Raw genomic sequence first — 106,716 nt, forward strand, 5'->3', positions numbered from 1 at the left:
TATAAATGGAGTAAATTTAAACAATAGATAATATTTAAATAATAGCTCAAGATAGTGTATGAAATAGTGCATGTATGCTTAATTGTTCACTGAACTAGACAGCTGGAACTATACAGGCAGAGATCCCTTCAGGAAAGAATGGAAGAAAAGACATTATTGGCGTTGAGCCTTGGAAGTTGATAGCATTTAGATTTGGACAAAGTTAAGATTTGTTAAGTTTAAAAGAATATTAGGGACTGTCTTTTTGCATAGTTTTCTGAGTGGTAACTCAGTAATCTTGTAATATCTTGCCAATTCTAAATATAGGCAGTGAAAAGAAAGTTATTGGCTTCCAATGGATTTGTAAACAAGGGCTCAAAGACTCGTGAGCAAATAAATCTGATTGCCCATGGGCTTGAAACCACTTTCTCAAGGAAGCATCCTAGATTCTTTCTATTCTGAGCTTGAGCTTGTCTTCTACTATGCAGTTCCAAGTTCATATGTTTATTGATATTTTGCCTTTTTTTTTTTTAATTTTGAGAAACAGAGACAGAAAGGGAGTGGGGGAGGGTCAGAGAGAGAGGGAGATACAGAATTTGAAGCAGGCTCCAGGCTCTGAGCTGTCAGCACAGAGTGCATCGCGGGGCTTGAACCCACAGACTGTGAGATCGTGACCTGAGCTGAAGTCGGACGCTTAACCGACTGAGCCACCCAGGCGCCCCGATATTTTGCCTTTTAAAGTTCACTTCACTTGTAAATATCTGTATATTCTGGATGATGATAAATCTCTAAGCAGAATCTTTGTCAATCAGTTGTTGTAAGAACCAGATTTAATAGTCTATGGCTTGGGTGATGTCACAGCACTTTGTAAACTGCAAAGGACTGTGAACATTAAATTTTTAGATTTAGAAGCAATCAAAAGGCTGTTCTAGTTTTGCAGATGAGATTAAGTTAGTCCAGGACGACAGTGCTAGAACCAGAACCCAGCTCTTTTGATTATTAGCAATGCCTGCCATCTATTCTCGCTACATTTGTTAATATTTGAGTGTCTATATGTATTAGGCACCACGCTAAGGGCTAAGGAAATAACTACATTCATGACAAATTATTCTTTCCCTTTACAAGCCTATATGGAGGAGACAAACAGGTGCAAACAAATCAAGCTATTACCACTTGTTATAAATAATTGGACAATATTAGATTGCTCTTGATAAGGTAGTGAACAATTATCAGTTCAGCTTAAACTTGAGATTTAAATTAGCCAAAACTGAATTGGGAAGGAGGAGGGGAAGAGGAGAACTTTCTGGCCAGAGGCAACATCAAATACAGAGCCCTAATGAAGGAAAGAGCTTGGAAATATCCACCAGGAACTGACCAAAGGCTGGGGTTAAGGTAGTACCAAGTTGAAGCAGTGGAGAAGGGTTAGCTCATAGGTTACAACCTCAAATGCACATCTGGGCTGACAATGTAAATGGAACACTGGTGAGGCATAATCACTTCTCCAAGTGATAAAGACTGTGGAAAACCAGAGCACATCCTGCCTCATCTACAGGGCCATATGTCCCTGTTGCCCAGGTCTGCCAGAGCTGCTGCTGCTTTTTTTTTTTTTTTAATGTTTACTTATTTTTGAAGGAGAGAGAAACAGCCTGAGTGTGGCAGGGGCAGAGAGAGAGGGAGACACAGAATCTGAAGCAGGCTCTAGGCTCTGAGCTGTCAGCACAGAGCTTGATGAGGGGCTTGAACTCACGAACTGTGAAATCATGACCTAAGCCAAAGTTAGATGCTTAACCGACTGAGTCACCTAGGCACCCCATGGATCTTCTATTTAAGAGATGCAAATCTGTATTTTTAAGGCGTCCTGATTTTTTATATGCTTGTTCAAATGTGTTTTAAGGAAAAAACACTGTAAGCCAAACAAAACACAATATGGTTAACCCCACATGCTCAATCGGCCCAAGCCACCTCCTTGTGCTCACTTTTCCTTCCTTGCAGCAGATCCCAGGACCCAATCAGTTATCTTCTTCTCTTTGTAACTACCCACTCTCCTCACTGATGTTCTCTTCACCCCAAGCTTAGCTGCTAATAGGGAAATCAGCTTTTTAGCTCCCCTCCTCATCTTGCTGTCACCAAAGACGGATGTGTGTATGTGCACACATGTATATATGTGTGCATTCATATACATATATACATATATACAAATACATGCTTTTTATTTCCCAAGGTCCTACTGCAAATCACTGGGCAAACAAAGAAGGGGCAAAAATAACTTGCTCCAGAGAAGTTATCAGGGTAATTCACCTGTTAATTCTGGCCCTTGACTCTTGCTTAGATAGCAACTGGATTCATCTAGGCCCTTACAATCGGGCCCTTATTCTTCAGTGGGGGGCTTTGCAAAACTCAGCCACCCTTTTGCGTTTCCTTTCACCAATTTAGAGGCCAAGTTCAACTCCATGAAGGTGGAACTTCCCAAACCGGGATATTCCAAGGTGGCAGGAAGAGAATTGGCATTCCTTAATCGTGTGACCTTGGGAAACTGACAACTTCTCACCGTTTTCTAATTTCTAAAGTGCTAATCACACCGTTCTGTAAAAAATGAGATAAAAGTCTATAAGGTGAGTGGCACATAGTAGGTGATCAACTAACATTTGACTCACCCTGTGGGCATTTCTTCACAAAGTTTCAGAAGATAGTTCTGTGGTTCTCAATCCAGTTTTCTTCACTATTTGTTTCAGCACACACTAGGCCTCCCACAAAAGTTACTAAGTGAAAACTCCTGGCGGCGAAGGGGACCCAACATGTTCAGAAAATGATATTACAGGCATTGGTTTACTGGGCTGTGGTACCTTTCAAAACTCCCATGAGGCTCTCCCATCCTGCCTGGCTGGCTTGGTCCAAATGGTTCATTTAATCACGGTCAAATTAAAGTCTTGGTTGCTCGGAAAATGCAGAAATAGACCTCTCTGAACAGCAGGAGCTGAAGGAGACGGTTGTTTAGTTTTAGAACTGGCTCCTGTAGGGCCCCAAAGATCCCGCCTCTTTCCACGGGACGAGCCTATCAGGGTTCCTTTAGCGATGAGCGGCAGCTCCTTAGGAACCAATGAACGCGGCTCGCTGGAAGAAACCGCCCACCCCTTGTGTCGTCAGTTGGTCTCCAGTAAGATTGAACGAGCACCTGTGCTTCCTCGTAGCAAGCTTGTTGGCGGGTGTTTGCGTTAAAGTTGACTGAGGCCAAACCTTAAAGGGGAGGGAGCAGAGGGGGCCAGGGCCCTTTAAAACGAGGCACCTGGTGCCTGCCCCTTTAAGGCGTCCGGACGATTGAATCTGAGCTCCAGATTATCCCGAGTTTCCGTCGCAGTTTGCGAGGAAAGGCTCCTTGGCTGGGTCCGGGTGCGTGGCGGCGGCGGCTTCATCCCCGCTCGTCCTCCCCGGGCCCGGAGACACCCCCGCCCCAGTCATGCTGAGCAGAGTATGGAAGCAGCTGACTACGAAGTGCTATCCGTGCGAGAGCAGCTATTCCACGAGAGGGTTCGCGAGTGCATTGTGAGTACGGTCAGGAAGGGTAGGACCAAGTGGGGGTGTCGCGGGAGAGGGAGTAGTTAGGGTCGGAGTGCGACCACCTGGGCTCAGAGCGAGGTCCAGGGTCGACCGACGAAGGGCCCCGGCGTGACAAGAAGGAAGGATCGGTGTCCGAGCTGGTGAACCCCCCAGATCGGATCAGTCGGGTAGCTGCGTGGTAAACAAAGCCGCGGGTCGGTTTCCGTTCCTCCCCTCTACACGCCCCTCCCCCCGCCCGCCCTCCTGCCTCCCCTCACCCCTGCCGGGGTTCTGGGCGTGGGCCTGTGAGGCTGGAGAGTTTTGTCGATCGTAGATAGTCTGAAAGGGATGGCTTTAATTGAAGGAGGGTTTATTTGCATTACCCGCAAACTGCACTGATGTTTCACGAAAGGGGGAAAGTCCAAACACTGAACTAGAGTCCAGGAAAATCTTGGGAGGTGTAGGGGTGGCATGTCGTAGGAACGGGGGACTTTTGTGGGTCTCCCACTGCGGAAGAAAGGTCTCTTGCTGGGATGGATTCTGTGTAGAGATGGAAAATAATTAAGTTTCCCCCTTCTTTTCCTTCTCATTGGTGTTAGAAAGCCCCACAAGCTTAGGTTCCTAACTCTCCAGCCGTGCCTGTGCCGGGATTTCCCCTGTGAATGCCCCTTTCCCTCCACCATGCTCCAGAGGGCAGCAGGTTGCGTTCCCTCCTCCCTCACTGCCACCTAGAGCAACAGCTGAACCAGCCACCCAGTGGTGGACTCCTCACTCCAGGGCCCCAGGGGAGCCTGGGGGGACTTAGGGAGCTGCATCTTCCCCAGCCTGCTTTCAATTCTCGTCCCTCCTCCATCTCCTCACTCCCATACTAAATGGAAAGCAAAGAGGAAAGGTCTGGAAGAACAAAGTCTAAATGAGTAGGGGGACGCACTGATGGATTCATTCTTTATTTTTCTCAATCTGCCCTGGGCAGCCTCAGACTGGAAGAGAGGTAAAGTGAGCCATGACATAATTAGGTCTGCTCTTATCTGTGAGGACGGAAAAGTAGGGAATGTATCAGTCAGTGTGTGGAACTCCAGAACAGCTTTCCTTGGGTGATCCTTAGTGGATAGTCCCACATGGTGAGGTCTGGCATATTGTGGAGACACGCCAGGCCTTGAAACAGTCAGTGTAGGGACAGATGCCCACATTCCTAGAGAACGGGGAGGGATGAGACCTTGGACAGAGAAGCAGCCTCCTAGATGTCTCCCCCACTCTTTAGTACCCGTAGCTGAGGACATCAGTGCTGGTCAAGGGCAGCCTGAAGGCTTCTGGTGCCTCCCCCACCTGGCTCCCATGCACTGCTCTAGAGAATGACCTAGCCTCTGCTGGAACTGCGTGGAACTCCAGCCTGACCTTTTGAGCCCTCCCACCTTCCTGTCTATTACGCAAGCCCAAGGGCAGAGAGAACACTAGGCAGTAGAAATCCTCAGTACAGTCTGAGTAACTCATTCTACTCGGCTTCCCTGATATTAAAAACTTAAGTTTTGTTCTAGATCCATTGCTCTCCTTGGGTCTCTGACTTCTCTCTTCCTTGTATAGATCACTGTGTGCAGCTCCTCTTGGGGACTGGAGGACCCACGAGACTGATCCTGCTTTCTTTGCTTACTTTAAGTGCAATAACATTTCATAGTACCTGGCTGGCTCAGCCGGAAGAACATGTAACTCTTTTTTTTTTTCTTAAGTTTATTTATTTATTTTTCCGGAGACAAGTGGGGGAGTAGCAGAGAGAGAGGGAGAGAGAGACAAACCCAAGCAGGCTTCTTGCTGCCAGCGCAGAGCCTGATATGGGGCTCGCACCCATGAAGCCATGAAATCTTGACCTGAGCCGAAAACAGAGTCAGGGAGGCTTAACTGGCTGAACCACCCAAGTGCCCCAAAAGAGTATGTAACTCTTAATATCAGAGTTGTGAGTTTAAGCCTCACGCTTAAATAAATTTAAAAAAAATAAGTGTAATACCATCTCTTCTTAAGACTTTGGCACTGATTGCAGAGCCAAGCTTATCAGTGGCTCCTACCCTTGGTGGCAGCGGATTACTTGAGGTACAGTTGGGATGCATGCATGTGCAGTAACCTGGCCAAGCCCTTCCATAACTGGTGATTGGAGGTTCAGTTGCCCAGGGGCATGGGACAGATCCTGAGAGGCTTGGCTCTGGAGTTGGAAGTCACCTGAAGTAGGGACCAGGAATTAACAGCCTTTCAAGGGGCTGATGTGAGCACTGGGTGTTGTTATATAAGCCATGAACCATGGGAATCTACCCCCAAAAGCAAGAGCACACTTTACATACTAACGTTAGCTAATTTGACAACAAATCATATTAAAAATAAATAAATAAAAAGATAAAATAATTACAAAAGAAAAATGAATAAATAAAAAATAAAAAAAGAGGGGGGCTTATGTAGCTCTAGACATGTTGTAAATTTTAGGTGTTGGGCTTCAACTAAGGTCTGTTCTCGGGAGCAAAGCATTAAATGAGGCTCTAGTTTAGCCCAGAGCAGCTCTGATCTTTCAGGGCCCCTGAATAAACACAGAGTAGAAATTTTGACTTAGCCTAGAAACATGATTGCTACTTATTCTTTCCTGGACCTTCACTCAAACTGGCAGCAGAGTAAGGGGGAGAGGGAGGAAGGGTGGGATATCAGGACAATGCAGGCACCCCTTTCTTCCCTGAAACCTGCTTTCCTTTCCAATAATGTACTAGGAGTAAACCCTGGTTCTGTGGCCTATTTCAGCTAGGTGTGTATGTGCATCTCTAAGGAGTTTTCTCTGCCCATTTACCAACCAGGGTTCAGCTGAAGATATTTTCTCCCAGACACACCTTCATAGGGCTGGACATAGTACTGTCCCCCCTGCCTCCCCCCTATACGCTGTCTGGTGTTTCTTAGAGGCCCCTGGGGCCCTGACCAGAAGAAAGTACTGGGAAGAAAGATGGAACCCTGGGAAGTATGGTGCCTTGTTTTGGGAAAGTGACCCCATAGAATTAACAGGCCGTGGGGGCTGCGGACTGTGCTAGAGATTAGAGCTTCTCATCCCAGCTCATACATACTCTGCCACAGATCTCAACGCTTCTGTTCGCGACACTCTACATCCTCTGCCACATCGCCCTGACCCACTTCAAGAAGCCTGCTGAGTTCACCACAGGTAGGTGACTTTCCCCTCCTCCTGCCTGCCCTCTGCCAGTGTTCCTGTTGCCATGGGGCCAGCCGCAGGGGAATGGGCCTATGGTGCCTGCTGGGAAAGGAGAGGACACTGTTCTGGAGCCTTTGCCTGTTCAGCTTCCTTCTCCCACAGGCAGGGGCAAGGTGGTATAGTGGAAAGTCTAGACAGAAGAGTCTGCAACTAATAAAGCCAGGGGGCAAGTCATGTAACTTTTCTGACTCTCAGTTCCATCCCCTACAAAACTGGCCTAATAGTCTCTAACCAGTTCATTGACATTGTGTGGACCAAATGAGATGGTTAATATGAAAACCCTCTGTGAACCTAACTTGGATAACAGGGTGAATATTACCATGGGCACAAGCTCTGTTCTCTTACTGGTGCATCAGCGCCCAGGAACAGAGACCTGCTGACTACTGGGGACCTGGTGAAGGTGGCCTTTCACTTTATAGAGAGCCTAAGTGTGCTTAGATTGGAGCTTTCCTTCCTGTAGGCATTGTGTAATTCGGGGGAGACACGCTTGCCCCAGTTTCCTCCCCCTGCCTATCCTCCCCTCCATAAGGCTTCGAGAGCCCCAACCCTAGAAGGCAGCTACTCCTCAGTGTAATTCTCCAGAGGACTTTCTCTGTGACTCTCCCCTCCCCCCTCCATTTCCCTTTGCTGCATGCATCCAGCCACTGATGTAACCAGCCTTACAGACCAGTTGTTTCTTATATTTTCAGCTTGCAAAGAGGAACCTGCAATGAGAGAGATCGTGGGGAGGGAGGGAAGTGAGAGAATTTCTGGCCTGTACTCTATCTGAGACCACAGATCTTTAAGCTGCCACCTTGGCCAGAGAATAGGTTGTGGGGTTCATAGTGTGGACTCTCCCAGAGCCTCCAGTTCAGCTCTGCCTCAGGGGACAGGGAGGGGACGGGAGGACCTCCTGCAGCACAGATAGATGGTTCCCAGAGCTGCCCACTCATGTTCTACCTCTTCCCCCTTGTCTCTCTCTCTCTCCCTCTCCCTCCCCACCCCCACCTCATAGTGGATGATGAAGATGCCACAGTCAACAAGATTGCGTAAGTGTTGCTGCCTCAGCATCTGGCACCAGGAGCCTTTAGAAGCTGGGATCTAGTGAGACTCCTGGAGTGGGGGGGACTGGGGGGGAGTGGGGTGTTGTACAGTGAAGAGAGGATTCTGCTCCCACTCCACTTCTGGCTTCTTCCGGCTTCACCCCACCCTGGGGACGCTTGGAAAAGCTGTTGTTCCTGTCTTCCTGGTTAGGCCAGGAGTTTCTGGGAGCCTCTTGGCCAGGAACTGTGATCTGGTGCCTGAGTCACCGGAAGTGGTTCCAGCTTCGCTTCACCTCCCAGTAGCCATCAGGGAAGGAGTGCTGCAGGGATGTAAACCAATGGAATTAGAGCAGGGGATGTGGAAGGTGGAAGGTCAAGGGCAGGGCGTTCCTGGTTCTGAGAGGATAGCCCTTGCTCCAGGCTGTTAGTATTCATTAGCACATATAAGGAAAATAGAAGATGCCTCCAGGTCAAAAGATTAGAGGACGGCAACCTTCCCCCCTGGTGGACCAACTAGATAAAGTCTCTTCTTTTCAGCTGAGGCAGCCCTGTACACAGACCTTGGCTATCAAGCTGGGTTTCAGCTCCTCCTTTTTCTCCTTTGCCTAGTGCCTCCATGCAAGGCATAGACATAGGGGTGACCCTGCTCTTATTTGGGCTGGAGAAGGCAAGCTCAGAAATCCATGTCTCTGAGCAGAGAAGAGAAGACAAGCCCCTTAGCTTGGATGCCTGCTGTACCCAGCAGGCATGTAGGAAGACCACATTCCTGGGGACAGTGTGGGCAAGTGTCATGGTAGATGACATGAATGCCTAAGGTGTGCCCATCCTTTGTGCCATGGTTCCCCTGGAGGGGGTGTTCAGGGGGGCAATGGGTAGTGCCCTGGCTAGATGGCTCCTTCCTTTAGTCTGTCACTGCTATATGTAGTTCACAGGTGCCCATGGGGACAAATAGGGCTTCTTGGGCCAAGGGAAATGAATGTCTGAGCTAAGCAAGGACCCACCCATTCTCTGCCCAGGCTTGAGCTCTGCACCTTTACACTGGCGGTTGCCCTGGGTGCTGTCCTGCTCCTGCCCTTCTCCATTATCAGCAACGAGGTGCTGCTCTCACTGCCTCGCAACTACTATATCCAGTGGCTCAATGGCTCCCTCATCCATGGTATGTTGCTCCTGGTTGCAACTTGGGGTGGGAATAGGAAATAGCTAGGTTCCAACAAACACAGACAGCCTAGGCTAATTAGTCATAGATCACCCCACCCTTGTCCCCTCCTCTGCCACATGGTCAGTCCCCAATGGGTCACCCCTACTGACCACCTCTGATTTCCCTTTTTTTGCTCTAGGCCTCTGGAACCTCGTTTTTCTCTTCTCCAACCTGTCCCTCATCTTCCTTATGCCCTTTGCGTACTTCTTCACTGAGTCTGAGGGCTTTGCTGGCTCTAGAAAGGTGAGTGGGGTTATATCAGTCAATCCAGGCAGGAAACAGAATTCTACTCAAATGGTTCAACTGAAGAGATTTTAACAAAGACTATTGGCAGAGGTTTAGTCAGAGCTAAGGGGACCAACAAAGAGTTTGAGGGGCTACTGTCAGCAGGAAGTCATTACCATCTCTAGGCCTACAGGAGCAAAGGGAAATAGTTTCTGGAACCCACTGATACCTGAAGCTGGAAGGTGCTTCACAGCCACTGCCAAAACCAGAAGGCCAGAGGTAGGAGGAAACCAAAGAAATACCCTGGTCCCTCTCTCTTCCTACTTTCCACTCTCCAGCCTGTTCTTCCCATTGGGCAAGCTGAACCAGAGGGCAAAGAGCTTGTGTGATGCAGCCCTCAGGGGTCAGTCTCCCAGGGCAAGGCAGGATAGGGAAGGTACCTGGGGAGGCCTATTTGGCATAAGGAGTGGCCTAGATGTGTGATAGGAGGACAGAGTGATTTAGCAGAAGAAGAGGGAGATGCCCTTCCCTGTCTCCTGAATCCAGTCCTGTCTGGTTTCCCCAGCCAGGCTGCCATCCCCATGTCTCCTTCCTTCGCCTGATGTTGAACCTGCCGCTCACCTGTTGCCTCCTCCTATAGGGTGTTCTGGGCCGGGTCTACGAGACGGTGGTGATGTTGATGCTCCTCACCCTGCTGGTGCTGGGCATGGTGTGGGTGGCGTCGGCCATCGTGGACGACAACAAGGCCAGCAGGGAGTCCCTTTATGGTGAGAGGGTCAGCTTCCTCCACACCCTCCAGGCTGAGTGGCTCTGCAGTTGGCTGATGTTCCCCTGCCTGGACCAACAGTATCCCTCTAAGGTGGAGAAGGTTGAGAGCATGTTTCTTAGACTGAAGTTTAAAATTAATAGACTTCAGGCCAAGTCCAGTCTCCAGAAATGATCCATTGGATCCATGCGTTGGTTAAAAATATAAAGTTGCTGAGATGTAAAAGTTGAGAAATTGCACATTAATATCCAAATTTGTGGCTTTGCCTGACAAGGGGGAGGATCTAGCCACACAGGACCCCAGGGGCTGGGCCTAAGAGCAGTTGTGTTCTTTAGATATGGCTTAGGACCTCCAGTTTGCTGTAGTCCCTGCTCCTTCCTGTTCTGGTGACACTGGGCCAGTTTTCCTCATTCATATTACTTGCCTAACACCTGTAGGCTTGTGTGTGGTGTCCTTGTGAGTCTCTGAGGCCTGTCAGCCCACAGGAAGCTGGAGGAGAGACGAGCTGACATGCTTCTTTTTTACCCTTAGACTTCTGGGAGTACTACCTCCCTTACCTCTACTCCTGCATCTCCTTTCTTGGGGTCCTGCTGCTCCTGGGTGAGTGTTCAGGGTCTTGGAGAGAATGGGTAAAGTCTGTGGATCAGAGTAACCAGGATGGAAGGGAGGGGGAATGGAAGGGTGGGTAGAGAAAGTGGTTGAGAGAAAGGTCTGGCAGGTAACTGGCTCCTGTCCCCACAGTGTGTACTCCACTAGGCCTCGCCCGCATGTTCTCAGTCACTGGGAAGCTACTGGTCAAGCCTCGGGTATGTAGTACTCTTTATTCTTTGATTCTTGCAAAGCTGGGGCCAAACATTGAGGCAGGCCTACAGTTGTGTGGTGTACACCTTGCAGAAGGCCACATCTGGAACTGGTCACCAGACACGCAAGGCAGAACACAAGGCAGTTGGGAGGGACTACATAAAGCCACTGGCTGCAGGGTGGTGAATGAGGGTTAGGGGAAGGAATGAGACCATGGAGCCTGGGATGAGCAGTGGTCTGCTGGGGGCCTCTGACCTCTGACAGTTTCCCTTTTGCCCTGCCCCCAGCTGCTGGAAGACCTGGAGGAGCAGCTGTACTGTTCAGCCTTTGAGGAGGCAGCTTTAACCCGCAGGATTTGCAGTGAGTTGTGGTTCTCCCTAACTGGGATTGTGGCCATGGCTTGGGCCGGGCCTTCTGACTGCAGGGCAGCACCATCTTCTCTGCCCTCAGATCCTACTTCCTGCTGGCTGCATTTGGATATGGAGCTGCTACACAGACAGGTCCTGGCTCTGCAGACACAGAGGGTCCTGCTGGGTATGTAGGTTGGTAGGGATTGGGATACCTGTGTTTCCCCAAGGAGAGTAGCCCTTCATGCTAGGCCCTTGCTAACAGCCTTCCATCCCTGTACAGAGAAGCGGCGGAAGGCTTCAGCCTGGCAGCGGAACCTGGGCTATCCCCTGGCCATGCTGTGCTTGCTGGTACTGACGGTAGGTCTTCTGTTCCTTGTTGGGAGGAGGAATGGTAGGCTCTTGAGTAAGTTAGGTCTTTTCAGGGAAGGGGAGGAGATTCAGGGCCCTGGTTATCTTCAATAAAAGTAATTGCCTCTCACTGATTGCTGCTTTGTGCCCTGCCCTGTACCGAGCACATCAATCCCCATTTTGTAGATTAAGAAACAGAAGCGAAGGAGTTTGCCTAAGGTCATACATGGCCACTGAGTAGTTGCACAGATTTTCTCTGGGGTGAAAATAAGGCTTGAAATCTAGTCCATCCCCTCACTTACCATGTTTGGACTTGGAAATAAGTCTTACCAGTCCGGAGGAAGAGGTACATTTTTCTATTTGACCTTTTTGGGATTCTTCCACCCAGAAAGAATGTGTCTTATAATACCCTCAAAGGTGCTCTGTTGCTAGCAACAGCCTTGTAAAGGTCCCACACACCTAATGGGAAACTGAAAATGTTGGACCAGAGTATCTGCTTTTAACATTCAGCTCTGAATACAGCTGTGGGCTGAGGCAGAAATGGGAGTCCGTGACCTTTCTTCACACAGGGCCTCTCTGTGCTCATTGTGGCCATCCACATCTTGGAGCTGCTCATCGATGAGGCTGCCATGCCCCGAGGCATGCAGGTACGGGGCCACCCTCCCATCATATCTTTTGGGGAGAGTCTAAGAAAGGCTGGGGTGAGAGACAGAAGCTGAGGCCAGAGAGAAGGCTGGGTGCTGGGTGGTGCTCCTGGTAGGGAGTACTCCATAGTGACACCACTCCATCTCTCAGGATGCCTCCCTGGGCCAGGTCTCCTTCTCCAAGCTGGGCTCCTTTGGTGCCGTCATTCAGGTTGTACTCATTTTGTATCCTTCTGGAAGCCCATCATTGCCTCTGTTCACTGGATCTGTCTCTTGGGACTCTGGCGGGGAGGTGTGGTGGTAATGATGGGGAAGGGGACAAGTCTTCACCAACCTGGGTTTCAGAAAGAAGACTTTATTTGAAAGGAGGGTTAGGGGAGAAGTCCGTTCCCTTTGAGATGACTCTAATCCTTGGGAGCTGGCCAGTTCTTCCTTAACCCAGTGGCAGTTACCTGATGGTGTCTTCAGTGGTGGGATTCTACAGCTCTCCACTCTTCCGGGGCTTGCGGCCCAGAGGGCATGACACAGCCATGACGCAGGTAGCTGGGGGCTGGGAAGAGAGGAAGCCTCCTGGGGGCATGCATGGGTGCTAGGTGCTGGCAGTTCTGCTACCCTCACCTCCCCTTTTCCTCACTCCCACCCAGATAATTGGGAACTGTGTCTGTCTCCTGGTCCTAAGCTCAGCACTTCCTGTCTTTTCTCGAACCCTGGGTAAGTAGCAAAAGGAGGTAAGGGAATTAATTGGCTTTTTCTGACTACCTACTGGTGCTAAGCTTATACTTTCTATACATGCTGTCTCTAATTCCCACAACAGACCTGCAAGGAGGTATTATCCCATTATACAGATGGAAAAATTGAGGCCCCGTAAGATGCCTGTGTTGAGCTTCAGAATAGTATTGCTTCCAAGTTCATACTTCTCCCATTAGCTACATCCCATAGCTTCTCCCATTGACTTCCGTGTTTTGGTGGAGAAGCACCACTTTTCCCCAAATCTTCCTTTGAGCTGGATCCACTAATAAACCTCATTTTATAAAGACAAAAATCCACTAATAAACCTCATTTTATAAAGATAAACAGAGAAACTAATTGACTTAGCCAATTAGACAACTAGTTTGAAGCAAGACCAAGTCAGGCTAGAACCCTTGTCTCTTTCATTATTATTCTTTTTTTAATGGTTATTTATTTTTGAGAGAGAGAGAGAGAGCATGAACGGGGGAGGGTCAGAGAGAGGGAGACACAGAATCTGAAGCAGACTCCATAGGCTTTGAGCTGTCAGCCCAGAGCCCAGCATGGGGCTCAAACACACAAACTGCAACATCATGACGGGAGCTGAAGTTAAATGTTTAACTGACGGAGCCACCCAGGAGCCCCAAGAACCCTTGTTTCTTAAACTCCAGTCCAGTGCTTTTCCCACACACTGGGCATCAAATAATACACTCAGTCCTTCTCCCATCTTTAGAGCTATGATCTAGAATTACCTGGTAAGGGGCGCCTGGGTGGCTTGGTTGAACACCTGACTTCAGCTCGAGTCATCACAGTTTGTGGGTTTGAGCTCCACGTAGGGCTCTGTGCTGACAGCTAGCTCAGAGCCTAGAGCGTGCTTCAGATTCTGCACCTCCCTCTTTGCTCCTTCCCCACTTAAGTGCTCTCTCTCTCTCTCAAAAATAAATTTTAAAAAATTTAAAAATTATTAAAAAAAATAGAATTACCTGGTAAAAAATGTTCAAAAGTATAGTAGTTCCCCCCAGGGTAGCATGGGAGTTGCATAAGTCATCCCCCCATCCATCATATCCATCATACCATCATCCATGTCTCCTAAATGATTTAATATTTACATCAGTTCTGTCTGGTTCTTCATACTGTCTCCATTACACCATTTGTACTACTAATGCCATGGGGATTCAGTAGGACACTAGGCTTTTGGGTCCACTAGTCAATTCCTTACCTGGGCTGGATGCAGGTAAGAATATGTTTTTAGGTGGAGGAGGACCCCAGTATTTGGACTTCTGATGACATTATTATGATGATTACGGCTCAGTAAGTGTTTGAATAGTGCCTGGCACATATAGAGTGTGTTGTCTCATTTATTTCTCACAGTCCTGTTATTTTCTCTACTTGATAGTTAAGGACACGGAGGCACAGAAATTTAAAGAATCTGCCACAGATCACAGAGTTAGCTAGGAGTGGGGTTTAGATATGAACCAAAGCAGCCTGATCAGCGTCTGAGCTCATAGCCTCCACACTGCGCTGTCCCCTAAAAAAGCACTGAATGACCAGCTTTTAGGTTCCTGGCCCAGGAACAAGTAGCAGGCCCAGCGAGCTCCTAGGGACACATGGAGCCAGAGGGGAGCCCCACTGGAGGAGAAGATGCCAAACTCTGGGAGGTTGTAGAAAGCCTAACTGCTGAGGCATTCTTCAACATCCCTGAGCCAAGTCGGGAGTGGGAATAATTAACGCAAAGAGGAGGGCAACCTATCAATTGCAGTGTAGAGACGTGGCCACCAGGAGGCAGCAGAAAGCTGGGCTCTGAGCCAGGGAGGAGCTGGGGAGCCCACTCCCATCCTGGCCTTTGTACTTCAGGGCTCACTCGCTTTGACCTGCTGGGTGACTTTGGACGCTTCAACTGGCTGGGCAATTTCTACATCGTGTTCCTCTACAATGCAGCCTTCGCCGGCCTCACCACTCTCTGTCTGGTGAAGACATTTACCGCAGCTGTGCGGGCAGAGCTGATCCGGGCCTTTGGTGAGACGGAGTGTGGGGGCAGGCTAGTGGGGTGGTTGTGAGGTGGGGCCCTCTGGAACCATGATCATTCATGCGGGAGAAGTGGCATGCTCTGTGCTTCGTTTGTAACATGCCTCATACACCCCTTCTGTGGCTCTGTTGCCTTATCCCCAAGACTGGATCTATGCCCCACTTTTGACTGCCCACCCTCCCTCCCTCTTCTTCAGGGCTGGACAGATTGCCATTGCCTGTCTCCGGTTTCCCCCGGGCATCTAGGAAGACCCAGCACCAGTGATGTCCAGCTGGGGGTGGGAGGGAGAAAACTGGACACTGCCATCTGCTGCCCAGGCCTGGAGGGGCGCCCAGGAGTGGGTGGACCTCAGGACCTGGAATCCCGAGAGGGTGGGTGGTAGAGGAGAGCTGAGCTGTCTGCACTGTTGCATAATCTGAGCCAGAGTTTGGGACCAGGCCCCCCTGCTTTTTCAGATTTAACTGTGGGCCTCAACATGGGGTGGGGCTAGGTGACTGGGTCTGGCTCCTGGTCCCAAATCTGTTTACACATCCATCTGCCTCACTGCTGTTCAGGGCCATGCCCGTAGCCATGTTTACATGATTTGATGTGCAATAGGGTAGGGTGGGGACAGGGGAGGGACTGAGTCTGGGGCAGACTTGGGAGACAGATTGTCTCCTTTGCTTCTGGCCCAGTAGAGCCTAAGCACTGTGCTATCCTGGAGGGGCTTTGAACCATCAGAGAGAGGAGGGCATAGGGAAGAAGAGACCACAACCATCAGCAATAAAGTTGATTCCAGGGTTTGCTTTGGTTTTTTAAATGGCCTGTCTATGTCTCTTTGTCTATTGAACAGCCTTATTCCCATCAGTTCTGAGTCTACCAACTGAGAAAAACAGAGGTATCCTGCCCACCATCCATTCCCTTCCCCCCTCCTGCATTCTTAGTATCTTTTAGGGAATTGGGTCTAGTGTTAGGTGATACAATTAAGCAGTGGGAAGCTCCTCCTCCGTTAGCCTGGTCCCTAGACTCTTCCTTGTTTCCATGGTTTGTTGCTGTGCCTTAGTTGTTGGGGTTAAGTGAGCATGAATGTAGAAATAGGATAATTTCCCCTATACACACATGTCCTGAGCCCTGTCCTCCCTGACTTGACTTGGATGTAAAGTAAAAGAAGTGGCTGACTGACCAGGGTTTGTAGTTCTCAGAAAAGAATGTAACACCATCTTTCTGGAGGCTATGATGAAAGTCCCCTGATGTGTTGGTGGGTGGGGGAGGGTAGGGACAAAGTTTCTGCTCAGGGTGATACAGATTGTGCATTGCACAACTTCCGGGGGCACCATTCACCTCATAGTCTTTATGTGACAACTATTTTCTTGCAAATGGCAGTCAGGTGTCTTGAGGAAGGAACACACGAAGTTGCAGTAAGTGCTAGCCATGGAGCTGAGGGAGGCGGGGAGTAGAGAACACAAAGTTTAGATGCCACAAATATTTGCTGAGCCCACCCTACTATAGGCCAGGTGCTTAGCCATGGGGACTCATGGTAAACAGTTTTGTACTTACGAATTGCTTGATCTAGTAAGGGTGACATAATTCTAATACATACTGTGAAGGTTGACAGTTAATCACTGGTTCTCAGGGAAACAGCTGGGCAGTGTCAGAACATCAGGGAAGACAGTGATTTCTAAAGAATAATAGATTGGTGGGTGAAGTGTTACTGGCTCAAAGCCTCTGAGATGAAACTGAATGGCTGAAAGCAGAGCCCCAGGGGGGTCAGAAAGGGAGAAAGCTATAGAGAGATGCCTAGATGAAAGGTAAAGCGAAGCATCCATTAGCCTGTTAGAGACTGTAACTTTAAGTATCCACCTTACCCTCCAGCAGCTTCCAATTGACATGTTATACGTTAGAAGCAGCCTTTGGGTGTCTGACAGAGTGGAAGTTTGAAGTCGGGAGCTAGATTATAACTACAAAACTCTGTCCCTGATTCTGGGGGAAGCTCTCAGAAAAAGGCTGCAGAGTTAACCAGAGAAAATGGTCCCCTTGCACCCACCCCTTCCAGCCCTGGTTGCTGCTCAGGAGAGATGAAAAGTGGGGGAGGTTTGGGGAGGATCACTGAGAAGAAAGGCTCTGGTTGTATGCCCAAAGGGCTTTGCTGGCCTTGGGTAGAAACTGGAACCCATACTTCCTGGATGATAGCAGAGGACAATGGCCTGCGAGGATAGGCTTTGGGAGAGTAAAGATCCAGTTGAAGTATCAGCGGAGGGCGGTTTGGTGCCAAGCTTAAGTTTGGAAGTAGAAGGATGCTTATCCAGGCAGCTACAGACTGAAATGCTGCTAGGATTTCTTAGGTGCCTCCCGGGTTTCCAGGATGGGACACACTTCAATGGGCCAGCGGTGACCGGCTAGAGCCCCCGCCCCGGTGGGAGGAGGAGTGACGGTCCTGGGAGAAGGGCGGGGGGCGGGGCCGGGGGCCACTTAAGGCGGAGCCTGGGAGTTCTGGCAGCGCTGGAGCCGGGCAGTAGAGCCAGGCTGGGCTGGCACTCACCCACGACCCCCCTTCCCTGCTATGATGGCCCATCAGTAGCAAGTTCCAGACCCCCTGGGGGCATGTAGGCCGAGCTAGCGGCAGCCAGGTGCGCAGAACCACTAGAGCTCTAGGGCACTCTGGGGGCAGCTCTGCCTGTGGGGCTCTCTGGTGCTTAGGGAAATGCCCAACTGACGGGCGAACTAGTGAGGACAAGAACGTTCCCTTTGGCCTGAGTCGTTTGCATCCATGGCGCTGCCGGCCAGGCTGGTGCCCCTGTGCTTCTTGGCACTTCTGGCTCTGCCCGCCCAGAGCTGCGGGCCGGGCCGGGGACCGGTTGGCCGGCGCCGCTACGTGCGCAAGCAGCTCGTGCCGTTGCTCTACAAGCAATTTGTGCCCAGCATGCCCGAGCGGACCCTAGGCGCCAGTGGGCCGGCCGAGGGGAGAGTGGCAAGAGGCTCTGAGCGCTTCCGGGACCTGGTGCCCAACTACAACCCAGACATCATCTTCAAGGATGAGGAGAACAGTGGTGCAGACCGCCTGATGACCGAGGTAAGGAGGACCTCTCCCCACCTGCACCAGGGCACTGCCAGCTCCTGCGGCAGCCCCAGAGGGTGAGCCGGGCTTCACCTATAGAGACCTTAAACTCACAATCTCTCTTCAGCATTTTACCCCCCCCCCCAAAAAAAAGACCCACCTTTGCTCACTGGACTAAGTGATCTGGAGGGATCCCAAAAGGGAGACGCTGGAATGAGGAGGGGAGGAGGGACTAGTGAGAGTGAAGCTGGGAGAGACAGCGAGGGCGGGGAAAGGAGGATGGCGGCAGGCGAGACGGGAAATGGCTGAGGCGTGGACCGGGGGTCAGCTACCCAGCCAGGCAGGAAGGGCTGGGGTGAGCTGGGGGCCAGGAGCTGGCTAGGCAGCAGACAGAAAGCTCTACCCTTTGCCTGGCTCCTGACCTGATGGTGGAAAAGATCTGTGGGCCAAACAGATTGAAGGAGGCTGGGAAAGGGGTGGCCAAGGGTGAGGTCACCAGGCCATCTACCTGAGAAGGGGCTGGGTAGGAATTGTCTTCAGCATGGGGGAGGCATCGTAGAACCGAGGCAAGGCTATTCTAGAGTCTAAACGAAAAATTGTCCTCAATGGGAAGAACAGATGGGCCCACCTGAGAATCAAAGTGTTCCAGGCATATCTCAACTTCTGCTTAGCTCAGGGGTTTTCCTTGGAATTAAAGAATTAAATTCAACTACCACATATCAAGCACCTGCTGCAGATTGGAATTTAACTCACCTAGGATGAGGTGAGCAATACCTTAGGAGTAAGGGACCACCTCTGGCCAGTGATCTTAAATGTCAGAACTGGAGAAAGAAAAAAAAAACAACCACCTTGGAAGTCTCATTCTTTCACCTCCCCACCTCAGTTTTGCAGCTGAGAGCTGGGCCCCAAGAGGAAAAGCGATTTAATCAAAGTCTTGAAACTAATTAGTGGCATGGCTGGGACTAGAATTCAGGACTCCTCATTCTAAGCCCTTATACACTTTCCATTACACCACCTAATTGTGTATGGAGTGTGGAGGTGGGGGGAGAGGGAGGGGTACGGATTTCCTCCGATTAATTGCCATAGTTTTCCAGGTTACTTTGTTGGGAAAACCTGTCCAGGGGAGAAAGAATTCCTTCTACTACTACTCAGAGATTGGGAAGAGGACACTCCTTCCCCGTCTTTGGTCATGGAATATTGTGACCTGTTCCTCTGGCTGCTACCTGTAGCAGAGGGGCCAGAACAAGGGACAGCGCCAGGAGGGACTCTTGACAGGCCTGGGAACCCCTCAGTCCTTATCTCCCACACCCTGGCTGCAAAAGGCCTCCATTGAGTTGGCTCTGGACTGGGCTGCTGCCCCCGCAGGTCAAGGCCTCAGGGCCTCCTTAGGGGACAGAAGACAAAAAGTTGGAAGGAGTTACCATTTTTCCTGTCTTCCCCTCCCCTGCTCTCCAACCCTGCGGAGGTGTAGAAAACTCGGGAAGAAGGGAAGGGGGAAAGTGCCCCTCTGGCACTTAGGAGAAAACCAAGTCCGAGATGAGAGGTCGGAGCGGGGAGAAGAAAAGGAAACTGTCCTCTCCGAGCCTCCTCCCGCCGGGTCCGTGCTATGGTGCGTGCCAAGGTCTCCCGCTCCCAGACTAGAGCCGCCCAGATAACCGTGGTCTCACTCCCCCTGGTGCAGGCTTCCAGCCACTGATGCTTTTCCTCCTCTCCACTCCCACCCTGCAGGGGGCCCCCCAGTTCCGCGCGAAGGCAGCTCCTGTTAATCTCAGGTGCTCCTCCCACGCCTTTCTGGACTGCATCTGGAACAGAGATGGAAAGACGGGGGCTCTCGGGGCTGGCTGAGCCTGAGCTGGAATTGGGAGGGCTGGTCGTGCTGGGGGAGGGGGCCCGGCGGGCGGGAGCAGGCATGGAGGGCGCGGCTTTCTGCCCTTTCCTCTCCCCGAGCCGGGGCGGCTGAAAAGCGCCTTTGTCGTTGGAGCTGCTGAGTCCGCTTCTCCCGGCGCGTCCCCGGCCTCGGCCCGGGATTCTCGCTCGGTTAAGTCATCCCGGAGAATGGCCATTGTACTTCGTGCAGCCCCCGCCACCCAAACCCTTTTTCCAGCAGCCTTGATCCCCCACGGCTCCGCTTGGGCACCTCTGTGGGGGGCACTCTCACCACGAAGGGGTTAATGCTAGGGGCCTAAAGGAGGAGGAGGAAGGAAGGAAGGAAGCGATGCCCGGTGCCAGGGAAGGCGAACAAAAGATGAATCAGGCGGAGGGAGGGCAGCCGGGGGCTTGGGGCGGGGGCCAGGCTCAAACAGGGGCTCCTCTCCGGGAGCCAGGCTGCTCAACCCCTCCCTGACAGAGCTTTCACCCGCCCTGTCAACTCTTGCCCTTTCCCAGGTTGAGCCGAGGTCCCATAACGAGTGAGGGGCGGGCGTCGAAAGTGGGGTAAGAGCTAGGTATAGGCACCCCCCCTCAATCTCTTGAGGGGGACCCCACAGTTCTCCCACAACGCTCTGAAAAGGGGAGTGCATACTGGCGACTGCACCGATTCGGATTCTCATTTCTCCAGGACACTCAGAAGCTGGGAGGGAGTGGAATGGGGCCAGGAAAACAAAGAATCCGCTCTCCTGTAAAGGTTCCTTTTGCCCCTACGGTGAGAGTGGTAGTGAGGAGATTGACTCCTTTATTCCCTGCCAGCGCTGTAAGGAGCGGGTGAACGCGCTGGCCATTGCCGTGATGAACATGTGGCCCGGAGTGCGCCTACGGGTGACCGAGGGTTGGGATGAAGACGGCCACCATGCTCAGGACTCACTTCACTACGAAGGTCGTGCCTTGGACATCACCACGTCCGACCGCGACCGCAACAAGTATGGGTTGCTAGCGCGGCTGGCAGTGGAAGCCGGCTTCGACTGGGTCTTCTACGAGTCCCGCAACCACGTCCACGTGTCGGTCAAAGCCGGTACAGTAGGGGGTGGATGGGGAGGTTCACCCAAAGGGGGCTCCTGCCGGGAAACTGAGGCTGCACATCTCCGGTGCAACCCTAGGGGAGACTAAGTGGGAGTCAGGGTTGTAAACCATCCTTCCGCTGGGGAAAGATCCATGGGAAATTACATGCGAGGACTGGTGAGTTCTGCTCTGGGCTTGACCCACATCTTTGAGAATCTGTACATCCTGGAACCACTGGTCTTCATTCAATCATCTCTGTGTATGTTCCCTGCAGATAACTCACTGGCGGTCAGGGCAGGCGGCTGCTTTCCGGGAAATGCCACCGTGCGCCTACGGAGCGGGGAACGGAAGGGCCTGCGGGAACTGCACCGCGGAGACTGGGTGTTGGCAGCAGACGCGGCAGGCCGGGTGGTGCCCACGCCCGTGCTGCTCTTCCTGGACCGGGACTTGCAGCGCAGGGCCTCCTTCGTGGCTGTGGAGACCGAGCGGCCCCCGCGCAAGCTGTTGCTCACGCCCTGGCACCTGGTGTTTGCCGCTCGAGGGCCAGCGCCCGCCCCAGGCGACTTTGCACCGGTATTCGCGCGCCGGCTGCGGGCGGGGGACTCGGTGCTGGCGCCCGGCGGGGACGCGCTTCGGCCCGCGCGCGTAGCTCGCGTGGCGCGGGAGGAAGCAGTTGGCGTGTTCGCGCCGCTCACAGCACACGGGACGCTGCTGGTCAACGACGTCCTGGCCTCGTGCTACGCGGTCCTGGAGAGTCATCAGTGGGCGCACCGCGCTTTCGCTCCTTTGCGTCTGCTACACGCTTTGGGGGCGCTGCTTCCAGGCGGGGCCGTCCAGCCGACTGGCATGCACTGGTACTCTCGGTTCCTCTATCGCTTGGCGGAGGAGCTGCTGGGCTGAGCGCAGCGGACACAGAAACCAAGAGGCGCCTGCTGAAACCGGGGTGTTCGGGCTGAGATTTGGGGATGTGGGCAGCAGACAATGCTGACTGGGAGGGGAGGAGGGGTAAGGAAAAAATGGAGGCGAGACTGGACTGCTTGGTTTAGGGGCAACCTCCAACTTAGAGGAGATCCCTGGTCCTAGGTAGATGGGGTTGATGGTGGGTACTCCTTGATGAGGACAATTTCACCTCTTCCTGAATGCCTTGGCCTCACCCGATTATTTTATTTTATTTTATTTTATTTTATATTTATAAAATGTAATATAATGATCTGCTTGCCCCACCTGGCAAGGTAAGGGGCCAGGGCATGGCGTTAACACTGTCTGACACAGCCAGCCAATCTGACGTCTGACATTTTCCTACAGGTGGGCTAATAAAGGGAAGGCTTGCAGGAGCTTATTGGAAAATATCTCTATTCAGAGAGTAATTCACCTCCAGAGTGGAGAAAGGGGACCAACCCCAAGGCAATACCTTCCTTCTGACCCCCGCCCCCCACTGCAGCCCAGCAGGTCTTAGCGGCTGCTTCCTCCCCTCAGAGGGTATGTCCCAATTGATCAGCCTCTGAGACCAGATGAGTTATAACCTTTTCTAGGCTGCTGGTCTCTTCTCTCACCATGAGAGAACCAGCATTCTGGCTCCACGGTTCCATACAGACTGTTGGAGAGGACAGGGCTGCTGAAGGAGCTAGAGGGTCCAGGCACATCCTTTCTTGTTCGTAAGGGTTCCAGCGAGGTCTCTGGCCATTGAATTACTGAGGCACAGAGAATTCTGGTCCCTTCCCGAAGGCCATGAATCAGCCTAATTCCCATTCTACCCTAATGTCAGGGTCTGGATGGGTCCCCTGTTTTATTCTGGGATGTCACTGGACCAACTGATGACCCTTGGGAATCCCTAGCTAATTTATAACTGATAGTTCCCACACATTCTGTGTCAAGAGAAAGAATGGCACAGAGGGCTGGAACCTATCTCTTCTGAAAGGCTATGGGCAGAGAACAGCTTCCCCGCTGGTGTGTGTGTTTGCGGGGACAGGGGAAGGCTTTCCAGGCAAGAGCATATAGGTATTACATCCTAAGTCTCCTTTTTTAAACATGCTTATTTATTATTTTTTTTTTTTAGTAATCTCTACACCCAAAGGTGGGCTGGAATTTGTGACCCTGAGATCAAGAGTCTCATGCTCTTCCAACTGAGCCAGCCAGGCGCCCCCCTCCAAGTCCCCTTCTTGATCACCTGTCCTAGTTGTTTCTACTGGCTTCCTTCCCTATCCCCTTTTCCCTCCCCTGTTTCTCTCTTTCGGCTCTGCTTCCCTGGCCTGGGTGTTTCTGGAACCTTCAGGTTCCATTGCAGCAGACACGCAGGAATTTGGGTGCCCCTGCGTTAGGAATGGAGGCTCCAGGGAAGTTGGGCCTCAGTGGAAGGAGAATGTCTGGGGTCTCAGGAATGGAGAGGTTTGGTGGTACCACTGAGGAGCCAGCCCTTGCCTGTAGCCTTTGTGCGCTCACAGTCCACAGGGTCCCTGCTATACACTGCCCCCTGGTGGCATTTAGAATCAGTTCTCTTCCAGACCAAAGGAAAGCGAGAACTATATATATATATACTGCAGGGATGGGTGGACAGATCTGCATAAAGGAGCCTTCTCTCAGGAGGTGAAAGATGGTGTGCAGAGCTTGGTAAGTTGCCAAGGTTGAGCCACAGGTGTCAAGGGCTGATGAGGAGTCCACACACCTCACCTTGTGAAAACACTTCCAAGCCTGGCACTTTCGCATCCCTTGTGCATGGTTTAGCTCTTTGGCTCCCAGTTGCTGAAGGTATAGTTGTAGCCAGATTCTGTGAGGATCCAAGTAGCCATCTTATCTCCCTCACCTTGTGAAACTTGAGTTCAATGTCTGTGGGTCAAAGTATACTTAGGGTTCCAGGTAGTGCTTGATAAAGGCAACATTTGGAAACAATATGTTTACTTTTAATGTCCTGCCACTCACTATTTCCTTCAATCCATACCAGGTACCTGTTGGCACCTTCATTCCCCTTTCCTGATATTAGAAGCACAATCCAGGCTGAGGATCTTGCCCCAGAGCATAGCCTTGAAATCAGGCAGACTTGCAGATAATGATGCCATCCTGAGAGGACTATTGACAAAATGAGTGTATGCACCCAATGTGGAATAGGCACTCAGTCCATGTTTTCTATGATCTACTCCATTTCTCACTGCCTTTGCCGCTTTCTATCCTCTGTTTCCTCACCACTCCACCAGAAGCAGGATTTACCCACGATTCCCAAATATTTTGGGGATTGTGTTTCTCCTATAATTGTTTCATTTCATAACACTTCTTCAGAAGGTGCTGTGTGAAAGATTTGGGTTTCTTTAAAACTAAAGTATAATTGGCACCTGCCTGACTCAGCTGGTTAAGGGTCCAGCTTTGGCTCAGGTCATGATCCCTCGGTTTGTGAGTTGGAGCCTTACATCGGGCCCACTTCTGACAGCTCAGAGCCTGGAGCCTACTTTGGATTCTGTGTCTCCCTCTCTCCCTGCCCCTCCCCTGCTCACACTCTGTCTCTCTCTCTCTGTGTCTCTCTCTCTCTCAAAAATAAATTAGCATTTTAAAGACATTTTTAAAAACCCTAAAGTATAATTATAAGTAATCTTGTTTTGAGAATTTACAAAGCATTTTGTGGTAATCTTGGCTAGACCTCTCTGAATACTGGGAAACCAGAGTTAAGAACCATTGCTTCAAGGTTCAGATGACCGTTATAGGCCCCCAAATCCAGACATTCCCCCCCACCTTCTTTTTTCAAGCAGGATTTACTTAACATCTACAGTATAGCATGAAAAACACCCAAAATATTAAGAAGCAGCTTCCTCCATGGAGGAGTAGACTTAAAGGTAAAAGACGGTTAACTACCAAATCAATATTGTTACTTAATCAGGATGAGCTGAATAGGTGCAAAATGTCATATTAGTGCTGGGAAGTTCTTGTGGAGAAAGTAAAACCTAGATAGAATGTAGCTGGTAGAGACCAGAAAGGGCATTCCAGGCAGAAGTAGCAACATGAGCAGGGACTTGGAATCTAGAGTGAAGATGTGGCTGGCTACATGTAGTTACACTCTCTGACACGCATAGGGGCGTATGACTACATGTAGCAATTGTTTCTTGAGAATTTACTACACATCAGGCCCCGTTCTAGCTTTTTACATGCATTCTTGTTTCATCCTTAAGATAGCCCTGTGAGGTTATATTAGAGATGAAGACATCGAGGCAAAGAGAGGTTTAAGTCACTTGTTCGAGATACCACAGCTAGTAAGTGGTAGAACTGGAGCAGGAGTAACAAGAAATGACTGCCTTGATGGATGGGGTCATATCCTAAAGGCCCTTAAGAAGTTTTTGACTCTCATTCCCTTCACTGAGTGACTAGTAAATCCTAGCTTTTTGACAGTTATTTCACTCTCATTTTCATTGGCTCTTCTTTCTCCTGCCCGGATAGCTGGCTGCCTTAAAAATTTTTTTTAATGTTTATTTTTGAGAGAGAATGCGTGCATGCATTTGTCTGTGTGTGTGTTTGTGTGTGTGTGTGTGCGCGCGCGCACGTGTGCATACACAAATATAGGGGAAGTAAAAGAGAGGAAGACAGAGGATCCCAAGTGGGCCCCAAACTGAGGGCATGCTGAGCTTGAACTCACAAACCTAGAGGGATCATGACCTGAGTGGAAGTCGGATGCTTAACCCACTGAATGACTAGCTGGCTTCCTTAATTAAAGTTACCTAGCCAGTAAACCAGTAAAGGACATTTATTTATTTAAATATATACATACATACATACACACACACACATACATATATACACACACAAACACACATATATAATTTTATTTAAAGTATATATTTAATTAGAGGAGAAAGGAGACTGAGTTTTGTTATAGACTGAATGTATGCATCCTCCCCACCCCAAATTCATATGCTCAAACTCTAATGCCTATGTGGCTGTTTTTGGAAATGGGGCCTCTAAGGAAATAACTGAGGTCAAATAAAGTCATAGGAGAAGGGTCCAGATCTGATGGGATTAGTGTCCTTATAAGAAGAGACACTAGAAAGTTACATCTCTCTCTTTGCATGCACCAAGGAAAGGCCATGTGAAGACATAGTCAGAAAGCAGCCACCTGCAGGCCAGGAAGAGAGTTCTCACCAGAGACCAAATTGGCCTGAACCTTGATCTTGGACTTTTCCAGCCTCCAAAACAGTGAGAAAATAAATGTTTGATCTCTAAAGCCACCCAGTTTATGGCATTTTGTTACGGCAGCCCCAGCAGACTAAATACAATCCTTCAGAAATGTTTGAAGTAAGAAGAGGCCCCTGTTAAGATGGGGTCTTTACTTAGTAAAAATAATGTACTCTGCTTGAAAAGTGAACATTTCTGACCCAGAAGCCTGACTGCTTTCGTGGCTCCACCATATTGGAGGAGCCTTTCTTCTCTGGCTGGGAGACTGAAGCAGCTGTCTGTAGGAAGACAGTTTGGCTGGTCAGGGTGTTTCCCTATGGGAATTATGTGGCCAGTTAGCACATTCCAACTCTCTTCTCCCAGTGATTGTCTCTATATGTGATTGGAACATTTCCCATTGGAGTGGGAATATCTTCAGCCAGGTTTTCCTGAGTGCCCACTTGGTGCCATGGGGAGAGGACAGGAAGTCAGGCGTGGCTCCAACAGTTCACCTGGCAAGACAGACATAGTGATCAGAAGGCAGCTGAGTGCGGTGAGATAGATGACTGACTTTTAAGCTGAGACTTGAAGGATGGGTAAGAGGAGTTTAAGCAGAGGGAACGGCATACACAAAGGTCTGGAGTTGGGGAGCAAGAGTAAATTGAACCCAAGGAGCATCAATAAGTTCAGTTTAGTAGAAGGGAAGTGTGAACTATTTAAAGATTTTTCAATTTTGTCCTAAAGATGAAAATCAGTTGTAAGATTTAAAGTATATGTGGGAGGGGGAGGGGAATCAAACTTGAATTTTAAAAAATAAATTGGATGGGCTTATTAGGTCATCTTTATCCCTAAGTATGTTGGTCTTCCTCTGTGCATGTGAGTGTTGCTAGTTCGTTCGTTCGTTCATTTGTTCTTTCTTTTTAAATTTTTTTATTTAAAAAATTATTTTATGTTTTTTATTTATTTTTGAGAGACAGCGAGAGACAGTGCGAGCAGGGGAGGGTCAGAGAGAAAGGAAGACACAGAATCTGAAGCAGGCTCCAGGCACAGCACAGAGGCATCAACAGAGAGCCTGAAGTAGGGCTTGAACCCTTGAGATCATGACCTGAGCTGAAGCTTAACTGACTGAGCCACCCAGGCACCCCGAGTGTTGCTAGTTCTGATTGCAAGTAGCAAATGCCCTCATCCCTGTAGAGAATGTGTTATGGGAGCAGATGGTGGGGGGCTGTGGAGGGATGCTGGAGCAGGGTAGGATAGGATAGGGACAGATTTGAAGGTGATACCTCCCATACCCGGCTTTGCTTCTCTCTGAAACCTCAACCCAAACTCTCTCAACTTGTCTCCTAAGAACACAGTTGTCTGACTCCAAACCACATGGTGTCCAAACAGTCCTTGGAACTGGGGACTCCTTTTCTGCTATTCTCTTTTACTTCCCAGCCATTCTTACAGAAGAGTTTGACTTAGTTTGGAGCTGAGGGCCCTAAGCTGAGACAGAGCTGCCACCCTGAGAGCCGGGTCTGGGATGAACATTGCAGCTGCCCAGGGAACAGCTGGTTAAGCCCTCAGCAGCTGCAGCAGCTGAGATCCCACCCAGCATCTGAGCTGGGATTAATCCCATTTCCTCCACACACACCCCTTCCCTGTTCTGGTCCCTGGCTAGTCTATAGTATCTCGTAGAATTTTTGAGACTAAATGTCATGAGCCTCTCCCTGAACTAAGTCAAAGCCAAAGTCATCCACCTTCCTCCTCTTTCAGGGGCAGGTGACCCAAAGCACCTCAGGACCATCGCAGGAATGAGAGCCTCCTTGCTCTCATTCCCTCAATCCTTTGATAAACTGGCTAGGATGGATTATTCTTTGAAATGTCTGATTTTCAATAACCATTAGAATTGGTGGGATGAGGAGGTAGATGTCCTTTATCTTTGAAAGACTCTATGCCAAGGCCTGGAAACTTGGTGGGAGTGTGACAGGAGGAGAAAACATCATATGGGTATTGGTCACTTTTCAACCCTGATTGCTTCTCCCTTAACTGTGATTCTACAGTTGTGAACAACAGGGCTGTTTATTCTACTTGGTGCTTATGCACCAGCTGTGTGACCTTGAGGAAATCACTTTGTAAGAGATGCCAGAGGCTACAATGAGGTGCTTCCAAGGAGTTGGAAAGAAGGGGGTGCCCTGAGATTTGAACAAGGCAAATTAACACACAAAGGAACAAGGCATTTCCTCCCAGGCCGGGAGAGTTGACTCCCTCCCTTCCACAGATATTTATGAGGCCCTTGCAAGTACTAATAGGCATTTTACTATGCTAAGGATTTTTAATATTTTTCTAGGGAAACAATCATTTTAACAGATTAAATTAATTAGGTTTTAGCTTGGTGAAGTGGCCTGATCAAATATGAATTTTAGGAAGATCACTCTAGTTGCTGAGTGGAGAATGAATTAGAAGGGAGTTAGTGAGTCCAGGGAGGAGAGCAAAAGCAAAAAGGGTAGTGCAATGGTGCAGATGAGAGATGATGTTGGCAAGATAAAGAAGTGGCAGTGGAGATGGAAAGAAAGTACAGTACCAGGAAACATTTATATTTGTGGGACTGATAGGATTGGTGTTGATTGAATGAAGCAGGGAGCAAAGAGTAAGTAGGAGGGGAAAAAGATTTCTCTCAGTTTTCTCTGTGTGATATTCATGTGTCTAAAATGAAAGAGAAAGAGTAATTGATGAGCCACTATCAATCTATTAATCCAAAATGGGATGTGGCAGATGGGCAACTCAGTCAATGAGAGTTGTTACTGGGTTCCCAGAAGGCTCTTGGTGAGGGAGAGGCCACATGCAGTCACTGGTAGGGCAGGAATGGTTCTTCAGGCCTCCAGACAATTGGCCGAAATCCCCCGTAGAGATAGTCCTAATTTTCTGCTCTTCAGGCAGCAATCTGGTACCTCAAAGGGAGTGTCCTAGATCAAGGACACAGGCATCCTGCCTAGTGGAAAGGGAGCACAATGGGTCCATTGGCATGGCAGGACCCACACCAGGCACTCAAGACTTCTTCCAAGGCTTCTCTAGCATGTGAGGATTTGGTGGTGTCCTGAGCAAGTCCAGTTCCCGAGTTGGCTACACTGAGTGTTCTTCTCAGGATCATCTTTCTCAGTGGTGTCTAAGGAGGGGGCCAGACCGTCTGCCTTCCTCTAGGCATACCTCTCTGACTAAACTGTCAATTCACCTTCAAACTAATAGTGATAATTATTTTGATGGCTTCAATTCACTAAGTACCAGCTTTCTTTTCTTTTTTTCATGTTTATTTAATTTTGAGAGAGAGAGAGAGAGAGAGAGAGAGAGCAGGAGAGGGGCAGAGAGAAAGGGAGACCCAGAATCTGAAGTGGAGTCTGCACTTCAGAGACAGCCGAGAGCCTGATATGGGGCTCAAACTTACTGTGAGATCATGACCTGAGCTGAAGTTGGACACTTAACTGACTGAACCATCCAGGTGCCCCTACTACCAGCTCTTTCTTAATAGAGTACTTGGATATCACATACTTTATTGCATTTGCTTCTCACAACGGTTGTGCAAAAATGAGTATTTGACTCTAGAAGGATTTAAGCAAGTCACAGGGACCACTGGGTACCTGGGTTTTGAGGCTGTACAGCCAGAAACGTTGCCTCAAATCACAGAACCAAGCCAGTGGGGACACTGTGGCAACTGCCACTAAACACTAGACACTGCAATATGCAGACCAATGCTGACACTGACATGGATACTGGAAGTCACTGCTGACACCACTGCCATGGGCCACCCTGGAACTCGATATTTCTGCCAGCAGCCAGAAAGAACGTCAGACATCTGCTACCATGTTGTTCCAACCATTTCATAGACGAGAAACTGAGGCTCAGAGTAGTGAAATAGCCTGCTTAAAATCACATAGTGAATAAGCTAGGATTTGACACCAGGTCTGGTTGACTGCAAGTCTATGCTCTTTCTACTGTGTTTTGCTGCTGCTGTGAATCACTTTACTTCCCTAGGCTGCTGCTTCATCACCTGTAGTCTGGAGAAAAAGTCTGGATCAGGTGATCACCAAGGTCCTCTGGCTCTAACAGGTTATAATTCAATTATTTCGTATATTGCTGGTTATGGTCCCTGAATTGAGAAAGGTCCCCTGAGAGGAACTAAGTACTTCCCATTTTCCTGAAATGGATTGGTGTTTATCATCCCCATGCTAACAGAAGTTAAGAGTAGGTGTAGGAGCGAGGGGACGACCAGACATAGGGAATACGCAAGGAAGATGCCTGCGCATGTATTGTGGTTATTTCTCTGTGGAGTTCCTAGAGACACGTATCCTTCAATTGCTCATCAACATGTGAATACTGGGGAGTGCCCCCAAAACCATATGTCAAAAATAAATACATTAATGCAGTACTTTCCCCTTAACCCCACTGAAAATTCCTATTCTTCCTCCCACGTCTTCTAATCCTATACATGGAGTTGCCATCTTCCTTCACTTTGTCTGCTTTAATCAGGTCATCAACTTCACTTCCATCTGGAGTGCCCTCCCTATGAGTCCTCACTCTCCTCTCTTGTGACCTGGTCCAGGCCCTCATCTTCACCTTCCTGGGTACTGGCTTCCTATTAGGGCTTCTGTCTCCAGCCCCAACCTCTCTTGGTACTACCTTCTCTACAGGGCCACCAGTGTGACCCTCATAAAGCCTCCCCACCACCCCCACCAAGTTAACTGCAAAGATTCCACTGCTTACTGCAGTGCTACCCAAACCTTGTACTGTTTTCATGACCATGTCCATAGTCTCTTTCCACCCATATAAAAGTTTAATATTCTTCTTGAATTCCATTGGCTTTTCTTACTCCCAGCTTTCGTTTCTGTGCAAGAATATTTGTGAATATTCATAGTTTTGGCATTATCACTATTGTTTTTTCCATCACACATTAAAAATTACAAAACAGGGGCTCCTGGGTGGCTCAGTCAGTTAAGCGTCCAGCTTTGGCTCCGGTCATGATCTCACGGTTCGTGGGTTCGGGCCCCGCGTCGGGCTCTGTGCTGACGGCTGGCTCAGAGCCTGGAGCCTGCTTCAGATTCTGTGTCTCCCTCTGTCTCTGACCCTTCCCTTCTCGTGCTCTCTCTGTCTCTCAAAAATAAAAAACAGAAAAAAATTTAATAAAAAATTACATAACAAAACAAAAATTTATGTTACCTAAGTCATCTAACATACCACTAATGGTATATTTTGAGAACCCTGAATACTGAACAAAGGTCAAATTCTTTTTAGTAAACTCTACCCCCAAGGCGGGGGGGGGGGGGCTCAAGCTCCTGACTCTGAGATCAAGGGTTGCATGTTCTAGACCCTGAGGTCAAGAGTCCTATGGTCCACTGACTGAGACAGCCAGGCACCCTAAAGGTCAAATTCTTTTTATTTTATCTTATTTTTATTAGTTTTTTAATGTTTATGTATTGTTGAGAGAGAGAGCGCATGAGCAGGAGAGAGCAGGAGAGAGGCAGAGGGAGAGGGGGACAGAATCTGCAGTGGGGCTCTGTTTTGACAGCAGACAGCCTGAGATGGGGCTCAAACTCATGAACCTCAAGATCATGACCTGAGCCAAAGTTGGATGCTTAACTAACTGAGCCACCCTGTGCTGTCCCCTCAAAGGTCAAATTCTTATAACTTTTTAAAAAATATTTTTGAGAGAGAGACAGAGACAGAGCATGAGCAGAGAAGGGCAGAGAGAGAGAGGGAGATACAGAATGTGAAACAGGCTCCAAGCTCTGAGCTGTCAGCACAGAGCCTGACTCAGGGCTCAAGCTCGTGAACCGTGAGATCAGGACATGAGCCAAAGTCAGACATTTAACCGACTGAGCCACCCAGGCACCCCAAAAGCCAAATTCTTAAAGCTGGCATTCAGAGCCCTCCCAGATCTGGTCCCAGTCTACTTTCCACCCTTAATTCACAGACAGCCCACATTCATAGAGTGCTACAGGCACAGGGTCCACTCTGTATTTCCAGACACCCTGTGTTTTCAATCTTCTCTTAACTTTTTGCTATTTTCCCTAGGGCCTTCTCAAGTTTTAAGGCCCAGCTAAATTATCAATTACCATGTGAAATCTCTGAGCCTTCCAGACAGAATCAAGCTCCTTCCTCCCTTCCTTTCTTTCCCCTTCCCTCCCTTCCTTCTTTCCCTCCCTTCCTTCTTTTCCTCCCTTCCTTTTTCCTTTCCTTTTTCCCCCCCTTGAGATAATTTCTTCCTCTATGCTTTTAGCTACTCATAACTCTGATTGATGTGAGACTTAAATATCATTTTGCCTTCTAATCTTTTACTTGATAATTTTCCCTACTATAATTCAGAGTCCTTGGGGGAAACATTGCACAAATGGGGAACTGAAGAAAATATAATGAAAGGGCTGTTCGTAAAGTTGTGGAAAGGGTTAAAGAATATCTTGGAGAGGGGTGAGACATTGAGTCTGGCTTCAGTGAGGAGCCAGTAGAAGGGGTGACCCCTAGGCCTAAAGGGGCAAGGGAAGGAAAGGTTATAAGAACCCAGAAAGACTGTAACTGCAGCTGTAGTTGAAGGAAAGGTCCTCCCAACAGGGTCTGTGGCCTCTGGTAACCATATGTGTGAGTCCAGGAGAAAGAACAGAAGTTAAACCACAGAATCAGGAGAAATGATATATTGTTGTTTTAAATCACCAAGGTTAAGAAAAAAAAAGAAAAAAATCACCAACGTTGTTGTTGTTGTTTAAGTCATCTTTAAGGCTGCCCAATGTGGGGCTCAAACTCACAGCCCTGAGATCAAGAGTCACATGCTCTGCTGACTGAGCCAGCCAGAACCTATACTTTTTGATACAAACATAGTAAAAATGTTTTCACTTTTCATAGAGATACTTAAAACAGTTTTCTGGGAGCATTTGATCTTTGTTTTATCTCAGTTGTTTGAGATGTAACAAAATATATGATGCTGTCACTGAAAATTTTATTCCAAGCCCATTTATCTACCATTAGAATAGTTTACTTCCTTTAGGTGGTCTTATATTGGTGATCTTTGTATATCTGTGATCTTTATAAAGTAACCATTTATGCATCACTCTTTAAGGTGATTGATATTTAATAAACAAATATCTTGGTCCCGAGATGTGCAAGTCTTATAGATCAACTCACTGAACATTTATTCCTCATCACCTTCTCTTTTGTCTTCCTTTACTATAGAGAGTAGAAAGGAAAATGCCAAAATTTCCAGGCTCCCTTGCAGCTAGAGATGGCCATATAATAGTTTGGTTTAAGGAGATGGAGGTGAAAATCTGCTGTGAGATCTTCTCTTTCTGTTTATTTTTAAACTTTTTTTTTTTAGTGTTTTATTTATTTTTGAGACAGAGAGAGGCAGAGCATGAGCGGGGAGGGGCAGAGAGAGAGGGAGACACAGAATCTGAAGCAGGCTCCAGGCTCCGAGCCGGCAGCACAGAGCCTGACGCGGGGCTTGAACACACGAACGTGTGATCATGACCTGAGCCAAAGCCGGACGCTTAACCGACTGAGCCACCCAGGCGCCCCTTCTTTTTCTGTTTAAAAAGAAAATGCAAGGGGCTCCTGGTGGCTCAGTTGGTTAAGCATCTGACTTTTGCTCAGGTCATGATCTCACTATTTGTGAGTTTGAGCCCTGCATCAGGCTCTGTGCTGACAGCTCATGCTCTGTCTCTTTCTCTCTCTCAAAAATGAATACACAGTAACACATTTTTTAAGCCATAGGAAGAGAAAGCCTTTGTCTTAGCCCTTTTTATTTCTTCCTGATTGAAAACAAGAGAATTTGAGAATGATTTAATAAAGAGACTATTTACAAAGGTGTGAACGGGTATAGGGAAACCACAGGGGTAGAATAGTACCCCACGGTGAGTATCAGAGAAACTATTATCACTGTGGCTTGAATTGGGGAGAGCAACTAGAAACAGAACAAGAGAGGTGTGTGTGTGGTGGGGGGAGAGTTGGAGGAGTGACTTGAGGGGTGCTGGGACCTTCCAAAGGGGACATAGATACTGTCTTCCATCCATCTGATTTTTCTGTGAGGGCTTCTCTTAGGCTGAACTCCACTGGGATTCAGGAAACTGGAAACTGTCTCCTGGAAACAAATCTGGGTGGAAAAGAATAGAGAGTTGATCTGGAAAGACAAACAGCATAAAAGCCATCTCATTTATCTTTATACCCAAACTGTGCAACACATTGTGAGAGTGTCTGGTACAAAGTAGGAGATGAATAAATTTTTTTTCATGTTTATTGATGTTTGAGAGAGAGTGAGAGAGAGACAGAGAGACAGAGAGACAGAGCATGAGCAGGGGAGGGGTGGAGAGAGAGGGAGACACAGGATCCCAAGCAGGCTCCAAGCTCTGAGCGGTTAGCACAGAGCCCAGTTCAGGCTCGAACCCATGAATGGTGAGATCATGACCTAAGCCAAAGTCAGCCGCTTAACTGAATAAGCCACACAGGCACACCAGAGACAAATAAATTTTTATTGAATTTCATTGAATCCAGTTCTTTGTTCTACCATGCATTGGTTAAGCCCCAATTTGGAATCTCCACCAACCTCACTCAGGCCAAATAATCCAATGTAAAGTTGCTGATCTGCAAGGAACTTCCTTTACCCAGTTGAAAAGGGATTTGGGTCCCTTTCTGAGGCCAGATTAAGTGGCTCTTTGAAACAACTTTTGTAGATCTGGACTTTTTTAAAGCATTAGATAATTCCACAGTTATACAAATTCTGTTCTCTAGTACAATCTGACTGCTAAATGCCAATTCATCAGGACCTTCCAGAAGAAATAACTTGTGTGCTACCTATAGGCTAAGTCTCAATTTCCACATCTCTAAGATATGGGTGATAATAGCTACCCATCATTCAAGTCTCAGGTACAAATGTCACCTCCTCAGGCTTTCTAGGATATCATATAGAAGAAGAGGAGTATCACCCCCCATTACTCTCTAGTTCATTAATATCTTGGGTCTCCCCCCACTGTAGTTATTTTTTGTTGTTGTAGCTTATTTATGGTTTACTCTTAGATTGTTGGTCTTCTCCCAAAAGAATACTTGCTCCTTATGAGCCAAGACCTTGTCTGTCTGCTGCTGTGTTGTTGTGCTGTTTTCTGCTCTATTCCCAGAACCTAGAAGGGTACATAGGACATGATGGTTGTTTGATAAATATTGTTGATAAATGGATGAATAATACCAATTACCAACTTTAGGACTGTTGTGAATATTAAATGAGATAACAAAGACATGCACCTGGCACCAAGTAGAACTCTCTATAAATCTAGCCATTTTCTTCCTTCTTTTCCCCTCCCTCACCTCCTATATCCAGCCTTTCAGCAAGTCAGATTGACCAGGCGCCCCTAGACCAAACTTCTTTACATAGCCTGGCTCCTGCCATCCACTTGGACTTCATCTGTTTTAGGTTGACTCTCTCTCTTTCTCCTCTTCTCCCGGAATTTAACAAATTTATTTTCATCATAGCACTCATAGCACTGATGGATTCTTCTGTCAGAATTTTGTTCTAGCTGGCTCTTTATTGTGTTTCAGACCTTAGTTTAAATGGGGCTTCCTTTGAGAGGAAGTATTACTAATCTAATGTGGTCATTTCTTATTATGCCGCCTTTTATAGCACTTAATACTATCTAATATTTCCTTGTTTATATGTTTGTTTCTTCCACTAGGTTTTAAGCTTTGTGAGTACAAAGACCTTGTCTGTCATGTTCACTGCTCTATCCCCAAAGCTAGAACAATGTCTGAAATACACAGCATGTGCTGGGTAAATATTTGTTGAATAAATGAATGTGTTGATTATGTTGATGACAACAAAACTTCAGATGACCTAGCCGGAGATTCTGATAGACTGTGGAAATTAACAATAAAAGATCTGGGGCTGAAGTCTTGGGGGAAGAGATACTATATTGGAACTTGGGCCTTTCTTCCCCCATCCAAGGATCTCAGAGACCTTGCAAAAGGGAAGCCTAGAATCTTTTGACCTGAAATTCCAGCCAAGCCACATGGGTATTTTCCATCCACGATTCCTGATTCTTCGCAGCCACTTCTAGGTTGCAAATGCGCAAACATCTCTAGGACCCCGGGTTCCTTTCTGTTTCTTTATGAATGAACCGGCTCTAGTCTGCGCAGGCGCAGCTCCTGGTTCTCCAGCTCCACGTGAGGCCCACCCTTCCCTCCTGCTGGCGGCCCCTCCTTTATCCTTTCCCATGAACCAATGGCGAACGGCCTGGGGGGCGGAGCCCGGAGCGGCGCGGCACTGTAGATCCCCCGGCGCCCGGCTCCCTCGCGTTAGTCTTGCTGTGTTGTGATCACGTGGCCAGCTCCGGGCGCGGCGCTTGTTTTGGTTTCCCTCTACCTTGCCCCTGGCAGCTTCGGGGTGAGCGACTTTACTGTGCCGGTTACTGCGCCTACCTTACACTCTGATCTCCCTTTCTTACGGCTCTTTCAGCCCGCAGTTCTGCAAGCCCCTCGGGGCCGGCTACTGCGATGCCGTTAGTTCGCTACAGGAAGGTGGTCATCCTCGGGTACCGCTCTGTAGGTGAGTCTTCGCCTTGGGGAGAGCACCGACGCACCGCGGCTTTGTGGCCAGAGGAGGCGCGCTGTCGCGGGAACGCGACCCAGACTGGAATGGTGGCATCGTTACAACGGGGCTGTAGGACGAGGATTCAAGGATGGAGGAGGAAAGGCTGGGGTGGTGGTAGTATGTGGAGGGTTGCAGGAAGCAGGAGCACATAAGGGTTAATGTGGGCTTGGTTGCGGGAACACCAGACTGGTCCTCAGTGTTACCCTAGGGACGGGGAAGGATGGGGTCAGGATTTGATGATGGGAGCGCGGTCTGTGTGGGGCAAGTCGCAGGTGTCCGGGTGCGGGGCGACTTGATCCTAGGGGAATCCCGGATCTTCCCAGGGGTGGGGTGGGGAAAGGCGGCAAGAAAGGCTTCCTGCGGCGCTAATGAATGCATCCGGTAGCCAGGGTGCAGAGACCTAAGGCGAAGAGGGTGAGGGTAGGCTAAGGGAAAACGTTGCATGGCACCCACAGGCTAGGGTCCTAATTTGGGGTCCTCTTTAGTCCTGGGCCACAGCCCCCGAAAGGGCAGAGGATGTAAATGTGGATGGATGATTTGGATACAACTACCACTGCTTCCCACAGGGAAGACATCTTTGGCACATCAGTTTGTGGAAGGCGAGTTCCTGGAAGGCTATGATCCTACAGTGGAGAATAGTGAGTAGATTTCTCCCCTACGGGTGGGTTATAGAGGTCTTTGTTGCCCTATCTAGTTCCATAATTTGGGATTTTCCTGGTGCCAACAGGCTGATTTGATTAGACCTTAAATCCAATCTTTTCACTAGTAATTCTATTCTATGAGTGGAGCTAGAGTGGATTTTGCAAGATACTGCGTCCAGGATGGTGTAGACATAGACAGTAAGAACCCTAACATTGTCTCTCTAGCTGCCTGCAGAGCTCCTAGACCTTGTCCATCTATATCACCCCTAGGGTTAAGAATGTATGGGGGCACACATTGCTAGCCCTACAAGCACCTCACAGTCAAGTTTTCTTTTCTTTTCAGCTTACAGCAAGATAGTGACTCTTGGCAAAGATGAGTTTCACCTACACCTGGTGGACACAGCAGGGCAGGTACCAGTTTGGGGTAGGGTATCTAACTGTGGCAGTTCACTTGTGGGAGATGAAGTCTGGTTGCTTCTGTGGCTCATTTGTAAAGTAGTACTAAGAGAAAAGTATTTTAGCAGAGGGTTGTGTGCAGCGCACATTGGAGCTACTCTGTAAATTCTTGTTGAATAGAAATGACTGGAATAGTGAGTGCCCTAGGGAGGGCCCCCAGGATGCAACCCACAAAGCTTTGCCATCGGAGTGTTATGTTTCTAGGTATTGATGTTTCTGTTTCTTGTCAGGATGAGTACAGCATTCTGCCCTATTCATTCATCATTGGGGTCCATGGTTATGTGCTTGTATATTCTGTCACCTCTCTGCATAGGTAAGTGGCCAAAGTTATGAGTGGGGAACTTGGGAGGATCTGAGGGCTGTCCCAGAATATGTTTATAGCTCAGTTTCTTGTGTTTAAAGCTTCCAAGTCATTGAGAGTCTGTACCAAAAGCTACATGAAGGTCACGGCAAAACTCGGTAAGTGGCCCTGGGAGATAGATGTAGTATGGGCATAAGGGGATGGAAGAGACCAGAGGGCCCAAGTTAGGGAGGAGACCAGAACAGATTGTCTGATCTGATGTGGAGTTGTCCAGCCTTGATGTGAAGGAGGCTGGGGTCCATGCGGACTGGGAGGGGATCCTATAGTAACTGGTGTTTCTTCACAGGCTGCCAGTGGTGCTAGTGGGGAACAAGGCAGATCTCTCTCCAGACAGGTACGGAGATCTCTATACCTCAAGGCAAAGGAAAGTGAGATGGACTAGGATTTAGTCAAGGCTCTAGTCCTGGCTCCACCACTGACATCAACAGTCATTTCACCTCTTTTCCTTCTAACTTGAAGGTTAAGACAGGTTAAACCCTTCTTTTTAAAAAAAATTAGTTTAAAAATGTTTATTTATTTTTGTGAGGGGTAGGGGAGGAGGGGCTGAGAGAGCAAGAGAGACAGAATCTGAAGCAAGCTCCAGGCTCTGAGCTGTCAGCACAGAGCTTGACTTGGGGCTCGAACGCATGAACTGTGAGATCATGACCTGAGCTGAAGTTGGATGCTTAACTTACTGAGCCACCCCACAAGAGGCTACAAGATAACCCTTCTATTGCAAAAGCTATAATTTTATATTCAAGCCTCAGTTCTAGGCTTCTTTGTTTTCCTTATTTTCTCCTTCCCCAAGCTTCCTCCCAAACCTTGGAAGTGGGGTGAGTCAGAGGAGGTCTAGATTCTATAAAGATTTTGCAGAGAACATGGGGATATTGCTGTCCTCCTTCTTCATGTCACAAATTTGCTTCTAGGGAGGTCCAAGCAGTTGAAGGGAAGAAGCTGGCAGAGTCCTGGGGTGCAACATTTATGGAGTCATCTGCTCGAGAGAATCAGGTGCTTGGCCTGAATATTAGGAAGGTGGTCGGGTAGCAGTGTTTTTCTTATGCCACTTCTTTGTCATGGGGATGGTGGGGGTGTGGGGTATAAGCCTCAGAGCTGGGTCATACGATGGCATTGAACTAACTTTGTTGCCCTGATTCTCTGTCCCTTGCAGCTGACTCGAGGCGTCTTCACCAAAGTCATCCAGGAAATTGCCCGGGTAGAGAATTCCTATGGGCAAGAGCGCCGCTGCCATCTCATGTGAGCCCTCAGGCATTGGCTAGCTGCCTTGATTCTGCCCCTGGCACTTGCCAGGCTCTAGTGGGTGGAGGCCCTTAGGACTTCACGGGTATAGTTACCAGCTGTGTCCCCTGTCCTCTGGTCACACAGTCTGGTACCCTCATGTTTGCACACTTTCCCCAGGCTCCAGTGGCCTGGTTGTCAATGTTTACAATGGGGCAAGGATGTCTCATGGGCACTGGCCTCTAGTCCTCTGTTTTTGCTAAATGAATTGTTATAACCTGCAGGGTTGGGATATGAGTCCTAAACATTCTTTATTCAGGACCTAGTCTTATGTGCAGGTTTTGGGTGTTGGCTGGGTGAGGGGAGCTGGGGACTCCTGAGGTGGAGCTGGCTCCCTAGGGAAACAATGTATATATGCAAATAAACTGAGAAATCTTTTCGTGGTTGACTTCTCTGTATGCGGGGAGAGCTCAAGGCCAGTATCTCCTTTTCCAAGGAATGGAGACTATGGCCTTTGGTGGGGAGTAAGGGCTAACTCTTTCCTCCTACCTCATTCCTATTCCTTACTCCTCACTCATTCAGGAGGACCATTGCCCTAAAACTTTTACTTATTTTTTCTCACTTTTCTTTTCTCCTAGGTTCTCCTGTACAGGTACCAGTTGGCTGCCACTCCCATCCCTTTATAGGCTCTCAAGATCCCCTTAACTACAGAAACACCACCCTCTAGTGGCCAGCTGCCACATGCTGACCTAGCCTCCCTCCTGGGGCCTTGGCATTTGCTGTCACTCAGAGAGAGGGTAGGGTTTGGGGAGGAAAGAAACCCCTCATCCTAGTGATGTAATAGTTGAGAAGAAGGGTAGATGCAGGGACTAAAGTATTGGAGAAGATTTTGGCTTTCTAAAGGGTTGAGTAAAGTAAGAAATAATGCCCCTGGTGTATATCAATCCTTCCATTCCCCATGTCCCCAGAGCCTTTCATTAAATGGATGTTCTTTGGCCTTTTCATTACCATTGGTGACCTATTCACACCCTTCACACCTTTGGAATGATGTCACTCTTTTTAGGTGTCAAAAGGTATTGCTTCTACTCTTTCTTATTGACTAGCCACCTCAGTAGGATGGACATTTCAGCTAGGAATACCTCTACTTTTCCTGCTCACCCCCCCATCCTTACCAGACCTAGGGTTTACCTGGCATAATATCTCCTCCAACGATTTACAAGGGTTACTGGGATAGTACCATTTACAGGAAGAACACAGACTACTCTTGCCAACTGAGGGAGTCTGAAGTACTCTGTCAGTGCACTTAGTTGGGGAGGATGGGCAAAATCTTAGCTGTGACCTTGCTGGTGCCTGAGTCTAGGCTACTTGGGCTTATAGTTGGGGTGATTGTTTGTCATACTGGTTTTCAAAAATTCTGTCAGTTGCTTTTGCAACCCTAATCCAGAATCTAAAATAAAAAGGCTGCTGGAAGGAACATTCTCCAAAGAGCAATCTCAGTCTTTAAGGATTCTTTTTAGGGTGGTCAGCCTCTTTCCTTATCATAAAATTAGGTCCTTTGGCATATCTGACCTGGAATACTCAATATAGGTTATCTGCTGCCCTGTTGCCATTTCCATGAGGTCTGGGATAGACTTATAAATGTTTGAAGTTTTCTAAAAGTGTATCAAGCAATCTCAAAGTCCTGACAAAAATAATGAATAGTAGTTAATAGCTAAGTTGGAGTAGTTTTCCACTTAGCTGTGTGACCTTGCACAGTCACTTAACCTCTCTGAGCCTCAATTTCTCATTTACGAAGTGTAGTTAAATCTGCATAGGGTTGAGGTGAGAATTAAGTTGTGATATATGAAATGAAATGCTTAGAACTGTTTCTCATACATAATAAACTCTTAAGAAAGGTGGCTATTGTGATATTGGAGGTCTTTTTGGTGAAGGTCAGTCTCCCTGGCTCTGGATATAGAGAGTAGGGAGGGACCCTCCATTTTCCACCTTCTGTCTCTTGGTTAATTTATTCACTATAGCTGGGACAGGTGTGGGATTGCTGCTGGCTTTTTTGCTGAAATAGACCTGAATGGTCAGTGCAGGGTACATGATACCAGTGGGTGCCTAGCACAGGGCATGCCTAGTTCTAATCCTTCCTATGACCCTGGCTAGTAGAGATTTAAAGGTTTTTCTACTCTGTTAATATGGAAGCCACAAGTCACACATGGCTATTTAAGTTTAATTTAGTATTAAAATTAAACAAAAATTCCTCAGTTGCACCACCTACATTTCAAAGTACTCAATAGCTACATGTGGCTGAGTCAAATTAGTGTTGTTATAGTGTATTTCCATCACTGCAGAAAGTTCTATTGGACAGCATTGTAAACCCTTTCCCACAAAACCAGCCCTGCACCTGATTTACCTCTTTCTCCACATCCTCCTTAAAAATACATTTTTATCATCTAAATATATACAGTCCTAGGAAAAACATGGCCATTAGTTTGAATCATGGATATCACTAGATGTAATTAATTAGTTAGGAAATTTTACCTATTTTATTCAGCCTCAATCTCATCATCATAGAAACATAATTCCATGTCGTTCACAAGGAGGGCGAGGAATAACTAAGAATATATAAAGTATCTAGCACATAGTTAATTTGTCTCTTTCTATTCATCCCGTGGTTACAGCTAATGCGGAAAAGGCTTTCCAATCCTGTCTCATCCAGACTTACGGGGGTGTGGAGGGGAATGCCTGCAAGTAGAGTGTTTTGGGATCTTGTCTAGAGTAACAGTACTCTGGCCAGGTAGCAGAAAGGCTCCAAGGTACATACCCTCTGTTTACTAAAAAAGGAACACAGGCCCTGAGGGTCCCGAGAGAAAGACTAGGGGTGGGGGTGGGAGCACCCGGGGAAAGGAAGGAAACTCCACATTTATGTTTTGATGGGGGGAGGTGTGTGTGGTGATTGTGGTAGCACTGAGTCTTCTTTCCTCACGAGGGGGTTTGAGAGCCACAAGGAACGACTAGGGATCCGCACCGCTTTCCTTAGGGCCCCCGAACGTGGCAAGAACCCATCCTTTGCAGCGCCAGGCGCCGTGCCTCACTTTCTCCATTTGCGGACTCCAGTTCCCAGGATGCAGAGCAGCGGCCAATCTCCTGGCTCTTCTTCCATCCCCCTCCCGGGAAAGATTGCCCCTGGCCAAGGCGAAAGGGCTGGTGGAGTTTCAGGGACTGAGAACTGCAAGGGAACGGAACTAGAAAGTAGCCGGAGTCCCAGTTTCAAAAGCCAGTCAGAGAAGGAGGCAGGTCCAGGGCCGGGGCGCAGAGGAGGGGGGCTTCATTCCCACGTGTCTGCACGGCGGCCGGCCCGGCGCTGTCGGGGTTAACCCGAGGCGGAGGGATCCCGCAGCGTGTGCGTAGAACTGCAGAGTCACAGCCTTTCCTCCGAGAGGGCCGTATCCCTCCGCCGCTCCGCTTCAACACAAAATAGGGCCGCGTCTTCTCCTTTCTCCGCTTCTCGAGTGGGGTTCCCCAGGCAAAAGGGCCCCCCGGATCTTGCGCCGGAGATTTCCTGAATCTCTACGACCGCTGCCGAGATCCCGGGCCAGGAAATAGCTCCTTCGCAGGAACCACCCTACCGGCCGAACAGGAGGCGGAGGGGGGGGAGGCGGAGCGGCGCCGCGCTGCACTACTTTCCTCTCCGGTTGCAAATGGCTGCCTCGTTCCCCACTTTCCGCTCAGTTTCCTGACCCCCCGGTGCCGGGAGCCGGGGTTGGGCCATGCACCTTTAGGCCCCCCGCGATCACAGCCAGCCGGGGGTCGAGGGGGTGCCACCGATCAGAGCCGGCCAGGCCGGGGGCGGGGCAGCTCCCGAGGCCAGAGGGGAAGGGAGGCGAGCGCTGGGCCTGGAGCGGCCGGAGGGGAGCGGGCAGAGGGCTCGCACCGCCCGCCCCTTCCTCTTCCTCGCCCACCTACCCTCCTCCCTTCCCCGCGGGGGAGCAGAAGGTGGGGGGCTCGAAGCCTCAGAGGGCGAGCGCTCTGGGTCGAGGAGCCCGGCGCTGGGTGTGTGTCAGGTTCAGCTCCGCGGCCCCGCCGGCTCCGCGTCGCCGTAGCTTGCGCGGCCCCGGGGCGCCGGCCCGGGCGGGGAAAGGGGCTCGGCGCTCCAGCGAGGGTCTCACGTTCCATCCGGGCCCGGCGCGGGGCGGCGCGGCGCGGCATTCCTTCCGGGCTGCTGGGGAGGCGCCTAGACGTTCCATCTGGAGAGCCTCGACGTTCCGCCCGAGCCCGGCGCGGGCGGCCGGGGTGCTGGCCCGGCCCTAGGACTGAGAGGCCGCCCGGCGACGCGGATGCGGAGCCTGCTCGCCCAAGATCAAAGCCACCGGTGCTCTCTTTGTGTCCGCTCGGGATTCGCCGCCCTGGGGCTGTCCATGGAAACCTAAACTGCTGGAACCCGAGGCAGAGAACCCCTCTTTGGCTTCTTGCGTTTTTGGGGGGGAGGAGGGTGGCCACTCCGACCTGGATTTACCGTTCTTGGCCCCCGTAAGCCCCCCCGTGCGGGGGGCGGCTGTGATCGCTCTGGCGGTTGGAGGTCGGGGAGCGGCCCGGGCTCTGGCCATGTTCTCGGATGAGGATTTCTGGATCGCCCTGTGAAGAGGTGAGTGAAGTCTGCCCGGCCAGGGCCCAGAAAGGGTTGGACTGGGGGCATAGCCAGATGGACTATCTTGGCCGGAGCTGGCCTTTAGGTTGGAGAAAGGGGTGCCAGAGCTGAGGAGGGTTCCTTTGGCAGTGTCTGTCAAGGGAACCTGAGCCAGTCGCTGGGGCAGAACCGAGGCCTGGGGTGTGCCTCTTTAAAGACTAGGGGTTCAGGGAACCACAGGAGTTTGGGAACCTGGCCAGATCGCCTTTCTGCCTGTTTATTTTTGTGTTGGGGGAGCTCTGCTAAACTAGGACCCAGGCCCTGATGCCAGCACCAATCCTAGTTGGCTGCTTCTCCCTCAGGGTTCCTTGTGGGCCTTGGGAACAGAACAACTTTGGGAGGGAGGATAGAGTGCCACTGCCAGGTCAGACTTACTGCCAGGTTGGACTTTAAGGTTGTTCTTGTCCATCCGGGCACCCAGAGCAGTCTCTGGGAGACTCCAGGAACCCTAGATCTTTCAAGAGGCCTTACTTCACTGTGCAAAGGGAGAGTGTGTGGAAATTAACTAGTGTGATGAAGGGGGTGGCTGGGGCAAGAAGGAGGCGGGGCTGGGGGCAGCTCTGGCCTTGCTGTTCAACTTTAAACTGCCCCTGCCTGACAAAGTGACCCCAGCAAGGCCTACTGCTGTCTTAGCCTGCTTTGCCTCCCCTCCTCTGGGGATGGACATAATCTCTTGGGGATTATAGAGTAGGCCGTTGAGATTTGCTCCCTGCAAATGTGGGCTGCAAAAAAATGGCTTTTGTCTCTCGCTTTCTCTGGGCCTGGTGTGGAGAGTTGGTCGCCCATAAGTCCCTGGCCAATCCCACAGGCCCCTCCCAGACCTCTCCAAACCCTTTTCAATCAGGGAATGTTAACTGGTCTTCTGATCCTGTCCCAAGCCTGCAGAATAGGGTAGCCTGTCCCTCTTTGGAAGAGAAATGGCCTGATCAGAGCTGTTTCCAGCCCTGGCAGGAGGTGTTGGGGAGAAGAGGTGTGTATGTGAGTGCATGAAGGTGCAGCATGAGCCTCATGCCTCTGAGCCCTGGGCTGGGACAGCCCTTCTCACAGCTGTCATGCTGCCCAGCAGGGATTTGGGTAGTGTGTTTCGCTCCCTCACTCCACCCCCTCCAACATACATAGGCTAGATCTCTTAAAGCCTGATCTTGGAGAAAATAGGGGGTTTGCCCTTGACAAATTTCTGGGTGGTAACCCTGAGGTGAGAGGTGCTGCAGGGGTGGTGGAGTGAGGCTAGCAGTCACCCATGCTCTCTGCCACTGCTGCCTCTGGAGGGTCCCCCCTGTTTGTCTCCAAAGAGCTTCCTTAGGAGGGACCTCTCCTTGTTAGCTGTGGCTTACCCCAGAATGACCCAGAGACAGTCTTTAGGGTCCACAGGGCCAGTGTTGCCATTTGGATTCTTCCTGGAGGGCTGGCCCAAAATGGGGGTGGGGAGAGGTGTGGTTTGATTCTCAGGCTGGGAACCAGGAAGTCCTGAGTCCTGCAGAAGAGCTGTTCACTCAAGGGCCTACTTCAGCCTTTCACCTCTCCAAGCTTCCATTTCCCCTTTGGCTGGGAAAATGGAGTTAAAACTATTGGTCTGGAATGGTGGCAGGGAGGAGAGTGGGTTGAGATGAATCCCTGTCTTCTTCCTTGCTGTTTTGGGCCTCTTAGGCCCAGGGCTAAGGGAAGTCAGCACAGTTTAACCTCCTAGATCTGTACTTTGGGATCTCTAGTTCCCCAGAGGAAGCCTGGCTAGGCATTAACCCAACTGAGATCCAGGGAAAAACCCTTGGTGTATATGTATGTATGTATGTGGTTTCTGGCTGTAGATGATGGGACGGGGGAACCTGTGGTCTTTGTTTAGCTATGTTCAGGGGCCTAGCAACTGGGACTCGGCTTTGGGGTGCAGGTGCTAGACTGCAGGGGTAGAGAAATGGAGCCCTGGCTTCTTGGAGGTGCTCCTAGATTGTTTTTGGTACAGGTTGGAGGACACTCTACTCTTTGCTTCTTAGTCTATCTTCCATGGCCCCTTGCATGAGGCCGTGGCTTTGGAGGATGTTGGTACTCTGTCTTCCAAGGCTGGACGAAGGTGGTTTCTGTATCTCCCCAAGCAGTGCCAGCCTTACCAGCTTGAGAGGGCTGCGCTCGCTCGGGGGAGGACAGAGGAATTTGTCCCTCTGGCCTTGTGTGAGGCAGTCCTCCTCCCACCCACTGTATTATCACTGTTGCTTTTTATTTCTTACTGTTTGTGACTCCTTTGGCCTCAACTTTGAGAGCAAAGCTTGTAGAGAATCTTTGGGGGTATGTAGTGGTAAGGTGCAGTAAGATGCACATGTTTAGGAAACTTTGAAGTCTTTGGGTGTGGTTGGACCTTGAACGACTGAATGGGAAGAGAGGGCTAGCTGGTGCCCTGACCTCCAACCCCAACTTCCCAACAGTGGCTTCTAACAGCCCCTTGAATTTCCAGAGCAGCTTTTCTGTGGGCTGGCCAGATGACCACCCTAATTTCCTTTCAGATGTGGTTGTGTGACAGGTGTGGGAAAGAGATGACCAGGGAATGGAGGTAACAGGTATCAGGTGGTACTTCGCTTTCCCAATTTAGTAGATTCTGATAGTATGAAGGGAAAAAGGTAAAACAAAATTTCTTTTCCTGTGATATGTCACAGAAGGTGCATTGCCAGTCTCAGGAAATGGAGTGTGAGCTCAGGGGACGAGAACTGATATTGTGGTTCTTAGGTAATTGATTCATCAATCCTAGGCACTTTTGAGTGTTCCCCTGTCTCATCCGCCCCAATCACTCAAGCCCAGTGGCTGACCACTGGGGTAGTTGGTTTGGGAAGAGAGGCTTGTCCTTACTAAGGTTGGTGTGACCCATCTGGTTAATAAGAGGAGTAGAAAAGGTTGGAAAGATAAATTTCTCAAACTTTTATTTAGAGTTCTGTTTTAGGGATCCCCCCATACCCCCATCTTCCTTAGGAACATACTTTATTTTCTCTGCTTAAGCCCCTATCCCTCCCATTTAGAGCTGCTGCTTTCTCCCTTTTTCTTTTTTAACTTTTTTAATGTTTATTTTTGAGAGAGAGAGAGAGAGAACGAGAGAGAGAAAATGAAGGTGTGGGAGAGGAGCAGAGAGAGACAGAGACACAGAATCCAAACCAGGCTCCCAGGCTCTGAGCTGTCAGCACAGAGACCACCAGCACAGGCTTTAACCCACAAGATGTGAGATCATGACCTGAAGCCAAAGTCAGCCGCTTAACTGACTGAGCCACCCAGGCGCCTCTCTCCCTTTTTCTATGAGATGACTTTCTTCTTCCTCACCTCTGTAACTTCACTTTTCTCTTTTTTGTATTGTGTTTAGTTCCCTCTGAAGTTTAGGAAAATATGTTCAAAGGGTGGGTCTCAACCTTCTTAGGTATAACTTTAGATTGTTTCATTTGGCTCTGGTATGGGCAGGCGTATCTTAGAAGAGGGGACTGTTACCCCCACCCCTATAGTGTGTGTGGAAACCCTGCTTTACGGAAGAGGAAGGAAGCTACCCTGCTATGCTGTGTCCTTCCCGGTTTAGAACTCCTCTAAGTGGCAGTGTGCTTCCTGAGACTACAACTCCCAGCATGCCTAGCCTCAAGCCTAGCTACACATGCTCAGTAACTCTTAAGGCCCACTTCTGTTAACTACTAGGGACATCTGAGGAGGAAGGACAGTTAGTGTTGCTAAGGGCAACGACCTGAGGCCTTAAGGCTGGGTGAGATCTTGAGCTCCGTCACAGCAGGGTTGGGGGTTGCGGGGGCTGAGCTGGATTTGGATGGGCCGTGGGTAGAAAGAAATTGGGGAGTTTCTTCTGTTGTGATTGGGATCTCCTGGTTGAAACTGGTGGAGGTGGAGGAGATCCATCCATAGCTAGGCTTTAGTCCCAGTAATGTATTCCATACCCTGTAAGACCCCAGACTGTCTCTGGGAGAGGGATTTTGACTGGATTCAGACTTCTTGGGTTATGGCTACCCCTGGGTTGGCACTGACATACCTCTGGGATGGTAGCTGACTTAGATCTGAAGAAAAAGGCCAGGGAATAGGGCACACAAAGAGCCAAGAACTCAGACGTGAAGCAAAGGGCAGTATTAGATATAGGTTAGATGTGCTTCTCGTTGGATGCTGTTGCCCTGGGAACTTTGACACAGGATGTAGGAAGTGGGAAAGGGGAGTGGATCTCCTGAGAATACAGAATGTGAGAATAGGGCATGTGTTTATCTGGGGAGGAAGTAGGCAGTGGTTAAGGGTTAGGTAGAAAGACTTTCCTTGTCACTAGAACAGGAGTTTGTACATATGGCTTTGCTTTGCTTTCTGTAAAGTAGTTACCAGTAGCTGCCTTCCTCCTAGGATGCTAGCAAAAGTGTTTAGTGGGGAGACTTACTAGACATATAGATCTTTCTTTGGCTCTGACAGGTCTCCCCGAGAGGGCCCTGCCCAGTCGGAGAGAGGGATGGACAGCCAGAAGCCGCCTGGTGAGGATAAAGATTCAGAACCGGCAGGTGAGTAGGGCAAATTCTGGGTTTGCTGGCAGCGTTCTGCCCTTCCCAGGCAACCTTAGATTTCTGGCCCTGGCACAGGGACAGGAGCTAAGTCTGTCTAATAGACAGGTAATTGAAGGACTTTGTTCTTTGTAGCAAAAGTCAAATTGCCATCACTGTAATTCACCAAGGGTTTTGGTTAATCTCATGGGTCTGATGAGTGAACTAGAATTGTTTTTTTCTTTAATTGAAGTTACTTAACATATAGTGTAGTATTGGTTTCAGGAGTAGAAATTAGTGATTCATTATTTATATATGACACCCAGTGCTCATCCCAACAAGTGCCCTCTTTAATGCTCATCACCCATTTAACCCATTTGCCCCCCCACCTCCTCTCCAGCAACCCTCAGTTTGTTCTGTGTATTTAAGAGTCTCTTACAGTTTACCTAGACTAGTGTTATGTAGAAGATGATGGCTGATGCTTGCTTTTCTGACCATTCAGCTGATGGACCTGCAGCCTCGGAGGAGTCAGTCACCACTGAGCCAGACCTTCCCAACCCACATGGCAGGGAGGTCTCTGTGGCCAGTTCTGGAGGTCCTAGGCTTCAGGAACCTCCCCAGGACTGCAGGTAACTAGTTTGGGAAAATGAGGATGTAAAGCCACACAAAGATTTGACTCGAGAGTCTGGGCTTTCAAGGAGGAACATTTTGGAAGATGAGTGTTTGGGAATCAAGCATGCCAAATCACGGGGGGGTTAGGGGTGCCTTTGGGCAGGGGCCTGGCATAGTACTGATGCTTGTGTGTCCACAGTGGGGGTCCAGTGCGGCGTTGTGCTCTCTGTAACTGCGGGGAGCCCAGCCTACATGGGCAGCGGGAGCTACGGCGCTTTGAGTTGCCATTTGACTGGCCCCAGTGTCCAGTGGTGTCCCCTGGGGGGAACCCAGGGCCCAATGAGGCAGTGCTGGCCTGTGAGGACCTGTCACAGATTGGTTTCCCTGAGGGCCTGACACCTGCCCACCTAGGAGAACCTGGAGGTAAGTGAGGAGAGGTGGGATAGCTGACTTGGGCAGGAAAGGGGATAGGGGCTGGGAGGTCCTGAGCCAGTGATCACCTTTCTGCTAACTCTTTCCTTTCTGTTTATCCTTTTCCCTTATAAAGGGTCCTGCTGGGCTCACCATTGGTGTGCTGCATGGTCGGCAGGCGTATGGGGGCAGGAGGGCCCAGAACTATGTGGTGTGGACAAGGCCATCTTCTCAGGGATCTCACAGGTGGGGCTGGGGCCACGGGATTGCATAGGCAAAGGGTAGAGTGAGGAGGGCTGGTGGTCTTCTGAGAGGCGAGAATGAGAAGGGCAGTGGGTAGATGGAGACAGAGCTAGTACCTGACATATTGCTCTGGGGAGAGCGGCTGGCACTGACACTTTGTCTCCACCCTGGCAGCGCTGCTCCCACTGCACCAGGCGCGGTGCCTCCATCCCTTGCCGCTCACCTGGATGTCCACGGCTTTACCACTTCCCCTGTGCAACTGCCAGCGGTTCCTTCTTATCCATGAAAACACTGCAGCTGCTATGCCCAGAGCACAGTGAGGGGGCTGCACATCTGGGTAAGCAGTCCTGCCCTCTGGACACAGGGCAAATAAGGGGCTAAATGTGCCTGGGGTTTTTGTGTGTCTGTATGCCCCGCTAAAATAGATATGAACTTTGTGAGCACAGGGACTTTTCCTGTCTTGTTTTCCACCCTGTGTGCGGTGCCTAGAAGAGTGCCTCACATATATCAGGCAAATACCCAGTAACTATTTGTTGTTTGTTCGTTCTGTGTCTATGGAATTCCTGTTATGTAGAGAGCACTGTGCTGAGTCCTGCAAGGAATCCACAGCTGACCTATGTTCTCTGTCTCTTCCCACTATAGAGGAGGCTCGTTGTGCAGTATGTGAGGGGCCGGGGGAGTTGTGTGACCTGTTCTTCTGTACCAGCTGTGGGCATCACTATCACGGGGCCTGCCTGGACACTGCTCTGACTGCCCGCAAGCGTGCTGGCTGGCAGTGCCCTGAATGCAAAGTGTGCCAAGCCTGCAGGTAAGAATAGGAGGGCAGGAGAGAAGCCTTAGGTGAAGCACAGGTTAAGGATGAAAAGGAGGGCAGGAAGGATCTGTTATGTGCCCTCTGTGCCTACAGGAAACCTGGGAATGATTCTAAGATGTTGGTCTGTGAGACATGTGACAAAGGATACCACACCTTCTGCCTAAAACCACCAATGGACGAACTGCCTGCTCACTCTTGGAAGTGCAAGGTGATTATCTCTCTGATTCAGCCTTACTCTCCGTAATCCTACCTCCTGTCACCTCTCATTTCCCTGTTGCGATGAGCCCTGTGCTCTCCTCCAGTCTGCTCTCTGACCAGTGCCTGCTTTGCCTGCTTACTTCCCCTAGGCATGCCGGGTATGCCGGGCCTGTGGCGCAGGCTCAGCAGAGCTGAATCCCAACTGTGAGTGGTTTGAGAATTACTCGCTCTGTCACCGCTGTCACAAAGCCCAAGCAGGACAGCCTGTCAGTTCTGTTGCTGAGCAGCATCCCCCTGTCTGTAGCAGGTAAGCAACACGGACTGGAGGAGATTGGGATGGCAGTTTGGAAGTACTGAGACTGGCAGGGGCCATGTTAAAGCAAGTTGACTTTGAGAGGGGAGCCCCAAGGTGGGCAGTACAATCCGTAGCTTTCATGCCTTGCCCCAGTGTGCTGTCTAAGAACTGATAGCTGATGAGAGTCCTGGTGCCTGCTCCCCTGTACTGTTTGCAGGTTCTCACCCCCAGAGCCTGGTGATACCCCCACTGATGAGCCCGAAGCTCAGTTTGTTGCATGCCAAGGGCAGCCAAAGGGTGGGCACGTGACCTCTATGCAACCCAAGGAACCGGGGCCCCTGCAATGTGAAGCCAAACCACTAGGTGAGTAGGGTTTGAGGGTTCCTGAAAGCAATTCCTGTCTGGTCTGTGGTAAGGGACAATTTCTGTTTTGCCTTTAACCTTGTACTTGCAACAGAGTAGACCTGGGCTAGGTGGGAGCATAATAGTGTGTTATGTCTGCAGGGAGAACAGGGGCCCAACTTGAACCCCAGTTGGAGGCCCCCCTAAATGAGGAGATGCCACTGCTGCCCCCACCCGAGGAGTCGCCCCTGTCCCCACCACCCGAGGAATCGCCCACATCCCCGCCGCCTGAGGCATCGCGCCTGTCCCCACCACCTGAGGAATCACCCCTCTCTCCACTGCCTGAGGAGTCTCCTCTGTCTCCTCCACCTGAGTCCTCACCTTTTTCTCCACTGGAGGAGTCGCCATTCTCTCCACCAGAGGAGTCTCCCCCATCTCCACCACTCGAGACCCCCCTGTCTCCACCACCTGAAGCATCACCCCTGTCCCCACCATTTGAAGAGTCTCCCCTGTCCCCCCCACCTGAGGAGTTGCCCACTTCCCCACCTCCTGAGGCATCTCGCCTGTCTCCACCACCTGAGGAGTCACCTATGTCCCCTCCACCTGAAGAATCACCCATGTCTCCACCACCTGAAGCATCTCGTCTGTTCCCACCATTTGAAGAATCGCCCCTATCCCCTCCACCAGAGGAATCTCCTCTCTCTCCACCACCTGAGGCATCACGTCTGTCCCCACCACCTGAGGACTCACCCATGTCCCCACCACCTGAAGACTCACCTATGTCCCCACCGCCTGAGGTATCATGCCTATCCCTGCCTGAGGTGTCACGCCTGTCCCCACCGCCCGAGGAATCCCCCCTGTCTCCACCACCTGAGGAGTCTCCTACGTCTCCTCCACCTGAGGCTTCACGCCTGTTCCCACCGCCTGAGGACTCCCCCACTTCCCCACCACCCGAAGACTCACCTGCTTCTCCGCCCCCGGAGGAGTTGCTCATGACCCTACCGCTAGAGGAGTCGTCCCTGTTGCCACTGCCTGAGGAGCCACGACTCTGCCCCCGACCTGAGGAGCCGTGCCTGTCTCCTCGGCCTGAGCAGCCGCGCCTGTCCCTTCAGCCTGTGCAGCCATGCCTGTCCCCTCGGCCTGAGGAGCCGTGCCTGTCCCCTGCACTTGAGGAACCGCGCTTGTCCCCCGCGCCTGAGGAGCTTCATCTATCCCTTCCACCTGAGGAGCCACACTTGTCTCCCCGGCCTGAGAAGCCATGCCTGTCCCCTGCCCCTGAGGAGCTGTGTCTGTCTCCCCGGCCTGAGGAACCCTGTCTGTCCCCCCGGCCTGAGGAGCTACGCCTGTCCCCCCGGCCTGAGGAGCCGCAACTGTCCCCTGGGCCTGAGGAGCCTCGCTTGTCCCCTGGGCCTGAGGAGCCACGCCTGTCCCCCCGGCCTGAGGAGCTGCCCCTTTCCCCACGGCCTGAGGAGTTGCGCTTGTCCCCCCAGCCTGAGGAACCACGCCTGTCCCCTCGACCTGAGGAGCCCCCTGAGGAGCCAGGCCTATGCCCTGCACCTGAGGAATTGCCCTTGTTCCTCCCGCCTGGGGAGCCACCTTTATCCCCTTTGCTTGGAGAGCCGGCCCTGTCTGAGCCTGGGGAACCACCTCTGTCCCCTCTACCGGAGGAGTTACCATTGTCCCCATCTGGGGAGCCATCTTTGTCACCTCAGCTGATGCCACCAGGTAAGGGGATGTTAGTCCTTTGTCTGGGAGAGTCTTAATCCTTTATGGTACATCTAATCTCAGAGCCTCCCTTTTTCTCTTTCCAGATCCTCTTCCTCCTCCACTCTCACCCATTATTACAGCTGTGGCCCCGCCGGCCCTGTCGCCTTTAGGGGAGCTAGAGTACCCCTTTGGTGCCAAAGGGGACAGTGATCCTGAGTCACCATTGGCTGCCCCCATCCTAGAGACACCCATCAGCCCTCCACCAGAAGCTAACTGCACTGACCCTGAGCCTGTACCCCCTATGATCCTTCCCCCATCTCCAGGCTCCCCAATGGGACCAGCTTCTCCCATCCTGATGGAACCCCTTCCCCCTCAGTGTTCTCCACTCCTGCAGCATTCCCTGCCTCCCCAAGACTCCCCTCCTTCCCAGTGCTCTCCTCCTGCCCTGCCACGCTCCATTCCCTCCCCACTGAGTCCCATGGAGAAGGCAGTGGAGGTCTCAGATGAGGCTGAGCCACATGAGATGGAGACTGAGAAAGTCCCAGAACCTGAGTGCCCAGCCTTAGAACCCAGCCCTACTAGTCCTCTCCCCTCCCCCATGGGGAACCTTTCCTGCCCTGCACCCAGCCCTGCCCCAGCTCTGGATGACTTCTCTGGTCTGGGGGAAGATACAGCCCCTCTGGAGGGGACTGACACTCCTGGTTCACAGCCAGAGGCTGGACAGACACCTGGCAGTTTGGCTAGTGAACTTAAGGGTTCCCCTGTGCTCCTGGACCCCGAGGAGCTGGCCCCTGTGACCCCTATGGAGGTCTATGGCCCAGAATGCAAGCAGGCAGGACAGGGTTCACCCTGTGAAGAGCAAGAGGAGCCTCGTGCACCAGTGGCTCCTACCCCACCCACTCTGATCAAATCCGACATCGTTAATGAGATCTCCAATCTGAGCCAGGGTGATGCCAGTGCCAGTTTTCCTGGCTCCGAGCCCCTGCTAGGCTCTCCTGACCCCGAGGGGGGCGGCTCCTTATCTATGGAGCTGGGGGTATCTACAGATGTTAGTCCAGCCCGAGATGAGGGCTCCCTGCGACTCTGTACTGACTCACTGCCAGAGACTGACGACTCGCTACTGTGTGATGCTGGGACAGCTATTGGTGGAGGCAAAGCAGAGGGTGACAAGGGGAGGCGGCGCAGCTCCCCAGCTCGTTCCCGCATCAAACAGGTGAGGGGCCATTCAGCCACTGGTTGTGGTCAATGTGATGCCAATGTCAGGGGTGTGGTCCTGTGTCATGGATAGCTTTCCACCTGGTTTACTGAATCATAGACTCTCAGAGATACTTTAGTTCATCCTCTTTGTTAAGGGAAATACTCATACATATAGAGGGAAATGAATTGCCTGGGTTCGTGGTTACCCAGTAAGAGAATAAGGACTAGAAATTCAGGTCTCTCTAGCCTGGGTTTTTCTCATTGTGCCCTGTTGGCCACTTTCTCCTTGGGACAGGGGAATGGTTTGAGCTGGAGTATCTACCTGTCACTGAGAGCTTGGCTTTTCCCCTGCCCTGAGTAGAACTCTTGGGCCTTATCACCTGTTATGCCCTGTCCGTTCATCTCTTCCCTTTCCCCCTGAGCCTGTAGACCCAACACACTACAGGATTACAAACTCCTGACTTGCCCTTGTAATCATCCTCTTCCATCCCTCAGGGTCGCAGCAGTAGTTTCCCAGGAAGACGCCGGCCACGTGGAGGAGCACATGGAGGACGCGGGAGAGGACGGGCCCGGCTAAAATCAACTACTTCTTCCATTGAGACTTTGGTAGTAAGGAGAGGCTTCCCATTTCCCAAACATGCTTCAGCTGGCCCCTTCAAGATTAAACACCCTTTAAATCCCTGCACGCCCACCTACCTGCTTGTTAGCCTAGGGCCTGTCCAGCTATGTCTGTGCTTCTGTCCACCTGGCCCCCAGGCTTCTCTGAAATCTCTGCTCTTGGGCTGAGGCCCAGTTTGGGAGCTGGGGTGTTCTTCTGCTTCTTAGTCCTGGCTCCTGGCCTTCATCTTAGCCAGGGGTTCATGCCTCCTTCCCCCAACACCAAAGAGGAAAGCGGCTTAGTGGGGGCAGATTTAGCTGCCTCACTTGCCACAACTCTCTGCCTGTAAGGTTGCTGATATCGATAGCTCTCCCAGCAAAGAGGAAGAAGACGATGATGACGACACCATGCAAAATACTGTGGTTCTCTTCTCCAACACAGACAAGTTTGTCCTAATGCAGGTACTGTACTTGCCTGGTGTAGTTCCATTCTCAGCACTGAGGTCTGGCAGACCCAGCATTGGCCATGCATATTTTGGTGGGAGAGTAAATGGGGAAAACCAAACCAAGGACCTGGTTCTGGGGATACCCAGCTAATGAGAAAACACAGTGAATCAGGATCATGTTGTTCATTTGTTTGTCCATCCATCAAATGTCTCTCAGGTGTGTACTCTGGGCTGGGCACTGAGCTAGTAGCAAGGAGTATAGCCATGAAAAAGGCGGAAATGATCTCTGCCCAGTTGAAGCTTATAGCCTAGGGAATTTTGTGTATGTTCCCACCTGAATAATCCCAAAGGTGATAGAATTTTTGTCAGATATGTTACTCTCTCAGCCTGACCAGTCTTTAGGCTTCTTACCTTCCTTTTACTTCTCCTTCCTTTTCCCCACGTCAGGGTGTACCAATTTAAATGCCCTGGTCAGATGAGCAAGGCATGCTAGGAAGGAACAGGCCCATGATGGCTAAGTGTCCTAACGATGGGGGGTGGGATTTTGGTTCTCTGACTCCCCCCTTTCAGATTAGTGTTGTAGTTGGTTGCTGGGACTGAGTGGGATTGAAGAGGCCACGTTGGACGTTCGGGTTTCTCTGTGTTTCTCTAGGACATGTGCGTGGTATGTGGCAGCTTTGGGCGGGGAGCAGAGGGCCACCTCCTCGCCTGTTCCCAGTGTTCTCAGTGCTATCACCCTTACTGTGTCAACAGCAAGGTGAGTTCAAGACCCAAGAGGCCTGGAATGGGAAATGGGGTCTTATATTTCACACTACTCTATTTATTTATTTTTAAATTTTTAAATTTGAGTATAATTGATACTTTTTCATACTACTTAAAATGGCTATTGGTCAGGGAAGTTACTTATCAGTCACTAGTGGTTACAAACTCATCTTGGGGCAAAGTACTTTGGAAATCGTGGTGGTTTTATTAAGTTTCTTTGTCGTAGATCATGACTGGTAAAATTTAATCCATCATCTAGCCTGTGAAAAACTTTACTAGTAGAAAACATGATATGACCTACAGGTGAAGTATATAATAATCAAAATCATAAGCACATGTCTGCAAAGAGAAAACAATATTTTTGACCCAAGTGTGATCATTTGTTTTGGGGTTTTCATTAATGTTAATGTTAGAACTCATTCACTGCTGACATTCACTAATTTGTAGAAATAACAGGTTCTAAATGTTCAAGAAGCGTTGGGGGAAATGCAACCACAATCTTTTTGGGGACTTGGCTAGTGATCGATTGTAATGAGGTAGTGGCTGGGTGAGGCCATTCTCTGATCAGCAGAGATCCCTGGGAGCCCAAGTTTAGAGTCACTACTTTTGGGGATGGAGGTGCTCTGCATAGCCTTCCTATGTTCAGATGGAGGTCTGGACTGAGCACTGAGGTCCCCCAGCCCTACCCACCTAAGTCCCACCCTCCCCTATGAGGTCTTCCCTCTCCTGTACATCACACTCTGAAGAATTGCCATCTTCTGCCCCAGATCACCAAGGTGATGCTGCTAAAGGGCTGGCGTTGCGTGGAATGCATCGTGTGTGAGGTGTGCGGCCAGGCCTCGGACCCCTCACGCCTACTGCTCTGTGATGACTGTGACATTAGCTACCACACATACTGCCTGGACCCGCCACTGCTCACCGTGCCCAAGGGTGGCTGGAAGTGCAAGTGGTAGGGAGACCCGGGATCTTGAGGGGCCTGGGCCTGAGACTCTGGAGGGATGTGATGTTGCTGACGTGACAGAGGCTGGGTTTAGAAAGCTGGGCTGGTTGCTTGCTTCTCAGTGAAGACACTTCTAGGTATCTTGGGTAGGCTAGGTGCTGACGGTCTGTCTTTCTGCCCCTACCAGGTGTGTGTCCTGTATGCAGTGTGGGGCCGCCACTCCTGGCTTCCACTGTGAATGGCAGAATAGTTACACACACTGTGGGCCCTGCGCTAGCCTGGTTACCTGCCCTATCTGCCATGCTCCGTACGTGGAAGAGGACCTCCTAATCCAGTGCCGCCACTGTGAACGGTGAGGGGGCCCCTCTCCCCTTGTATAGGCCTCCTCTTCCCTGTTCTTAGCCTTGCAGTGTCTGGGTTTATTCTTCATGTCCCCCTTCTTCCAGGTGGATGCATGCTGGCTGTGCGAGCCTCTTCACAGAGGATGACGTGGAACAGGCGGCTGACGAGGGCTTTGACTGTGTCTCCTGCCAGCCTTATGTGGTAAAGCCTGCTGGTGAGTACCAGGTGCTGGGGAGAGGGCAGCAGTGGGTAGGGCAGGGCTTTCTTACTTTGGGACAGGGACTCAAGTTGCCTTGGTTTGCCTCTCTCTCCCAAAGCGCCTGTTGCGCCTCCAGAGTTGGTGCCTATGAAGGTGAAAGAGCCAGGTGAGTCACAGAAATCCTGGATGCCACAACCGGAAGACACCTTAGACACTGTCTAGTCCAGCTCCAACCCACCTTCATCTCCTCATTTTCAGAGGAGGAAACTAAGATCCTCAGAGGTTGAGTGGCCTGCTCAAGGTTATCCTAATAGGTTAGCGGTAAAGTTATGACAAGAACCAAGGCCTCCGTTTTCCCAAGCAGAGCTCATTCTGCTAGGCAACATGGCCTTTGCAGAATCTCATCTCCAGAGAGCACAGAACACAGATTTTTCTTCTCAGTGGGAGAGGCTGGGGCCTTTCCTCCTCCATCATGCTGTGAGCACTCTATGCTGGCATTTGGCAAGTAGGGGCCTTCTTAGGCCTGGGCAGCTAGAGAATATTTTTGGTGAACTAGTGTGAGTCTTGAGCAAAGTCAGGCTTCTGTAGTAATAGTCTCTGTGAATCCCTTTGAGTCACTGATGGAGAACTCAGGCCTCAGCTGGCACCTGCTTGTGGACTGTCCTTTCCAGCCCTCACACCCCAGTGTTCACCTCAATCCGTTTTGCTGATTTTGTCCCAGCTGGGAACTTAGGCTGAAACTTGGAGTTCTGGTTTCTCTGGGGCCTCCATCCAGGGGCTACATGCTCTTCCTCTTTGTGCAGAGCCTCAGTACTTTCGCTTCGAGGGTGTATGGCTGACAGAAACTGGCATGGCCGTGCTGCGTAACCTGACCATGTCACCCCTGCACAAGCGGCGCCAGCGGCGAGGACGGCTTGGCCTCCCAGGGGAGGCAGGGCTAGAGGGTTCTGAGCCCTCAGATACCCTTGGGCCTGATGACAAGAAGGATGGGGATCTGGACGCTGACGAGCTGCTCAAGGGTGAAGGTCAGGATGGGGAATCTCAGGGAGTGCCCAAGTAGTGGGAACACTCCAGTGAATGAGAGTGGAGTGTTGGTTGGGGCAGCATTGCCACTCCCAGTCCCCCTCAAGCCACTGTTGGGCTTGTCCAGATGGCTCTGTGGCAAGGCACTGGGCTCTCTGTTCTCGGATAGCAGGATGACAAGGTTAAAAGGGGGCCCATGCCTCTGATCTTCCTCCCTCTCTTTGTCTCCATACACAGGTGGCGTGGAACACATGGAATGCGAAATGAAACTGGAGGGCCCTGTCAGCCCTGATGCGGAGCCTGGCAGGGAGGAGACCGAGGAAAGCAAGAAACGGAAACGCAAACCCTATCGGCCAGGTGAGGCCCTGGAATGGGGAGGTGGCTGGTGAGGGACAGCTCACCACGTCCCCGGCAGCTTCTCAGTCTCAGGTCTACCTCCTCACAGGCATTGGTGGTTTCATGGTGCGACAGCGGAAGTCCCACACACGTGTGAAAAAGGGGCCTGCTGCACAGGCGGAGGTGTTGAGTGGGGATGGGCAGCCCGACGAGGGTGAGACGGGTGAGGGCTCCAGTGGGGCCTGGGAGAAGTTGGGGATTCTAGGACCTATGGGGCACTGCCAGGGAGGCCCGGGAGGTGAGGGCTTACTCATGGGGCGACGAGGGTAGTGGGCCCAACGGTGCTGGGGAGAAAGTGGGAAGAGCGTGTCCCTTGACTGAGTTGGGAGTAGCATGCCTGGTGTCCTCCGAGAGGGGCTGATGCCTCCCCTTCTGTCCCCAGTGATGCCTGCGGACCTGCCTGTAGAGGGCCCTATAGACCAGAGCTTAGCTGATGGGGATGAGAAGAAGAAGCAGCAGCGGCGAGGGCGCAAGAAGAGCAAACTAGAAGACATGTTTCCTGCTTATCTGCAGGTGGGTCTCTGGCTCTGCAAGGTGAGGGTGCGCCTGCCCTGAAGAGCAGGAAGAGACCTATTTCTCTTATTCTTCCTGCAGGAAGCCTTCTTTGGGAAGGAGTTGCTGGACCTGAGCCGGAAGGCCCTTTTTGCAGTTGGGGTGGGCCGACCAAGTTTTGGACTAGGAACCCCAAAAGCCAAGGGGGATGGAGGCTCAGATAGGAAGGAGCTCCCCACCTTGCAGAAAGGTCAGTTATGTGCAGGTGAGGTGGTCTGAAAGGATCCAATTTCCCTCTGTGGGTAGGAGTTGGTGAAGGAATTTGGTGGGGAATGGGCTGGTCTCCCAGAATTGGGGATGGGCTAAGGCCCTGGCCTGGGGAGCTGGGGGCCCATTCTGGGCATCAAGTGTAGGGCATCTCTGACTAGAACAGGGACTGTTGTTCATAGGAGACGATGCTCCAGATGTTGCAGATGAGGAAACCCATGGCCCGGAGGGCAAGGCTGATACACCAGGTGAGGGCTGCTGGGAGGACTATATCCTATCTTGGTTTTGCGTCTATCAACATGTTTTGCCCCTGAACACCATCTGGGTTGGTGGCTGGAAACTGTTTCATGCCCTGTGGGGTCCAGGGTGGTTATTGTGGTGCCTCTACACTGTCCTTGGTTGATGGATTTCTCCTGGCAATTGCAGGACCTGAGGATGGAGGCATAAAGGCATCTCCAGTACCCAGTGACCCTGAGAAGCCAGGCACTCCGGGTGAAGGGATGCTTAGCTCTGACTTAGATAGGATTCCCACCGAAGGTGAGGCTGTGGCCCACCCTTGTCTTGTATAAGGGTCCTCTGTGGGAGAAGGAGAAGGTCCTACCTGTGGGACTGTCATCTGTACAGCCAGCTTCTTTGGTGGGGAGTCTTGGGCACCCTCCCTGGCCATGGCCATCTGTGGCCCTGCGGTGTCCTGTCAAGTCCCCAGGTTCCTCAGCAGCATCCTTCATCAATCCCCCACAGAACTTCCCAAGATGGAATCCAAAGACCTGCAGCAGCTCTTCAAGGATGTTCTGGGTTCTGAACGAGAGCAGCACCTGGGTTGTGGAACCCCCGGCCCCGAAGGCAGCCGTACACCGCTGCAGAGGCCCTTTCTTCAAGGTGATACAGATGGGAGTGGCGTCAGGACTGGGTGGCCAGGTTTGGCCAAGCTTGTTCCCAGGATGGGCCTCTTGCTCTCTTTTTCTGATCCTATGCCTCTTATAGGTGGACTTCCTTTGGGCAATCTCCCCTCCAGCAGCCCAATGGACTCCTACCCGGGCCTCTGCCAGTCCCCGTTCCTGGATTCTAGGTTGGTATCTATGCTTACCCTCTGTGGGCAGTCCCTGTTTTCCCTTCCCTCTCACTGGGGCCATGCCAAGGGAGGGGACCTTGGACTCTTGGGTGTGCTGTAGAAACACTTTGCTCCTTTGTGAGTGGCCCTCCTTATGGGGGCAGGCAGTGGCCTGGGAACTCTAGGGGTGGGGCTTGGCTTCACTGCCCTCTGTGACTCTCTGCCCCTGCGCCCCAGGGAGCGCGGGGGCTTCTTTAGCCCGGAACCCGGTGAGCCAGACAGCCCCTGGACAGGCTCAGGGGGCACCACGCCCTCCACCCCCACCACCCCCACCACAGAGGGAGAAGGCGACGGGCTCTCCTATAACCAGCGGAGCCTTCAGCGTTGGGAGAAGGATGAGGAGTTGGGCCAGCTCTCCACCATCTCACCTGTGCTCTATGCCAACATTAACTTTCCCAATCTCAAGCAAGATTACCCAGGTACCCATGGAATGGAGACCAGGGAAACAACCTGGTGGGTACAGGGGTCACCTGCCAAGTCTCCTCTAACAAAATACCTCCACCCTCCAGACTGGTCTAGCCGTTGCAAACAAATCATGAAGCTCTGGAGAAAAGTTCCAGCTACTGACAAAGCCCCCTATCTGGTGAGCTAGAAGGGAGCCTAGGTCAGGGTGGGAACTGGGGCTCAGGGGTGTCTTTGGGAAATTCACCTCAGTTCTTTCCATTACCCACTCCCATAGCAACTGAGCCAGAGGGATCAACTTCTGGGTAGGGAGTGAGTGACGTGAGGGATTGGGGCTGGGTATGAAACTGAACCCTAGGCCTAAGGCTGTGTCCTGTATCCCTCAGCAAAAGGCCAAAGATAACCGGGCAGCTCACCGCATCAACAAGGTGCAAAAGGTGAGTGGGGGCCAGGCTGGGTCGTGCCATCCAGATGCTATAGCCGGGTGCCTCTTGAGGGTGTGGGGGACATAGGGCTTGCCACAGCAGCCTGACTGCTCTGTGCCTGGTTTCCCCCTGTAGCAGGCTGAGAGCCAAATCAACAAGCAGACCAAGGTGGGCGACATGGCCCGTAAGACTGACCGACCGGCCCTACATCTCCGCATTCCCCCCCAGCCAGGGGCATTGGGCAGTCCGCCCCCCGCTGCTGCCCCCACCATTTTCATTGGCAGCCCCACTACCCCCGCCGGCTTGTCTACCTCTGCGGATGGGTTCCTGAAGCCGCCGGCGGGCACAGTGCCCGGCCCCGATTCGCCCGGTGAGCTCTTCCTCAAGCTCCCACCCCAGGTGCCCGCCCAAGTGCCTTCGCAGGACCCCTTTGGACTGGCCCCCGCCTACGCTCTGGAGCCCCGCTTCCCCACGGCACCACCTACCTATCCTCCCTATCCTAGTCCAACAGGGACCCCTGCACAGCCCCTGACGCTGGGCACCTCATCTCGTCCTGGGACTGGCCAGCCAGGGGAATTCCATACTACCCCACCCGGCACCCCACGACACCAGCCCTCCACACCTGACCCCTTTCTCAAACCCCGCTGCCCTTCACTGGACAACCTGGCTGTGCCTGAGAGCCCAGGGATAGGGGGAGGCAAGGCTGCTGAGCCTCTGTTGTCACCACCGCCTTTTGGGGAGTCTCGGAAGGCCCTAGAGGTGAAGAAGGAAGAGCTTGGGGCATCCTCTCCTAGCTATGGACCCCCAAACCTAGGCTTTGTTGACTCACCTTCCTCAGGCCCCCACCTGGGCAACCTGGAGTTAAAGGCACCTGATGTCTTTAAAGCCCCGCTGACCCCTCGGGCATCTCAGGTAGAGCCCCAGAGCCCAGGCTTGGGCCTAAGGCCACAGGAGCCACCCCCTGCCCAGGCTTTGGCCCCTTCTTCTCCCAGCCACTCAGACATCTTTCGCCCTGGCCCCTATCCTGACCCTTATGCCCAGCCCCCATTGACCCCTCGGCCCCAACCTCCACCCCCTGAAAGCTGCTGTGCCCTGCCCCCTCGCTCATTGCCCTCAGATCCTTTCTCCCGAATACCTGCCAGTCCCCAGTCCCAATCCAGCTCCCAGTCCCCGTTAACACCCCGTCCTTTGTCTGCTGAGGCATTCTGCCCATCCCCTGTTACCCCTCGCTTCCAGTCCCCTGACCCTTACTCCCGTCCACCCTCACGCCCTCAGTCCCGTGACCCATTTGCCCCCTTGCATAAGCCACCCCGACCCCAGCCCCCTGAAGTTGCCTTCAAGGCTGGGCCTCTAGCCCACACTCCACTGGGGGCTGGGGGCTTCCCAGCAGCCCTGCCCTCAGGGCCGGCAGGTGAGCTCCATGCTAAGGTCCCAAGTGGGCAGCCCCCAAATTTCGCCCGGTCCCCTGGGACAGGTGCATTTTTGGGCACCCCTTCTCCTATGCGTTTCACTTTCCCTCAGGCGGTAGGGGAGCCTTCCCTGAAGCCCCCTGTCCCTCAGCCTGGTCTCCCTCCACCCCATGGGATCAACAGCCATTTTGGGCCTGGCCCTACCTTGGGCAAGCCTCAAAGCACAAACTACGCAGTAGCCACAGGGAACTTCCACCCATCAGGCAGTCCCCTGGGATCCAGCAGTGGGTCCACAGGAGAGGGCTTTGGGCTGTCCCCGCTACGCCCCCCATCAGTCCTACCACCACCTGCACCGGATGGATCCCTCCCCTACCTGTCACATGGAGCCTCACAGCGGGTAGGCATCACCTCTCCAGTCGATAAGCGAGAAGACCCAGGGGCTGGAATGGGCAGCTCTTTGGCGGCACCTGAACTTCCAGGTACCCAGGACCCAGGCATGTCCAGCCTCAGCCAGACAGAACTGGAGAAGCAGCGGCAGGTAGGTAGATATCCTGGAGTGAACCCCCCCATATCTCTGCTTTCTCTGTGCCAGCTCTGTGATTGGAGTGGAATGGACTTACCCCATTTTTCTGTTCTCTGCACAGCGCCAGCGACTAAGGGAGCTGCTGATCCGGCAGCAGATCCAGCGCAACACCCTGCGGCAGGAGAAAGAAACAGCTGCGGCAGCTGCAGGAGCAGTGGGCCCCCCGGGCAGCTGGGGTGCTGAACCCAGCAGCCCTGCCTTTGAGCAGCTGAGTCGAGGCCAGACTCCCTTTGCTGGGACCCAGGTAGATAGAGTGGTGGTAAGGAGTGGCGGGTTCAGGATACTGAAGGTAGCCCCTCCTTCATCTACCTTTGTCTCTCCCAGGACAAAAGTAACCTTGTGGGGCTGCCCCCAAGCAAGTTGGGTGGCCCCATAATAGGGCCAGGGGCTTTCCCCAGCGATGACCGACTCTCCCGGCCACCTCCTCCAGCCACCCCTTCTATGGATGTGAATAGCCGGTAAGCTCCAAAGCAAGGGGTAAAGTGAGGGAAGAGATCTCACCACTGTTGTCTGTTGCCCCAGATTTTCCCTTGTCTGACCCTGGTCCCCAGTATCACTTACTCTTCGTCCTCATTCCCTCTTATTGTGTCAACTCCATCCTTCCTCAGGTCCCTAAGCCCATGTTCTAGCGCTTAATCCTGATTTCATCTTACTGACTATTGCATATTCTTCCAGGCAATTAGTGGGAGGCTCCCAAGCCTTCTACCAGCGAGCACCGTATCCTGGATCCCTGCCCTTACAGCAGCAGCAGCAGCAGCAGCAGCAGCAGCAACTGTGGCAGCAGCAGCAGCAGCAACAACAGGCAACAGCAGCAACCTCCATGCGACTTGCCATGTCTACTCGCTTTCCATCAACTCCTGGGCCTGAACTTGGCCGCCAAGCCCTAGCTTCCCCCTTGGCAGGAATTCCCACCCGCCTACCTGGCCCCGGAGAGCCAATGCCTGGTCCAGCTGGTCCTGCCCAGTTCATTGAGTTGCGGCATAACGTACAGAAAGGACTAGGACCTGGGGGGGCTCCATTTCCTGGTCAGGGCCCCCCTCAAAGACCCCGTTTTTACCCAGTAAGTGAGGACTCCCACCGAATGGCTCCTGAAGGGCTTCGAAGCCTGGCAGTATCCGGCCTTCCCCCACAGAAACCTGTAGCTCCTCCAGCCCCTGAATTAAACAGTAGTCTCCATCCAGTACCCCACACCAAAGGTCCCTCCCTGCCCACGGGCTTGGAGCTGGTCAGCCGGCCCACCTCAAGCACTGAACTCGGCCGCCCTCCTCCTCTGGCCCTGGAAACTGGGAAGTTACCCTGTGAGGATCCTGAGCTGGATGATGATTTTGATGCCCACAAGGCCCTAGAGGATGATGAGGAGCTTGCTCACCTAGGCCTGGGTGTGGATGTGGCCAAGGGAGATGATGAGCTGGGCACTTTGGAAAACCTGGAAACCAATGACCCCCATCTGGATGACCTGCTCAATGGGGATGAATTTGATCTGCTGGCCTATACTGACCCTGAGCTGGATACTGGGGACAAGAAGGACATCTTCAATGAGCACCTGAGGCTGGTAGAGTCTGCCAATGAAAAGGCTGAGCGGGAGGCCCTGCTGCGGGGTGTGGAGCCAGGACCTGTGGGCCCTGATGAGCGCCCTCTGCCTGCTGCTGATGCCTCTGAGGCCCGTCTGGCGTCTGTGCTTCCTGAGGTGAAGCCCAAGGTGGAGGAAGGTGGGCGCCACCCTTCCCCTTGCCAGTTCGCCATTACCACCCCTAAGGTAGAGCCAGCATCTGCCACCACTTCCCTAGGCCTGGGACTGAAGCCAGGACAGAGTGTGATGGGTGGCCGGGACACCCGGATGGGCACAGGACCCTTTTCTAGCAGTGGGCACACAACTGAGAAGGGCCCCTTTGGGGCCACAGGAGGACCACCAGCTCACCTGCTAACCCCCAGCCCACTGAGTGGCCCAGGAGGGTCTTCCCTGCTGGAAAAGTTTGAGCTAGAGAGTGGGGCCCTAACTTTGCCTGGTGGACATGCAGCATCAGGGGATGAGCTGGACAAGATGGAGAGCTCGTTGGTAGCCAGTGAGTTACCCTTGCTCATCGAAGACCTGTTGGAGCATGAGAAGAAGGAGCTGCAGAAGAAGCAGCAGCTTTCAGCACAGTTGCAGCCTGCCCAGCAGCAGCAGCAGCAGCAGCAGCAGCAGCAGCAACAGCAGCAGCATTCCCTGCTGGCCACACCAGGCCCTGCCCAGCCCATGTCTTTGACACATGAAGGCTCTTCTCCCAGTTTGGCTGGGCCCCAACAGCAGCTTGCCTTAGGACTTGGAGGTTCCCGACAGCCAGGCTTGGCCCAACCGCTGATGCCCACCCAGCCACCAGTACATGCCCTCCAGCAGCGCCTGGCCCCATCCATGGCCATGGTGTCTAGTCAAGGACATATGCTAAGTGGCCAGCACGGGGGGCAGGCAGGCTTGGTGCCCCAGCAGAGCCCACAACCAGTGCTGGCACAGAAGCCCATGGGTACCATGCCACCTTCCATGTGCATGAAACCTCAGCAGCTGGCCATGCAGCAGCAGCTGGCTAACAGCTTCTTCCCTGATACAGGTAACTTGAGCCAGGGGTGCTGGTTTAGTTACTCAGGGGTGAACACTGCTACCACCAATAGGGCACTGGAGCTAGAGACCTAAGATAATCCCCAGCTGAGGGAGGTAGGGGACAAAGAGCATTGGCAAAATACCATACTAGCCGTGCAGGCAGAAGCATTATAGCTTTTGCCAAACGAGGAATGGTTTCTGTCATAGAGCAGGTAGTTAGGTGTGTGAATAAATGGAATGAACAGACGAAGCGTGGTTAGCAAAGGCTTTGTAGCTGTGGCGAGACCAGATCAGGAGCTGGAGAGAAGTGGTGCAGGAAAGAGCAGTGCAGGCAAGCGCGGACCCTTGAGTGAGCAGTGTGTTGGGGAGAAGTCGGTGGGTACGTTTGGAGACCATATTGAGGTGGTTAGGCCAGAGTGGACTCCATCTGGAGGAAGGTGAGTGGGTACTACCCTAATTTTGGAGACATGAGAAAAGGGGCCAGATTGAGGAAGATCTCAAATTACAATAGCATTTATTGGGTTACCATTTGCTAAGCAGTGTGCCAAGTACTTTACCCTCATCATCTAATTGAATCACAACAAACTCATTACATAGGTACTGCTGGTGTCTTCAGTTAGGAAAGTAGGCATGGAGGGTAAGTAACTTGCCAAGGTCGTACAGCTAACAGCTAGAGTTTGAGTCCTGCTCCTCTGAGCCTCTTGACTGTTTTATGGTCTTAAAATATGAGGAGAGGGAGTTTGGTTAGTTCTTTAAAACGTGGAGAGTTAAGTTTGAGAGCAGTGGAGAAATATAGAATGTGCAGCAATTTAGGACGATTTAAGTTTTTGGTGGTTGCTTATTTCTCCTTTTTTACCCAGTGTCCTGGACAGGCAAGAAATGGGCTGTAGGTGATGCATATGATGCCCAAAAAAGCACTGGCATCTAGGACTTTGGCACAGTGTCCACATCTAGGGTTCTTGGGCTCCACTAGTTGCCCTAAGAGTACTTCTGAAAAATGCATTCTAGGTCATAAAGTGTACTCACAGTCTTTGTGAAGCTTGATCCTCTTCGTAGTTCCATGAGGTAGGCAGAGTAGGGAATCATGAGATCTGTCAAATAGAGGAGGAAACTGAGGCTCAGAGCAGTCAAATGACATTGATACGTTAGCTCAGCAAAGATTACTCTTTAGCTCTGTGCAAGTAAAAACAGAGCCATGTATCTTATGAATTATAAAACTGAGTCAGCCAGGCTTCCTGGCTCCTAATTCAGTGGTCTTTCTTCCACTTCTGTGCCATGCCGTTGTTCTACGTGGTGGAGGCAAAAGTGTTTGAGGGAACAGCAGATATAAAGTGGAATATTGAATTCAATGGCCAGCTTACTTGGTCCTCCCCCTCTCCAGATCTGGACAAATTTGCAGCAGAAGATATCATTGATCCCATTGCAAAGGCCAAGATGGTGGCTTTGAAAGGCATCAAGAAAGTGATGGCTCAAGGCAGCATTGGAGTAGCACCTGGTATGAACAGGTAAGACCTGGGAGGTAGGAGGTGGTTGGCTTTTTCCTTTCCCAGTCATTTCCCTCTCCTTCCTGGTCCCCTTCCCTACTTGTCCCACTTCTTTTGCCTTTTAACTTTCCCCATCACCTACGCATCCCCTTTGCTTTGGTGGACTCCAGGCAGCAAGTATCCCTGCTAGCCCAGAGGCTCTCGGCGGGGCCTGGCAGTGATCTGCAGAACCACGTGGCAGCTGGGAGTGGCCAGGTAAGTGATCAGGTGGGAGTAGGAACTCATGTCCTATACAATTAGACCACTCTTTTTAGGGCCTGATATGGAACAATGACTCTTTAGCACTCTCTCTCATCACAGGAGCGGAGTGCTGGTGACCCCTCCCAGCCTCGTCCCAATCCACCCACCTTTGCCCAAGGAGTGATCAGTGAGTAGGGGGATGGGGACGAATGTGCAAGGGAGTGGGGTATGTGGAAGAAGTGGGATTGGGATCACCATTTTGCAGGGCCTGACACCCTATTTCCTTTTCCAGATGAGGCTGACCAGCGACAGTATGAGGAATGGCTGTTTCATACCCAGCAGCTCCTACAGATGCAGCTGAAGGTGCTAGAGGAGCAGATCGGTGTGCACCGCAAGTCCCGGAAGGCTCTGTGTGCTAAACAGCGCACTGCCAAGAAGGCTGGCCGTGAGTTCCCAGAAGCTGATGCTGAGAAGCTCAAGCTGGTTACAGAGCAGCAGAGCAAGATCCAGAAACAACTGGATCAGGTAGGGATAGCAGACTTCAGCCTAGGAACCAGGAGCCCGGGAAGAGGGATGGCACAGGTGGGGAAGCTCCAGGCTGACCTCCCAACCCTCCTGTGTTAGGTCCGGAAGCAGCAGAAGGAGCACACCAATCTCATGGCAGAATATCGGAATAAGCAGCAGCAACAGCAGCAACAGCAACAACAGCAACACTCAGCTGTACTGGCCCTCAGCCCTTCCCAGAGTCCCCGGCTACTCACCAAGCTCCCTGGCCAGCTGCTCCCTGGTCATGGGCTGCAGCCACCACAGGGGCCTCCGGGTGGACAAGCTGCAGGTCTTCGCCTGCCCCCAGGAGGCATGGCTCTCCCTGGACAGCCTGGTGGGCCTTTCCTCAACACCTCTCTGGCCCAGCAGCAGCAACAGCAACATTCTGGTGGGGCTGGGGCCTTGGCTGGCCCCTCAGGAGGCTTTTTTCCTGGCAACCTTGCTCTTCGAGGCCTAGGACCTGATTCGAGACTTTTACAGGAGAGGCAGCTCCAGCTCCAGCAGCAACGCATGCAGCTAGCCCAGAAACTGCAGCAGCAGCAGCAGCAGCAGCAGCAGCACCTCCTAGGACAGGTGGCAATCCAGCAGCAACAGCAGCAGAGCCTGGGGGTACAGGCGAACCAGGCTCTGGGTCCTAAGCCCCAGGGGCTTCTGCCTCCTGGCAGCCATCAAGGCCTCTTAGTCCAACAGCTGTCCCCGCAACCACCCCAGGGGCCCCAGGGCATGTTGGGCCCTGCCCAGGTAGCAGTGTTGCAGCAGCAGCAGCAGCAACAGCACCCTGGAGCTTTGGGCCCCCAGGGTCCTCATAGACAGGTACTTCTGACCCAGTCCCGGATGCTGAGTTCCCCCCAGCTGGCACAGCAGGGTCAGGGCCTTGTGGGACACCGGCTGGTCACAGCCCAGCAGCAGCAGCAGCAGCAGCACCAACAGCAGGGATCCATGGCAGGCCTTTCCCATCTTCAGCAGGGCCTGATGCCACACAGTGGGCAGCCCAAACTGAGTGCTCAGCCCATGGCTTCCTTGCAGCAGCAGCAGCTACAGCAGCAACAACAGCAGCTACAGCAGCAACAACAGCAGCAGCAGCAGCTACAGCAGCAACAGCAGCAGCAGCAGCAGCAGCAGCAGCTACAGCAGCAACAGCAGCAACAGCAGCTACAGCAGCAGCAGCAGCAGCTACAGCAGCAACAACTACAACAACAGCAACTACAGCAGCAGCAGCTACAGCAGCAACAAATGGGCCTCTTGAACCAGAGTCGAACTTTATTGTCTCCACAGCAGCAGCAGCAGCAGCAGCAACAACAACAACAACAGCAGGTGACCCTTGGCCCTGGCATGCCAGCCAAGCCTGTGCAACACTTCTCTAACCCCGGAGCCCTGGGCCCAACTGTCCTCTTGACGGGCAAGGAACAAAGCATTGTGGAGACGGCTCTTCCTCCAGAGGCTGCTGAGGGACCCTCCACACATCAGGGAGGACCGTTAGCAATAGGGACTATACCTGAGTCAGTGGCGACTGAACCTGGGGAGGTAAAGCCTTCACTCTCAGGGGACTCACAGCTTCTGCTTGTCCAACCCCCGGCCCAGCCTCAGCCCAACCCAGTGCAGCTGCAGCCACCTCTGAGGGTCCCAGGGCAACAGCAGCAGCAAGTTAACTTGCTCCACCCAGGAGCTGTGGGAAGCCATGGGCAAGTAGGCAGCGGATCATCTTCTGAGGCCTCATCTATGCCCCACCTGCTGGCCCAATCCTCTGTTCCTTTAGGGGAGCAGCCTGGGACCATGACCCAGAACCTGCTGGGTTCCCAGCAGCCACTTGGACTAGAGCGGCCAGTGCAAAATAATGCAGGGTCACAGCCTGCCAAATCAGGACCTGTCCCCCAGGCTGGGCAGGGCCTGCCCGGGGCTGGCGTCATGCCTACAGTGGGTCAGCTTCGAGCACAACTCCAAGGAGTCCTGGCAAAAAACCCTCAGCTGCGGCACTTGAGTCCACAGCAGCAGCAGCAGCTACAGGCACTCCTCATGCAGCGGCAGTTGCAGCAGAGTCAGTCAGTGCGCCACGCCCCGCCCTACCAGGAGCCTGGGGCCCAGCCCTCTCCCCTCCAGGGCCTCCTAGGCCGCCAGCCTCAGCTTGGGGGCTTCCCTGGATCCCACACCGGCCCCCTTCAGGAGCTAGGGGCAGGGCTTCGACCTCAGGGCCCTCCCCGGCTCCCCACCCCACAAGGAGCCTTAGCCACAGGACCAGTCATCGGCCCTGTCCATCCTACACCTCCACCATCCAGCCCCCAAGAGCCAAAGAGACCTTCCTCACAGCCCCCAGGAGCCAGCCCCTTGGTCCCGCCCCAGCTACCCTCTGAGGCCCAGCTCACCCCGACCCAGCCAGGGACTCCAAAACCCCAGGGGCCATCCTTGGAGCTGCCTCCTGGAAGGGTCTCACCTGCTGCTGCCCAGCTTGCGGAAACCTTCTTTGGCAAGGGGCTGGGACCTTGGGACCCCCCAGACAACCTAGTAGAAGCCCAGAAGCCAGAGCAGAGCATTCATCTGGAGCAGGTGAATGGGCAGGCAGTGCCTGAGCCACCCCATCTCAGCATCAAGCAGGAACCTCGGGAAGAGCCATGTGCCCTGGGAGCCCAGGCGGTGAAGAGGGAGGCCAACGGGGAGCCAATAGGGGCACCAGGTACCAGCAACCACCTCCTGCTGGCGGGCCCCCGCTCAGAGGCCGGGCATCTGCTCTTGCAGAAGCTTCTACGGGCAAAGAATGTGCAACTCAGCACTGGGCGGGGGCCCGAGGGGCTGCGAGCTGAGATCAACGGGCACATTGACAGCAAGCTGGCTGGGCTGGAGCAGAAACTACAGGGTACCCCCAGCAACAAGGAGGTAAGTACTCTAGCTGGATTGGAGCAGATAGAATGGGGGCTGCAACCCAGGGCATCGTGAGCATGTCTGGTTTATACAGAGGAGGCGGGGGCTCTGAGGAGGACAGCAGCCTTCAGTGTGGGTTTATTTGGCTTAGGATACAGCAGCAAGGAAGCCTTTGACACCAAAGCCCAAGCGGGTACAGAAGGCAAGCGACAGGTTGGTGACCTCCCGAAAGAAGCTGCGGAAGGAGGACGGGGTCAGGGCCAACGAGGCCTTGCTGAAACAGCTAAAACAGGTGACCCCCAGGAGCCAGCCCCCTGGTCCCATCCCAGGATAGGGGACACCCTGGCCCCCAGCTGTGCAGTGGCAGAGATGTACACACTGCGGGTTTCCAACCTTGTCATCTTGCCCCTCTTAGGAGCTGTCCCTGCTGCCCCTAACGGAGCCCACCATCACCGCCAATTTTAGCCTCTTTGCTCCCTTCGGCAGTGGCTGCCCCGTCAATGGGCAGTGCCAGCTGAGGGGGGCCTTTGGAAATGGGGCACTGTCAACAGGCCCTGACTACTATTCCCAGCTGCTTACCAAGGTCAGAAAAACGGCAATACCTTTTGGGGATGACGAGGTTCTTGGGGAGGTGGAGGAGGGGATGGAAGATGAGGAAGTTGCTGATGTCGTGTGGGGCCAGGAGATTACGTCAGTCTCCCTATGCCATCTTGCACACAACACCCCACCCCACCCCCAGAATAACCTGAGTAACCCGCCGACACCACCCTCGTCGCTGCCCCCCACCCCACCCCCATCGGTGCAGCAGAAGATGGTGAATGGTGTCACTCCGTCTGAAGAGCTGGGGGAGCACCCCAAGGATGCTGCCTCTGCCCGGGTGACTGAAGGGACTCTGAGGGGTAAGTCAGGAGCAGACTGGGCCTCTCTGTCTCTGCTAGGATTTGGTAGCTGGGGTCCAAGTTGGTTAGTGTCCCCTCTCATACAATGTGAGACAGAAATGGTTGCATGTTGCCTTGTGCACACATATGACAGGATGCCTGAGGTAAGGAAGGGCCTCTTCAGGGCTGATTGGTTAGAAACAAAGAGTCCAGAGAACAGGCAGTGGGGGAGGTGGATGGCAGGGAGAGGGTTAATGAGGCTTTTGTTCATGAGGAACAGCCCTGCTTGAGTGGGTATAGAACTACAGTCAAATCTGGATTTGAATTCAGGTTCCTGTATTAATTTGTGTTAGCATAGCTAAGTAACATGATTTACTTGTGTGGGCCCCAATTTCCTTACCATAAATAAGTGTTGTACTGTTCCTCTACTGGAGTTGTTAAATGATAAAGCCCAGGACCTGACATATAGGAAAGACTCAATAAATACAGCTCATCTGCCCCAGACTTATAGGTCGGTGGGTAGGTAGACAGCGGGCATGATAGCTAAGCTAGATCTTGTACTAGTTAGGCCTGAAATATGGGGGAGAAAGCCCTATCACCTCTGGTCACCAGCCTGACTTTTCTTCTTCCTTTCTACTCTTCAGATGCTTCAGAGGTGAAGAGTCTAGACCTGCTGGCTGCCTTGCCTACACCTCCTCACAATCAGACTGAGGATGTCAGGTGGGGGCAGCCAGAAATGGAGATGAGGAATGGGAGTAGGGGGCCGGGGGCTTCATCTTTCCTTTGGCCAATGGCAGATTTTAAATCTGGCTATGACATCTACTAATTTCTAGATTTGGAAGGGGGAGTCTGCAGGGCTGTACCAACAAATGTTCTACTTTTGGCCCACAGGATGGAGAGTGATGAGGACAGTGATTCTCCTGACAGCATTGTGCCGGCTTCATCCCCCGAGAGCATCCTGGGGGAGGAGGCCCCTCGTTTCCCTCAGCTCGGCTCAGGCCGGTGGGAGCAGGATGACCGGGCTCTCTCCCCTGTCATCCCCATCATTCCTCGGGCCAGTATCCCAGGTAGTGGCTGCTGTGGGCATGGGCCAGGCTGGGCTGCATTGTCCGAGCCTGGAGGAGAGAGGCAGCTAGAGCTTACACAGGTCTCTCTCTCATTCAGTCTTCCCAGATACCAAACCTTATGGGGCCCTGGACCTGGAAGCCCCTGGAAAGCTGCCTGCCACCACTTGGGAAAAGGGCAAAGGAAGTGAGGTGTCAGTCATGCTGACAGTCTCTGCTGCTGCAGCCAAGGTGTGTCCTGGGGGTACCTCGGAGACCAAGGGGCTCCTGGTCGGAAGGCAATCCCGGATCTTGTGTGGATAAATTCAGTCACTCAGAACTCCGTACTAGGACCTTCTGTGTGTGAGTGCCTGGGCTGGAGGCTGGAGGATTAGGGTAAACAAAGCATGAGAGGTCCCTGCCCTCAGGGGGCTCACAGTTCAGTGGTAGACCCACGTCAATAAATGAGAGTTGTATGTATGTAGTACGACAAACGCTGCAAGACAGCATGTCCTCAGTCATGGTTGGTAGAACTCCTGTTATTTTGTTTTTAATGCTGCCAGGGTTTTGTGGTCAAAGAAAACTGGAAATCCCGGTTGAAACCACAAAACAAGTTTCTTTACAACAAGGCTCCTCAGATCCTTTAACTTGCTAATGTGTACCATGAGTCTCCAGGTTGTGAATATGTGTGTGCTGTTCCTAAACTCAGTTGGTACTGGTCCCTTTTTGTGGCGCGCCCGTTAATAGCCGCAGTGGTCTGGGACAGGTGCTGTGAAGGAAGTATGTGAGAAGCGCAGGATTGACTGGCTGCTTGGGGAGTGGGGTTCTGGGTGTTCTTGTCTCCATCAAAACCAGTGGCAGTGCTCACTCCACACTGCCGACACAGCCCTCCCATCCTCTTCCCTGCCCTGGCAGAACCTGAATGGTGTGATGGTGGCAGTGGCAGAGCTGCTGAGCATGAAGATCCCCAACTCTTATGAGGTGCTGTTCCCAGAGAGCCCTGCCCGGGCAGGCATTGAGCCTAAGAAGGGGGAAGCCGAGGGCCCTGGTGAGTGTGGCCCGAAAACTCCTTGGGACCTGGCGGGGAATGCTTCTGGTGGGAGGTTCTGACCCCTTCCTTCCTGCAGGAGGGAAAGAAAAGGGTCTGGGAGGCAAGAGCCCAGAAGCTGGCCCAGATTGGCTGAAGCAGTTTGATGCAGTGTTGCCTGGCTATACCCTCAAGAGCCAGCTAGACATCTTGAGCCTCCTGAAACAGGTAGATCTGGGGGAGAAAGGGAGGTGGGTGTCTGGCAAGGGCAATGAAGGCAAACAGCTTTTGGGAGAGTGGAATCTGGGCGAGAGGAGGGAGGGGGCTAGTTAAGTGAGGAGCTGGCACTAATAATACTGGACACTTGCCCTCCCATAGGAGAGCCCTGCCCCAGAGCCGCCCACCCAACACAGCTACACGTACAATGTCTCCAACCTGGACGTGCGACAGCTCTCAGCTCCGCCTCCTGAAGAACCCTCCCCGCCCCCATCCCCCTTGGCACCCTCTCCTGCCAGCCCCCCTGCTGAGCCCCTGGCTGAACTCCTGGCTGAACCCTCAGCTGAGCCACCTGTCCCCTCGCCTCTGCCACTGGCCTCATCCCCTGAATCAGCCCGACCCAAGCCCCGAGCCCGGCCCCCTGAAGAAGGTGAAGATTCCCGGCCCCCTCGCCTCAAGAAGTGGAAGGGGGTGCGTTGGAAGCGGCTGCGGCTGCTGCTGACCATTCAGAAGGGTGGTGGGCGGCAGGAGGATGAGCGGGAAGTGGCAGAGTTTATGGAACAGCTCGGCACAGCCTTGCGACCTGACAAGGTGCCTCGCGACATGCGGCGCTGCTGCTTCTGTCACGAGGAGGGTGATGGGGCCACTGATGGGCCTGCCCGCCTGCTGAACCTGGACCTGGACCTCTGGGTGCACCTAAACTGTGCCCTGTGGTCCACGGAGGTGTATGAGACCCAGGGCGGGGCACTGATGAACGTGGAGGTTGCTCTGCACCGAGGACTGCTCACCAAGTGCTCCCTGTGCCAGCGCACCGGTGCCACCAGCAGCTGCAATCGAATGCGTTGTCCCAACGTCTACCATTTTGCCTGTGCCATCCGCGCCAAGTGCATGTTCTTCAAGGACAAGACCATGCTGTGTCCAATGCATAAGATCAAGGGACCCTGTGAGCAGGAGCTGAGCTCTTTTGCTGTCTTCCGGCGGGTCTACATTGAGCGGGATGAGGTGAAGCAAATCGCCAGCATCATCCAGCGAGGAGAGCGGCTGCACATGTTCCGTGTAGGGGGCCTTGTGTTCCATGCTATTGGACAGCTGCTCCCTCACCAAATGGCTGACTTCCACAGTGCCACTGCCCTTTATCCTGTGGGCTATGAGGCCACGCGCATCTACTGGAGCCTCCGCACCAACAACCGCCGCTGCTGCTACCGCTGCTCCATCGGCGAGAATAACGGAAGGCCAGAGTTCATAATCAAAGTCATCGAGCAGGGCCTGGAGGACCTGGTCTTCACCGACGCCTCCCCCCAGGGTGAGCACCGGGCCCTTGAAATGGTAATACAGAGGTGGGAGAGATGGGCAGGGTCTTTGTGAGTAATCTTCCTCCACTGACTTCGGGCAGGTGGAGGCCTTTTAGAGATCCCCACAGAAGGTGTTTCAGCCTCTCTTAGTCACCTTAATTTCTCTGGTAATTGAAGATGTTTTGCGTGTCCACTTCGTGTATTCTAGCTACTTTTCCTATCCGCAGTGGAACTAAAGAATATGATCTGAGACCGCATCATCTGGCTCACCCACCCTGTTCTTAATCACATGTTCCTTATGGTTTCTTTGCTTGGGTCAAAATTCTGTTGATCTTAGTTTAGCATTAATGATAAAAATAAGTGAGCAAGGGGGCGCCTGGGTGGCTCAGTCGGTTGAGCGGCCGGCTTCAGCTCAGGTCATGATCTCACGGTTGTGGGTTCGAGCCCCGCGTCAGGCTCTGTGCTGACAGCTAGCTCAGAGCCTGGAGCTTGCTTCAGATTCTGTGTCTCCCTCTCTCTCTGACCCTCCCCTGCTCGCGCTGTCTCTCTGTCCCTCAAAAATAAATAAAAGACATAAAAAAAAATTTTTTTTTAATAATAAGTGAGCAAGTACTATGTGGAGCAAACTAATGTTAAGTGACTGATTTAGGTTATTTTGTTTATGCCAACCCTGTGATGTAAGTACTTTAATTTTGCCCAGTTCATACATAAAGAAACAGAGCCATATAGAGATTTGAGTATTTGGCTTAAGGACCTAAAGCCAGTACTAGAACTTGAACCCAAGTCTTTCCAAGACCAGAGCATTCCTCTCGTTCTGGCTCTTGGTTAGTCTCTGTGGCCTGTGCTGGGTCTTTTGGGTCCTGGGTCCATGTTTGCATGTCACAGGGCTCTCTCATGGCCCTCCAGGGTAGGAAGCCTTCTGGCTTGTTGAGGGAAAGTGGGACTGGGAGGCCAGCGGGGAGTCCTGAAGAATCACACAGCCTCGTGACAGGGAGGTGTGCAGGCTACAGGAAACGACCGTAGCTCCAGATGGAGGTTAGGGCTGAGGTCGGTGAGCAGAAGTTGCCTCTGAGGGCTGCTCTCTCTTGCCTCTTAGCTGTGTGGAATCGCATCATTGAGCCTGTGGCTGCCATGAGAAAAGAGGCCGACATGCTGCGGCTCTTCCCTGAGTACCTGAAAGGCGAGGAGCTCTTTGGGCTGACGGTGCACGCCGTGCTGCGCATAGCTGAATCAGTAAGGAGGGTCTGGGGCCAGGTGGGCACTGGGGACTCTGCTCCTGCTCCCAAAGTGCTCAGGCTGAGGCAAGCATGACCTGTGCCCACAGCTGCCTGGAGTGGAGAGCTGTCAAAACTATTTATTCCGCTATGGACGCCACCCCCTGATGGAGCTGCCTCTCATGATCAATCCCACTGGTTGTGCCCGATCGGAGCCTAAAATCCTCACACACTACAAACGGTGAGCTTGTGTGGTGGGGGCCGTGGGATGTGGGAGTGGGCGGTTGGTAGGAACCCTCCGGCCAATTAGGAGGGTTTGGGAGTTCACTCTAGGCCTCTTGATTAGAGGATGTGCAGGTATCACTTAGGGTGTACCTTTCCTCTTCCTCTGCCCTGATTGAGTGTCCTAGGTTGGCCTGGGGTCTGGGACAGTCTTATCTTGGGCACCCTGGGAATGACTGTTGGGGAGGTTCTGGGTAGACAGTGGTGAAATTTTATGAAAGATGCAAGGGAGGCAGTCATCTCCTTCCTCTTATTCTGCTTCTAGGGGGCCTGTGATTCTCCCAAACGTGAGATGCCCTATAAGTGCTAGGGTCACCTTCCCTTCCCCAGGCTGAATTGGTGTCAAAAATAATTAGAAATATAATGGAAAAATAATAAAACCTTACATTTGTATAGCACTTTATACTTTTTTTTTCAAAGCGTTTTCACATCCATTATCTCATTTGATCCTCACAACAACCTTATGAGGTAGGTAGGGCAGGTGGTATGACCCCCATTTTACAGCTGAGAAAACTGAGACCCAGAAAAGTTAAGTGACTAGACAAAGGTCACGCAGCTGGGACCAGAACCTTACCTCTTGACTTGTGGTTCACCGCTCTTTCTGTGTACCACGGTGACCTGACTTTGGTCCCTGGGTAGAGGGGAGGCAGAATCCGAGTAGCAGGGTTTTCTTGGAGGTCTTTTGTTGCTCCTCGGGCTGTCGTAGAGCATCAGGCTCTACTACCCCAGTCATCCCTAGTCCTTGATGCTACAGTGGTTTTCAAACTGTGTGTGTTTCAGAAAGTCCTGTGCTAACTTAAACTGAGTAAGCCGAACTTGGCCCTCTTCATGCATAACTTCCCCTTCCCCAAATTGGATTCAACCAGAAGCATTCTCTTTTCATCTAGTTTATGTATTGGAATTCCAATGACATTTTGTTAAAAAAGAAAAAAAAGATTTCTGCTAAATAAAAAAGAATCCAAAACATTTGAAAACCACTGCTCTGGGATGGGCAAGAATCTGGCTGGTGCCCTAGGGTGGTGAAAAGGCATCCTGCCAGGCAGCAGTCATTCCCCTGCACTGAGCCATCTGCACGGAGCCCGGCATTATGTCAGAGAAGGGGACAGAAAGGAAAGGATACCACTTTTTGGCTGTGAATTCAGAGCCACTTTTAATGCTAATCCAGCCCAATGTGGTAGACACGGCCCCATTTTCAGGGCTTCTAGTATGTTCAGGAGGCAGAACTCAGATGTCTGAGCAAATCATGAGCTTAAATTCCAGGCCTGCGCTGCTTGGGGAAGACCTCCCAGAGGAGCATGGCCTTGTGTAATGTCTGGCAAGAGGGTGGTTTAAGGTGGGGAGATGGGAGAGCGGGCTCAGTGTAGGGGAATTGGTGCCCCCCTCCCTCCACACCCCATTTCCCCATCCTGGGCTCTCTGTGCCACTCAAGGGTGTCAGAAGGGTTCTCATAACTAGTAGCTACCTCACCGAAGTCGAGACCCACTTGCCTCCACTCCATTCTCAAGACCGCACATGCCTCTAATTGGCATGTTGCACATCCCAGGGAGGAGACGGGTGGTGCGTGTTTGGTCCGAGGGAGAGCTATCTTGTCACAGCCTGTGTCACCTCCCAGGCCTCACACCCTGAACAGCACCAGCATGTCCAAGGCGTATCAGAGCACCTTCACAGGCGAGACCAACACCCCATACAGCAAGCAGTTTGTGCACTCCAAGTCATCACAGTACCGGCGCCTGCGCACTGAGTGGAAGAACAATGTGTATCTGGCTCGCTCCCGTATCCAGGGCCTGGGGCTCTATGCCGCCAAGGACCTAGAAAAGCACACAATGGTCATTGAGTATATTGGCACCATCATTCGCAACGAGGTGGCCAACCGGCGGGAGAAAATCTATGAGGAGCAGGTATGGACTGGCAGAGGGGCCGTCTTCGTGTATGGTCCGCGCTTAGCTGAGGAACAAGGGGCGGAATCAGGGTCAGGGGAGTGGGCGGAAAGCTGCGGGAGGAGGAGGGGAGCGATGGGAGAAAGGCCGAATAAGAAATGAAGATAAGCCCACTGCCTGAATCTGCTGCCTGATCTCCCCACCAGCACCGCTGCCATTCTCTGATACTCTTCTCACTTATACAACTTCTTCCTTTCTAGAATCGAGGCATCTACATGTTCCGAATAAACAACGAACATGTGATTGATGCTACGTTGACTGGAGGTCCTGCCAGGTGAGAGGAATGAGGAAGGAGGGATTTAGAGGTCCCTGGGTGACACTTAGGGTGGGCCAACAAGGAACCAAAACCATCCCAACTCAGTTGCCTGGCATCCCCGACTCTGGCCCACTGCTTAGGTACATTAACCATTCCTGTGCCCCTAACTGTGTGGCGGAAGTTGTGACGTTTGACAAGGAGGATAAAATCATCATCATCTCCAGCCGGCGAATCCCCAAAGGAGAGGAGGTGAGAGGAAGTGTCCTGTGTGAGTGACAAAGCAGCTCCCTCTTCTCAGCCATTCCCAAAGCCAAGTTCCAAGGCCACTGCCCTCAGATCAGATCTCTGCCCTCTCCGACTCCCTCTGGGGGTCTGGCATTGATTCTCCCCTCTTCTCTTTCCAGCTGACCTATGACTATCAGTTTGACTTTGAGGACGATCAGCACAAGATCCCCTGCCACTGTGGAGCCTGGAATTGTCGAAAATGGATGAACTAAGAAGCTTAGAGGCTACCAGGCAGGGGAGTCCCCCCACCCCCAACCTCTTCCCTGAAAGGGATGAGGGGGAAGAGAGGTAGCAGCCAGAGCCAGGACCCAGGGCTGGGGCTGCCGGCTGACCGGAGCCCCTGGAGCAGGAGGCTGGGGCAGAGGGCCCTAGGCCAAGCCCACCCTGGGCACCAGGGGCAACCCTCTTCCCCACCACCGGCCCCCAGGCTGGCATCTCTGCCCCCAGCTCCAGGAGGGGCCAGACAGAAGCAGCCATTGGGCATCTCAGGTTTGAGGGGGATATGGGCCGGGAACTACCCAGAAGCAACTGGGAGGCAGCAGGGAGCGGGGAGGAGGATGTGTGGCCGGGCCTCACAGCCCTGCTGCTCCCACCGACCTCTCCGGCCCAACTCAAGGCTGCAAAGAGACTTGACTAAGCTTGACAATCCCAAAGGCCGGGTCCCACACCTGGCCCTGCCTGCCGGGTCCTGCCCCCACCCTCACTCCCATCCCCTTCCTTCTCAATCTGTCTCTGTCTCCCTCTTCTCCTCTGTGTTTCTGTCTCTCTATGGGTTGTGTTTCCTTGTTTTCCACTCTGACAAATGCAACATGAACGGGAAAGAGGCGCCCAGCTGCCCAGGAGGGCAAGCCAGGCAAGCCGGGCAAGGAGACCCCGCACCCACACCTACCTCATTTAAGTGTTGGATTTTTTGCTGTTTTGAAATGTGAGACCCTCTCCAAGCCCCCTACTGCCCCGACCCTCTCTTCCACCTCACTGCCCTCTTCTGAGTGGGTAGAAGGGGGGTAGGAAGAGGAAGAAAAACAACAACAAAAAATCCATCTTTGTTTTTAATTATGGGCATGGGATGGTGGTTGAGGCTAATGATGATGAAGATTGGGGATAACTGGCCCCGAGTTGCTCTAGGACTTCCTTCTCCATCTGGACATGGGGGCAGGAGGGTGCTAAACCTAGGACCAGGGTATCTCCCTCCTGTTTTCCCAACCCCATCATGAGCCCATTTGCCCTCCAGCCCCTGGATGGGGTGGGTGGGTGGTAGGGTGAGGGCTATCCCTGAGTGGCATGCCCATACCCAGTGAGGCAGGGTGTGGCCCGGAGCTCCCACTTTCCCTCAGTCACCAAACTGCTGCTGGTCTGGTGGGAAGGGGTGGTGATGTGGGGGTGGGGAGCTTAGTGTCAGCACGGGGAGGGTGGGGGGTATTTATCTATTTATACATGGGATTGTACATAGTCTTGTGGGGAATGGGGGAGCCGGCTGGAGGTGAGAACCCTCCCCTCTCCCCCCACCCCCGGGGAGAGCAAATGTAAAACTACTAATTTTTGTGCTTTATATATTCTATATAAATATATCTATTTTCTTTTTACAAAACCAGTTTATAAATGGTAGGGGGGTGTGGGGCGGACACATGGAGCTCCCCTTGTGGGGGGGCCCTCTCCATAACCCAACCTACCGCCCTTTTCCTCACCCCCTCCTTCCCACCCCCTGGCTGTGACTGCTGTAAGGTGGGGGTATAGAGGCTGGGCAATTCTCACCCCCTTTGTATAGTTGGACTATGTTATAACGCACAAAAGAAAGCTGGCCCCAGGGGGAGCCAGAGGGTGATAGGTTCCCTGCCTCCCTTTCCTTCCCCTTTCTGCCCAAGCTTGTGCTGCAGTTGAACCTCTTCCTGGCGGGTAGGGGTAGGTCAAGGGTGGGTGAGGCCCCAGACCCGTCTTTAGTAGGGAGCGTGGGGATGAAGATGAAGCTTATATGCAGTTCTCTCCTAGGGGCTGTGGGCAAAGGACATTTTGTAATTTTTTCAAGAATCAAATGTCTGGAGTGTTGGGGTAGGCTTGGTGGCGGTGGATGGGCAGGCCTGCTGGAGGGGTAGCACGGTCGCTGTTGTGATTTTAGGTTTGTTTTGTTTTGTTTTTGAATTTGGGGGGTTGCGGATTGATGGGGGTAGGGAGATTTTTTTTTAAGCTGCTTCCTCAACTGTTTCAAGCTGCAAATGTTTAAGAGAGTAACATCCCCCCACCCCCACAGAAACCACTGTAATTAAATCAGACAGTGGGGAGACTGGGCTGCTGCCCCCAAAGCCATTGGATATTCCTTTTCCAAGAGCAAAAGGTCTAGGCTACCGGGAGGGGGAGATTGACTCCTGTGAGTCAGGCTCTATTTGGGGCTTGGGCCCTAGGACTGGGAAAAGGGGATGGGGCAGACTTTGTAAGCATATGCTAGGTATCCGATAGTCCTGTAGAATTTAGTGAAGAAACCTTATACAGTTTTTAATTTTTATATAAACTAACTCAGACCCAAGCTACAAGGTTGGAATTTTGGTTGTTGGTTTGTTTTTTTGTTTTTTTTTTTTAAGTATCCCGCCTGTATAATTGCATCTGAATTACCTCCCCCCGCCCCCCGTGTTTGTATTTTGGGTTGGTTTACACTTGCACATATTCAATTTTCAGTTTTTCCCTTTTACAGTCTTCTCCCCTCACCTCCAGGACCCTCCCCCTTTTTAAAAAATAAATCGCTGACAAGTGTGAATCCCGTGAAGACTTTATTTTGTGTTGTGTGTATCCTGTACAGCAAGGTTGGTCCTTCGTAACAACGGATGAAATGATTCCCTTTTTTAAAGCGCCCTCTCTCCCTCCACCCCCAGCGCCCTGTCCTTGGCATGTTTTGTATCAGCGATCATTCTGAACTGTACATAATTTATGTTGCAAGAGGCAAAGGGCAAGTTTTGGATTTTGCTTCTTCCAAGTTTGTTTTTAAACGACAAATAAAAAAAGAACATTTTAAATACAAGCGGCTCCGTCCAGTCACCCTCGCCGTCGGCGGATCCGTGAAGTCCGAGAGGACCCGGGGGAGGGCGGTTACTCAGGCCAGGCCACGCCGGAAAAGTGAACTCCCCGCCTTCCGACCTTGGCTTGCGTCTGTCTGACGTAGGCGGAAGTGGTGTAGCGGTACCGGACATGGGGCGGGGCCTGTCCCCCCTCTACCCCTCCCTCCCGGCTCCCAGAGAGCTTCCTAAAGCGAGCGAACCCAGTCTGCGCCTCTTGAAATGGAGACGGTGAGGAGCACGGGAGGGCTGCGGCGGGGGGCGCTGTGGAGCCTGAGACCCCCCGTTAGGGGACAGGGAGGCCTGGGCAGGGACCGGCGCTGCTGCCCAGCAAACGAGAAGCGGGTGTCTGCCCTATGCCATGACTCTGCCCCTCCACTCCTTCGCTGGGCGCATCTCTTAGGACTGGGCCGCGCGGTGGATACTTTCCGTCCGCGGTACTCTCAGCCCAAGCTGGCGGGGTTTGCTCTCCGCTAGGAACCCGCGCACAGCCTGGTGATCTTGGGCCTCCTTTCCTCTTAGCACCTCAGACGTTCAGAGTTTTGCCAAAGAGCAGGGTTGTGATCCAGCTTTCCTGGGTGAGGCGGGGGGTTTCCAAGGACTCCCGCTTGGAGGTAGCACCTGGCCCTCAGTTGTCTGAGTGTGAGCCCTGCAATCGGAAAGACTCCTACTGCTTCGAGGTGGCCAGCGAAGAAACATGCCTTAATAAGACTGCAAAGTGTGATTTATCTGAAGGAGGGAATCTTTTCAGTGTAAGAGGTCGCTCTGTCTCCGGACAAGTTTAGGTTATGCCCTGCTCTGCGATTCTAAACAGGCGTTTTGGTATAGACCGTTCTTGGCTAGCAGGCATTACCCAATTGTGGCAGGTCCGTGTCATCCTCCCAGAGATGCTGCAGGTAGCCCGATGCATGTTTGGACCCACCCTCACTCTCAGGAGCCTTTTTCTAGCATTTGGAACCATGTATCCTCTGTCAAGCCGAGTAATCCTTCCTGTCTTGGTTTTGATGATGTTACTGGCAGGTTCGCCTTTCTGTGGGTCAGTCCCATGCCGACAGTAATTCCTTTACCACACCCGTTCTCTGCCTGCTCAAGTTACAAATGAGGAAACAGACGGAAGTGGTAAAAGTTGATTTGCAGTTGGTCACCCAGGCAAGGGAATTAGCTCTTAAAGATTAAGATGATTTTGCACAAGAATAAAGAATTTGGGACGCCTGGCGGGCTCAGTCAGTAGAGCTTGCGACTCTTGATCTCAGGGGCTCTGAGTTCTAGCCCCATGTGGGGTGTAGAGTTTACATTAAAAAACAAGTCTGATTTCATTATTCAGAACATCTCAATTTTTATTTTGTTTACTCATAAATGTGTTATAGTTTATGAGACATTTTTATATAGATTTTCTAATTTCGCCCTCACACTTTATGTACTGATTAGGTTTTTGGGATAGAAATTGTTTTAAAAAGAAAAGAAAACCCTTTGAAAATGCTCAGCCTGCCTGGAGTGGGGGTGAGGGCAAGCCAATGACAGCTGTTACTGAAGGTACACTGTAATAAATGCTATCATCAAGACGCAAACAAAGAACTGTGGAAGCATAGCGGGAGGAAGAAATCATTTTAAACCTGAGAGGGCATTGCAGGTTGAGAGAACTGTTTGAACACAGGTATAGAAATCCGGGTATGAATTGGGGATGAGCCAGTGGCATGATGTTGCTGGGGCTTTGGGTTTTGCTTGCACTGGGAGAAAAAATTGGAAAAGCAGACTGAGGTCAGGTTGAAGGTATTGCATACCACACTAAGTTTGAACTTTGCTTGTAATAAGGGAAGCCATGAAGGTCTATGAGCAGAGCAGTGAGTGGGCTTTAGGAGTGTTCACAACGGCTTCTGCAAATGGGTGGAGCTAGTTCACAAAGTTGTGAGTTCCTGGTTGCTGGGGATAAGAGTCCCTTACAAACCTGAGATGTTTAGAGAACTTGGAGACAGCATAAAAGATAAAAAGGAGATAGATTTAGGGCAGGGGACCAATTTAGAGAATGCTGCAGAAGTGATAGTTAAAAGCTGAAGTTAAAACTTAAAGCAGAAAGGAGAGAAATGGACTTGAGGTATTTCTAATATATCGACTTAGTTGATAGATGTTAAGGACAAGTTTAGGTCATGCCCTGCCCTGCGATTCTAAGCAGACATGTTGGCATAGCTCATTCTTAGAGGAATCAAAACACAATTTTAGGCACCTAGGAGAGCAATGCAAAGAACAAAGATGGGAACCACCTAATAAGAATAATAGGATGGAAGGACAGATGCTGTTTTGTACTGACACATTTGAGGAGTCTGTGTGACATCTGTGGTTGTCCAGCAAACAATTAGAAATGTGGATCAGGAGCTTGGAAGAAAATGTGAGTCCTTGTGTCAGATCTAGCCTGTCTCTATAATAATATTTTGTACTCATGTATCACAGTGGTACTTTCTCAGGTCTCCTGTGTTATTTAAAGCAGAGAAGAGTGGGCACAGTTATCCTCCTCTGTGGAGAAATAGGTGGAAAGATAAAGTCATATTCAGTTGTGGCTGACTGTTGTGTAGGTTTCTGTATCTCTAACTGTACATCTGTTTTCTCCCTCTGTAACTTAATCATAGGTCTCTCTGTTCATATCAGTGTGCATCAGTATCATTATTAATTTGAGAGTTAAAAAACAAAGCAATTGAGATTGATATGCAAAACCCCATGCTAGATGTTATGGGTGATACAAAGGAATATAAAATAGTTCTAGGCTTCCAGGACTTTAAAACCTGTTTGGATAGATAACGAACAACAACAACAAAAAACAAAACAAAACACTGTAGCACATTGCAGTATGTAAGTATTGTATAATGGGTATAATAATTTTTACAGAAGTAACTGTTTCTGTGCCTTTGTATAAGTCTTTGTGAGACTGTGTTATACTAGGTGTGTATCTTTACTGCTGAACAGCCCTCTCTCCCACTTATAAGTGATGAGGCTGTTGTTCCGATAGCCTTGCCAAAGTGCCAGGCCACGCTGATAGTCTTATGCAGCCCAGAGAGAAGAGAAGGAGATTATTCCCCTTCCCCGTGCCCTCACCCTGGCCCATTAGGGGAGGGAAGTTTAGAGCTGTCCTGCCCACTTGACCCTGTTTACCAGCCAACTTACAGGTTCAAGCCGAGGCTTTTAATTTCATGTTACTACAGCAGCTCTGTAGGTGAAGTATGACTTTTAAGTTAATTTGGGTATATTACCCAGAGCAAATGGAGCCAAAATTGTTCATTCCAGTAGATTAAAATTCTCATGACCCCTCCTGGGTTCCTAGATAACAATGAAATTTCCAAATGTTCCCACTTGAGGGAGCACAGACATGGCTCTGAAGGTTTCTCTGTATTCAAAGACTGTCAGGGGCAAAGAAACGTAGAAAACCAGCATCCTCTGGGCTGTAGCAGCCTATGACTCACGAGGGTGCTAAGAGGAGTCAGCTCCCCAGTTTCAGAGCATTGATGGTTCTCATCTACCCCCCCAGTCATTCAAGCTTTAACTCTCTGTGACTGTCAACTGCTGGGATTCTCCCCAGATGTGGTATCTCTTAGGGTAAAGGGGTATGTCTGTGATTCTAGTCTACATTTAGGATTACATCATCATAAGGCTACAATGTCTTACACTGAGGGGTAAACAGTATTGTCTCTCTGGCTTCCATGTTTTTATAAAGTAGATCTGTGAGAACCTTGTGGGGATTGGCCCTAAGCACAGATTTTCTAGTCTCAGCTTTTAAGATCAATGTTTTATTAAGCAGTATCGTGTATAAGGACATAGGCTTTGGAACCACACAGATATGTGTTCAAATCCTATTCTATCTCTTACCAGCTATGTGACCTTGGGCGGGCTGCTTAATATATTTCTTGAATCTCAGTTTCCTAATGTGCGAAAATAAGGCTAATAATGGTATTTACCTCAGGGCGGTTCTGATGGTTAAATGAGATATTTCAAGAGGGCCTATGGTGCTTTCAATGAAATTATTAGTTCACCAGCCCTTCTCTTAATGTTAAGCTAAAATGGATGGAGCTTAGGCTAGGCTGAATCTTTGTTTCTTTTTCTCTCCAGGTTACTTCTTCAGATATCTCTCCCGCTCTGGAACATGAGCATTCTCAAGGTAAGTTTACTAAAGAAAGGAACCCCACTGTGAAAGCAATAGCCCAGCTATACCTTGGCTTCAGCAATGTTTTCAAATTTTTCTCAGGATGCCCCCTGGGAAAAATAAAAACTGGGCCAGATAAGGTGCCAAACCATATAAATCGGGAATAGTGATTTGGCAGGAGCACCCAGGAGTAAATCATGGGCAGGGTGAGGATAACTAAGATTTTTAATTATCAAACCACTTAAGGGAAATTTTTGAGGAAAAACTTCCATAGGCAACTCTGGGCTGCCTAACCATGAATCAAAGGTCCCTAGTATTTTTTAATTAGTCCAGAAACAATGCCACTAGGCTTTTATCATCGTGTGAGTTCACTAAAGCCACCGAGTGTACACAAGAAATTATAGAAAGGCCTTGAAAGCCCTTAAAACTAACCTAGAAATTGAGGCACTTAAACCATAAAATCCAGGGCACCAGAGAGGGCAATTCCAGCACCTTCCCAAATAACTGGTTAGAATGGAATGGTCAAGCCTAGACCATCTAGAAAGAAGCAGAACTTATAGGCATCTCCCTTAAAGGATTTTGCCCAGGAACACTCGTGGGTCTTCCCAGGACATACTTATGGCACCAGGAGTATACACTTTTTCAGAGAATTGAAATATGGGGTGAGGTCTTAGGACTTATTATTAAGGGTCTCTGAGTTCTCCACAAGACTTTCTAAATGTTCTGTTTTCATTTTGTTGGTATCCAGAAAAGTTAATATGGTCGTATTTGAATCATCCAGATGATATTCTTTGTAATTGAGTACTGCCATGACAGCACTGGCAGTTCTGTGTTTCTGAGAACATTTGCAGTAGCGCCAAGGCAAGAGTCAAAAACTCAAATTGTCTGCATGAACCAAGCAGTGCTGTAGGCTGTGTATGACTGACAACCTGCAGATCTCGTCACATCTGAAAGCAGGCAGCAATAGTCCAGGTCTTGTCAATTGTCACTATTTAGGAATTCAAGCCTGGTTTGGTCAGATCTGATTCTGAAAGAAATTCAGAATTTGGATTTTTATGTAAATCTCCAGATTTTTTATTTTTTATTTTTATTTTTTAAAATTTTTAATGTTTTATTTATATTTGATACTGATATTTGATATATTGAGACTGAGCATGAGAGGGGGAGGGGCAGAGAGAGAAGGAGACACAGAACCGAAAGCAGGCTCCAGGCTCTGAGCTAGCTGTCAGCACAGAGCCTGACGTGGGGCTTGAACCCACGAACCTGAGATCTGATCTGAGCCGAAGCCGGAGGCTTAACTGACTGAGCCACCCAGGCGCCCCTCTCCAGATTTTTTAAATTGGGGAACTGATTTAAATTATTTTTAAAATACTGAGAAAGCCAAATCAAATATGCTTGTAATTCTGTAGCCTAAAATGATACTATTTAACTATCAATGAAGGATGCCTTAACAGGATTTTTTTTTTAAGGGAGAAGTATTTTTTTTTTAATTTAACATTTTTATTTATTTTTGAGAGACAGAGACAGATCATGAGCAGGGGAGGGGCAGAGAGAGAGGGACACACAGAATCAGAAGCAGGCTCCAGGGTCTGAACTCCTAGCACAGAGCCTGATGTGGGGCTTGAATTGACAAACCGTGAGATCATGACCTGAGCCGAAGTTGGATGCTTAACTGACTGAGCCATCCAGGCGCCTCTGAAAGATGCCTTAAACTGACATCAAAAGACATGTTCTTGGGAACTCCTTTTGCCCATCCACCTCGGGCAAGGCAGGGGAGTTCCTGGATGGGTGACATTGGAGTCCCATAGAGGCCAGGCCCACAGGGCCACAGGTTTCTTCTACATGAGCTTGAAAAAAAAAAAAAGACATGTTCTTGGGAGTCTGTGAGTTTTCAAATTTGAAAAACCATAGTGGGCTTCCAGTTAAAGATGGTGGATTGAATACATGCATCTACTCTCATTCCTCCATAAAAAGCCACTAAAACCACCATTAAAAAAAATTTTTTTTTTTCAAAAAGGACAAACCCACCAGAATAGGGAGAATAAGAGAGGAAACAATAGTAATTGGAAGCTGGAAAAGAGAGGCAAGAGTAGTAAATGAGTTAGCAGACCGAGAAAACTGAATTATAAACTAGCAATGGGGAAAGGCAAGAAGCATTGAAGATCTAAGAAGCAGTCAGATTCCAGGACTCCCTGCTTCACTGGGTGCAGCTAGGAAACTGCCCCTCCCAAACTTTGGCAAAGACTGGAGGGCTGGAGAGGGGCTCGGGCCTAGTAAGGGCTGAAGTACTATACTAAATGCAGGAGCATTAAGTGAACTCCGCTGGATGCTGAAATCCCAGTCCTTTTCCCAATCCAGTTTCCCGAATGCTGACAGAAAAGACTTCACCCTCCCAAGCATGAAACTGAATAATCCTCCTCTCCAGAATCCCCTTGAAGGGAAAGCCCTAAAAATATAAGTATGTAATGTTCCCATCTAAACAGCTCACAGTTAGCAAGACTCGTGTACACTTGAGCTTCCAATCAGCTTAGAATATGATTTGAATGCTCCTTTAAACCAAGGATTGTCAGACATCTAAAGAAAGCCTCTAACGTTAAAAAAGAAAAGCAAAGAAATCCAAGCTGCGTCTCACACACACACACACACACACACACACACACACACACAAAAGAAAAAACAAAAAAAAACAAAAAAACAAACAAATAGGAGGGGTGCCTGGGTGGCTCAGTTGGTTAAGCTGACTTTGGCTCAGGTCATGATCTCATGGTTCATGGGTTCAAGCCCTGCATTGGGCTCTGTGCTGACAGCTGAGAGCCTGGAGCCTATTTCAGCTTCTGTGTCTCCCTCTCTCTCCCTCTCTCTGTCCTTCCCCCATGAGTACTCTGTCTCTCTCTCTCTCAAAAATAAATAAACATAAAAAAAAAAAACTGTTTAAAAGAAAAGTGATCCAAACTGCCCCTGCAAAAGAAACAAATAGGAGGGGCACCTGGGTGGCTTATTTGATTAAGTGTCCAACTTTTGGCCCAGGTCATAATCTCACACTCTGTGAGTTCAAGCCCACATCTTGCTCTGTGCTGACAACTCATCTGTCTCTCCCTCTCTCTCTGCCCCTCCCCTCCTTACGCCATCTGTCTGTCTGTCTGTCTGTCTCTCTCAAAAATAAACATTAAAATTTAAAAAAAAAAAAACAGGAAAAAAGCAACAGAAGGAAAAACCAATGCATAGAGGAGAACTTTAGAAATTAACATTAATATATACTCAGATAAAGAACATATTTCCACTATGCAACAAGTACAGGATACCATTTTTTAAGGAATTTTCAGGAAAAAAAAGAGGGGCTCTAGGATATTAAAAGTATAATAGCAAAAATTTTAAACTAAGTAGGAGGTTTGGGAAATTAGGTTGAGGCAGTTTCCCAAAAAGTAGAATTAAAAATCAGAGAAGTGGGGTGTCTGGCTGGCTCAGTCCAGAGAGCATGTGATTCATGACCTTGAGGTTGTGAGTTTGAGTTCCATGTTGGGTATAGAGATTACTTAAAATCTTATAACAACAACAACAACCACCACAAATAGGAGAGAAGATATTTAACAACAGCAACAATTCAAACAAAAAACCAAAACAAACTTAAAGGGTCAGTCAAGGAAATCTCATAATCTACATAATGACAGTTACATGGGGTGCCGGGGAGGCTCAGTCGGGTCAAGAGTCCCACTTCCACTCAGGTCCTGATTTCACAGTCATGAGTTCCAACCTCGCATCCAGCTCTCTGCTGTCATCACAAAACCCGATTCGGATCCTCTGTCTCTCCCTTACTTGCCCACGCCCACGCACACACACACGCACACACACACGCACACACACTCTGTCTTAAAAATAAACAAATGTTTAAAAATAAATAGATAAATGAATAATAGGAGTTACAGAAAGAGAAAAAAGACAATACAGAGGGAAGGACATGATCAAGGAAATAATTCAAGAACATTTCCTGCAACTGAAGGACATTAGTTTTCATCTTGAAAAGACTCATTGAGTATTCAGCACAGTGGATGGAATTGATCCACCCAAAGCAGAATTACCATGAGTTTTCAAAACACTGTAAACAAAGAGAAGATCCTGAGTTTTCAGAGAGGAAAAAGAACAAGTAACATAAAAAGAACCAGAATTGCCTTGGCTCTCAACCCACCAGAAGCAAGACAGCAATGGGGCAGCGCCTTCATCATTCTGCAGAAAAATAAGTAGACCTAGAATTCTATATCTAGCCAAATTATACATCAAAGATGAAGGTAAAAAAAAAAAAAAGATACCTGCAGGCTGCAGGGTTTCAAAAAGTTTACCTCCCATGCACTGTTTCTCAGGAAGCTACGGGAGAATACACTCCCCCAAAACAAGGGAGTAATTAAAAAAAAAAAAAAAGATGAGAACATAGGACACAGGAGTGCCAATACAGGAGAGATATGAAAGGGGGTCTGGATGGTGATGAAGGAAGATGTCAGGATGACAGCAGTGCATGGCAGCAAAGCTGCCCAGATTTGAGCAGGTCAGAAGGCTCTGGATAGACCTCCCTGGGTTGTTTAAATTGATAAGACAATCTAGTGCTTCTGAACCTATTGAAAGGAGATTTAAACAATTGGTGAAGAGTTTGGGGTTGAATTCGTTATAAACAGTTCAATTGGTTACAAAAACAAAAAGACAAGACAGTTATTAACTGCAGGGAAAACAAAGTGACAAAAGAAAGAAGAACAAAATGAAGGGGCATCTGGCTGGCTTGATCAGTGGAGCATACAACTCTTGATTGCAGGATTGTGAGTTCAAGCCCCACATTGGTTGTAGAGATTACTTTAAACAAAATCTTTAGGGAAAAAAGGGGGAAAGAAGGAAAAAAAAAGTTGAGTTTACAATTGAGCTTAGCTCTGAATAATAATATTTAGTCCAAATTATTTAAATACTGGGGCGCCTGGGTGGCTCAGTCGGTTAAGCGGCCGGCTTCAGCTCAGGTCATGATCTCATGGTTCATGGGTTCAAGCCCCGAGTCGGGCTCTGTGCTGACAGCTAGCTCAGAGCCTGGAGCCTGCCTCAGATTCTGTGTCTCCCTCTCTCTCTGACCCTCCCCTGCTCACACTATCTCTGTCTCTCAAAAATAAATAAAAAGCATTAAAAAATTTTTTTTAATTATTTAAATACTAATGTAACCAACATTATAGTTTAACTTCTGGAAGAATGGGGAAATGGGAGATGCATGTTTGTGTCCGGGACTTAGTAGAAAGGAGAACTAAAAATTCTCACATTCCTTGGATGATAATAGATAATACCCAAAAGTAGAAAAATTAAAAAAAAAAGAGCAATATCAGTTTGTTACCTTATAGACATAGAAATAAGTGCCAAACTAACAGCTAAAAGAGGTCTCCTCTCTGAGGAGGGCTGGTACAGGGCAATAGGTGCCAGGGACTGCAGTTTTTCTTAACAAAATTTGTAGATCTGTTTGATTCTTTAAACCGTGTACCCGTATGACTGGTAAAAAATTAAAAATTAAAAACAAACGACTGGCATAGGATTTAAGATCATGAACTTTGGTATCAGGTAGGTCTGTGTTTAAGTCTTTCTTGTCACTACTAATGGTGTGACCTTGAGTAGTTTATTTAAATACTTTCCACCTGTTTTCTCATCTGAAAAATGAGGAAAGTATTTGCTTTACAGATTTGTTGTGAGGATTAAATGATGTGATATTTTTAAAGTGCACATAGCATAGTACACAGCACATTCAGGTTATTATTTTATGGGTTGCTTCTTCAGTTTACAGCAAGCAATTCAAATCAGAGGAATAGACAAGTAAACACATCCAGGGTCTCCCATTGGTCTAGAGTAGGTGAGATTATTTCTGATTCACAAGGTCATCCCAAGGTGGATTCTCAGGCTGTTTGGGGCCAGGTTAATTGAGCACTGGGCTCCAACTGAATGTTGATCTCAAATGGCCCGACTTGGACCAGGACTTTCTCATCTGTAGGTCTTAGAAGAATTTTAAGAAGCCTACTTGAAATTTTAGATGCTTAACTGAGAAAAGAGAACAAGTGAAAATGTGATTAAATATATGAAAGGGAAAATTTGAGTTAAAGATGAGAAAAAAGCTTTTAGACCAAACAGACTAATGAAAGGTATTATAGACTTTGCTTTAGTCAGCCATCATTTGCATAAGGAGCCAATAGCTCCACCTGGAGTTGGAGGTTGAATGAAATAGTTTCTAAGGGGTTTATGCAGGTTTGGTGGTTTATCCAGGTTTTGTGGGAATAGGAGCAAAATAGATAGACAAGGGGCCTTATAAAAAAAAAAATCAGCCTCTAAATATTTGAACAACTACACTTTTACTTTCTGCCTCTTTTGATTGTGAGTTGATGCATGGAAGGAAGCTTCTAACTATCCCACCCTATGCAGAGACCCCAGAATCCAACAATAGTGTGTATACTTCCTTCATGAAGTCTCATCGCTGCTATGACCTGATTCCCACAAGCTCCAAATTGGTTGTATTTGATACTTCCCTGCAGGTGGGTGAAATCCTCTTCTCCCATCCCCCTTCCTAGGAGCCTCTGGTTCAAAAACTTTCATCCTGTCTCATCCCAAGGGTAATATCCTTGTCCTTATATGGGTTTAGTCTCATGTTTTCCCCATCATACCCAACCCCTTTCTATTAAAGTTCTGCACCCTGTGAATTTTCCTTTTTGATTATTACTCTTTTAACTACAGGTAAAGAAAGCTTTCTTTGCTTTGGTGACTAATGGTGTAAGAGCTGCCCCTTTGTGGGACAGTAAGAAGCAAAGTTTTGTGGGTAAGCAAGTTTCTGGAACATGGTATTATTGGCATCTTGTGCTGGGCAGGGAGAGAAGCTTTGAACAGCACTGAGGGATCTTGTCTTGGCTTCTAGGCATGCTGACAATCACCGATTTCATCAATATCCTGCATCGCTACTATAAATCAGCCTTGGTAAGAAACTTTAGCCCAATGACCAAAACCACTTTCCCTACCCAAAGCCCCTCATTCTCAGTTCCTGTCTTCCAAGCAGACTACAAGGGGTTAATGAAGCAGAGCGATCAAGTCTCAAGTTCATTGCTTCTGCTTCCAGGTACAGATCTATGAGCTAGAAGAACACAAGATAGAAACCTGGAGAGGTATGTAGAGAATTGGGGGTTGTAAAAAGAAAAAGGGATGGAGAGTTTACTGGGAAGTGATTTTCCATACTGGTATTTTGTGAACCTCCCTTTTCCCTTCAGAGGTGTACCTACAGGACTCCTTCAAACCGCTTGTCTGCATTTCTCCTAATGCCAGGTGAGTTCCAGCTACCCATTTGTCCAGAAAGGGAAGAGCCTTGTCACCAGCATAGTTAAAGCATTAGATACCCAGAGATCTAGAGGCAGAAGAGAGAAAAGATGTTTCTCTCTCTCTCTGTCTCTCTCTCTGTCTCTCTCTCTCTCGGTCTGGTTGGAACACTGCTCTCCTTTCCCAGTCACCAGTTTTCCCTGTTTATAAATATGTTCTTAGAAGCTGCTTACCAACCTCGGGCTCAGCACTGTGGGACTTATCATTATTCCCCACCTTTCCACAGCTTGTTTGATGCTGTCTCTTCATTAATTCGAAACAAGATCCACAGGCTGCCAGTTATTGACCCAGAATCAGGCAACACCTTGTACATCCTCACCCACAAGCGTATCCTCAAGTTCCTCAAATTATTTGTAAGTGTCCTCAGCCTGGCTTTTACTCCTTATATACTGGGTTGGAGGGGTATCCAAGGGTAGTTTAGGGAGCCTTGAAGATCAAGCTGATGGTTCTCTCCTCAGATCACTGAATTCCCCAAGCCAGAGTTCATGTCGAAGTCTCTGGAAGAACTACAGATTGGCACCTATGCCAACATTGCTATGGTTCGCACCACTACCCCTGTCTATGTGGCTCTGGGCATCTTTGTACAACACCGAGTTTCAGCACTGCCAGTAGTAGATGAAAAAGGTGAGAGATGTCACAGAAGGGGAGGGAGGACTCCAGGGAAGCCAGGGTGGTTCTGGGAAAACCTGGCCCTCAGCTCAGCCTGGAGGGGGATGCTATAGTCAGGGGGAGCCTCAGATGCCAGATCCTCCTTGCTGAGCTGCCTCTGTCCCCCTAGGGCGTGTGGTGGACATCTACTCCAAGTTTGATGTTATCGTGAGTGACTGTGGAGGGGCTGGGAGGTAGGGAAAGGGGAGGGGTATTGAATGTGGAGAGGGAGTAGAGGAAGAGTCCTCTTCTGGGACCTAAGGATTTTAGAAGCTTCCAAGCTTTTGAATCCTATTTGAAAAGGAATTGAATGAGTTGGATGTGGCTTGTGGGCATGGCTGTCAACTACTCTACATCCCTCTGGTGTGGGTGGGTGGGTTCCGTTTGGGGGCCGGCTCCCTTGCTTCCCTGTAAGCACCTTCCTCTCTCTCCCCAGAATCTGGCAGCAGAAAAGACCTACAACAACTTAGATGTGTCTGTGACCAAAGCCCTCCAACATCGATCACATTACTTTGAGGGTGTCCTCAAGTGCTACCTGCATGAGACTCTGGAGACCATCATCAACAGGCTGGTGGAAGCAGAGGTAGGGAGGCCAGTGACCCAGAAGGAGCTGGGGGAAGCAGCTTTGAGTGTGGGGTTTGTCAAGGAGGGTAGGGGTTGAAGGGCTCATCCTAACTGAGGCCGTCACTGAATATCCCTTTTCTCCTTGTTGCTCCACGCAGGTTCACCGACTTGTAGTGGTAGATGAGAATGATGTGGTCAAGGGGATTGTGTCACTGTCTGACATCCTGCAGGCCCTGGTGCTCACAGGAGGAGAGAAGCCCTGAGCTGGGGAAGGGGTCAGGCAGCAGCAGGGGATATACCCCACTCACTGCCTGCCTGAAGTTCTAGGAACCACAGATGAAACCTTAAGAGAATTGTAGCTCTGTTCCCTGCTTGGGAGCCCCCTATTTGGGACTCGCTGGGAGCTGGGGAAGGTGTGGGGGGAGGAAGGAGAATGGATTTTTAGCTGTCCTTATCCTCACACATACAGCCTCGCCCATCCTAGCCCCTGCCTTCCTACACATAGCCCCCTTACTGGGTGAATGATGGGCTGTGTACCCTTCAAGCAAATTCTGATCTCTAAGAGATCCCCAGACCTCACCCAGCCTTTGCCTCTACCTTTGCCCCTGACTCCACCCTGAGATAATAGCACAACAGAACACTTTCTAAAGGTATTTTTATTTGTCCTGTTTCATGCTGTATGGAGGAGGCTGAGTCCATTTAGTGGGGAGGATTGTGGGGAGGAGGGCCTTTGGGTTCCTGTGCTGTGTGCATATGAAGGGAGATGGGGTTAGGTGGAGGAGGAGGGCAGAGTGATTAGCTGAGGTTATTGCTTTTCACGGCAAACGTAATTAAAATGACAGGAACCTCTTAATTGTGCTGCAGTGTTTGATTCTTATATTGACAGACACTACTGCTCCAAGCATCCTACTTCATATGGCTTCTTCCACTCATTACTGACAACAGCAGAATAATGGTACATGTATACACACACACACACACACACACACACACACACACACACGATTGTATCAGGTACCATTCTTGGTGCTTTATGTATATTAATTCATTTAATCCTCAGAACAATGGTAGGTACAATTCCACTTTTACAAATTGTTTAAAAAAAAGGAAAATAACAACTGAGGCACAGAAGGCTAAGAACCAGCCCAAGGCCACACATCTACTGAATTGTAGAGCTAGGATTTGTACCCAGTCTGGCCCCAGAACTCCTGCTCTCTACCACTACTCTAGGCTTACTGCCTTTCCAATTCTCCATTCATAACTGTTTCCCACCCTATTCCCTGAAATTCTCCTTGTTACCTCACTTTCCCCTCTGCCTGAACCATAGCTGGACCCCAGGAAAATCTCATAACTGTATTTTGTCTCCAGATGGTAGAGAGACAGAGGGTCTCCTTTAGGCAGAGACATACCACAGTTCTCAACTGTTCGTCGGGGAGGTTGGATTCTGTGTTTGAATTTTGCTGAGCTGGCACTGTCTTTGAACCTCCAAAATGCCTTGCCATTCTTCCAAGGTGAGAATGAGCTAGAGGGTGAGGGCTGTGGGGAGCAGACTACCTGTGCTGAAACCCTGTGGGCCAAAAGAGTCCACACCAAACACCACAAGGACTGCTAGACGGTTGGGCAGGAGCCAAATTTTGGGTACCATCTCACCACTGACTCGTAGGTTTGATACCATTTCCTGTCCAAGACCAGAAGCAATCTTGGGAGGAACTGCTTGCCTTACCCATACTGCACCTAAGAACTTTGATGAACCCTGCCATACCATACTGGTTCCTCCAAAGTAGGTTTCCTGATGGCACATATGGAAGAGTTTCAAGGCAGCTGTCAGGGCCCCCATCCTGGCTCAAGAAGGTCCCTGCTTCTGCATTCACCTCTTCACAGCACATTCCCAGACTTGGGGGAGGGAGGCTTCCAAGTTATTAGAATTAGGGCATGTTTATGTGTGTGGGGGTGAGTGCATGGTGGAAAGGACAGATGTCTCCTTATGTCACATTCCATCATGAAGCGTTTGTCTAGGGAGGAGGCAAGGGCTTTAAAAAGCCTTAGGACTCTGGCGGGACCTGGGTGGAAGGAAGCACTGACCAGCAAAGAGCCAGCAGTGTTCAGAACTGGTAGGTGTGTGTGAAGGGTCTGGGGAAGAGGGACAGACGTCTCAAGTAGATGGGATAGGGGCTGTTTGCGTTATCTTAAAGGTCCATAGTGGGGAGCAGGGGCCTGGGTTTGGTTGTTCTGGTTCTCAGTAAGTCCGTCTCTGCCCCACAACAACCCTCCTGACTCCATCCTCATAAAAGGAAGGGTCTGTACCCAAAGGGCTGCATGATCTTTTTGCCTCCCCCATTCTCCCCTAAACCCAACCAGTTAGTCTCAAAATCTGAGAATGGAGTTGAAGGAAAGATAAAGGACAAAATTAAGGAGCCTCATAGCCTATTTTTACCTATTCGTCTCAGAAGAGGCAAATTATCCCTTCTTCCTCAGGAACCATTGCCACACACACTCTTCTCCCACCTCCCTGCACCCTCCCCTCCACTGGAGCTGCTGCCATGGTTGCCAGGCATGGTTGCTAAGTCTCTGCATGGAAGGGTTGGCGTGGGCTGTGCTGCCACTAACATTACCATGGTGAATCAGGGGACACCTGGTATAGGCTTGGGGGAGGGATCATGGAGATGTAAGCAGCACTTCCTGCCCATGGGACAGAATGATCCTAAAAGGTGACCATCTTGAGCACCACTTCAGGTGGGGGCTAAGTGAGTGGGCATTGTAGTAGTGGTGATGGGGAGCTCTACACTGGGAAGTGGGGGCCACTTGTATCATTTCAGTTGCTAGGGGGTTGGTTTTGTCAAGGGAGCACACTATTCCTCCTCCACCCCTTCCGAAAGGGTGCAAATACATAACCACCATAATTTGTCCTCCATAAGGCTCAGCAGAGCTGTGTGGGCACAGAACAGTATGACCCCTAAGTCCTGGCTTCTGGATTGGGGGAGAGAGCCTGCTGCAGGGAGAGGGCTCCATAGGTGCCCAAGGACAAACATCTAGAACAGGAGTGTGGCACAGTTAGGATGGCCAAGACAGACTCCTGTGTGCTGCTGGATGAGAAGCCCTGGGCTGCAACACTGAGAGGGTAAGGAGTTAAGGGTGTGGAGGTTACCCTTTCTGAGCTTGGGGGAGGCAGCTCTCCCCCAGAGTCACATAAAAGCTGTGTGAAAGCCACCGCCTCCTCCCTCCACCGCATGGAAGCTGGTTACTCATCTCTCTGCACCCGAACAGCCACTGCCGCTAAAAATAGACCCCCCTGCACCCCAACCCCATGGAAACCAGCGGAGAGTGGCAGGCAGAGACCTTGAGTTCCATTCCCATCACCTCCCTGTCCGGGAAACTGAAGTCCGAGGCAGGAAATCAGAAGCAGAACCCTGGGGGTCAGGCACCCCGACAAGCTGAAGAGTGAAAGGATTCAAACGACAGGAAGGTTGAAGAAATGGGGGTGGGGGAGGGGCACCGTCAGCTTGGCAAGAATAAGAAGTCCCCTGCCCACTCACGCAGGTCCCATCAGGCTTGGGGGACATGAGCAGTGGGAAGGGGCGCCCAATCCCGGGCCCCAGGGGGCGGCCGTGCACATGGGGGAGGCAACAGCGCTGTGCCGTCCGCGCCGCGCCGTGTCACATGCGCGCGCGCGCACACACACACAGACAGGCACACACGTGTGCCCGGGTATATATAGTCCCCAGTCTCTGGGCCCGTCGCTCTGCAGTGGGCGCCGGCTCCTCGGGCTGGGAGGGGGCTCTCGGGGCGGGTGGGAGGGTGGGGGGCCGGGGTGGGGTGGGGCAGGATGCTGGATGGCCAGCTATTCTCCGAGGGGCCCGACAGCCCCCGGGAGCCCCAGGATGAGGAGTCTGGCAGCTGCCTCTGGGTGCAGAAATCCAAGCTGCTGGTGATCGAGGTGAAGACAATTTCCTGTCATTATAGTCGCCGCGCCCCTCCTCGACAGCCCATGGACTTCCAAGCCAGCCACTGGGCCCGTGGGCCCCAGAGCCGCACGTGAGTGAAGGAGGGGTGACGGGAAGATAGTGGTGGGGCGGGGAGTGGGGTCCGGACCTCCCCGCAGGCACCAGCCAGTGCTGCTGGTCCCCCTTCTCTTTCCCACGCCTCCCCCTACCCCATCCCGAGGGCTGGGGCCTGACTCGTCCCACACTGTTTTGGGGGGCAGGAGTGGGTGTGAGGAAGGGCAAGAGGTGAGATGGGGCAGACGCTGTTAAAGTGTGGATGGAGAGATGGTGAGGAGTCCGGCTTCGACTTCAGCCCTAACGTATACGCACGTGCACACGCACACACACTCACACTCACACACACCCCTCCACACGGCTGCCCCAAATGGTCTCCAGTGCTCCCAGCTCCCCGGATCTCGGCTCCCTTCCCCCACAAACTGCTCACCTGGGTTCCTGCTCATTGTCCCAGGTGTGGGCCGCGCTCGGGATCCCCTGAACCGCCGCCCCGCCGTCCCTGGGCCTCCAGGGTGCTGCAGGAGGCGACCAACTGGCGGGCGGGGCCCCCGGCCGAGGCCCGAGCCCGGGAGCAAGAGAAAAGGAAAGCGGCATCGCAGGAGCGGGAGGCCAAGGAGACCGAGCGAAAAAGGCGCAAGGCTGGTGGGGCCCGAAGGAGCCCCCCCGGTCGGCCCCGCCCGGAACCTCGGAACGCCCCTCGGGTGGCCCAGCCTGTAGGGCCGTCAGCTCCTTCACGACCGGAGCGCCCGGGGCCGGCGGGGCGACCGCCCCGTCCATCCGCGCAGCCTCAGAGCGACTCAGGGGCGGCGTGGGCGGGGCCCTGGGGCGGTAGGCGGTCAGGGCCCCCCAGCTACGAGGCTCACCTGCTGCTAAGGGGCGCAGCCGGGACGGCCCTGCGACGACGCTGGGACCGCCCGCCACCCTACGTGGCTCCACCTTCTTACGAAGGCCCCCACAGGACCCTGGGGTCTAAGCGAGGCCCCGAGCCCTCCCAGGCGTCCGCCTCAGCAGCCTGTGCTCCGACTCCGGCCAGGACAGAGGGAGGGTTCACAAAGAAGAGGCTGGATCCTCGGATCTACCGGGACGTCCTCGGGGCTTGGGGTCTCCGACAGGGACGCGGCCTTTTGGGGGGATCCCCAGCCTGTGGAACGGCCAGGCCAAGGCTGGAGTCCGGCAAGGGGGCCGCGGAGAAAAGCCTGGGGCTGGCTGGGGCTGGCCGAAATAGTGATAGCGACAGCCATCCCCAAGCCAAAGCTGCTGGGAGCCCAAGCTCGGAGACAGCTCCTGGGGGGCTGGCCACTGCGACTCGCAGCCCACCGCGTCCCGCTCCCAGGTCCAGGCCCCATCTCAAGGGCTCCAGGGAAGGGAAAGAAAATAGGGAACAGGGCTGGCTCCCCAAATGCTGGATTCCCTCCCTTAAAAGGCAGCCGCCGCGACATAGCCAGACCCTTCCCAGACCCTGGGCTCCAGGAGGCACGGGATGGAGAGAGTCCCTGGGTCATAGAGAGGGGGCAGGACCTGAGACCTTGGAGGGTTGGAAGGGGGCCCGCCGCGCCCACACCCTGCCCCGCAGCTCCCGCGGCCCATCTCGGGGAGAAGGCGTCTTTGTCATTGACGCCACGTGCGTGGTGATACGGTCCCAGTATGTTCCAACCCCTCGAACCCAGCATGTACAGCTTCTGCCCACTGAGGTGCCGCGCGTCGAGGGGGAAGCCCCTAACCAATCGAAGCCCAACAAGGAAGAGGGCGAGGCAGTCTCGGCCTTTCCCTCCCCTTGCCAAAAACTGCTGTTGAGTAGCCGTCTTTCACACCAGCCTGGTGGGGGGCGAGGGTTCGAAGCTGAGGGCGGGAAGCCCCCGGACTCCTCCTTGGAGGAGCGGGCCTCCCGCATCCTGGGGCTTCCGGTTGGCGAAGTAAACCTGCAAGACGCCCCCACGCAGCCAGATAGTCCAGAGCGCTCAGCCGTAGGCCCACCTGCTTCGGGAGGCGCGGGCAGTGCCGAGGGCTCGGAGGAAGTGGCGGCTGTTCCGCGGCGCGCGGGCAGGGGCTGGGCACGAACCCCAGGGCCCTACGCCGGGGCCCTGCGGGAAGCCGTGTCCCGCATCCGCCGTCACACTGCTCCGGACTCGGACTCAGACGAAGCTGCGGAGCTCAGCGTCCATAGCGGCTCTTCTGACGGAAGCGACACCGAAGCCTCGGGCGCCTCCTGGCGAAATGAGCGGCCCCGGTCCGGGGAAGGCGGGAAGACTGCAGAGCTGAGCGACAATATCCGAGAGATTCTAGATGTCGTCAACCGAACCGAGGAGGCCTTCTTCGGAGAGAGGGACACTAAGGGGATCCCACAGGGAAACAGGGAGCAGCAGTGAGGGGCCCTTTCTTGTATTTGTGTTCCCCAACCTTTCCATCCTTGGGCCCACTGGTCCTGTTTCTTCCTTACAGACTTCCTTGTACCCCTTTACCCACAGTTGTTCCCATACTTGAAATAGAAACCGCCCAGATGAAAGGAAAGGGAGCATATGGCAATTCATTATTTCTTTCCTTTTTTCTTTTTCCTTTCCTTTCCCTTCTCTTTCCTTTCCAGGAGAGGTGAGGATGAGCAGTAGACTTAAATTCCTGCTCCGTTCAGGGCATTGGAGTAAGATCTTCACCAGGGGCCAATGAAATAGTTGTGGAGCTGAGCAGAGAGACCTAGCCAGGACCAGGGGTGAGGGCAGGGTTGGTGGTCATAGGAGGGCAACTTTAGGGCAGAGTCTCTGGGCAGGAGAGAGAAAGTGATGGAGAGGCTTTTGAGTGAGGTGACCAGGTGACATAGAGGCCCTTGGCAGAAGAGGAAGAGATCCAGAAGCAACCAGCAAAATAGGAAGAGGGCTTACTTTGGTATCACAAGGCTCCAAACAAGGTTCCGATCCCAACTCTGACACTGATTGCTGGATAACCTTAGGCAAGTTATTTCCCTTCTCCAGGCCTCCTAGCATGTAAAATGAGGGAGTCCTTAAGATCATCTCTGATGTTTTGGATTGCTGGGAAAGGCTTTTATCTTATCCTCTCCCCCACAGGCCAAGAAAGACAATTAGGAATAAATGTACAGAGTCTGAGGGTCCCTGGGTGGCTTCATTTTAACCTGCACTCATTCACAACTCAAGAGACTGTCCAAGGTTTGCAGATGATCTGAATAAGTGGGTGAGGGCTTCTATCCCAGTATCTTAGGTTTAAGTGAGGGTTCCCCAAGGCAGAGCAGGATGGTGGCCTTGTCACTGTCCCTGGCGTATAGTGGTCTGAGCTGGGGAGGGAAGGCAGCCAGTGAATCAGCTTGGGACCTCTTTAGGCCTTCCCCTTTTCCTCCTCCTCAGTGTTCCTTAGTGATGCTGTGAATTGTTGCCACAATTTCCCACCCCGGTGGTATCACTCATCTGAAAGAACCCTGATATTCTCTTGCATCGCTGCCTCTTCCAGAAACCTTGGCCAGGGAAAGAAGAGGGAGGCTGGTCCCCAAAACCCTGTAGGTGTGGGGTGTGATACTCGCTGTAGCCACTACGGGGCGCGCGCAGGTCGCGGATTTCCCCAGTAGCTAATTCCTGAGTACCCCCCCCCTACCCAGGCACTGCTAGTTAACATGTTGATTCCCAGTTACTGCGCCCCGGACCCCCGCCTCGCCACCTCCTGCCGTGTGAGGCCCGGGGCAGTCCTCTGGCCTTCTAGACCTCTGGAGCACGCAGAGCCCCTCTTTGTGCTCATCCACGCCAAGTGGCGTGGGACACAGACACTAAAGTCTTTTCTCACTACCATCTTGGAGAGCTCTGTCTCTATTTACTAGCCATGCGAATTTGGCCAAATCACTTCACCTCCCTGAGCCTCAGTTTCCTCATCTGTCAAATGGGGTTTTATAAACACCTACCTCGCAGGGTTGTTGTGAGGATTTTATGCGATAATGTATGTAAAGCGCCTTGCACAGTGCCTGGCACACAGTAGGCGTTCAATAAATTAAGCTTCCCTTTGTCCAGTCTTGGCATTTTCTTCCTTTCACCGACCCACTCCCTCCCTCCGGTGTTCCTCCCCCAGGGCTCCATTTTCTTCCCATTTGATGGGGGGCTGGGGGAACTCCTTTCTTTGATGGAAACTCCTGGCTGAACCCTGTCTCCCCTATTCTGGACTCTTCCTTCCTTGTCCCCCACCCCACCCCCGCTGGCTCTTCCCACTGCCCCGGCGCACTCCCCCCACCCCCCATTCCGGGCATGGGCTGAGTCAGCCTGGGTAAATTTAGCCGCCGACTCTGCTCGGCAAGCGCGGGGGCTTCGCCCAGACTCAGTCTCGAGTCCTGGCCAGCAGCCTCTGCCCCCATCCCTACGGAGTCCACCAATTCCAACTCCGGTTCCGCGTTCAGAGCCCCAGCCCCATTCTCAAAATACTTCTGATTTTGGTCTCCAGTTATCTCGATGTCACTCCCTGCCCTCACCAGACAGACTAGGCAGGTCTGTTTGAGAGGTCTCGCTGGACTACAGCCTGCGGCAGGCTGACCTTGGTTCAGTGAGGGGGTGGGGGGAATGTCTCATTGGGCTTCTGAACCGGAGGGGAGAGCATTGATCAGAATCACCCTGGAGAGTCAGTCCCAGAACCTCCCTGGGATTCACAAAGTCAGGTTTCAAGTTAGCTCTTGCTGGGGAGGAGTAAAGGAAGTGAGGTTCACCTTGGGCAGAGATCAGAGTTTCCTGAGGTCTGTCTACCTTCCACCTACAAGTCTACGTCCTACCAACTCTAACTATTGAGCATACACTGAGCACCTGAGAGGAACCGGGCACTGGGCTGGGCTCCAGGAAAGAGATGAATAAGGCCTGCCTGACAATGGGGTGAAGATGAAAACACACAAATAATGATAGTAGTGAGCAGGGAGTGGTAAGTACTGTAAGGAGTCAAACCAGGGAGATGGTATGGATTTTATGAGATCAGGAAAGGCTCCATGAGGGAGGACGCATCTGAGATATAATCTGGGGAAAGGGGTTACAAGTAGAGGGAAGAGCAAAAATAGAAGTATGGATATGGGGAAACAGAGTATATGTAAGAAATTACCAAATGGTCTGCTCCAAAGCCTGGAGTTGAGGGCACATTCAGAGCACTTGTGGAAGATAAAGGCAGGAGTGAAAACTGAGGGCATGCTGGGGTGAGCCCACCCACTAAGGGGAATGTGCCTTGGACCTCTGGCCTTGAGAAGAGAATGGACTTCAGGCCAGGAGGAAGACTGAAGAAGGCAGGGCAGTGGTGAGAGCATCTGCCTGGATTTTGCTACAGCCCAGGGGCTCCAAGCTCTTGGGCTGGTAGAAGAGGTGAACTGCATGGGATAGTGGAGGGGCTGTCCCTGTGGAGGTAGACTCTGCCATGCTGCCAAAGCCTCTTTGAGGCTGAATACCCAGAAAGCCAGTTTCTAAAAGCTCACCCACACTACTATCATTAGCAGAGAAGTAGCCTAATGTGGTGTTTAGAGCATGGACTCCATGACCTGGCAGCATGGCTTTACATCTTGCCTTTACATGACACCAGCTGTGTGACCTTGGGCAATTACTCAACCTCTCTGTGTCTTGGGGTCCTCAATTATAAGATGGGGTTATTAATGGTGCTTCTTTCATAGGTTTGTTGGGAGGATTAAATTATTCAATATGCAAAGCACCTAGAACAATGCCTGCTACATAATAAGTAATATATAAGCATCAAGCTCTGATTATTATTAATCTCTAGAGCTATTTAATTAGTGTTAGGGGTATAAGAACAGGAGGATGGGGAAGAGAGAGGTAGAGGTAGGGCAGGAGGAGGGACAGGCAGCAGAGGCCAGGTCAACCAGGTCAAGAGGAGAGGGGAGGTCTGGGGTAGAGAGAGAGTCCCTTGAATGGGTGAATGGTGTATGGATCATCTGGGTAGTTAGAGCGGCAAAGCGACACCTCCCCTTACTCAGGACTTCCTCCATCTTTGCCTGAGGGTGGAGTCAGCACTAGCTGCTTAAGATCTGGGAAGGGATGAGAGAGGAAGGAGAGGAGTGACTGCAGGTCTGGGGGCCAGCCCTTGGTGAGCCATATCTCAGAATGGCCCTGCATGGCACTGTGGGTGGGAGGCTGGAGACTCCCTGCTGCGAAAATGACTTCTAAATCTGGCTGCGTCTGCCAGCTGGTCAGCCTGAGACGGAGGCCACAACCACCCCCAACCTTGGGAGAGCCTCACCCTTGGGACACCCCCACTAGGGACAGCAGAAGCAGAAGGGCATGGTCAGGTTGGGGCAGCAGGACACTACCCCCCCCCCCCCGCCAATAGCCAGGTTCTTCCCAAGAAGCCTTTTTCTGTCCCAAACAGGGCCCAGTTAATGTGGCTTTAAAGGACCAGCAGGCCCCTTCCCTTTCCAGATTCTCATGAGAGCCCTGGAACTTCCCTAGATCAGTCACAAATGGATAACAAAGAGCCAGGCCATACCTATGGGACTTTAGAGGATTCAGGGTCAGGAGTGTGGGGGGCTGGGTATGAGGAGGAGAGAACCAGGAGAGATGGCTGGACTTGAGTACATAGAGATTGTGCAAAGTGTGTCTATGGAGAAAGGTGAGCATTCACTCATTCATTTGTTCACTCAGTCGTCAAACACGGAGGCCAGGCCTTAGGGACACACAAGAGACTCAGACCTGGTTTCTATTTAAAGGGAGCTTCCAATCTAGGGTGTATGTGAGATAAGGCGAGGGATATGGGAGAGGAAACCCACAAAGTCATTACAGTGTAGGCCGTACAATGTAATATATGTTAATGAAGGCATTCCTGAGGATGCAGGTAAGCATGAAGGAAGGAGCAGGTCCCCGACTATGACTTCTGAGAAGTGGGGATATACCCACGGACTCTGAGAGACGGGTCACTGGGAATGCATTTGTTAGTGAAGGGAGGCTCAGTCTGCATACTGTCCCCTCCCCTGCATGTCTTGGCGTGGAGTGGACTTCCTCCCTAAAGCACCTGATCCAACATAGCTTTTTATGAGCCCTTTTGTTTTTTTAATTTTTTAATTAATTTATTTTGAGAGAGAGAGAGAACAAGAAGGGGAGGAGCAGAGAGGAGACAGAATCCCAAGCAGGCTCTGCATCATCAGTACAGAGCCTGATGTGGGATTCAAACCCACGAATCCTGAGATTGTGACCTGAGCCGGGATCAGGAGTCAGAAGCTTAATCGACTGTGCTACCCAGGTGCCCCTGTATGAGTCCTTTTATTTTATTACTATTTTTTAAATGTTTGTTCATTTTTGAGAGAAAGAGT

General features: G+C 51.1%; 6 protein-coding genes across 14 annotated transcripts; all 6 read left to right on the top strand.

Annotated features, from left to right (window-relative positions):
* Nucleotides 1-3,134: 3,134 nt before the first annotated feature.
* LMBR1L (limb development membrane protein 1 like) lies at nucleotides 3,135-15,651 on the top strand. 3 transcript variants are annotated; one of them, XR_003914198.1, is made up of 18 exons: nucleotides 3,135-3,519; nucleotides 6,610-6,694; nucleotides 7,737-7,770; nucleotides 8,781-8,920; nucleotides 9,102-9,205; nucleotides 9,828-9,954; nucleotides 10,485-10,553; nucleotides 10,695-10,759; nucleotides 11,042-11,114; nucleotides 11,205-11,288; nucleotides 11,385-11,461; nucleotides 12,022-12,099; nucleotides 12,248-12,321; nucleotides 12,545-12,635; nucleotides 12,741-12,807; nucleotides 14,677-14,838; nucleotides 15,045-15,219; nucleotides 15,526-15,651. XR_003914198.1 is itself a non-coding variant. In XM_029953545.1 (17 exons), the coding sequence occupies exons 1-17, from the start codon at nucleotides 3,448-3,450 to the stop codon at nucleotides 15,110-15,112; spliced, it is 1,470 nt and encodes a 489-aa protein (XP_029809405.1). In that variant the 5' UTR covers nucleotides 3,135-3,447; the 3' UTR covers nucleotides 15,113-15,651. The 3 variants fall into 3 exon arrangements, 2 of the variants coding, with proteins under 2 accessions (XP_029809405.1, XP_029809406.1); XM_029953545.1 differs by having other exon boundaries at nucleotides 15,045-15,651; XM_029953546.1 differs by lacking the exon at nucleotides 3,135-3,519 and adding an exon at nucleotides 9,373-9,466 and having other exon boundaries at nucleotides 15,045-15,651.
* Nucleotides 15,652-17,239: 1,588 nt separating this feature from the next.
* DHH (desert hedgehog signaling molecule) lies at nucleotides 17,240-22,163 on the top strand. Its single transcript, XM_029954417.1, has 3 exons — nucleotides 17,240-17,897; nucleotides 20,568-20,829; nucleotides 21,091-22,163. Exons 1-3 carry the CDS (start codon nucleotides 17,595-17,597, stop codon nucleotides 21,714-21,716), a joined length of 1,191 nt encoding a protein of 396 aa, XP_029810277.1. The 5' UTR covers nucleotides 17,240-17,594; the 3' UTR covers nucleotides 21,717-22,163.
* Nucleotides 22,164-36,209: 14,046 nt separating this feature from the next.
* RHEBL1 (RHEB like 1) lies at nucleotides 36,210-40,660 on the top strand. 2 transcript variants are annotated; one of them, XM_029954217.1, is made up of 9 exons: nucleotides 36,210-36,492; nucleotides 37,104-37,175; nucleotides 37,522-37,589; nucleotides 37,865-37,947; nucleotides 38,037-38,093; nucleotides 38,282-38,329; nucleotides 38,901-38,982; nucleotides 39,143-39,228; nucleotides 39,849-40,660. In XM_029954217.1, the coding sequence occupies exons 1-9, from the start codon at nucleotides 36,441-36,443 to the stop codon at nucleotides 39,913-39,915; spliced, it is 615 nt and encodes a 204-aa protein (XP_029810077.1). In that variant the 5' UTR covers nucleotides 36,210-36,440; the 3' UTR covers nucleotides 39,916-40,660. The 2 variants fall into 2 exon arrangements, with proteins under 2 accessions (XP_029810077.1, XP_029810079.1); XM_029954219.1 differs by lacking the exon at nucleotides 39,849-40,660 and having other exon boundaries at nucleotides 39,143-39,649.
* A 1,982-nt stretch (nucleotides 40,661-42,642) lies between these two features.
* Nucleotides 42,643-82,711, top strand: KMT2D (lysine methyltransferase 2D). 4 transcript variants are annotated; one of them, XM_029954205.1, is made up of 55 exons: nucleotides 42,643-43,843; nucleotides 48,302-48,387; nucleotides 48,869-48,995; nucleotides 49,178-49,401; nucleotides 49,526-49,635; nucleotides 49,807-49,969; nucleotides 50,275-50,440; nucleotides 50,540-50,654; nucleotides 50,794-50,951; nucleotides 51,157-51,302; nucleotides 51,444-53,006; nucleotides 53,093-54,201; nucleotides 54,681-54,794; nucleotides 55,134-55,244; nucleotides 55,881-55,985; nucleotides 56,758-56,939; nucleotides 57,118-57,282; nucleotides 57,377-57,486; nucleotides 57,590-57,637; nucleotides 58,275-58,496; nucleotides 58,732-58,851; nucleotides 58,940-59,053; nucleotides 59,273-59,403; nucleotides 59,485-59,632; nucleotides 59,832-59,897; nucleotides 60,076-60,186; nucleotides 60,391-60,528; nucleotides 60,634-60,718; nucleotides 60,938-61,179; nucleotides 61,270-61,343; nucleotides 61,549-61,599; nucleotides 61,723-63,534; nucleotides 63,641-63,823; nucleotides 63,904-64,037; nucleotides 64,255-66,164; nucleotides 67,536-67,659; nucleotides 67,809-67,893; nucleotides 67,999-68,065; nucleotides 68,171-68,403; nucleotides 68,503-71,292; nucleotides 71,429-71,569; nucleotides 71,693-71,860; nucleotides 72,017-72,176; nucleotides 72,800-72,875; nucleotides 73,047-73,222; nucleotides 73,320-73,450; nucleotides 74,114-74,246; nucleotides 74,326-74,453; nucleotides 74,604-75,744; nucleotides 76,830-76,966; nucleotides 77,058-77,188; nucleotides 78,842-79,127; nucleotides 79,367-79,440; nucleotides 79,563-79,671; nucleotides 79,827-82,711. In XM_029954205.1, the coding sequence occupies exons 2-55, from the start codon at nucleotides 48,339-48,341 to the stop codon at nucleotides 79,917-79,919; spliced, it is 16,689 nt and encodes a 5,562-aa protein (XP_029810065.1). In that variant the 5' UTR covers nucleotides 42,643-43,843; nucleotides 48,302-48,338; the 3' UTR covers nucleotides 79,920-82,711. The 4 variants fall into 4 exon arrangements, with proteins under 4 accessions (XP_029810065.1, XP_029810067.1, XP_029810066.1 ...); XM_029954207.1 differs by having other exon boundaries at nucleotides 58,940-59,044; XM_029954206.1 differs by having other exon boundaries at nucleotides 54,681-54,791.
* Nucleotides 82,712-82,866: 155 nt separating this feature from the next.
* On the top strand, nucleotides 82,867-96,304 carry PRKAG1 (protein kinase AMP-activated non-catalytic subunit gamma 1). 3 transcript variants are annotated; one of them, XM_029954210.1, is made up of 12 exons: nucleotides 82,867-82,979; nucleotides 86,841-86,889; nucleotides 93,258-93,410; nucleotides 93,610-93,691; nucleotides 93,788-93,846; nucleotides 93,986-94,031; nucleotides 94,134-94,188; nucleotides 94,466-94,592; nucleotides 94,698-94,863; nucleotides 95,018-95,055; nucleotides 95,324-95,470; nucleotides 95,610-96,304. In XM_029954210.1, exons 1-12 carry the CDS (start codon nucleotides 82,882-82,884, stop codon nucleotides 95,712-95,714), a joined length of 1,125 nt encoding a protein of 374 aa, XP_029810070.1. In that variant the 5' UTR covers nucleotides 82,867-82,881; the 3' UTR covers nucleotides 95,715-96,304. The 3 variants fall into 3 exon arrangements, with proteins under 3 accessions (XP_029810070.1, XP_029810072.1, XP_029810071.1); XM_029954211.1 differs by having other exon boundaries at nucleotides 82,899-82,979; nucleotides 93,301-93,410; XM_029954212.1 differs by lacking the exon at nucleotides 93,258-93,410.
* Nucleotides 96,305-99,265: 2,961 nt separating this feature from the next.
* DDN (dendrin) lies at nucleotides 99,266-103,447 on the top strand. The gene is made up of 2 exons (XM_029955762.1): nucleotides 99,266-99,483; nucleotides 99,901-103,447. The coding sequence occupies exons 1-2, from the start codon at nucleotides 99,275-99,277 to the stop codon at nucleotides 101,810-101,812; spliced, it is 2,121 nt and encodes a 706-aa protein (XP_029811622.1). The 5' UTR covers nucleotides 99,266-99,274; the 3' UTR covers nucleotides 101,813-103,447.
* Nucleotides 103,448-106,716: the final 3,269 nt, after the last annotated feature.

Source organism: Suricata suricatta, chromosome 10 (assembly GCF_006229205.1).
Source record: "Suricata suricatta isolate VVHF042 chromosome 10, meerkat_22Aug2017_6uvM2_HiC, whole genome shotgun sequence".
Taxonomy (NCBI): Eukaryota; Metazoa; Chordata; class Mammalia; order Carnivora; family Herpestidae; genus Suricata; species Suricata suricatta.

What these genes read in the sequence shown, in the direction of transcription:
- LMBR1L (XM_029953545.1), top strand. Translation starts at nt 3,448, where the DNA reads ATGGAAGCAGCTGACTACGAAGTGCTATCCGTGCGAGAGCAGCTATTC. An exon ending in GCCACAGTCAACAAGATTGC is followed by an intron (nt 7,771 to 8,780) that starts GTAAGTGTTGCT and finishes TTCTCTGCCCAG; the next exon opens with GCTTGAGCTCTGCACCTTTA. An exon ending in ATTCAGGTTGTACTCATTTT is followed by an intron (nt 12,322 to 12,544) that starts GTATCCTTCTGG and finishes ACCCAGTGGCAG; the next exon opens with TTACCTGATGGTGTCTTCAG.
- DHH (XM_029954417.1), top strand. Translation starts at nt 17,595, where the DNA reads ATGGCGCTGCCGGCCAGGCTGGTGCCCCTGTGCTTCTTGGCACTTCTG. An exon ending in CAGACCGCCTGATGACCGAG is followed by an intron (nt 17,898 to 20,567) that starts GTAAGGAGGACC and finishes ATTCCCTGCCAG; the next exon opens with CGCTGTAAGGAGCGGGTGAA. An exon ending in CCACGTGTCGGTCAAAGCCG is followed by an intron (nt 20,830 to 21,090) that starts GTACAGTAGGGG and finishes TGTTCCCTGCAG; the next exon opens with ATAACTCACTGGCGGTCAGG.
- RHEBL1 (XM_029954217.1), top strand. Translation starts at nt 36,441, where the DNA reads ATGCCGTTAGTTCGCTACAGGAAGGTGGTCATCCTCGGGTACCGCTCT. An exon ending in GAAGGTCACGGCAAAACTCG is followed by an intron (nt 38,094 to 38,281) that starts GTAAGTGGCCCT and finishes GTTTCTTCACAG; the next exon opens with GCTGCCAGTGGTGCTAGTGG. An exon ending in GCAGATCTCTCTCCAGACAG is followed by an intron (nt 38,330 to 38,900) that starts GTACGGAGATCT and finishes ATTTGCTTCTAG; the next exon opens with GGAGGTCCAAGCAGTTGAAG.
- KMT2D (XM_029954205.1), top strand. Translation starts at nt 48,339, where the DNA reads ATGGACAGCCAGAAGCCGCCTGGTGAGGATAAAGATTCAGAACCGGCA. An exon ending in ATGTGAAGCCAAACCACTAG is followed by an intron (nt 51,303 to 51,443) that starts GTGAGTAGGGTT and finishes TTATGTCTGCAG; the next exon opens with GGAGAACAGGGGCCCAACTT. An exon ending in CGAGCTGCTCAAGGGTGAAG is followed by an intron (nt 58,497 to 58,731) that starts GTCAGGATGGGG and finishes CTCCATACACAG; the next exon opens with GTGGCGTGGAACACATGGAA.
- PRKAG1 (XM_029954210.1), top strand. Translation starts at nt 82,882, where the DNA reads ATGGGGCGGGGCCTGTCCCCCCTCTACCCCTCCCTCCCGGCTCCCAGA. An exon ending in CGCCTCTTGAAATGGAGACG is followed by an intron (nt 82,980 to 86,840) that starts GTGAGGAGCACG and finishes TTTTCTCTCCAG; the next exon opens with GTTACTTCTTCAGATATCTC. An exon ending in CAAGATAGAAACCTGGAGAG is followed by an intron (nt 94,032 to 94,133) that starts GTATGTAGAGAA and finishes TTTTCCCTTCAG; the next exon opens with AGGTGTACCTACAGGACTCC.
- DDN (XM_029955762.1), top strand. Translation starts at nt 99,275, where the DNA reads ATGCTGGATGGCCAGCTATTCTCCGAGGGGCCCGACAGCCCCCGGGAG. An exon ending in CGTGGGCCCCAGAGCCGCAC is followed by an intron (nt 99,484 to 99,900) that starts GTGAGTGAAGGA and finishes TCATTGTCCCAG; the next exon opens with GTGTGGGCCGCGCTCGGGAT.